Raw genomic sequence first — 144179 nt, forward strand, 5'->3', positions numbered from 1 at the left:
AAATTAACGTTATCTGTCTTTGTTTGTGTAAAGTAAGTGGCATGCATTGGTCTCTGCCAGAGTTTCTTTTTTAATATTACTGCGCCATCAAACCTGTTATTGTGTTTCATAGATTATAATCTCAGAAAATTATGTTCAATCTTAAACTTCTACATTAATCATTTCAAAGACTGCTGATACTTGAAAAGGCAATTAATTTCTCTTGAAACAGTACATTGATGCTTGTATGCTCTTAGGTTTTGTACAAAGTGTACAATGTCATCACCATGACCAGAATAGAAAGCCATAGTATTCACTAACCATCAGTGAGGGGAAAGCAGCCAAGTAGTGCTGATCAAAACAAGAAGCCACTGAGTGGACTTCATAGTCATGCCATATAAATTAAATGTTCATTTTATTTCAAACATTCAATATTCATTTGTAATAGAGTGCATACATATCGGATTTGCACTCAGTGTGCCACTGAGTGAGTACTACCAATTATTGCAGTGTATATGTATATAGATAGATAAGTTGCAGCATTACACAGAGCACATACATACACACTATACACACAAACACCATGCACACACTAACAATACACAATGCAACAGATATAGATATACGTAGTTGATATATGTAGCTGAGTGATTGCAATTATGTACAGTGATTGTACAAAGGAGAGAGCTGTTTAGTGCATGTAAAGAAGATGGTACAAAGCTTTCGCTGAAGCCAGCCCTCCTGCTGGCTGATTGTCCTGTATTTTCAGCTGAAGGGAAGGAGAGTAAAGCGGCAGTAGAGCGGGTGGTCGGAGTCTGTCACAACTGTGCATGCTCTCTGTGTTAGGGTACAGGAGGGGAGTTTAAAGTGGGGAGACCAATAATTTTGGCAGCTGTACGTGAATTTTTGGGGACCGTGAACAAGCATGGTGAAAAACCAAATAGTTACATATAACAGGACCAATACAGTAGTTACATATACCATGACTTGCTTGAACCGACTGTGACTCGACAACCTGTCAATATACGATCCTTTGAAATGTGACAGATTTGCATTGAGAATGGCTGTCAGCATCACTGAAAGTCGGGTCTTTTTGTGATTTTGCATGGGTCAGATGTGATCATCAAACAGACCGGTGAGGGCAGTGGGGGGGGTTGGAAGGGCACTACCATGTCATTGGTGCAGATCAGAGAAGCCTGATATTATAAATGGGCTTTAGGGGGCATGGATTCCTTCCACTGTGAATTCATTTTACAGCTTCCATGGTGATGAAAATGGCTTTTTGCATGTGCAGCGCTCTTTGTCATGGCTTGTTTATGCACATCTTGGTGTGCATAAATTTCTTGTAAATAAGACGAAAAAGCTTTGCTTCTAGCTTAAACAACTGAGGCTCAGAAACTGCAGAAATTTCCATCACAACATAAATTATACTGAAAAGCCCTCAGTGTACAAAGCTCTACCCACAAAATAGACTGAGCAGGTAAATCCAAGCAATGATTGATAATTAAAGTTAAACTATTACATTAATTTTAGTGATAAAAGAGTGATAAAACAGAGGGCATCGTTTAAACATGAGTTTTAACCCCCAAGGTAAATTTTAATCTTATAACATGCAAAAGTGAGCACTATCAATATCAGATTTTTTTTAAAAAACACTACAATGAAAGGCTTTGTGAACACAGACGTTAGTACATTTCTTCATTAGATTTTAACAGTTCAATCTAAATCTTTCTCTCATTGAGCCGAGATCTCTGGTGTTTGCTCAAGGAAAAAAAGAGCAAATATCAGCCCGCTGTCTGCAGCCTCCATAATTCCACACCTTCAAATATGAAACATCCAGAAAAACAAGAAATACAATATTTCGTGGCTTTTATGCAAATATGACATTTCCCCTGCCGGTTCGACAGAGCCAGGTTCTCTGTTGACCACAGATACCTGCCTGTGTTACTGCTGAGGCAGCAGCAGCCTCTGTTGCATTGAGTCTTCATTATTTGTTATCAACGTATTAATACCTGTCAAATAGAAATTACACATATGCAAGTCTAAAAGTTGAGCTGCTTGTGTTCCTTATCTATGGGAAGTGTATGTCAAGTCTTTCAGGACTGTACAGGACTATCTTGTGGCTGCATCTTCGGGATTGAGTTGCAGTGCATAGGTAGCTTCTTTTTTTATTCAGTTTTATTGAAGAGGGATTGAAGCAAAGATACAGCAAAGTCCTAATATACAAAATAACAATTCCAATGTATCTTAACACTGTAACTTTACATCACTGTAAATGTGTGACATGTATTAGCAAAAAAATAAATACAAACCAATCAATCAAATTCAGTAACTGACCGATAATTGACTTTGTTATTTACATTGAAAGTAGGAACTGCGGTGTTCAGCCAATTAATGATTTAAAATATCCTTGCCAGCAGCTTTTTGAAGGCCATTTGCAAGAATTTCACAAAACTGAAAGTAAATAGTAAATCTTGACCATGGCTTCAATTCCATCCTGTTCAGGTATTTTCCAGCATTTTATCACATTGCAGTAACATAAGACATTTCAGAACAAACAAGTAACCAGTAGATCATCACCAAATAAAATTGTCCAATTAAAGCTGCATTTGTGATATGTCTGTTATGTTAATGACATGTTTTATCTGTGAGTAGATTGCTGTGTTTATTTGGCGATCTAATAAATGTACAAAACTGCCTTCAGCAGCACATACAGTTTTAAAGATGATTAAAGACATATTTATTTGAGGAACGCGGTCAAGATTATTCACTTTAGACCTGCACTCTTTCATCGTTTATGGTTTTTCTACTTGTCCAATACTATAAATTCACCACGCTTAATTCAATCCATATTTGTTAACAAAGCTACAACAAAGGTGTGAGTTGCCGAGTTTTGGAGATATCTGTCTTTTTTGAATATAATAGGACTATATGGCACTCGGCTTGTGGTACTCAAAGCGTCATTTCTTAGAAGCCATGATAAAAAAAAAATCTGCAGCACATACTCAAGCACCAATGAATTAGAAACTTTATTCATGGGCTATTAATGCTTTCAATTTCTACTTGTGCACAAGAAAAATGTTAAAATTTGATATTCATGTTCTCAAGGGCATAAATCCATTTCATTTTAAAGACCCCTTGCTTTAGTGACAAACTGTACATGGGTTTAATAACCATTGTAGCCTCCAGGGGCCACTAGAGAGGCTTTAGACTTGCAGAGTGAGAAGCTGTGTTTTTTAAGACTAGAAAAATATGGAAACTGTTCTCAGTCCCACATTCACAAACATCAAAATGTTGCCATAAGCCTCCTTTCTCTCAAAATGTAACAATGTAACCAACAGGAAATACAGCTTTGACTCTTAATTGATTGATGTGAAAGCGCTGTCAGACTTCATTATTTGCAAATGATCAGATCGGATTTGTGCGTCCAGACATCATTAACCTATCTGCATGGGTTGCTGTGGTAACGATGTAGGCATCAGTAACTACGTACAGTGGTGATGCAGCTTTCCAACGCGAAAGCATGAGAAATGGAGATCCATCATCTCGCCATGCAAACAATCGCGCTGTCAAGTCACGGTGCAGAACTCCTCCATCACACTATTTTATACCCCTATACTTTATTTCAGCATCTGTCCACGGACTGTTGTTCTCTTTGTTGTCTTCCACACTGCTCTACTAGTAGCAGCATGGATTCTGCTCAGCCGCTCTGAATTTGACGTTGTTGCGTTGTAAGTGATGCAAAAGCATTTCAAACCACCTCCAAATGGCTTGGATCCAATTTGCAAAAATCGCATTTAATGTGGTTTTTGGCTGTCCAGACTTTCTAAAATCAATCTGGATATTATATACACAATTGGAGCTGCTTAATTATGGATTTTTAGGTTCCATGATATGCACTGAAGTTGTCGTTCAACCAAATCAAACACACTCACATTTTCTTAACAAAGTTTTGCCTTCTCTAGTTGTTTTTTGACTGTTATAGATTACTTACGCTTACCAATGGGGCAAAATAAAATGCTTTATTGATTTTGATAAATATTCCAACATATACTGTATGCTTTCTTATAGCCCTGTTGAAAACACGAGACCAATATAATTGTCTGTTTCCACTGCGACTTTTCCAGGAACTCAGGAACCTTTATTGCATTTTCCATAGATTCCTGATACCCAAAAAGTCCATTATTGTCTAATATCTTGAAATTTTAGGTTTTGCAGTTTCCATCTTTTGTTCAGAGCTACCCTGTGGTGTATTTACTAAATAATTATATTTCTTAGAATCTGGTTTAAAATAAGTTGAGGTTTTCTACAAACAAAGAATATTTATGAATGATACTTAATTCCTTTTGGTTATGATGAGGATGATGGGAGCATGTCCACCCTAAACCATCCTCCTTAAATTTTGGACAGTGAGCTGAATGTGTCTTAAATTGCCACACTGCAGTTTACATCAAAGCAGCAACTGACCACAGAGACGTCCAATAGATGGAGCTTTTGGACGAGATGATAAAACTGTCTGCCTGTTCTCTTAGGGAGGACATCATCCATCCAGATCTTCCAGATCTATGAACTATTTTTACTTCTCAATAAACAGATCAAACAGACCGATTTAAACCTTCTCAACCATTTTTTGCAACATTTTCATTCACAGCTGAGCCTTGTATTTAAAAAGGAGAAAAGCATTCAGGTCATGGCATTCATAAACTGTATAAAGTTGAATTTATGGTTGTGTTAGAAGTGACCATGAAGCCCTGCAAAAGCCCCTCCTAATGTATTTAAATGTTCCAAAATAAGACATTATTGACAGTGTCAAAAAATAACTTGAAGGTCAGCGACATTTAATCCATTGTATCTCATTTTTAGGGCATCAAACACAAAACAGGCCTGGGGTTTGAAGTGTTATTGGCTCTGGCAAATAAACATAATGCCATGCACTCCTTGAATGGTTTTCATATGCCAGATGTGCCTGCGTGTTTTTTATTCATATTTGGTATTTAGTCATGGCGTGGACTGTGAGCTTTCATTTCCTCTGTAAGACTGTAAATAAGCCCAGCATCCTCTGGGAGTGACTACATAAAACACTCTGTGGTTAGCAGACCTCAGTGCCTGCCAGAGGCACAGCTAAACCGTGGACGCTTCACTTCTATCAAGTAAAGGCAATATCCTAGATATCTCTGTTTATCTAACAGAAGAACACACCATCAAAAGACAATCCTACTATTAAAAAAGTATAAAAAAGCAAATATCTGAGGGACTGCGATGACAAAAACAAAGGCAAAAGGGCAGAGTTGGGGGATTTTTGGCTTTACATTGTTTTGTCCCAAAAGGAGATGGTGTTTTTAACCAGCCAAAGCTATCAATTAAACAATTTTAATCTGATTTAGATCTGATTATTCTTACCATTTGGTGTTATTCCAGAATTCATCTTTATTTACAGCAAAAATTATGATGTTTCATAGGTCAACATAATCAAGACAGATGTTTGGGCGGGTAAGAAAAAGATTTCTTTTATACCCTTCTTCATTATGCAGTTTTGAGTAATTTCTCATTTCTGTTGCTCCCTTGGACACATGCGTTTGGAGCGGTTGAATTCACTTTTAAATATGCCTTTTCTCCAGAGGTCCCAGCCCCTTGTGATGTGACCCGCATGACTAATTCCATTTAAAGGGGAATAACATGCATTAGGGCTCACTTTTCTGCCTTGCATTTGCATAATTTTGTTTGGCAACTTGGAAAAGGGCCATTAACAGCACTAAGACACACACTGTAAAGGATAGGGACGGAGGCAGATCAATACTTCATTTCAACATCTTTAGTAGCATCAGGGTCCAGATCAGGAGGCATTCACTAATTCAAATTCGTGCAAGAGTCTTGTGAGGCTACCATTAGTTCCTGATAAGAAAACACCGTTGTACTGCCGCTCTTAATCTCTGACAGACACGTTCGGTCGATCAATAGTCTTTTACTTTTTTGTTGCAAAGACAAGATTGATTGCCAGCTAGTTGCTTGTGCTCAATTCCACTTCTCGTACTCCTCATTATTGTTTCAATTAGGCATTCTCTAGAGACCTTGTTGGGGGTGGCATTGAAAAGCGACCCCCTGCGATTCACATCAAACACCGGATGTTTGGCAGAACAACCTTTAACACCAACTTTATTCAGGTCAAGAAGTGGAGGCGCCGTCCAAACAAGTGGATTAAGCAGGAGGAGGGATGTCTGCGGGAAGCGCAGGGATGACCGGGGGAAGTTGCCACTCGCGCCAGTGAGGAGGAAATAATCACAATGTTACCTTCTTATGAATTATTAAGTACCCTGTGCCTATTTTAGTCCGACTCAAAATGCTGCATTTTCATCTGTGGGTCTGAGGCAGTGTGCAAGGGTGTTTTTTCTTTGACAGCTGTATTACTGCTGATAAGCGAGGCTGTGTGAGCTGATCAAGTAGTGAGACAAGCGTTCAGAGCAGTAGCAGCACAGCAGCAGCAGCGCTCTAGTCACAAGGAGCCGTGGCAGCAGAAGCAGCAACAGCACTATCAGTCACAGCAGAGGCAGCAGCGGCGGCAGCAGCAACAAACTCTCTCCTGTCTTTTTCTCTTCTTTCTGGAGTTGTTTCCTGCTCAGAGGACGAAAGCCAAGGAAGTAGGAGGAAGTGATCCAGGGCTGATAGCTGCCATCAAAAACAAGACCAAAACGCAGACCTGGCTGCCCCCATGCCTATCGAATTTGTTTGCAAAATCAAATTTGCAGAGGAGGATGAGAAGCAGAAAAACAAGCAGGATGGGGACAAGGAGAGCCTGATCGAGGAGATCTGCACACCTCCGGCTAAGGACTTGGCCGGGTTTGCTAACTCCTGCTCCCTTCATGGTATTAACCACATCTTTGTCTCTGGTCGCCTGGGCATCCGGCAGACTCTCTGGGCTCTTGCCTTTTTGACTTCACTGGCGCTGTTTCTGTACCAAGCGGCTAAGTGTGCCATCTCTTACCTGGAACATCCTCATGTCACAGCTCTGAATGAAGAGGCAAGCCCAGAAATGGTTTTCCCTGCTGTGACCATCTGCAACATCAACCGCTTTCGCTTCTCTGCGCTCACTGATGCCGACATCTACCACCTGGCTAACTTGACAGGTCTGCCCCCCAAAAACAAGGATGGGCACAAACCTACTGATTTAATGTATCCTGCCCCTGACATGCAGGACATATTCAACAGGACAGGACATCAGTTAGAAGAGATGCTCATGAGCTGCAATTTCAGTGGACAGAACTGTTCAGTCGAGGACTTCTCTGTGGTGAGTGAAAAAGTTTCTCAGAGTTCTGTCTTTGCCGGACTCTTATCATATTACATTTCTTCACCGTGATTTATTGTCTTTATTAACACTTTTTGTATAAAACAAGTTCAGTAAAAGTAAAACTTTCACATTTAAAAAATTCTGAGAAATCACACATACATAACTTTACGAGACTTGTCTCGTTCATACAACTACCGATAAGCACGGAAGGAAAATGAACACTTTAAGGCAAGGGGAATTTAAATTCTTTTTGTGCTTGTACTCATCTCCAGGGGCCATGTGGTTCCCACGATGCATTTCTGCATGCACGATTCATGGCTTTGGCTCAATCATTGAGCTGTATGTCTTCTCACTAAGTTCTAAGCAGCAACAGTGTTTGTCTCCAGCCGTGTGTTTCAGCCTGTACCAGAATCTATTATGTCAAAGAACAAAGGCTGCTCCAGAAGAAGAAAAACTTAGAGCTGTCATATATGGTTGTATACTTTTCCAAGGCAAACTGTGCTTTAATGCTGCCTCCAACTCCAGTAGCTGAGAGTGCATGGCAACAAAATAGTCATCAAAAATAGCCGAGTCCCTTCTTCCTCTCTTTCCCATCCCTCCCTGTCGCTCCCCCGCTCTCTTTCTGACATTGCAGAGCAGCTGCCTCTCTCTCTCTTTCTCTCTCTGAGCTCTTGCACCTTTCAGGAGGAAAGGAGTAATGCTTCTTCAACGTTGTATTTCAATCTTGCTGCTGTTAAGATTAAATATTTAAAGACAGACATACATGATTTTTGCATTAGCCAGATTGACTAAAAGGAATGAAACAATTTCCATGAGAGAGGGAAAGTGTGTGTGTGTGTGTGTGTGTGTGTGTGTGTGAGAGAGAGAGATGGGGGGGATCAGGTGAAAGAGGGAGAGTTTGTGCCTGTGTTCTGTGCACTATTTATTAAAGGCACTGTCCTTGCAGGAGATGGATTTCCCCATCTCTCATGCAGGAATAGGAATATGCAATTGCTTTAGTGATGATAAAGTGCGGGTGTCAAGTCTTAATAGGGTGTGTTGAACATTGATATGCTCACCTTCCTGAGACCTAAAGATTCTGTCTTATCACAGGAATGGCACTACATTACCTCTGGTGTGCCAAATTACACCAAAGAAATAATGACATTTCACTGCTTCTCCTTCGGTTTCTCTAACAGCGTATTGAGGTATTTATTTTTCTTTGTTGTCTTTAAGAAAGCCCCTCACATGGAGACGTAAAATTACCTGTGACATGAGAATGGATCCCCCCCAAGAAATGTTCTCAGTTGTTCTATCAGGCAAAAGAAAATGTCATGCACCTCTGGGGAGTAGAAAAGTTTGACGAAATTCAGTCTGAAGCAACAACATGACTCTAAAATTTTATAATGTGCTTCTAGCACATTTGATGGCGATGTCCTCTGACACTTTGACACTCAGACCTACCTTACCTGAGTACATTAATTAGCAGACAATTCTGACATCCAGGAAATGTTTGACCCGTGTCTATGAAACGTCCTATAGCTCTCTTTGGACACTGGGTGACTTCATCACAGATTAGGATCCTGTTGAAAGTTCTAAGCTGCTGTTTCCTCTCTGTCGGCTATGTGATCTGCATTTTCGGGAGTCTGTCACTTAGATTTGTTACAGGCTACTTGCTGCCTCCACGCATGACAAATCACTTACTCTGAGTCCTGGTGGGGAACATAACTGGGAGTGCATAGGGAGGAAGGGCTGGGAGTTGTGGGACCAGGCATGAGAGCAGAATGTAAAAGTAACAGAGTGCTGTGAGTGTTTGCGTGAGTGTGTATTTTGTAACTAAAAATCGCACATCATTTGTTATAGCAAAAAAGCCATTATTACAGGTGATGTGCTATTAATCACATGCAAGCCTCTCATAGGGCCCTCCTTCAGGTCTCTGTCTTGTAATGTATTTTCTTTCGATTGATCATTCTGGGAGCTCCAGATGTTTTTTGTTTTTTTTATAATGGCTACATGGATGTGGGGCTCCTGGGAAAATTGCATGATGAAATATAATTGCAATATTTTCTGACATTTTAGCTCTTCTGTAAACAAACCATGTTCTGTGCAATAGACATCTGGTTAGCATTTTGTTTTATTCCACAAATAATTTCAAGTAATTGCTTATAATTTAGTTCATCATTGCATTTGAATGGTAAATTTAGTCAAAACTCACTGTCTCAAATGTGTGCTTTAAACTCTTTGAATCACAAAAAACAAGGGCGTAAAGTTTTTCCCCTCCATTTTTAAGTTATTCGTTTATTACAGAAAATCATTACTTGGTTTCAATGCATTCACTGTTCTAACGAGTTAAATAAGTACAATTGTCTGGCTGCTCTAATTTATGGCAGGAAAATACATAATTAAGCTGCAAAGAAATTTGTTTTCCTCTTTCCAGCATCATGGACCGGCGCGATTATTTAACGTAGGTAATAAGGCCATTCTTTATAATTAAAGATTACATTATTGACTTGGATTAATCACAGAAGATAAAGCTGATTCAACAAGCCATGAATAAATAGATTAATATTTTTCTTCCAGTCTCTGAATAATTGTTCATCTATTTTGTGGTGCTGTCGCAGAGATGAGCAGCAAGCCCTTTGGCTTTTTTTAAACAGAGCTCTGAATTGGTTTGCTCTGACTCTCAGCTGTGGTTGCTGCTGCATTATCAGATTTTGCTCTCAGCAAGGACAGATCCCTTCTGCATATATTCATGGAGATAACTAAACAGCTATAGGGTGGCATGCGAGGTGATCTATAAAAACCTGGGTTAACGGGGACAACACTGAAGAGCTCTCCACCTGCAATCTGTCATTACACTGACTGCAGGCCCCTATTGTGTGTTTTATAGATAATTGAATGTTTAATAGTATAAGTCACAGATGATGTTCATCCCCCTCCTTCATCTTATCCTTCATAGTGGGATGAAATCTTAAACTACATTAATGTAAATCAATACTGTGAAGAAATGGCACAATAGAGACATTATTGTGAGTTGATTTCAACAAGTGTACTGAACTAGTGTTGTTCATCAGAAAAAAAGATATTGTGAGCAAAGAAAAACATATTTGCAGCCTAAATAAGAAACGCAAAATGACGTCTTGAGGAGGGTGCACGGTGGCAGAGCGGCTACAGCTCCTGCCTCCCAATAAGGAGATCGTGGGTTCGTGGGTTCGATTCCCGGACCGGACCAACATCACACAATCTCTCTGGGTGGGTGAGTGAATGGTTGTCTGTCCTTGTCTGTGTCTGTGTTCGCCCTGCGACGAGTTGGCCACTGTCCAGGGTGTGCCCTGCCTAAGGCCCGAAGTCACTGGGATAGGCTCCAGTCACCCGCGACCCCCTAACGGGGACCAAGCGGTAGAAAATGGATGGATGGATGGATGGACGTCTTGAGGATAACGAGCCGTACAGCTTGTTTTTAAACCTAGAAGACTTTGCATGTAGTTCATGCAGTAGGGCAGCATTTGACTGTGTGGTGTGTGAATTGTACTATAGGGTTTGTACCAGCAATGTACAGTAAAGACTTTAAGGTGCAATCACACAGAGATGAGTCAACAACATGTCTGGTACAGTGACCTGGTTTTACTTCTATTGTGACACAAGTTTTACATTTTCCTTCCGTGTTGGAGCCATGCACAAATTTTATTTTTGACTTTCAGGTGCAAGGTCGCACCACTTGTCAGTCTCTCACTCGGGCTCGATGTGGTGTGTAAGAGCCGGTGCATCTGTAGAAAGATACATGACTGTGATCGTTCCTGTTACCACAAAAAATACATCCCCTGCCTTTGGCGTTGTCTGTGAGTCCTGTGAAAACTCCCATGCACAGGCTTTTATTCTCAGTTTTATATATGTGTGTGTGTCTGTGTGTGTGTGTGTGTGTGTGTGTGTGTGTGTGTGTGTGTGTGTGTGTGTGTGTGTGTGTGTGTGTGTGTGAAAATGCGCTGTCTACATGTGCAGATGACTGTGAGAGTGACATCCACTTCCCTAGTGGCTCCAATATCTGCACACCCCTTAACAGCGTACCCACACACACACACACACACACACACGTCTTGCCGAGCCACCCGCTTTCTCCCTGGTGGAGAGTGAGGAGTGTGGGAGCGTGAAAGTGACTGGCTATCTGGACTGGCTTCGTCTCCAACAGCCTGTCAATTAGCCATCTACAGTTCCACTGCTGTGGATGCCCCTGCAGCTTAGCATGCTGTCTGATATCTGAGCCACACACCTAACCCTGGAGGCCAGCACGGCGCATTATTACACCCCCCACAACCCATAAACAAACACATTCACACACTGTCTTTTTGTGTCTTTTTCTCTTTTCTTTTTACATTTCTTGCAACATGCAAATAACTGAACACTGATCCCATATCTTTCAACGTCTAAAGGGAGGACTGCTGCTTTTGCAACCCACTTCAGTCCCACTGCACTCCTTCCCCACCTTCGCCACCTCCTCCAGCATATCAGAGGAAGATGAATTGCAGTGCAATTGGTCGGCTGCTCCTCCTGATATGCATCACCACTGTCTAATCAGATGAAGCCCACCTGTGACCAGCCACCGGATAACACCAATATGCAAACAGTTTATATTTGGGAAGATTTACCTTTTCTATCACTTCCTGAGTCAGTTTTAAAACCTGTGCCTCGGTTTGGAGCGCTCGGTTTGATGAGGAGAATCTCCGGCTCAGGGACAGCTTTTAACTCAACGATAAAGGCTTCCGATGTTGTGGTACAGCTAAACCCCCCTCCTCTAACCCCTGGGAGTCTTTTACTCACACAGACATTTGTCTCTTTCTGAAAAGTCATACACCAAGCTGTTGGTAGTGTTAATGTGACTGCACACACACACACACACACACACACACACACACACACACACACACACACACACACACACACACATTTAGAGTGTGTATAGTGTAGATAGAATGCTTCCCCAAACAAACACACAGAGGTTTCATCACAGATTGAGAGAGTTGGCTTGCAAGATTGATCATGACTCCTGACTGGGTGCCCCTCCCTCTCTGGAGGATCAATACATCCTTCAGTCAGATTGCTTCCCTGCCCTTCCTTCTCCAAGCCTGGTGTGACTAATTATCTTGTGCCTGTGTTTTGGGCTCAGTCTCAGCTGCATTTGTTAATGCCGCCAGAGTTGGGGAAGAATTTGATCTTTAGAACAAGATATCTGTTTGTTTTAGCGTATATATCCAGCCCAAATCCGTCAATATACACTGTCTACCTTTTCCCTAAAGGGCGCTGAAATTATCGAGCAGTACAGGATGACTCACAGCTTGGACTGTGTGGGGATGGGGAGGAATGGGCGTTTTGATAAAGTGAAATCAAATTTAAAGTCAAATCCAAAAGTCAAAATAGAAGTTTTTCATGTGTAGTTGATAGATGTTGAAGTTGCATATTCCTCAAACCAGCTCTGTCTGAATTAGGATTCGGCTAATAAAGAGCAAGAGGGAATTTTGATGGATATTGCACCCTTGGGCCTGATTAGAGTATTCAGAAATAAAAATAAAAAAAAAAACTCAAATTCAAAGATTACAAAACTTGAATTAGTTCTTGCAAATGAAAAGCATATGTCTACATGTTGCAGGTTTGTGGGGGTAATGACATGTGCACGTAAGATTCTTTCTCTCTTCTCGATTTCCATATTGCAGATGTTCTGCACATTAACAGTGCTAATAAATTGTTGTGGCATTTTCAAGTTAGGTCCCTCTATATTACCAGTTTGAAAGGTTTCATTTGTGGCTGCTCTGCTTCAGTGACCCTATCAAACAAATACATCTCAACCCAACTTACAGCTCTGCCACAGTACCAGTATCATTCCCCAGGAAAGTTTAATGAACTCATGAACCAGCGTGTTTAGAAAAAGACTTTCATCTCTGTTTGAATAAAGCTAATGATTTTAGTAGTGAGTATATATGTACTTAAACTCCATTTTGGTTAATGAAGTATTCCAGCACTCCTGCACATCCATCACAATAAGGATTTTTTTTTTACAGTGTACAGTGATGATGAATAGCATTCACCGTGCAGATAACTATGATTATGAAAGCCTTTGGCCAAGCACACTTTAAATGCACACTTTTCTTCTTAGCTGCCAATGTGAGCTTTTTATTTTGTCATGTCTCCCAGTCTCTGAATACATTAGTGGAAATTCCTCTGAAAAATTAACCAAGCTTGCTTTTAGGCCACCGCCACATAATGGGTTTGTGCTTCTTCATTTCCCTTGCTTGTACGGTTTAATTACTTTGGGAGAGATAGCAAATGCAGGAGGTGGACAGAAAAATAGAGACACCTTATAATGTAATTCCATTCAATGCAAAAGTGTTATTTTTGTTAATGAAAACCAAACTAACATTTCAAAATCCATGTCGTTTATTAAAATAAAAGCAGTAAAGCATTTTCAAAATTATGATGAAAACTGAAATGCTACTCTTGTAAAATGGACTGAAACAAAACAAAATTCTTCTACTTTCATCCGTTTATTTTTCTTTATTTAAATGCCTGTGAAAGACATTTCCAATATGCATCAAACATGTAACAGTTTTCTTCGGCTAATACTCCGCACAGAAGCAGTGTACATTTGAGATCATGGACTTGAGCCACCAAATTAGAGGTTTCAAATACGAGAGCAGTGTGTGGGATCATTTTGAGTACATACCAGAAAGTATCAAGCTTAAGTGCTTAATGTCTTCTGGCAGCTGTTTGTGGATTTTAACTAACAAGGAAAACCAAAAAAAATCTCAAAACACACCTCAGTTGTCGGAATAAACGTGTTAAAATGTTTTAAGGGGAGAAATGCCCAAAGGATAGCTAACAATATCATAGCTAGCATGGACAAGAGAAAAGCGGTTAGCCAACAGTGTAAAGTCATGCTTCAGTGAAGCTGCTGTGGTCCCAGCAGTCTGCAGAATACAAGAGAGAGAAGCAGCTGTGGTGTTAAATCAGGGATGTCGCCTTCAAAATGTATACTGAGCCAAGCTGGCACCAAAGTTTATGATGCCGAGTGGTATGGCAGTTTATTGCTACTTATTAGATTCAAACTGTGGTAAAATTAAACTAAAATAAATTTTAATAGGCCATTAATATAAGCCAGAAAAAACTCAAATAGATATGGTCAAAAGCTGAGAAAACTAAACTCATACTCTGAGTCAGATAGGTGTTAAATCAAATGTGGATATTTCTGAAGTTGTAATTTCATTGCAAGAACATCATGAATACCTTGCAATCTGGTGTTCGATGTTCATACTGGTGTATTGTGTGCACCCCCTGTATATTTGATATTTCAAATAGATTTGAAATGTAGAAATCACAGCCAGTGTGACTTGGATGAAAATGTCAGTTGGCTACAATTCAGCCGGTGGAAATAGCATACAGCACAAATGTCATAGTGAATATTTACCCCTGGCATAGTCTGAACATGAGGGCCTCGTCTGTCCGCTTGGCTGGACACTTGGCCCTTATTCTGAATTATGTCTAATGTCACACACTTGCATGTGCCCCTTGCTGCTTTTTTCAAGTTTGTCACCACACACACTGCACATAATGTTGTCTCAATGAACATGCTTTTTAACATCCCTTTTCTGTGTCTTTTTCCCTCTCTGGGTACATTACTTTTCGCTACAGTTATACAAACAAGGTTTGAACTATAGTACATAAACACTAAGGTGTCATGACAGGTGTGATATTTTGTCTGAATCTATATGACTTTGTGGTGTAAATCACCTAAACAGGCCCTCCTGTATGATGATATCTGGCACAGCTTGTAGCTTCCTCTTGGGAGATGAATGCAATGATTTGTCAAATGGCTTGGAGGTTGGGTCAGCAGCAAATGCACCAAATGCAATGGGTGCAAATTTTTTCTCCTGTGTAATGTTCATACTGACTGGAACCTAGACATTCTATATTACTTAATAATGTACACCAAGTTTATGGAACAATACGCTATGATAGAAAATGCTGAATAATCCAAGCTAATGCTTTCCAAATGACAGGCCATCACTGAGGTCATTTGCTGTGGAGAGACCCTGATTATGTCTTTATACTGTTTTGTAAAGCTAAAAGAAATCAATAGCAAACTAAACATTTTCATCAAATTCAAATTTAGGTTGCTATTGCTGTTCAAGAGCAACTACACTGTTGCAGATGAAGCCTGGCATTAGAACCACTTGAATCACAATAACCAACTAAATTAGAAGAATTATCCTGACTGAGGTGTCTTGGTTGTTCAGCTCCAGTGAAAAGTAGTGTTAAACAAGATTTTTTTTCAACCACTCAGACAAAAGTTGACTTATAAGAAAACTTGATTAGTGTTCAATAGAAAAAAAGAATTCAGCTCACATTTAATAGGATATTACATTTGTGGTATACTTAACATCTCAACCTCATTACTTAACAAATATTCAGATGTACTCTTTCCCTGTGCTGGGAAGTCACGTCTGACGTGTTTTGATATAGGGCTGGCAACACAATGTTTACAGCTCTGCGCTGTAGCTGCTTGAGCTAACATTAGCTACACAGACTGACAGAAGTAACTGCTTTACAGATCTTAATCCTAGAGGTCCTGATTCAAAACTTTGAACGTGATACATTTAAAATCATGATATAATCTGCTTAAAAGTTAAAAGTAGATTATGACAATGTGTAAATTTGACATGAGGCCTACAGAGAGTGTATTAACCAGACAACAGCCAAGATTTCTTTTTTGTTGTTTTGCTAACTTACAGAATGAATGTTAATTAGCTACAGCTAAGCAAATTTTCTGCCCGACAGTTATCATCATAGCCAGGGAAATCAGGCTTATATATCCACTTACTACAGCTTGCAAAGACACTTAATTATATAAATTATAATTAAAATTGCAATTTGTAAATTGCACTTATTCAAGTTACAATTTAGATAGAAAAATAATTAATTGATTGTTATTGTCTAGTATTTGTTTTTATTGTTTCACACTTTACAAACTGACACAAGCCTGAAACACAGCACATTAAAACTCACACTAGACATATGGATATTGTATCACTCTACAGGCATACCTTCATTGTAACAGCGTAAATCTACATTTTTCCCCTCAACATACAATAACCTCCCATTTGTCTTTTTCCTCCCTCTCAGACGCGTCTTGTTTGGGTAACACATGAGCTGTAAATCTTTCACCTGATGTTGGCAGCTTTGTCATCAGGCTCTGTCCATGTTGACAAAACACTTGACCTTCAGGTGCAGCGAAATGTCATCTGATTTAGCACACCTTGTTTGAATTGCCACCACTCATTTTGTCATCCAAGCGCTGCATTTTGGTTAGGAATTGTCAGAGCAAATGCATTACAGTATAACGAGCTTGTTTAACGCAGGAGAATTACGCATCATGAGTCCTAATATCAGTTGGACGTAGTATTTGCATAGCTGTTACTGCACATCTGTGTGCGTGTGTGTGTGTGTGTCTGCTTCAATGTAATTGTAAAGAATATGAAAATGGATGAATATCCACTACATGGTATTCTTTACTTTGATATCAATGTTGTTGGTCAAATAAATGTGAAACATCTAGACCTATTTTGCCCTTCATAACAGAGATACTAGATTTATGCACTACAGATCTTTGAAGTGGCATTAATGCTGAAAATCATGATTTTATCCAAAATGACAGCGAGCAAGGCCATGATGCACTGAGGTCTTGCAACATTAAAGATGATATTGTGGATTCCTTTATCATTATACATTTATAATACAATGTTTAATTTATATTTAGGAAACATTGTTGTCCCCGCTCATCCCTTTTTTTCTTAATTTATGCTTCTTCTTCAGGTAGCACAGTAGCTTTTTGTCCAGTGTAACGTCTGTCAAGCTGTATTTACCTACATTCCTCATGTACCCTCCTCACATGATGCCGAGCCACTGTTAAGCTTGTTTGTTTAAACAAGCGTGTAACTGTAGTCGTGTTCCCCAATGGTGTTGTCAAGATTCATGCCGTGTTTTCCTAATGCATGCTAATGAGAAAGTTGTGTGCATTTGATTGTCAATAACGTGAAATACGGCCCTGCTCCCTAAATGCTGGCTCCGTTCAATAACCTATTAAAGTTGAATCACAGATAACTTGGCGCGCATCAGGAAAGCAATCTGAAATTTGTGCTGACATTGATCCAACAGGAAGGAGACCTATTGCTCCGATTAACACTGTTGCCCCGGGAGAGGAGTCCCTAGGTCATTAATAGCCCACTCTCCTAGATTTTACTTAGACCATATAAAATACTTTTATTTATGAGACACATAGGGGCAAAGCATCATGGATGTAGTACAATAGTACCAACCTTTTTAACTATCTTTGGGAGCTGTGTTGTTCATCACAGTGTATTTCATTTCCAGGTAATATTCTAGCCCACGCTACTTTTTGATCTGTTGATGTAACATAATTTGCTGTTTGTACCATGCTGTAAAGACTACTCTAGTGTACATGGATAAATCTAAACTAATTGCTAATGTTAACGTAAAGCTAACGGGATGTTTATGAATGTTTAAGTAGTGTTACACAAAATTATTGGAAACCCTGTCTCCTAGAAATTATGTTTATATACTACTAATGTGCAAAATCAAATATGTGTTGAGAGAAACGTAATGCCTGCTGAATTAGTTTTTAATCAACTTATCTGCCAAGTTGCAAAATGTTCATACTAAAATTATAAATAAAGTTCAATGACAACGTATATCATTTGTTTTCCCACAATATTCTCTCTTGTAATACAATATTCGCTCATGGCAACTAAAGCATGATTTACGTTTTTTTATGGTTTAGGCAACAAAATCCCTTTGGTTCAGGTTAGGGAAAGATTGTGGTTTTGGTTAAATGTTAATGAAGTAAACAGCTCAGCTATTTAACCAAGACCACAATGCCTAAATGTAACCACATATGGGACTCAGGATGAAAACCCCGGTCTCAAATGTCAAAGGTCCTGCACCCATCATCCACCCGAAACACAACTAGCATGCTGGACACATAGGTAGTGCTTCCTACAGTCCACAAAACGTTGCCACTGAACATAACCCAGGCAGGTATTAAGTTTATCTTCAAATGTATTTTGGCAAAACAAATTTGTAGAATATAACACGTAATTTCTAGGAGACAGGGTTGAATTACAAGGTAATATCTTCTTGTCTTTATTAATTTCCTTTTGAAGATATGTATCCTCCGATTTTCTTTTTCAGCTTACACTATCTTTGTCACTCTGGGTGCCAAATGAATTGTATTTTGTAATGCATTTAATGAGTAAAGTCCAACTCTTTTTAGACTCTTTTTTTGTCGTTTTTTTCTCTTTTTTTGCGTTTCAGGATCATGAAGATGTGGCATTTGAGGTGCCCTTAACACCAGACTGAGCATTTGAAGTTAGGGGGCTTGAATTTCTAGTTACGGTTTCTTGCACTTTGGGTGTCATCTCAGAACCAGCAAATGGGTGTCTTGACACATTTTAAACAGTGCACAGGAACATCTGTAAAATGCCATGGACCCTTTCTAAGTGTGCCAATTATTTGAATAACCGATGTCTGCCTGATGCTGTAGTTTAATGCCAACTCATGGGAGGCTGCTATAATTAGACCCACTCAAAATGTGATTGTCTGATCTTACAACGAGATGAAAAGCATATAACATGCACCATGGCTGGAAAAGACAAATAGCTCATTCATTAAACAACCCCCCAGGAACTTGGAGAGGGAAAATGACAGATCTTTTCAAAACTGCGGTCTCATCCATTTAATTATAAACACTATGATAAGGGCATCTCCTTAGAATAAATATGACCAGTAATGAGGTATGGCATTGCTGTTTACTAGTGTCCTTGACATTCACTTTGACAATAAGGAAAGGGGGTAACGGCATCCTTTTAAACAGATCTTGAAAGTCCATAGGAAGGGATAAATGTCAGTGGGCTTCACTCACAAATCACTGGGCTTTTTTCTTCTTCTCTGACCTTCACTTTGTCTACTCTAAAGAGAATTAGCAGGATATTAATAAATAATTGGTATGTATACTATGATGAAAGTGATCCCCAGAGACAGATTGAATATGTCTTCCATAAAAGCATGCCCTTAAACTGACAATTAATTAGTGCATTTAGGTAATGATAAATAATTAATTAGCATGACATTGAGGGACTTCTGGGACAATACGACAAGTGGATAAACTGCCAAGCTTCACCGTAAGCCAAATAAGTCTGAGAGTATAGGCCATGCCACATACGTCCATTGTGTATTTGAATATCAGTGTAATCTAATTGGTGTCATCATATCTCTCTTGGCAAGAGCTTCGCCTAAGGATACCATTTGTCTGTTCCAGTGTAAGTGAACAGATCAATAGATGTAGTGGGCATGATTATGTTACGATTATACACCGGAGAGAGCCTTGTAAAGCCTGGAGAAAGGTGATTTGAAGAGAGGTGCCACACTTCTTGGCACAGTTCCTTCGGCTGAAAAAGCTCAGTGGGAAACAGAGCGGACAGTGAGATTGGCTGCAGCCCTGCTTTAGGACCAGCTGGCTCGAGAGCAGAATTAGAGCCTCCCCCTTGTTTCCACCTGCCGTATGCTGCTCAAGTGTTCCAAATCAAGCCATTATTTGCTTCATTTCCTTGCTGACTGACTCAGCTTGTAAATAAGTCAGCTGCTCTTCCTTATAACATGAAATCTCTCCGCTTAGAAAAATATCTAAAAGAAATCTAATGGTGAGAGCTCAGAAAGGTACATTTGTATTAATTCGACCAATACATTCCAGGTCATTAGTATAAGAATTCATTTTTACCAGCATAACAATAAGAGCATAATAAGTGTCAACATGAATTTTACTCTTCAAATATCCTTTCCAATATGACCACAACAAAGCCAGTTTTCATTTGTACACCTCTGAATAATTGAACTTACCACTCTTAGAATTTAGTTATGATGTTGAAAATGAATCAGAACTGATCCTCGGAAGAGGTCACCTTTAACTGTGCATCTTTCTAATGCAGGTTATGCAGGACTCTGGCCTGATCTCACCAGACATCGTCTGTATACAGAGTAGATGCCACTGAATAAATAAAACCCTCACCCCTCCAAACACCAGCGTAAGATGCCAGGATTAGCATCTCATTAGACAGTACTTGCGCTGGTGGTTTGTGGACAAAAGACTGAGAAGCCGAGCAAAAGAGGGACTGTTTGAGGTTCTTTCCCTGTATGTGGAAGAGATATAGTTTTTTTTTCCTTCCTTGGAGAGTTCATTCTACAAATGTAAAGAGTGCAGCCTTATTTTTATTGGAAAACATCTTTTTAGTGGATACTGTGAGCTTGTTATGAGACATGATCACCTGCTCTTTTACACCAGCTGCATCATTACAGAATACTGTGGCAGAGATGATAGTTGGAGTTACAGACAACCTTATAGAGGCAAAATTTACAGATGTGATATTTTTACAAGTGTAAGATTATTACTAAAATCCGTACAGCCGAGAAGACAGTGTAATCTAGAGAATACTTGCACTGAAAAACTTGGTGACAGTTTTCTTCTGCGATAAATTGGCCCCAGAAAAAGTGTCTCCTGCTGGTGGCCAGTCTGTGTTATCTGTTTCATGAACATGCAATATCCCCTTGATTGTGCTCCCCACGGATAAGTAAACACATTCAGCAGAGCAGTAAACTACAAAAGACAAGAACCCAAAAGACAGTAGTAATAATCTGCCTGAAGAGACAAATGCAAACCCTAATTCACAGAGATTCTGAAGATTTTAGATCTTCAGATTGTCAGACTGCAGTAAACATGTGGTATTTTTTGGAGTATCCATTTATTAAGATAAAACTTGGATGTCAGTTTGTTCCTCCTGCATGGCTCCAGAATACGAAGCTAAAAACCTTTATATCCACCCTGATTTCCTAGATGTCTATGGGAGATGTACTGTAACTGACATATGAATGAAATATGAAATGCCTGGATTGCCTGGATAGCCCAGACTATCCCACACCACCACCTCAATTTAGCTGCACAAACAGCACTTTGCAGCATTGGATGGCTAGGTTAATGTTATAGACTTGCATGGAACAAAGTTTAAAAAGGTTAATGTTGGTGTGTTGGTATTCCCAGGTGTGCTGTATGGCAAGTTGAGCTAGAGAGTTTGTGTTCCCATATGGATTGTGAAGCATGTATTTCCATATCTCAGGTGAAATGATATGCCTAGTATATATATTCTGAGTGGAGGCTGAAGTCTGGATGTTGATTGAAATGGCAGTGGTGTGTTTACTTCTGGCTGTTGATAGTACCCTAATCTCTTTCCAACTCTGAGGACTGTTCCTCATTAGTGTGCAACACTATCATAAAAATCTTCATGTCACTATGAGTAGAGCAAGAAATCATGCTGTGAATTTTACTAAAGTTTAACTGCCTGGCTTTGCTTTGTCATCATGACATGTAGGCAGAGTCTGAAATTTACTTTTTAGCTCACTGCCAAGGGCTGTAAATAAAAAAATTACCTGCCAAGAATACCGCCCCTTATCAGCCAAAATAATTAAAATATATATATATAAATCATACAAATATGCCACACTACACGTTCAGAGCCTTTGGAGTCAGACAGTATTCAATTCAATTCAATTGTATCTATATAGCACCAATTCATAACAGAAGTTATCTCACTGCACAGAGACCCAATAACCTAACACGGCAGCGGCGGATGGCCGCCCACCATTGAGTCTGGTTCTGTCCAAGGTTTCTGCAAGTGCTTGCTCATGGTGGGATTTGTTGGGTCTCTGTAAATAATATTATAAAGAGTACGGTCTAGACCTGTTCTATAGGAAAAGTGCAATGAGATAACTTCTGTTATGAATTGGCACTATATAAATATAATTTAATTGAATTGAACAATTCCCACTATGAGCAAGCACTTGGCGACAGTGGCAAGGAAAAACTTCCTTTTAAGAGGCAGAAACCTCAAGCAGAACCAGACTCAGGGTGAGCAGCCATCTGCCACTGCCAGTTGGGTTGAGAGAGAGAGAGAGAGAGGGCAGGACCATTGAGTAACAGTTTGCTTTCAGATGTTTGGATTTGCTAAAGTGTTTCACAAGTTGATTTTACTGCAAGAATTATTGAGCCTCTCTTTCTGCTGATATGCTAGAGAGGGTTTTCCAGGCACATAGTGAACAGAACAGTCCATTAATCCTTTTTGAAGTTGATACAAAAGGGCAAACATAGCACAGACACAAACAAAAACACAAAAAACTTATGTAGCAACAATAGACTACAGAATGTGCACCATCGTGTGTGTTGTATTAAATGGCATATATGCTATATAGTATATTTACTATATAAACTTTTAATGGTTGAACAAATAACTAGACATTGGAACCATTTAAGTCATAAAACATATTTTGACATTTTACCCTATTGGTAAAGTGAAAAGCGAAATAAATGGCTGGCAAAGGTATAGATATAAAACTATATAAAACTGTTACATGCTAAAACGAGATTTAGTTGTTTTTAACAGGAAAAAAGATTTAAAGAAGCACCAGGTTCTAAGACAATGTGAACTCCACAACTCCTACTCTCTACAGTACAGGAGGCACTGTCTGTGACTTCCGTTATCAGACCTGTTTGGTTCTTTTATTGTAGTAGAAAGACAAAAAATGAAACATTGTTGCCCTTGAGTTCTTTTGGGGTTACAGTGACTTATTAGAAACCAAGCGAGGTAACGATGAAGTCACATGGACTGACAGGTAACTCATTCACTGAACAGTTTTGGTGACTTGTCGTCCTGCATCATCAGCACCACATGGACCTGCAGGGGAAAATCAAAAGAAGCTTTATTTTGGTGACTGATTGAAGGTTATGCAGCACTTCACTGTGCTCTATGGCTTTATTCATCTTCTATGGTGTCACAATAAACACAACACAACAACAAAACACAACAAAATGGAGACTGCAACTGGACTTCACGCAGTTAGAAACTGAGGACAGAAATTAAGTGTTAATCTATTCAAATGTACTCACTTGTAGAAATAATTTATCTACGAATTTAGGAATGCATTTGATGAGAATCTGATTACTGTGACTAGTCTCCCCTGGGAGCACAAAGCTTGTGACATGGAAGACCGCTGTCCCATGTCCTACCAACACTGAACGTTAGTGGTGGTTTTTAACCATGACCACAAATGTTCCTTGACCTTAACCAAATTGTTTTTGAGCTTAAACCTAACCAAACCATAACAATAGCAGTGGCAGGTCAGAAAAAGGTCATATAAATCTTTTTTTGTAATGGTCATCTAAGAAAAGGGGCACCAGATCCGAAAACACACATTGGGCATTTTGAAAGGAAATGACAAATAACATGATTTGTCATGTAGCTTTAAGGACTTGTTGCCCAAACCAACTCGTGCATTTTGTGATAGGCTGCGTTGGTTACGTTGTTAAACCACAACGTAAGACTTTCCAGTGGTATAACGTGAAACTACTTTATTTCTATATTTGCCATTGAATGTATGCATACTGTGTACTGTTTCAACAAATTGATCATTAAAAATGACACAAAATTTGTAATTCTAAGTCAAGTGAACAAATGACTATTGCTGGTGTGGACAGTCTTGGTTTTATCTACCATCACTAAACAAAAACACATTCAGGCAAAAGTCACCATCATCCATATCACTAGTACACTAATTCACCCCTCCCATCATTGGTCCTTTTCATCTTACAGCAGTTGTCTTGTGTTCTGTCAGACCTGACAAATGCATGCATCTTATAAGTAATGTGAATTGTGCTTTTAATGACCAGCCCTAATTAACTAGTGTACCATCCTGCTACACTGTCTAATTGCCATCTCAGATAGAAATCTAGGAAGTTGCCAGCCTAATTCTAGATGCAGAGATGATGATGGAGTTCTTCGTTTATTTACGCTGTTAGCGTTAGTAAAGATCATGTTAGCAGGGCATTGTATTATTGTCAGAACTTAAAAGGAAAGAGAAAGGACATGATCATATGATGGAAAAGTGGTGGGAGGCTCTATCATCTTCTCCCGAGGCCAGTCGTGTAATTTCTTTTTTAGATTCACAGGCACAGAGGAAAATGATCAAACAAAGCAGAACTGAAACCAAAAAACTGCAGTTGCTCAGCATCACCAAGCAGTGCAAAAAGTTTAAATACGACAGCTTTCTGTAGACTGAATAATGGAAAGCTACTCAGAACCATTATTTTGCTTTGATGGAACTAGCAAACAATGTGTGGAGGCCAGCAGGGACGACATGTGAGAACTAAGGCATTCAATTGTCACTATCTTTACTACCACACAGTAAGATATACACCAGTTACAGTGTTTAGGGCCATAATTGCCTCTTTCTGTTTGAAAATAAGAATTTGCAGTTTTTGAACGGAATCCTGTTTCCTGATAAAAATGCAACAACAAAGTGTGTTTGAAAATGTTGTGCCAAAAGAAATCTTACTGTACATGTTTTCTGTATTTGAATTGTATTGATTTGTGCTTGTCTGTCAGAGGATACTTTAAAAAAGTGTGATGTTTTGTCATAAATCAGGACAGATCAAAAGAAATGTATCAATGTCAATATCTGCCTAAATGACATGAATGAAAATTGGGTATTGGTTAAAATGTAAATATTGCATCCTAACAAGTTTTTCCAGTATTTGTTGCTAGGTGTTTATTGCACCTTGAATGTATTCTTTAAAATGTTTTCACCAGCTATATTATATAGCAGAATTACCTGTTCATCAATTTGATCATGGGAAAATGCATATGTAGATATATCACTGCAAAAGTGGGGATTTGGGTCACTGTGGGCAATGTAAGATGTGATTCAAACAATCTCAAAGCGAGTAACTCCTCCTGTGAAATATTGATAAGTGTGTCTGGGAACTACTACTCCAAAAGTCTCCCCATGCTGGAAAGTTAAGATCATTTGATCACCCACCTCAGAGACATCCGCAGCAGTGATTTACTCCCTATATTTTATTTTATATTTTATCCAGCCGATCATCTATCTTGGCCGGGTACATGGAGCCCGGATTTGCCCTCTGTATTCTGTCTTCTAGATTACAACAGGTTCAGCAGCCTGTCCACCGCCCACCACTCAGCTGAAGCCTTTTGTGGGGCCTGTGGGACATGGCTCGGTGCCGATGATCCTGAGATGTTGCTGGAAGTTTAATCCCCACGCTGTGAGAAATGAGGTTCTCCTGCTCTCCCTCTTGCTCTTGCAACTTTGATCAAGCCCTAATGTGATTAGGCAGTGACCCTGACATGACTGGCCCAGGAACTTGTAAAAGAAGCCCAGGGAGGGGGGGGGTGAGAGAGAGCCTGATCTGACCAGTAAACCAGGAGAAGAAAGGAATTATTCTGAAGGTGTCTTTCCTCTGTTGCTGCTCTGCCTTGTGGGTAATAAAGGTTTCATGTATTCGTTTTTCCCCGGCAAAAATTGCGATCCATAATGACCTGACATTTCTTTTTTAAAACTAGCCAAGAGGCTCATGATTTGAATGTTAACCAGGGCTCTACTTGATGTAAGGTGCAGTCTACTGGGAGGAAGCTTCTTTTGAATTTTACAGGATCTAGGCTCCTCTTAGTCGAGTCTTCATGGTAAATTAATGTAAATCTTCCGCTGCCTGTATTACAGAACAAAATGGTTGTGTACACATCCCATCATTGCAGTACATCTGCATAAATAACACTTAATGCAAACATATTTCAGTTATTCACATGAGACTGTGCACTATACCCCTCACAGACATCTCTTGTTCAGAATCATGCACTGAGCCTGTTTACTGTGTCATGTACTGGACTTCTGCCATATATACTGCACATTATTCTTGCCGTCAACTCACTGAAGATGTGTGGGGTGAAACGCGGTGCCTTAACTTCAGAGGCCAAATGTGTCAAGTCTCGATATATTAACTTCACTCTAATGGACTTTATCAGCCATAGTGCAGAAAGTCATGGAGATTAGAGTGAGAGGGAGTGGATGTTTGATTATTTTTGCATTCTATTTGGTTCCCCGCACCATGCCAGCAGTTGCATGAGGACACTTAAAATGCCCTTTGAAATCTGTTGAAAATGGCATTATACATAATTTTCAGGTACCTGCATTTCCTCTACTGATTCAGAGGATGGCCACAGCCCCGTAATGCTCAGTTCTAATGAGTTCACAGTGATGTTTTCTCTGTTTTGTGTCCCAAAGTATGTTTCAACAATGTATGATGCTCTCAAGGTGTACGCAAATGTTCAAGTACAAAATACAGAAATTAGAGAAATATATTCGACATGTACACCATGTTTTTAATTAAGTATTTCAGTGAGATACTTGCTTGAAGATCCATCTACATATTGTGTATTCCTTACTTGCTTTGGCAACCCAAAAGGGACAATGTCAAAGAAGAGATAGAATGTGAAAGATGTCCTGTACAATTGGCAGTGAGATGGAAAAATATGCTGCACCACAAGGGATCCTTTGCCATTAGTCTAGAATGAGGCACCTGGTGTAGAATGGAAACAGGCTGATTTACAGACATGATGGTGCTTTGGATCAAGAAAAATGTGTCGAATCACTCACATTGTTGATTGCAATGAACGTTTACATTTGACCAAATATCAAGAAAGTAAGCAGATGCACATACTGTGTTACAAACATTTAAAATGTGAATGTGGACCTAACAAACATCATTTACTGACAACACATAACCATTATAACATTTGTTGAAGTTTGAGATACCACAGCCAGCACAGTGTGACTCACTCTAACATCATCCATTAAGTTGTAGTAGCCTTTCACTAGCAAGGACTACACCATCAACAGATGCGTTTAAATGATTTATTAACGAAAACGAAAGATTATGAGCAAAGCTTGAACTCTTGTACTTATTTGGTCTGTTGCTGCATTGTGGAGAAGCTTCGGTGGGGAATCCGCCGTAGCACCCGGGCATGACGGACACGAAAAATAGGAGAAAGAAAGGGGTGGGAGGGAGGGACACAGAATAAGAGAGCGAAAGAGGAGGAGATGGGTTAGGTGAGTATTTATGGGAATGCTGGAAGTGGCGTGATTGAGGTGCGGACCTGCTCCTGAAACTCTGCTAAATAGCTCCAAATCACAGATCACATTTTCAAAATAGGGACGAGTAAGCTACCTAATTAGAGAGAAAAAACTGTTCAACAGAGATAAATCACTCATTTTTATTGATCGACTACTGTGCAACCTCTGCAGATACTTTTGTACTAGGGGAAGAAAATACCTGTGAAACTGAGTATTTAACATCGAGCGCTATCTTCAAGTGGGTACAAAAGATGTTGGCGAGCCTCAGTTAGCAAGTGGAGGTTTAGTTGGAGTGTGGCTAAGTAAGATATACAGATTTGTCTTTTTTTTGTGAATGAGAAAAGATCAAACTATCCAAACTTATATTATTTACAGTTTATTTATATTTGTTGCAAAGGAGATATGTGTGTGGATGTTTTGATGTCTTTTTTCATTGGTGTTTTTTCCATCCAACACCTTGTTGTTTGCTCTGGTTTGCTTGAACTAGCTCTGTTGACCCACGTTGTGTGTAACAATTTTAGCAACTAAGAAATTACATTTTCAGACAGGATTTTAAATGTAAGGTGAGTAGCATACATCAGTGCAAATTAAAGTGCAAAAATTGTCCTCAAAAACCAGTTTCCATTTTGACAAAAGCTTAGAAATTCTGCTTTTGCTCCATTAAGTCTTAGCATGCTACAACAGAGCACCAAAACTGCCGAGACACTGTCAGCCCAGAGATACTGCCTGCCTGACTACATCTCGAGTCTCTCCACATTCAACAGCGTTATTCAAGGCCATGTGGGGCTAGACAGGAACATAAACTAACACAGATGCCTGCGTGGTGGCCTTGATAGATCGGGCAATAAATATACCATTTGAGCAAGGTTCTTTTATTTGCCTCGCCTATATTTCCTTTGTTTTTTCTGGTCGGTAAATGTAAGGACCACAAATAATCAATTATTATGAATATCACCAGTTCAATCTAAGTATCTGTAGTGCTAAGAGATCATTGTGCTGTGACATTTTTGCAATGCACTTCCCAGAGTTCACTTGTCAACTGTTTAGGCCAGTACTGTGTGCAGAGGCTATTCATGTAGCATATTCTATGTTGCTTGCTGGAAGGTAGTTTGAGGAGGTACTGACACATTTCAAACTTCCTTGAATACTAAAGCACGCCACCTGAGGTTCAACTGCCAGACATTAAGATATGGTGACTAGTAGTACATTTCATAAAAGAGCTATATGAAATTAATTTAATGTATGGACTCTGGAGACTGAAGGTAATCAGCTTGTCTGTTGAAGGTGAACATTTGTCTGAATCATATTAAGGATGATGATTAATGCAAATGGAGCATTTGAAATGCAATATATATATATATGTAGCCTGTTATGAGGCAGCTATGTTGTAATGGCCTGTGTTCATAACATAACAACAAAGCTTTTGGGCTAAACACACTCCAAGCAAAAGCAGGCAGTTATTTTTAAGAAACGGTAGCAGATTATTATATTAAGTAGTTCCATGTCTCTCCTTATGTTAATTGAGTTCGGTGCTAGTCCTGTGCTTACATTAAGAGCCAGTGATTTCACACACAAAAGACTAAAGCCACACTTTGCAACATAGTCGGGGTTTCAAAGTCAGACACTGTGGCCGCCCCCTCAGAGAAAATCGACGCCCCCCCCCGACGCAAATGTATACCGAATGTATATGTATACTGCTATTAGCAGTTCCTGTTTGCAATGTATCCATGGATGTACAGACAACAATCGATGGACTTTGATACTGAAGAAAACTTTTAAAAAAACAGGATGATTCTCAGGCAAGTTCCGATGTTATAAGGAGCGTCCTTTTTCTGATTTCTATAATTTATGAACATTTATTCACATCAGAATACTGGGATGGTGATATCCTCAGAAAGTATAAGTCACATGTGAGATTTATGAGTTTTGACACAAAGAAGGAGTACGAATTTTTGATTCTAACTGCGGTATTTGCAGTTAGGGCGCTAAGGGTTTTAAGATAATTAAAGTAGTTAATATCCTCCATGAGCTGTGTGTCACTCACAGACACTGCTGCTGCAACTGCTGACTGTGTTGATAAACAGGTCAAATCAGTGGACCAAATTACAAGAGCTAACTTCCCGTTGTTTTCAGAGCACCTGCATGTCCCTGTCCCTTTCACCTCATGCAGTATCTTTGCCTCATGTCCCACCCCTGCAGCTAACAAGAGTTAAGGTGCTTAGTGAATAAATAAATACCAAGGCTTATTGTTTTGTAGGTGAATTTGTAAGACTTGGATGACATGGGATCTTAAACTTGGTTCAAATGGTGTCAGTCACTCTTTACCCTGTGCACACTCATATCCCCACACTTTTACTGCTTTACTGCAACGTTTTTATTTTTCACGTTGGAGCTCTGGCCTCAGAAATGAAACACAAAGCAGCTTTCCACTCTACCCGAAATAGAAAACATACAAGTAGTTTACATCCCACACAGAGTGGGCCAGACATCCCACCTTCTCCTGTGTTGGCCTTTTGTTACTCCTGTTCTTCAGCATTACACACACACACATACCTGTTGTCCTTTCAGCTGCATTGTGGACTAGTATATGAACAGAGACCTCGAAGTAGATAAGGCAGTGTCCTCCCCAAGGGAAGTCGATCAAAGCCTCCCAGCGGTGAGCCATTTCTCCAGGCCTAGCTGATCATTTTCCCTCTAATATCCCCAGTCCCGGCAGCTCAGAGGCTGATCAATGTTGTTGAAAACAGAAAACTGTCCATTTTGTCTGGGAGCGGTGGGGAAGTGAAAAACACACTGAATTGATGACTTTGTAAATGGAAGCTGGGGTAGACTTTGTGACACCCATGGTTTCCCCCCCTCAAAATAAGTTCCCTGTCGTCCTCATCACAAACGAATTAGCAATTCAGAGCGTGGCCCTGGGGTTGCCGAGTGTTTATGTGGATGCCCAGTGTGATGAAGGCACACATTTGTTTCCTGTCACTGACCTGTCACTCACTCGGCCATTAGAGCCGATGGCAACGCTGATTTTAACCTCAAATAGTAGCAAAGACGTTAGCTGTAACCAAAGAGGGAAAGAGGGGACAGAAAGAAAGAAAAAAGAAGAGAGGGGAAATGTTTACCAACCCCGCACCCGCCAATCGTCACACACACACACACACACACACACACACACACCAAACAAAGCAGACGTTATACCATCAAAGCTGTCTGGATGAAATGCCCTTCACAACAGTGGTGAGCTGGCACACTCAGTTTCATAGTAGATTACATGGTGAGAGATGGGCTCTCTGTTTTTAAACATTATATGGGATCAATATTCCTAATTAGCATTTCTAAAGCAGCCTAAAGTATTTGTCAGATTTTCAGATTATATTTCCAATGCGTGGATCAATTAGCAGTTTGAAGTGTCATCTTACTTGTGCTACAGTAATTCTCAATCCTGCAGCCAGATGAAGAAGGCTCTACCTTCCTGGGACATGGTGGCGCGTGACATTGTTTTCAAAGGCAACTTACTGTAACTTTACATCGAGTTTGAACTGAAAGATGTGGCTTAGCCCCAAAGCACACACCTTTCATTGTGTAATGTAGATTAGCGGCAAAGCGCATTACATTTAAATGGCATTTAATGCTGTTCATCACACTGATCCAAAATGACAGCAGGTGTTAAATGAGATTCAATGCGAGGAATGCTAGTGGGTTGATGAAGGTGGAAATAACGGCTTGTGTTATGTGGGGGGTTATTTTATATTCGGTACTCACAGATACTGTATGCCTTCAGTCTTATAGTATCTGCCACAGTAAATGCATGTTGGCCGTTAGTCACTTGTATAAATTCAAAAGAGGGGTTTTAGCTTATATGGCAGTCAAATGTTTAGTCTTCATTTCTCATTTGTTTATTGTGAGAATAAATGGGTCCTGTGTTAAAGATACCTGGTGGAGTTTTGTTTTGTTTTTTTAGACAATGTTATGTTTACATTCAGTTTTTCTCACCAAAACACGTAGTGTGTATCCTCGAGACCGTCCTATTAGCTGACTCTGCCCGGACTTGAAGTTCGGAGATTCCAAAGTCTAGTCCAAAGCTACTGTACTAGAGGTGTAAACACCAACTCACCCCACGGTGCACTGAGCTCCCAGTCTGGGCAGAGTCAACTAATAGGATGGCTAGCTGCACAGCTAACTGAGCTAATGGCAGCTACAGTTAGCAGTAGTTAGCAGTTACTTTAGCAAGTAAAGCTATTTCTCCATCAGGAAACTCCGTAAATCACAGAAAGTTGATGCAGAACAGCCAGAGGACATCAGAGGGGAAAACCAGAAAATATTCAACTTTTCTTCACAATCGAAAAGCACTTTCTGTGAGACATATTGAACAACCTCCAGCTCTAGCTCAGGGACGAAATGATCGCTTGGTGTTGTGTTGTTAATAAAGTTAAAACTACAACAACAAAAAGGTTGGATGGTGGGTCCGAGTGCTGGGGGCATGGCTGAGGGCAGTGACTGTATAGTTGTGACATCACAACCTTACGGAAGTACTGACGGCTCGTTGAAAGCCACAGTTTCTGAATATTGGCTGTGTGCATTTCTCCATGGATTGAGCGTTTTTATACTTTCATAGTATTTAAATAGCACCTAGCTACCTGCGTTGTAATAAGACACGGAAATCTCACTTTATACAATCTGGGACCTTAGGGTCTGTTAATTGCAGTAGTTTGGATGGATGTACTAAGTGTGAAGCTGAGCCAACTTTAGAATAAGGAACCTGTGTTGGTTAATAAGTGTCAAACTACTAGTGAATTATTTAGGAGCAAGACCTCACTTTAGAATGAGAACATATTCTAAATTAGAAAGACTTAATTTAGAGTTATTTGGACACTATTAACACGTAGTTTTGTGTTTTGTTACATAAAAATAGACCATATATATTAAGTGTTATTAAGGGAGAATGACTATTCTTGTGGTATTACCACCTTATAAGGCCCATACTGAGCAAAGCATATTAAGATCATAATTAATGTACAACAACTTCCTTACTTACTATCAATAAGCAGTAATTAGGAGGTTATTGAGGGAAAACTCTTAGCTAATGGCCTAGTAGTTGTAGAATATGGTCATGCAGAATAAGTCATTGATAAGTGCTTTATAATGACTAATAAAGAGCCAATATGCTACTGCATGCTAATAAGAAACTAGTTAATGGTGAATATGTGTACCTTAATATAAAGTGTTACCAAAATATTGATTACAACAGCTACAACCCAAAGCAACCCAGTCAAAAACTGCTATTGAGTAAGATCATCACTATTTCTGAAAAACTGCTGGCTTTGTTGGGCAGGTTATTTTGCAGTTTTCCACATTTTTTTGTATTCCTCATTTACCTTGTCTTGAACACCTGTTTTGTAGAATGGTCAATAGATCAACATACTGTCATCTACCAAAATGTTTAACCTGTGTTTTGATGTTCAAAGATTGCAACCTACTCTTGCACATTGTAATGACGGGTAGTAATGCTTTTGCTTGGGCTTTGCTTACGAAAGACTGCTATGTCTGTTAAATGAGAACCCATACATGGAGAATTATTGTTATAATGCATACCAACTACTGACTTTAAGGCTGTACTCCTTTTAACATGCATTTGTATATGAATGGCATTCAGCACATGTGGATTGTATAAAATAGAACAGATTGCTGCATTAAACAGACTAATCAAGGTGTTGTTTCCTACCACATTTTTATCCACCAGTTCCATATAGGATGACAGCTCATTGTAGCTGCACAGTGTTATTAAATTCATTGGCGGTCATGTCAGCTCAGGTTTTATATATGTGGTGTTTGTCCATTGCTGACCCTAATTATTCAAATGTAGCATTAATCCTCAGGATCCGGGGGATTGTGAAGCTGAATTGGGGTCAGCCAGAGGTTAATGATGGTCAGAATTATCTGGGTGGTTCTCAACACAGTCTTTTATAAAACTACATTTAATGTGGCTGCTGTGTGATTATAGCTTGTACACTCAATTTTGTCCACCTTGTGGACAAAACTTTGTTCATGTTTCTGGGTGTGGAACCAGTTTTAGCCTTTACTCTGTTAAAATATCAGTATATAGGCCCACTGCCACATGGTTCTTTCATTTGACTTTTTTGTTGGTATTTATCAAAATCAACTATATAATCACACAGAGCTGTTTAATAGTACAAATCCCTGTGGGCTAAGTGTCAAGGTTTGACTGCTTTGATTTCTGTCAAAAGATTGTGTGTGTCTGTTCTTTCTGTGCGATCAATAAGAACCTGGGTGGCCACTTACATGTTCTGCATGAAAGCATTCACTTGGGTACAAACAAAACACCCAGGAAATTAAGTGAAATGAATAGTGAAAAACCAATCAAGCTACTGTAGGTGAAAAAATGTTGAGAATACTAATTCAATACTTCTTGAAAGCTTTTGATGTGTTTTTGACATGAGTTTTTCTCCAGGCTACACTACAATCTTTGCACATCAACAACTCCAAGTGTACTCGTTTTATAATATTATTCTAAATAATCAGAGGAGACCTCACAGGCATGTTTCCTGTCTGTTGTCAGGTAAAGTAGCTGGTTGTCTCTTCTTCTTCTGCAGCATTAAACTCTCTATGGTTGGAAGATGTGCCTGCATGTTGGATGAATAACCGCAAGACATAATGATGATAAAAGTTTTTATTACTCTGGTGTGCATACAAATATGACCAGGCTGCCAGAGCTCAAAGGACACTACTAATTAATGTAGACCAGATCCAGACTGCTGTGCATACAAATAATACTACAGAAAACACTTAAAATAAATCACAAATGAGATTTTCCAATGTTTATATCACGGATTTAGCATATTTATACTGTAATTACAACGTACAAGTAAATCCTGTCGAAAGACTATGAAAAGTCCATCTTAACTTCTTTTCTACGCTTTTGAGATAAAAACATTGCCATGAATTTACAAGCAGTTTTTCATCAAGGTTTAGTTCATCTTTTAAACTGTGAAATCCAAAGTCGTACCAGAATTTGGGTGCTATCAGGTGCTGCTTGAAGTTGAATTTCCATATTCCCATATCATTATCCTTCAAGTTTGTTTCACCATACATCCAGCACGCACAAAGGAAATACATGTTATGTAATTCCCATACTCTCATTGTTGTTTGATCTGCTTTGAATGCAATAAAAACAATAATTATTTGGCTCACATTTGCAGACAAACATATAGCTTATAGAATTATTATGGCAACATGAACATTTCCATTGTGATTTTATAACTGAATACATTTTTTGAAAACTTTCAGTTTGTTAGATCATTGCACAGACATCACGCTCAGACTGGGTGAAGGAGCCTGAAGCCTCACCTGTTTGTGATCCTAATAAGGAGATCAGGAAGCCTGACAAGAAGGGCTTTAACTTAATTAATAACATGTCATGGCTTAGCTGGCATACATGTAGTATTAGATGCCCTACAGCTCTCATCAGGTCCAACATGACGAAACTGGTAGCCCGTGACTTGGCATAAGCAGTGTCTAAGGAGGAGTGCATGGGGCCCAGGGGTGCACTTGATTTGGTCATCAACATAATGAGGTAATTTTAAACAGATTGCCGCTGAGACAGATAATAGGCACATCATCAATGTGCCGGCCTGACCTTTACTAACAAAGCATAAATCTGTCATGGTCTGGCATGATGTTCATGTTCTCAGGGTGCTTTTGCAATAAGCCCTCGTATCAAGTGAAGTTTCCAGACAGTTTTTACTTCTTTGATCTCTTTTTGCTCTTTGGAAATTATGTATATTAACATGGATATATTGATTAATACATCCTTTCCAGACATCCCATATCAATAATGTGCATTAAAAGTGCAATATTTGATCCAAATGTAAACAAAAGGGTACTACAACCGAATTTAAAACCACTTTTTTAATTGACAGACACACCATTTAATACAAGGACTAACGATACACAAGAGCTAAATATATGTTGTGTCATGGCTATCCATCCAATATTTGTCAAAATCTTTCTGTCTAGAGCAAAGTGGTGGACTGAACTATCAAAAAGATTTCTCAAATGAGGCATTTTTAAAAGATTTATTTCATTTTCACGGAGAATCTATGAATATATGTCTTCATTTTGCATGTATTTCAGTATGGGGAAGGATCTACCTTGCATTGAAACTGCAGCACATTAAATGGTGGAACTGGCAGTGCGAGCCTGTTATTTACTTTGTACAAATTGACAACCTCAAATAGCAACTCTGCTCTGACTGATGTTCTCATCTTCTTACCGAGAGATGCACACTCTATCTCTGGTCAGTGAAAAATTGTGGAGTGCTTTTTTGGTAGATATGCCAACTTGTATGCACTGTCAAGTCTCAGCAGGGCTTAGACTGATCTGGAGGAGCTGTGGGCTTTCATTTTGAGGGCGCGTGTAATTTTATGTATTTTATTTTTTACCTCATCTGTCCTGTGTTGCTTTGCTGGTGAGAACATAAGGCTTTCACAACCTCTGCATCTCTTTTAGTAAGAAAAATGTCACCCTGTGACAACACACCACATAAACAAATAGGACAAATTAAGTACAGTTTTAAATTAATCTGCCAATGAAATAGTTCATTGTGGCCAGCTGGATCTGTGGTTAATCTCAGCATCATCTTTCAAATTTTCAAACTGCTAACAAATAAAATTGCCTAAAGAACTAATGAATAATACAGCATAATAGTCCACATGCATCACGGGTTGTTATGATGCCTGTTATCAACATCCCAGCCATTAGTCATCATAGACAAATGCTCAGTGTTGCTGGCAACAGACATTAGAGAGATGGAGTGTGTTGAAGAATGTATTATCCATATTCTTCTTCCAACCAAAACTCTGAGTGTTTTGTTACCTTTTCTTTGCCTAATTAAACCTTTTTGTATGTAAATTCTTGAGATGTGAAGAGGTGATTTCAATTGTGTATTTCTGTGTAAAAATACAAGTGTTTTGCATACTAAACCTAAATGTTTTTAAATATATTACTTTTGACATGTAATTGTGTCTCTTTGCTACAGAGGCTGTGAATTATCTCATATTTATTATCAGTTGCATAGACTTGACAAAACAAATTTTATGATGTTTTTAAAATAAATGCATTGTGTGTGATGAATGTTTACTCTTCCTCTCAGTCCTTGTCAACAGCATAGTAGATAACAGCATGGTGAAAAGCACTGCAGATTAAAAATGTCAATTTCAAACGTCACACTTTGCTCTATGATATAAGGCCCGGAGTTGGAAAAGCACACAGGAATCTGAACAAGGACTCTCTACTCGAATGTCACAGAGAAAACACCTGCTAGAGCCACATTTATGCACGCACACATACACACACACACACACACACACATACACACACACAGGACATGACTGTCTTGACTCCTCATGACACGACTATCCACTCTAATCTCCGTAAGGGTTCACCCGGCGTGCTACGTGCTTCAGTCTGAATAATGTTTCTCCATCCTCTGTCTCCTAAACCACGCTCACCTTTGACTTGTTTACACAGATTAAAGATGTGATGTTGAAACATGTGCTGGATCAAACCGCCTCTGCCGAGGCGTAACAAATGTCAGCATGATGAAGGTGAGGACTCTAATGCTGTACTATCTCTGCTACATTGTTAGTGGATACAAGAGGGAAAGCAGGTGTGATGAATGTCCAGTAGAGACAGACACACATTTCTACCTGTCTCCACCTGTGTGTGGAGGGGGAGGGGGGGCAATCTATTTAGCCAGGGGGGCTGGGGGTTGGGTCAGACAATCCAATCTGAAGATGTTTGCTGGTTGACGGGGTGGAAGCAGTGAATGGACATGGCACAGTTTGGCCCTGGGAGATTTCTGTCTGACACTGCCAGGGAAGCTACACAGGAGTGGGTCGAGGACAAAATGAGAAGGTCAGCACGAGACAGGCAGGTGTCACCTGATGTATTGTGGGTTAACAGCCTCCGAATGATGTTGCCATCGGCTCAGCCCACAACAGAGACACCTATGAAACAAGGCTGAAATCCTTCCTCTTCTCTGCATGCCTCTGATATTATGCAACTGATTCTAGCAAATCTTGTCTTACTAAATTTCTGTATTTTGTTGATGTATGTTAAATCTAAAGCAAAAAAAGTCAATAACAGAAACAGTTCATCTGGTGATCATGAAGTATTGTAATTTAGTTGACAAAAAAGCCCTAATTATGTAAATCATAAGTACAATACAACAAAATATGTGTTTGTCAGTCTTCCAAAATTACCCATATGATCGTTTTTGGATCTCACACCACTATGTTTAAGGTTTGGTTTGGTTAGGTTTAGGTACAAAAACAACTTACGCCACACTACATGTAGGACACAATACTTCCGGCATCTGCATTGAACGTTAGCATTGGATGTAAATCATGAAGTTGGATGGATTCATCCTATATGTACTGTACATAGTTTCCGGGGATACATTTCATACCATCAATCAATGTTGGTTTCTTTTAACAGTAATGACGGTCATTTTCTTAACTTCAAGTAGTTTTTCTAATCCAAAACCATGTTATTTCCTTAAAGGAATAGTTCGACATTTTGGGAAATAATTATTCACTTTGTTGCCTGTAGTCTTTTTCACATTAATGACAAGAAGTCACTGCTCCCAGACAAGAAACAGTCAGGCACATGACCCCCCATGAAACCCCAACTTTTCGTTTTTACACTTAGGTTTTTGTACAGATTAAACAAACAAGATATAAAGTGTTACTTAGTGAGCTTTACAGGTGCTGGTAGGTGGATTTTGTTACCTTTGGACAGAGTCAGGCTAGCTGTTTCCCCCTGCTCCCAGTCTTTATGCTAAGCTAAGCTAACCGGCTGTTGGCTGTATCTTCATATTCAACATCAAGACATGAGAGTGGTGTCTTCTCGTCCACGTCTTGGCAAAAAAGCGAATAAGCCCAAAATGTCAAACGATTCCTTTAACTTTAACCAATCATAGTGTATTTGCCATAATCACAACTTTCCATAACTTTAACCATGACGTAGTTGCCAGTAGTTAGCTCTCTCTCTCCCGCTCCTCCTCACATGCTGTGCGTATATCTCACGTCACTGACTTTGAGTCAGCCAGTCAAGATAGACCAATCGAGGCAGCGGCACACAGAAAATTTAGACAAAATTGGCAAGACAACTATTTTATGTCATTTGCAGGCAGAGTGGCTGTTTTGAAAGAATATAATATCCGTCGTCACCACGAAACAAAAAATTCCCTCGTTTTTTCAACCTACAGCGGCGAGGACCAAAAAGAGAAGGCAAGCGACCTGCTAGCTAAACCTAACTCTCAGCAACGTGCTTTGTTGCAGCCGTTATCAGCACAAGAGAATGCAACCCGCACAAGTTATCAGATATCCGCGCTGATTGCGAAAAAGCTTTCTCCCAAATCATCTCTGGAAAAATGATTGTTAGATCACGCTGGTGTGAGAGAAAAGCAGGCTCTGGTTTAAACATGTAAAATAATTATAATATAGCACACTGACCTTTTCTCTGACCCTTTTTTTAAGGCTGCTCTGCTGACAGGCTCTAATTAACATTAGCCTCCAGCAGCTGACTGGTGTCTTCTGGGAAGCAGAGAGCAATCCTGGCCAGGCTGTAGTCCTGTAAAACACAGCAAAAGGCCATCAGTTCATCTGTTCACCCTCCCCCCTCCTTGTCTCCCATCCCCCTCCTCACACCACCCACCTCCTTCTCATCTTCCACTCCTGTGAAAAAAACTTGAAAGATGCTCATAGATGCTGCTATTAGAGATGCTTTCTCTCTGTTTTACACTTTGTCTTTTCACTCCATATCTACAGTCATGTAGTTGACCGACAGCGCACAGCAAGCACTTAAGAACACGTGGGCAGTTCAACAGGTTTAGATGGAATGAACAACATGCTGATGATTTTACAGCCTGACAAGAAGTGGCTGTTACAATGTAAAGTTGGTACCCTTTACCTGATCATTGTCAGGAATCATAATTAGGAATTGTTCAGGCCATAAATATCACAAAATGTCTTGTCAGTTTGGCAAGTAGTTGTTGCGATGATCTTGGCACCTGTTGTATTCTATGTGAACCTGCACTCTTCCAGCAATCTTGGAGTGTGTCACTGTAATCACATCAGGATACACCACTTTTCCCAGCATCAGCACTCCTGAAACAACAATTTTATCAGTCATTCTCCAGATCAGTAAATTCTGGATACTGTACCTTAAAAGGGTACTGAAATTATGTTTACACGTCACGAGGAGACACTACTCAGCCTGTGAAAATAGTTGCATGGTGTCGTCTGTGGCTCTGGAGGGAGCTTTCTAAAGTTTAAGGTCCTGGTTATACTAGAAAAGAAGTGGATTGAATGTTTTGTTGTCCGACCATGTTGTAAATAAAAGTGTTTATATCTGATCCGAATAGCCACAATGGAAGGCGGGGTAAAAAGCTGGCCGTCATAGAGAAGGGGGAGAAGTGTAATGTCCTTGATCTCAGGTGTCCTGGAAGACATTCATAGTGCTGAACTCGGTTGATCACAAGAAAAATGTCACAAATAGTTGTGTAACAAATGAAAAAAGAGAACTAGAGAGAGAAGTTCAAACCCTGGCTCCTTCTCACCTCCGCACAGAGTGCCAATCACAGTGTGATTTGAATGTCAGATCGTCGGTTTTGGAAAGTTACAGAAATAGTTGGCCACAGCCTCCCCTAATGCGACATCAGAAAGGTGTTGGGGGAGGGGGTTTCCACAGCTATTCGACCATCCGACAAGCACTCCTGATGGAGTATACTGGCCCCTTAAAGAAATAACCCTGATGATGTCACAGCGATGTCATCTAATGAAAAACACTATTGAGTTGCATTATGGGAAATGTAGGATCCAGCAATTCAATTTTGACCATTCTTTTTTAGCACCCCAATTAATGGAAGTTTAATACTAAATAGCCGAAGAACCCCATTGACTACTTCTTTTATTTCTTGTATGGTGTGTCTAGTGTGTAGTGTGCAGATGTGAAATAAAGCAACAATATGCAACACGTCCAGTGTTTGTTGTTAAAGCTCAAACTGAGAATTTGTTTAAGCTAAAGCTAAAGGCTTCAAATCAATGAATGTGCTCCAGTCCCTTTTTTCCCTCTGAAGGTTGCTGTGCTTGATCTCAGAGGCACCTGATTCAGCTGCAGATGCTAAAGTTTAGGTCCAGATATCACAAAATCATGCAGGTGGCAGTTATGGACGACTACAGACATCATCTCAATGCTGTTTTGGTGCTGTATTTACTCTGTTTCTGTTAACCCTTACTCTAGTTGTAGTATCAATATCGATTCAGTATTTAAATATATGCTGGGCTCTGAGCTCGTCTGATCTTTTCGCCTTAAATACATTTTCTTTGATCTGTCACACCAAAAAGATTTTTCTGACATTTTTGTTTTTTAATGGTAAACAAGGATAATCTCCAAAAAAGTCTTCTAATCTATGATTGGTTCAGATTTTTCAGTCAAGGCCAAAACACTTCACACTTCAGCTCTGCACTTCAAGGCATACAGTATCCCCTCACTCGAGATACATTCAGGTAGTGTAAGGATACCTAGTGAAAACAATTCCCCATACTTTCTGCAATTTGTGTAGTGCTGACAAACACTCCTATGTATGTTTTCACTGAAAAAAATCAATCAACTGCATCAGGGGGGCTCATTTTCATCATCACTTCATTGACTTTCTCCCCAGCTAAATTTTCTTTACAACTACCTAGTGATACAGCTGGAGGCCAGGGAGATCATCGTACGTCTTAATGAGCTTGTGTGTGCGTGCACTTCTTTTTCCTTTAGCCTCATTAGCTGACATTTAGTGAAGATGCTCACATGTTGCTGACAAAAGCATTAACCGTTCTTGTTAGGTGAGACACGTATAGCTCTGTGCTTGATGTTGGCAGCCCAGAGACATGATCATCACAGAAGCGGTCAGAAAAACGAACCAGGTGACACAGAAGCACCGTCCTGGGATTTTGTGTTGATTTAGTAATTGTATGAATGACTTTAATGGTCCTGCTTGTGGCAGGATTGATAAAGCTGCAAAAAGCGTTTTGTTTGCTTTGTATTCAAAGTAAGACGGTGTAGTCCCTCATTCGTCCAGGAGTGTTCTATCGTAAACGTCTTGATTCTGACAACAGTGTCCAGATGACTACGACTGAAACCTTTTCTACGATTGTATTCAAAGTGTAGCTGTATAGTATGTACATTCATACAGCATAAAAATACTGCACTATGCAAATCCATATTATGCATGTTATTTTCTTGGGTTGGACCATAATTGGTCTGTCAGTCAGGGTTGCCCACCACAGAAAGTTCCCCCTGACATCTGACACAAAAACCCTTATTATTATTATTTACATATTTTTTGTTCACATGCTAATAATGTGCTTTTGGAAATTGATTCAACATTTAAAGGTCTAATGTATCCCAGGATTTCCCTATAAGTTATACTCAACTATATTTTAATAACCATGTCATAATAAACTTCTAAAAAAGTAATATGCTGTCCCATTAAACTGGTCCATATTTCAATCAAACCTGCCATTTTAATCAATTTCACATTATAAAATTCTGGTATTATGTCAATAAAGTTGTGTTTTTTTATCTGATAATGTCATTACAATATAAACCAAAAAATTCAATAACTGAACTAATGAAAAGTGTTATTACATTATTAGTCATTATTGTTACTTCATTAATTACAAATATGTCACTCTTTATGAGGCAATAAGAAACAATTCATGAAAAAGTATTTAGACATTGTTTGCTTTATCCAGCTACATTATTATTAAATCATAATCTGTAGAGCTTCATCTTGGGTTCTAAAGTAAACACCAGGTTATCCAGTGATTATATTGATCCAATTTTAAACCCAGTACAGAATTGATAATGCAATCCTGTTTGGCTGTTGCCATGGAGATTACTGATAGGGAAAGCATTTTCCATTATCTGCAAGGGATTAGGCATTTGACTGTAGGTCTCTAGCATTGGCAAGACTGTATGGGGTAATTACAACATATCCTGGGCCAGAGAAAGTGCAACTATCTATCCTTTTGTGGCAGCTGTGGTCGTCTAATAATTGACTCAGCTTCGTCCTTGTGGCCACTGAGGTCTTCCATGCTTTCCAATGCTGACCTTATTCCCAGTATGTCTGATGTGATCCAACATGACATTCAAGTATGTCCCCTGGACCACCGAATGGCTCTTAGTGCTGTGTGCCTTTAGAAGAGGACCGGCTCTCTGGTTCCCTCTACTTTCCTGCAGGGAATTAACTGATCATCTCTAGTTTTTCAAATGGACCTTAGGTTTTGCACTGAGGCAGCAAGAGCACCACTGTAGAGCTGCTCCTCAGGTAGTCAGGTAGGTGGAAAAGTGTGAATGAATGTCACTGAGTGGAAGAAATGCATGTCATGGATTGGGGGTTTTTTATGAGTTCTAGATGCAGTATACCACTGCTCAGCTGAAGAAAGGAACACTGAAGTGCAACACAAGGCCGTGTGGTCACAGCGATCTCTAAAGGCAGTGAAGTGTGTTAAACAAGCTGAACGTTCAGATATCCTGACCAACGTGGCTGTGGCCTCACACAAGGGATGTGAACTGCGCTAATGGAAATCAATGAAACCACTGGCATTTCAAATGCGGCTTGATGAGATGTGTGAAGTTACTGAGAGAAAAGGGATAAATTGATCCCAAGAATAAATTGATGCAGGCTGGACTGATAGATGCTGCCCGCTGGTATTGTATAATTTTTCTCAGAGATATGTGAGCCAAACATGGGCTGAGTGACCTGTAGCTTACTATTGTCATGTCAAAAAGACCCGGTGCTAAATATTGTCGTAGGGGGTTCCAGCCAAGAGCTCAAAGAGGACTGATGCCCCACGGGTAATCACTGGTACCTAACACCAGCAGGAACGAAAGACAAAGCATCAAGGCAGGGTACTGTGAAATGTTAGCCTGTGATATTACTATCTGAGGTACAGATCTTAAATCGAAGTTATGTGGGTGTTGGATGTGTTTTACAAAGGTTCCCCATGAGAATCGCGGTGAGAAATGTTCTTTGCCGAAGGAAAGGGAGAGAGAAAATGCATTCTTACCTCCTTTCTCTAAGATACGAAGTTCAAAGGTGAACCGCCAGCCTCCTCATCTCAACTTCTCATTATTTTAGAACAAATAGCATTCTTACCATGTCAAAACACAAAAATAAAACATTTTATTATTTGCATCTTTTTTGTTTGTCCAATGTAAAACCAGTGATCTACATACATAGGCCTACATACAGTACAGTGCAAAGACATGTTTTCTTTTTCTGCAGATGCATGACATTGCACCAAGTGACAGTGCAGGCTCTCTTACAATGAGGATTTCCACCCCTTTGTTTTTGCAAAAGACATGCTTGCATCAGTTTTTGTTATTTGAATTCCCAATTGTGAATATTCTGAATGAAAGTAGGAGGGCTAATAGATATAATTGCAATGCTTTGCTTTGCTCTGATAGACCTTTTGTTATTGAAATGTAAATACGCTGACAGCTGATTGTATTAGCAGCCACTTTTGATAATTAAAAACTTCTGTTATCAGCAGGTTGCAGGGTCTGTATCAGATAACCCTTGATAAGAGCAAGAAGAGGGATTAATGGATGTTGGATGGATGGATTAGTTTAATGATGAACTAATAGGCATTGTGAATATGTCCACATCCATTGCTTTGTCAACGAAGGGTTCAAGTAATGAGGAATGACAGGTTTGTTGAAACTACTTTGTTCATGAGGGCCCTTATGAGCAATGACACAGATGTTCTGTACAGTTAAATGAGTATGTTGTTCAATTGGATGAAGAGAACAAAGTCCAAAAGAAACTTGGGAGAAACTGAGCGGCTGTGAGCAGAAAGTTGCCCATTTGGCAGACAGACAGCTGCTGTAGCAGATCCCAGCAGCCTTCTGTAGACTCTGCCTTTGACAGCGAGGGATAAGTGGCCATTAAAATCCCATGATCACTTAATACACCTGTCATTAGCCATCAACTGTGCATTAACACTGCTAGCTGGGGCTTACCACAGAGAAAGAAATACAGTATTGCCTCAATTAAAAAACAAAAAAAACATCCCACATTTTGCCAATTTCTCTGGTCATTATTGTGCTCTGTTAAGTGCTCTCAAGAAAGTAAAAAAAAAAAGTATGTAAATTCTTGGCACACAAATCCACCACAATGAATTAACATTAAGTGTGCTGAACATATAATCTTTGGCAGTCAACATTTGGGAACATAAATCTGTCTTTAAGCTTGAAAAAGGACAGCATTAAGCAAAACTTTTTAGCACTGATTTGTAGACACACAAAGAAATAACTTGCCACCGCTACAACATGCATTCATTCAGACTGTTACTAGTATCATTATTAGGACTAGGGAAGGGATTTTGTTTTGTTATTAATGTTTAATGAGTTATTTGCGACATTTGTTGTTGCCTTTCAAAATGATCCACATGACTTCCAAAAATGACTCATTTTGTTATCTGCCACCTCTATGGTTACGGTTTGCTTCAGTTTAGGTAACTAAAACTACAAAGTAAACATTTGGAAAACATTGTGGTCATTGTGAAGGTTAGGGAGAGATTATGTTTGCTGCTGAAAGAAACACACATTAGTAGAAGATCAGACACTGCGATCTCTGGCGTTGATGTCACACGACACACTTTGAACACCCAACCATCCACCTTGACCTCTAAGATTTTTTGCAGCTGTATAAATACATCACGCTACTTCTGCCTTTGCTGCTTTAAAGTGTTTGAACAAATGACCAATGGTGTAATTTTTCTGATAAGCACAGTCCCCTTTGAAGGCAGCTGGCTTCCTGGTGTTTTTAATCTCCCTAGCCATCTTTGCACCTTCCCAGAGACCATCTTGATGACTCTGTGTTATTGTCTAACAATTGAAAACATCCAGTTGCTTTTTAATCTGAGAGCAGTGTCATTTGCACAATCTTTACACTTTTTCAGATGCAGTGGAAACACAGAAACTCATGCACTAAAGGAAAATTTGGTCCCTAAATTTGTTTCTAGGTCTTATAGTTCCTGGAACTCGTTGGATGAAAATCGTTATTTGTGGACACTGACAGTACTTAAGGGGATTTTCCAGGACTGAGAACATATTTTCATATCTGCATATCTCATTTTTATGAAAAGGCTCACTGACTCTGAGCCTGTTAAATCTGCCTAACCAACATTGTCAGTGAATCACCTTCAGAAATTGTAGTTAGATACAAGCACCGATTAGGAACTCTGTTCTCCTGATTCTGGCATTTGGTTGAAGTTGACTGTGTAAACACATACAGTATTGACTGGGCTGTCCGAAATCTCAGACATTCTGATGCGTAACTGCTGTTTTTATTGCAGATTTGCTCTGTAAAGACAACAGGCAGTTTCTGTCAAAACAACGTTTTCTCTCATTTTGCTCTAAAAGAAAATAAGCAAAACGGACTATAGAGTTTGGACCTTGGCCAGTCAATGAAATGTTTTCATTAATAGAGTCATTAAAAGAATAGGAAGCTGTATATGTATAAATGGATTTTCTGGTAATTGTTTTTCTAGCCTGAGGCTTAGAATGCGGATTTGTTTTGTGGGTCTGTTTATTTCTTTCAGTATCATAGCTAAGGGTTGCCCATTTTCTGCATGACTATACGGTTTGAAAAGCGTGGATGCCAGGTCATTTCAATTAGGTCCAAAAGTCCAAAACAGGACATCTTTCCTGCCAACACTTGTAACTGTTGTGTCAGAAATTGATATGCAAAATTAGACTGTGTTATCTAACTTGTTATCTCTTTACATTTAGCAGAGGTAAAGTTTACAAAAAAATCTGTAAATACAAAATCACTAAAACAAGCTGTTATAGCACTCTGGCAGCGTTATTATTAAAGGTTTATTCAAGTTTTCTTTCTACCTTAACTTGACATGAACAAATCGACCCCCTGTATATAACTTGTTGCATTATATTTCACTTTTTAAACCTTCATCACAAATCAAAATAAATCATATCTGTCATGGTCTTACATTAGTCTTGCAGTTAGGGAAATGATTCACTGAGTAATTGGTATTTGGGAGATGACTTAAAGTGAAAAATAATGTAGTAGTAAATAGAGGTGTAGAAATAATCAACATGTGAAATTGTCAATAGAAACAAAAAAAGAACATACAAATCAATGACATTATTTTATTTTTTCCATGAATTTATGTAATTTTAAGGTTATTTTAAGATGAAGGACATACAGGAACAACCAATAGGTGGAAATCAAATGAATGAGGAAGTCACTTGTTGTTGTCTCCCTCTTTATGCTGATTTTTATAATTACTGCTGCTCTAAATCAGTGAATACAGTTATACCTCTCTCCATTTGCAGTCATCAAGGCTCCTGTTGTTACATGGAGCCTCTACAGAAAAGCTTATTGGCTCCAAGGCTAAAACCTAAATGGTGGTTGTGAGGTCAAGTGGAAGCCATCATCAAAAGATTTTGAGATCTGTGTGCTTTTCACTCTTCCTGGAGGTGGGTCAGTTGTTTTGTGCTGTTAATAATTGTTGAGTTGTGCTTGCTGCAGGCCTACAGTACTAGCTGCCCTTGTGCATATTACACTGTCATCTATTAATCAGAGCCATGAGCTAAGTTGCAGTGAGATGCGGTTTCTTGAGGAATATGAATATTCATGCTTCAGTTTTTCCAAATAGGCGTGCTAGCTAAAATTTATGCCCATGTGGGATTTTTCTTGTTTCTTTGCTGCCTGAGCGTAGTTGACTGCTGTTGTTGGCCAACAGGCTTGTCAGATAGCAGGCCATCTTTCCTCATCGCAGTTTCACAAATATGGAAGTTTGTCAGTGCTCAGTCCCACAGGATGCAGAATCAGCGGCATCTGACTCTCTGCGGTCGTCACAAAGCTGCACGACAGGGTATGTGTACTGTATGTGCCTGGGGTAGCATTGGCACTTAATGCAGCTGGAGCTAGCTTGTCTTTCCTCTCCCCCTTCACCCCAGCAAACCCCACCCCCTCACCACCACCACCCAGCGCTGAGTGATGTCAGACAGTCGGGGATGCTGGATGCTGAAGGAGCGCAACAGCAGCAGGCAGTAGAGATAAGGCCCCCCCATACCTCCACAGATTAAACAGCAGGATTAACCTCTCTACTCCACCACTGCCACCACGGTGTCTTTCACCCCCTTATCTATCCCCACCTCCCCCTTTTCTCCTCCAACATTTGCCACCATACATTTGTACAGTTGTCATGATGTGGGAAATTGCTTTTTAACCCTATGTGACTTTGCTCAGTCCTTGGCAATTGAAACATAAGAAAATGCCATGCCGGGGAAAAAACAGAACATTTTTCCCCAAACTGCTTTCTGGTCTCGTCCCAAGCCAGACTAGAAAAAGCATGTCTGCAAAAATAAGGAGAAAAGGAAACTGTGCTGAATATGTCACCGATTACAGCAATTTTGGTCATTTTGTCAGTTTTTTGTACTTTGATAACTTGAAGATTCAGTTGCAAAATTTGAGTTATTCATGTTCAAAGGAAGAAGGGGAGCCAGAGGCACCAATAAATAGTCCAAAAGATAATGTCCTCAGCTGTGCCACCCTGAAGCCACCCTACAGAAATGATTTGCAGATATTTATTTATTTTATGCTCCAGTGTTCAGGGCTCCAACTACAATTACAACTATACATGCCCAGTTCCCGGGTTTCAAGGTTACTGGATTGCAATAAAAAAAATCTACATATTTAACGAGTCTGCTAAAATGCAATGGTATATATTTATATAAATTTTATGGCACAATGTTACTGCAGTCAATATCCATTCAGAAGTCAATGCATTTCAACTATATTTGCCCAAGGCTTATGTTGCGATTGAAACCTACACTTAAAACACCTCAGTTTTGTTGTTCTTCCACTAGATTAATTTTTATACTTACGCATTTTCTAATCTATCCATATTTTCAGTTTCATGCCAAATCAGAATGTCCTGCAGTGTCTAATAATAGCGCCTGGCTAGTCACTGAAAATATAATTCAGTGTAAACAACACACCATGTCATGTGAACATTTTGTCTGCATGGACAGGCTTTTGTGTGGCAGGTAACAACTATAATCAATCATATCAAATATTTGGTTCTGGCCATCAGACATCAGGCTAAGATGCAGGAAATGAAAATCCCCAGCTTTCTAAACCAAGCAATTAGCATAGCACACCCCTGCGTTAGGTACCTGCGATAAGAGGGCTAGTGACCAAGTGAGCTATGACATTCCATTGATCCAGAAAATTGCTGCAGAGCCAGCCTTGAAATTAGTTTAAATTGCTGAATCAAAAAATGTTATCCTGGATTCTGGCAAGGCCAGCGTAAACCTTATGCCTCTAATCCCCAGACTGATGTGGAAGGTTGTTGGGGATCGTGTCGCCCACCACCACGATTGATGGGTGAGTTTGGATTCCGTGTGACAGAGAGAGACACATGCAAGCAACTGGGATTTGACTTGGATGGCACTTATGGCAACCAGGCTTGTGACTTGGTTTCAAATCTGCAGGCTTTGGGAATTTCCAGTGCGATCTAACATTGGCTTTGTGCTTTTCAATTCAATTACACGCCAACTCTTTACTCTGTGACAATGTCGGATATCAAGCTCTCTTAGATGTGAGTTGAGTCATAAATCTAAGCTTTGACGCACAGTTCAAGGATTGGGGGGGGGGATAATTTACCATCAGTCAGGTGCCTTGTTTTATCCTCTTTGGATGCTCTCAAAATAGCAACAAACAGCAGCGTTGGAGTTGTAGATGAAGGAAGGAGGGAGCAGGCAGGAACATGTCAACTCTAAACACCCTTAATGTGGAATAAGTTCTGGTAAGAGGATCACTGAAGCAAACACAGGAGTGGATTAAAGTCAAACATATTCTGTTATAAGTTTAATCACTAGTCTGTCTAAAAGCAGTGCTTGACCAAGAATACTCGCACTACTAGTGCTGGAAATTGTAGATCACATTTTTTGCTATTTGGACAAGAAAATGAACTCTGATTGCTCATGATGATGCAAATAGTAGCATGTCAAACTCAGAGGGAAGTTGTAATTTGAACTTCAAGAATTCACCCACACATTGGTTGGCACATTATACTTTTCACACAGTAATTAATTTGGTGATTGGCTGCAGCATGCTACTGCCCAGGTGTGCTGAGACTGCTCTCTAATGAACTACTGAAATACGATTTTATCACCAGTGCACAGCAGTCTGCAACTGTCAGAGCTTCAGCTATTGTTTAAACCTGTTCATACAACGAATAGTGTGTAGATATATGGTTGAAATACAACACCAACTGCCCTGCTTCCTCCACCCGACATCACTGCACCCCTCTCGTCATTTTTTCTTTGGCACAATTGGATTATTGTGGATTGGGTTTCACATTCAAAGAATTTCTTCCATCTTCACCACTGAGTTTGGAAAATGTCAACAACAAAAGAAAACAGAAGGCATTTTATGTGCCACTTTGATGGTGCAATCTTTGCACCACCCCTTTTTTCAAAGTTTGATACCATGTCCCACAGTGTCAGCAAATGTAAAACCGGTGTTTTTTTAGTTTCTCTTTTTGCCTCATGTGGAAAAAAGTTAAACTCTAAGTGGGTGAAGCTTTAAGTATTGTACATAATCCCTCTTGCTTCTGACAGGAATAAGAAACTTGCCCTAAAGACCACTCAACGGATTTTTAAGTTAGTGTGTGAAAATCCACCAGGATAAGAGAATGCCCCACTGGATACACCAGGATTAGTATATCTATTGATTTATGTCATCGTGAGGAACATGCAGTATATTACAAGCACATTAGAAGACAGTATCTCTCCACTTTAAAATGTGAAGCAAAGGGAATGGGCAAGGGCACTTCAAACAGCAGCTTACTGATTTGCTGAGTGGGCTTCTTCTCAACAGGTATGTAGTAATATGTTCTCATTAGAGCGCCAACATCAAAGCCACAAACAAAAAACTTCTGATCTACTAGATAGGGACTACAATTCTATGTCTGCGGAGAAACTTTAAATAAAATTACAAAATTTACTTCAAAAACAGCATGTGGGGTGAAGGAACTAGCATTGCAGTGACCAGTGCTGTACCTGGAGCAGTCCTCCGTGCTTTGTCTGCTTAAAGTCTCCCACAGGGGAGCAAAAACCACAAGGCCTGACAGTGTGTTGACTCTGCAATATGTTGACACTGTCCTGTATGTCACACCAGCACAGATGCTGAACTGGAACAAACAATAGCCAGCCATAGCATGGTCAATGTCCAGCAAAGCTAAATAATTTATATCATTATCCCAGCATTTTCAACAGCTCAAAAGCTTTTTTTAATGGGCACTATCACAGCACACCCGTGGATTCTACAGTAAAAGTTAGAAAACTGAAACTACAAGTTGATACTGATGAAACAGATACCGTATGTCTTCATAATTGTGAGTAGGAGTGAAAGAAAATCACACACATAACTAAATCATGAGAGGTTGATCTTCAGCCTGTTCATTATAAAACTCAGGTAGATTCCCAGTGGCTTGTGTGATTTGTAACACAACCACAGCTAACTGTTTTTCTCTTTGCAAACAGACAAGCCCAAATGTTAATATTGATTAATACAGTTATGATTGACATGCTGCTGCCACCCCAAGTGGTAGAAACAGTATGGATTCAAACAAAGGAGGATATAGAAAATGTTTTGCATATTTTGTTTTGCAAAAAAAAAAATGTTTTTGTTTTTTAAGGACCACAGTCCTTGAATTGGAAATCATGCAGTTGTATATACCGACTGAGCAGCAGCATTGATGAGAAGAGTGCACAGCCTTCTCAGAAGACGTAGAAAAAGGACTCACTGCATCATTCACCTCCATCTTTAGGTTCTGTTGTGAACAATGCAGTTAAATAACAGCCATCATCCAGTTCAGGCTTGTGAAGCACAGACTGATTCAAAGTCAAGACTGTGGATCAGAGCTGCTCCTCACCTGTTTCATCAGGTGGCAAAAGAGTTGAAAGGAGTGTTTAACCTCACACTGAGGTATGTACTTTTATAAATCAGCCCCTGAACCATCCAAAGTGCACAAACTGAACTTATCACTACGAGGTAAAGAATCAGAAATCCTACAAGGTTAATAACTTCATAAGGAGGAGATGTGAGGATGGAAATGTGAGCTGTTTCTTATTTCTTGATGCAAGCTGAATCAGACAGAGCTCCTGTAGTGGAAATGGTGAAAACGTATGTCTCCGAGCTCCAAAGAGAGTTGATCTCACATTTGAGTGATATTGACAGGACATCTGTTAAACTGGACCGGGTGAGGAACCCTTTCAGTAGGACTGAGAGCATCAGCAGCAGCAGCAGCAGGCTTCCTAGACTGCAGGAACAGTTGATGGATGTGTCCTCAAACTGTGGCCTAAAGATTAAAGATACAGACAAGACACTGTCACAGTGTCCAGACTTGGGAAAATATGGCCTTAATGAACCCTTATCCTTTGGATCTAACTTCTTGTGTGAAGTGGCTTCCTCAGCTATGATCCAAATCAAAACGTAGCAGAGGAACAGATTGGAGAATAGACTGATTACAGCTGCGGTCACAGTCGTCAAAGATTTTAAGTTTGTTTTAGTTTGGAACTAAATTATTGTAATAATTGCCTGCTTTAATAATATTATTAACAAAGGAAATAACATCAGCTCTAAGTCACATACTGTATTTCTGTTTTGGTGTTGAAGAAGGGCCTTACTGATTGGGCTATGTGGGTACATATAACAAAGAAGGTCGGGAAATACTGCCTGAGAAGCCCCAAAATAACTATGCTGCCACTGAAAATGACATCATTTCATGACATCAAACTGACTGGAAAGCACTGATCCGATTAACCTTAAATATCTTTGAGCCATTGCTTTATCTGGCTCAAATATATTAGACCAAAAAATTCAAAACATAAAAAAAAAAATGAAACCTCGAAGGATGAAAAATATTTGTATTGCAATTCTCTGGTTTTGCGTTGCTTTGACTACTCTGTCTGTTGCAGGTTTAAATGTCTGGGAAACTACAGTTATAGATCTCTCAGGACAACTTGGTCAGGGTTGTGTTGGGTTTGAACACAGAAGCTCATGTTGGCAAACAGTAGTTCCAACAACTTGTGAACTTGTAGTGAAGGACAGTACAACTACAACTGAGTGTGTATATAATATTCATAACAACAACACCCCTGAGTACCTCAAAGACCACCTTCGAAGGGTTGGGGGAACTCATTCCCACCAGACTAGAGGTAGTGTTGCCAAACTGTGTGTGCAGAGGTTCAGTAAGAAGATAGGTATTCCTTTAGCTTCTGTGGTGCCAGGAACTGGAATAAGTGACCTTTGCACATGAAAATACTGTGCATATGAAAAAACCACTACAATAACAAAAGGTGGCTTATGGAAAACTTGGAAGTATATGCTTATCCAAGTTACAATTTGTATGTCATTTTTATCATTTATTTTTTGGGATGTTTGACTTTGATTTCATTGATGATGGTATTTAAGTATTTATTGTGTTGCTCTATTGGTTGCACAATGTCACCTTATGACCTGGAGCCGGTTCCACCAGCTTTTCGTAAGTTCAAATGTTAGCTTACCTGATTAGATTGTGGAGTAAAAGAAGTAATATGGACACTTGATCAAAATGCTGTTTAATAATAATATCAGCTGGTAGTATTTACATTTCACAAAAATGATCGAATATATCCCTCTCAATCTAAACTGCATTAACACCACTAACTGAAATATTTCGTCATGTATGCATATACTGTCTATATAAAAACAAAATAAGATCTACTGTATGTTTAGAAAGTTTAATTCATGGTTTGCCTCCTAAAACTTATTTTTGGAAGTTATGTTACAACATGTGATGCTACAGTGATGGTGTGTTTCCTAGCAACCAATTTACGCATTACTAAAGTCTTTACTAGCTAAGATATTCCTTGAGTTTTAAGAATTTAGTAAGTCACTATGAAACTGGTTACGAAGAACTTAGGAAAGACTTTACACACGAACCGTAAAATGGATTTAACCGGTGCGATCAAATCCGGGACTCCTGTGTCTTTGTTGTCTTTACATCAAGGACAACAATGGAAATAACTCTTGGACATTATTGTATGACCTCTGATATTTTTGTAGTTTTGTGTGTTTCAGTGTCCTCCATCTAATAATGTCAAGAAGACTAAACTAAAATCAATTTATTTCAATGTTTTATGTTAATCGTGTTTTGAATTAGAAGACCTAAATATGGCATTCATTAATTCAATTCAATTAAATTTTATTTACATAGCACCAATTCATAACAGAAGTTATCTCATTGCACTTTTCCTATAGAGCAGGTCTAGACCATACTCTTTATAATATTAATTACAGAGACCCATCAAATCCCACCATGAGCAAGCATTTGGCGACAGTGGCAAGGAAAAAAATTCCTTTTAACAGGCAGAAACCTTGGACAGAACCAGACTCATTAATAATTAGAAGACAAAGAATTAAGAATAAAGTTCTCAAAATCTGAAATGCTGCATTCTGTTAAAACTATTCTGTTATACTAATTCTTTGTCATTTAATTTTTGTGATTATGTGATTTCCATTTGGTTGTAGTTGAGGTATTGTAGTTTGAGGCAGCAGCACTACAGTGTATGTCCCAGTGGAAGACAAATGAAAGTAAGTAGTACATAGCTTTGAATAAGAGCAAGAGAGGACCATGCTAATAATCAGAATATTTCATGTTAGGGGCAGTCATAATGACAAAAGAAAAAAAAGCATACCTTTTAGTTTCATTCAGCAAAGCTGCTCCATCGTTAAATAGTTGCTGTGCAAGGACCTCCTGGGAAATTAAAAACATATTGTGCCACAATTTCCCTGTGAGTCAGAGCATCCCTGGGGAGAGCACTTTAAAATTTCTAATAAAGGAGACTTCAAATTACAGAGAGGGGACCTGGAATTAATTAAACTGGGGATTTCAGTAGGGTCAACTTCTCATATTTATCTGTTTATACCCATGGTTTGGTCTTCTGTAAAGACTGTTTGGTGTATTAAGGTCACAGCTCATGGGTAAAACAAACATGTGGATGTTCTCAGGTATGATACAGAGATGATTTATGTGTTACAATAAACTAAAAACATAAGGTGATAAAAATGTGTTGCAGTGCAGAGCGGTTGGGGAAGATCTAACAAAGTTCTCTTTTCTGTAATTTTTCTTTTAAATTTTATCAAGGGGCCTTTCACTGTGGAAAATGTGCTGTTTGCTGCTTAATTATCAGATTTTAATGTCATCACCTCATTTGTCAGATTAACCTTTTAAGAGGGTGTGCAGTGGAAGTCTGTTTTAACAAGGCTTTTCTTGCCCTACAAAATGACCTGCACAACTAAGAGTCTGCCATTATTTCTGCTGTACCCATCTACAAATGATCACTCACCAACTACCTGCAGTTTCACAAGAGTAAAAGCACCAGTAATTTACAGCAGACCGCTGTGAATCTATTTTTATTCAAGATACTAAACCTGCAGCTAATGTTGTTTGCAGCCTTGACTTGGGCTAAATTGCAGACTGTTTGGTTGGCAATATAAAAAAATATATATTGGATGTTGCTTTTCTGTGTGTATTCCTTCTGTGTGTTATCTGAAACAGGACTGTGGTGGGGCATGACTAATAATATACTTCCTGTTTCAAGGAATACAACTGCATGTTTAGGTTTTAGGTATATGCCCCGCTGGTGATGGAAACTAAACACTGTGATGTCATCCATATTGCTGAAATTACTAAAAACTAAGTAAAGCCAGACTGATGAAGTTTGGTGTGGACATTTATGGTCCCAAAGGATGATTCCAAATGGTTTTGATGATCGAGAGTCCTGTAGCTCCACTGTCAGGTCAAAATTCCTCTTGACCACTAACTAACTAAATGCCGAGTATTTTTATGTGAGTAGTACAGAGGTTCAATCCTAACACTCTTTCTCTGTGCTCTTTTTTGTTTTTATGACCCCATGACTTTTCCTCTAGCACCACCCACTCTTCACCTAGCCTACCATTTTCATGCCACCCTGAATCAGTATGTTCACAGTCAACCTTAATACCAAACAGATTTGGAAGACTGCGCAAAACACCAGATTACATTCAATGACGTTACTTTATTTGTAGTGATGACCCCACAGATAGCTAACACCCAACTCCCCTCAGCTCTACAGAGCAGTTCAGCTTCTTTTAACAATTTTTTTTTTCAGTTTTTGTGTTTACAGCTTGTTGCGCTGCTCCCAAGTGGCCAAAAAAAAATCAAATAATGCAGGATTAATGGTTAATGTCAAGGTTTTATATATTGTTTATTTCTACAATATCTATCGTGGCAACTACGGTATGGCAAATGTACAGGAAAGATAGCACTGCTGTCAGTTTTGTGTGTGTGTCATGTTATTTGTCATTTCCCTTTGGATGAAAAACATTTCCTGGCAGGGTGTACAACACAAGGATTTAATCTGAGCTTTGTTTTACATCACAATTACAACTAGTGATCCCAATCAGTAATTTCCTGTGTTACCATCTTCCCCCCATAGTAACACAGTGTTACAGGGTTTTATTGAGTCTGGTTTTGTAGATTTTCTGATGTATTGGAAAGAAGTATGAAATCTAAAACCTCCTGGGTTCACATGTACTTTAAGGTTTGGAGATATTTGGTTATAAATGTTGAGACTAAACAGATATGTATTCCCAGATATAACAGGCTGTCAATTTTAAACAATAAGTGACTTCTTGTAGAAACAAAACAATTTAGAATCCATGTCAGTATACTCAAAAGAACAACCTGAGAAGAAGGATGTGGCTTCATGTGCCTCTGTTATGGTAGAGACCATGGTTGCATGACTTGAATTACATTGTCTGTTTGGCAGAGCAGTGGCACATCAATCTTATCTGCTCAGCTGCATGCAACAACCCTCAAACCTCAACAAAACCCTCTCAGCTGACACAGGACCCACACAAGTACAGCAGATATTCTGCTCTCAGTGAAAAGCTTCTTTTTTTTAAAATCACTTTAGAATCTCACCTTCTGTCTCTGTCTAATCTGGATAAATCAAAGATCTGCAATATTAGACAGGTAGAAATGATCACAACTGACTTTAGTGAGAGCGAATGTAGAAAAGTAAACTTTATACAACATGGATTATTTCAATTTACAGATTTACATAGGTAAATAAGGAAAGATAAAACTATATTGATCCACATGTGGAGCATAATATCCTTAAGTATTCTTAACTTGATACAGTGCTTCAGACTATTGCATCGCCATTATACCCATCATTGCAGCATAAGAAAGTTGCAATTTTCTATCAGTCAATTTGACAATAGAAAATGTCCTATAACTCAGGCGAGCCTCTTTGTTTGTTTTGTTTAGCATTACAGATTGGGCCTTAACAATGTTTGATCGAGCTTAAGTAAAGATAAGGCCAACTTTATATCCAGCTCAACAAACAGCAGGGCAGAGCCAAGTAGGAGTGATGGATGGTCCCTACTAGCTTCTCTTGTTGTTTGTTTCATCCCTTGCTGTGTTTAAAAATGACCCTTCAAAACGGTACCAAGGGTGGAAACTAGTGTTCTCGGCTGTGCTGAAGGAGGACATGCTTGCTTAGGTAATCCTTTACCATGGCTTTTACAAGGGCCTTTCTTGGCACCAAGGCAACCCTTCAAACATCAATATCGGTGTGTGCTATCCCCTTTGGGTAGGTTCAGTTGATGGCTTTCCATCCCTGTATGAGGGCTTGCTGGCAGAGATGGAAGAGACGTGGGAATGCACCGACATTGATTTCTTCATCCCAATGCACACGCTGATGTATCGACTGCTGTGCCGATAACTTAGGAACATTCTATTTGCCACTGTTTGGTGGAGCTGCAAGACAGTGAACAGAATTTTATCCACTGAGTCAAAGCCACCGAGTCAAAGGCCATACTCTTTTCATTTCACTGCAACACTGTCTTCTTTTTCTGTTTCTTTCAGGAAAAAATTTTACTTTGACTGTTTTCGTCAGTGAAATGTTGCCCGAGTCAGTTTAGAAAAGAAGTCTTGACTTGCTGTTCATGCTATGATGACAACGAATGTGATTATGCTGAGGGGTGTCTGAGTGCAAACACTAAGGCCTGCTCTCCTCTGTTGTACTTACTGTCATTCACTTGCAGTCAGCTGCTCATGTTTAAAATGTGTAGACTCTTTGAAGGCTAAAGACACGCATAGAAAGCCTTGTGTGGAGCTGTGGTGGGCCTTCCCTCTTTCGTCACATTGGAGAGTCTCTGATGCATGGGGCTTTGTAATCATAATTTAGTCATCTCAGTGGTATCATTGCTCGCTAATGACAAGTCATGCACAGCACAGAATTCACAGACTGCAGGATGTTAAGGCGCCGCCTGATGTCTTCAGAGGTATATTTTGCAGCTTGTTGTCACAGCGCAGCTAAAATAAACATGCTCTGTTTCTGACATCTGTCAAAGTGAATTATAGATCTCGAGAAGAGTTGCAGAAGTCACAATTCTTTTTCTTGGTTTACAGCTTTGTTGTTTGTTATAATAAGTCATGCGTTTTTAGCGCCTGACTGGAATCTGACTGATAGAACACGTGCTCTTAAGGCAGAATACAAGGAGAAACCAATGCAGCTGCTTCCCACCTTCAGGTAACGGAGCTGATTGTGTGTGTGTGTGTGTGTGTGTGTGTGTGTGTGTGTGTGTGTGTGTGTGTGTGTGTGTGTGTGTGTGTGTGTGTGTGGTAGAAGGTTGCAAATGACTTTGTAGCAAGGGAAATAAGGAAATAATCCTGCATACTTGATGATCTAATATCAGTATGTAAAAGATTAATTAACTGTATGGCTTCACTCATGACCCTAAAATATAGCTTTGAAATTCAAATAGTCTGATAATTATTAGAAATGCAACAATTTCTAGATATGATAGATATGTAAAGCATTTGCATTATATCATCTCACTTCTGCCTGCAAAAGTGCTTGTCACTGGAAGCATCAAGGTTGGCTTTGTGACTGTTAAATGCAACAAAATAGCTCTGAGTTGTATTAATGGAACTCAGTCACAATCTGAGCAGCCCGGGACAAGGTCAAAGTGGAGGTTACCACCTCTGAAATTGATTTGACACAGATTCATCCGCATGGAGCAAATGTGTGTTAAAAATGCATGTCACTTGATATTTTCATATTATAAATATTGAAGCTATTCACCTGTGACACATAGAGGGAAAAATAAATGTATTACTGTCTTGTAGATAGAAATACAGTATAAATAAAGTATAAACAAAAGTATAAGTATTTTTGTATAAAACAAAAAAAAATATTTATCTGTTTATATTGACAAAGAAAAATTCTTATCTGTTGTCTTATGGATGGAAAAAAATCTCTCTATATATAACTGTTCTGCAAACATTAAAAATGTAAAGAAAATAGGATTCACAGTGAAAGTAAATCACAATGTAAATGAAGCCAGTGACTGTAGCTACTGTTTATATTAGGCCTTTCACTTTTATACTTTATACTGTACTTTATACTTTACTTTGGCAACCTTAATCAAAAGGGTTTATCATGTTGTGAGCATGAAGGTGTAAAGAGGTGTGTGTAGCAGTATTACATAGTTTGTTTGTGTGAGCATGGTATAAGCAGAAAGGTCATCATTGTACACTTGGGAGATTTTATGACGTATCAAGTGGTGTATTTATGTAAGTATTTAGAATATGGTACTCAAGTGTAATTTCTGTACAGTTTAATCGTCATCAGTGTTTCCATCAATGTTTACCACTGTTGCCATCTTGGTTTAGCTTGTTAGCTTGCTAATATTTGCTAATTTGCACAAAACACAGATGAGGCTGATGGGAATGTCATTCATTTTGAAGGTGTTTGGTCATAAACCAAAGTGTTTGGATTCACCAAAGTCATTAGAATGAATCATCTGGGTTCCATGGACATCCATCCAATAGTTGACAAGAGATGTCACTAAAACCCAAACATGTCAACCTCATGGTGGCACTAGAGGAAACGCCAGGGGATCACCAAAGTCATTAGGATTAATCCTCTGGGGACCATGAATGTCTGTACAAAATGTCCTTGCAATCCATCCAATAGTTGTTAAAATATGTTTCATAATTTCTATTAGATAAACTTCTGTGTGTGATTTGGACTACAGTGTTATAGTGTCACATGAGAGATGTTGAGGTCACATGTATGTGTGGTTGAATGTAGCATTTATGTTGGCCTTTGTCTCTGTTCTTATTGGGACAGTGAGTGCAGTGTTTCAGTAATGGGACACATGATGGTAACGATCATCTTGACCTCCACCACAGCTTAGCCGAGCGTACAGTGGCACAGACTCACTCTGAGATTTTGGCTGTAAATAACAACAAACAACTTCAGTATGAGTAAACTCCAAGGAGATCAAATGCACATTGACAGTCAGGGCTGTAACCACAGGAAGCCTTCCAATATTTTGAGGCCCTATCACAATCAAGTTCTTTAACTGACAGTCAGCGCCCAGGCAACAGGCCTGGGATTGTCACGACTGTGGGATATACAGAGCCCAACATCAACCCTTTCTAAGCCACACTGAGCTTTGTGGCCTCTGATGCAGGATATCAAAAGTGCCTGTTATGTTCATAGAAAGTTAAAATTCAAAAAAGTGTGGCAGCTGTGTCATCAACTTCTAAAGGTTTCTGGAGCAAATGCAATAACCTTGTTAGCAAGGTGTGTAATTGATCTTTTGAAAAATGTTTTATATAATCTCGAAATGGACGTTGAACAGCATACATATATGGCTAATATATAAGGATTGATACATTATTATAAAAAATATGTAGCATTTTTGAAAAACATTTTTGTCCTTGAAGTTTGGGAGCTTCAGCTGCTTCCTGGAAGGCATCCTGTGGTCTCATGATCCCCATTTGGCAGAACTGGAGTCCACATGCCAAACATCTGGGCAGGTGGCATCCAGCCACTCGGCTAATAGTAGGCCAGATATCTGGCCTGTCTTTGATGTGCAGACGGGGATTACAGTGGTCCTCTGCTCTCACTCTTAATAACCTGGTATTAAAGGGGCATCAATAATCTTTATCGACCACCATTGGCAAACAGTAGGAGTTGCAACAACAGTGATAGATGAGCCTCAGGCACAGAGAGAGAGAGAGAGGCAAGAGACATGTGAACTAACTCGTGAGAGATCCAACAGAAAGTCTAGTGAAGAAGTGATATACTGTGGTAAATACTGGAATAATTATACTGTAGAGTAATATAAGTGCTTTGTTCACAAGGGTGTGTAGCTTTCATAACTGAAATGTGATGCCAGTCGCTCATCTTTACAACAATGCTGTGTGTGTGTGTGTGTGTGTGTTTGGGGGGGGTAATTGAATGGGTTTGTGGAGTTTTTGTTCCAGAATAGAATAAGCACCAGAAAGGGAGTTTATAATACCAGAAATGTCACCACCTGAATTGTAATCAGTGAAATTAATCATCAACTCTATCAGTCCCTTGCAGATACACTGTGCAGAAATATGGTCATTTTGTCCTGTAAAAATGTTTCTTACTGTGACTTTGATCAGAGTCAGTCAAGGACAGGATCAGTGGTCTGAGAATTTCAATTCCTGTTCGATCAGCTGGTCCTTTGTTCCATTGCTGTATTATCTCCTTCTTCAACTCAGCCATTTGAGAGGACTGTGATTAGAGGCCAAATTAAACTGGGCGTGTTTAGGTGTGCAGTTTAAACCTCTGTGTCTGCCAAACTTCCTTGGGCTCTGGCTTTAGATCCTGCTTAGTCTAATGGACTGTGAGATCTGCTTTTAACTCAAAACAAGCTCTTTCGCCTGAGCAAAAAGACTAATCAGACTTGTTTACGTGGATGATTTATGTAGCATGAAAAACATGAATCCCCATGCTCATAAATGTTACACGGTTGAGAGGCAAATATTGTTTCACTGTCACGCTCACCAAAAGGGGAAGGTTTGGATAAGTGAGTCAGTAAGTGGGTAAGTAAGTGCACTTATTGCACCATCTTGTGAATAAAGCAAGTGTTGCATGTCATTAGTAGTCCCAGGACATTAGTACAAGAGAAGAAAAAAAACTGCATTTCTTATTATCTCATGCACCAGCTGCATTTTATAAAATACTTTCAATCACAAGCATTTGTATATGTTGATACATGTGCTCAGTTATGAATAACTTGTCACAAAATGACAAGAGCTAGCAGCTGATATTTATTTGCATCTGTACATCTCTCATATCCCTGAAGGGACACCATATTTTATATTGATGATTCATGTCAAGAGAGAGTAGATCCTGCTTTTCCTCTCCAATAGTTTCATCAACCCTAACATGTGGCTCCAATCCAACAGATATCATTTCCCCAGAGTTCCCTGGAAAAGAAAAACAACCAAGCAGGTGTCTTAGTTATGATGAATACTAAATAAAAGTTTGGCCAGGGAACTGTGACGGCGTTTCTTCAGTGGCATTTGGGTGGGAGTGTTTGTGTTTTGGAGCGGGTGCCAGAGTCTGAGAGCAGCAGAGAGTGGCGCGAGATTGAGAGCTTTGGAAATGAAATCCTGTGTTAATGACAGAGGTACCTTAATTAAACCTGAATATCTAAATTACTGCAGAAAAACAAAGTAGACAGTTAGACAAATGCCTAAGGCAGGACTGTTTGCCGGTGCAGTGCCCAGGGCAGATTTCTCCTCGGCTATATCGGTATCTACTGTACAGAATGACAAAATGAGGTGTAGTGGAAAAGTAAAGCATACTTGACTCATGTATAGCGGGCAGTATGCTCCTTTGCTTTATTGAGAGCCCCATTAGTTTATACATTCTGAGCCATGACCTCAAGCTCTGGAGTGGAATAAATAGCCTGAAATTATTCCTAAACCACCATAGGCCAAAAATTAACCATAGCTTAACCAGAGGCGCTGTTCAGGTTTGACAGGGAGGATCCTGAATGACTCAGATGACCCAGAGATGGACAAGACCCCTCGAACATGCCAGGCATTAGACATTTTTATGTTGTCAGAGCAGTTTATGAGCTATTATCAAAGGGCTCAATGTTTCTAGAGGGTTAAAGATACTTTGACAGGAAAACATTGGCTCATTGGCTCATTTTAACATAGATAATTGTTGTTCTACTATTGTTCCATATGGAGCACAATTAATAGGCGCTGTTCTGTTCGACTTTTAAGGTCAATAATTACTTATCATTTTGGTTGGACCCAGGCGCAAGCTCTAGCTGCAGGAAATGATTTATCTCAATTACACATAAAGACTGATTAGGGACCTGTCTCACTGTGGTGATCCAAATGAATTATCCCCATTATGACAGTAGTGTCTAATCACATTTATAAAACAGCACCTTTATGGGCCCATGGCTGTTAGTGCAGACTGTACTCAAAGGAAGCTTACATATCTCTGAGAGTGCTGAACGTAGTGGACTATTCTATTTGTGAGTTACTGTATTGTGCTGGAGAGCCTGTCCATTTTCAACCTCTTTTTCAAGAGCATCTCTCACAGCTCCATTAGCTGAGTATGCTCGGATATGCGGGGAATAACAGCATGTGGGGAAAAAGGACAGAAGAAAAAAATGGGAATACTAACATTTGAAGAGAGAGAGGTTTGCTGAGTGCACTGTTCTGGCTTTGGTGCTCCACTTATTTGTGATGCTCTGTTGGAGGAAACCAGAAAGAGGGCAGCAAAGGCAGAGAAGAGATGAGTCAGAACTCCTACTCTAATGGCTGAAACAAGCCCTGCAAGTTCATATCAGAGTTCATCATTTTAATGTATGGTACCATGGTACTAGTCAAACGGGAGAGCAAAATGTACAGACATACTACTACTTAAAATGATCAAGTAAGTTCACCACCTTGTAGTGTAAACCTACCTCGGTGTCTGATCATGAACACAGTGGCTCAGTGCAAAATTCAATCAGAAAATTACCTTTTCTTATTATTAATCAGAAGGTCTGCTGGGAACGCTCATTATATCCAGCATTCATTTACATTTCTTATGACAATTTGAAGAAATTACCACATTTATTAAACATGTTATTCTACCCAACAGCAGAGTAAGACTAATCATGATGACAGCCCACTGATATGAAGTTAACTTGTTAACTTAGGTTCGGGAGCAGGGCCACGCCTCAACCACACCTCTAATCATCTGTCAAGCCTAATTCTGCCAAGTCTACCCTCCCTGCCCCGTTTGTCTCGTTTTTTTCGAGGACAGACAGACCGTGCTTCACAATCACTTTTAACCAAAACGTAAAATTCAAAAGAGTTAAACTACCATGGATACTGAATTACAGATCAACTTCCCTGATTCAGACGACATTCTGTACAACAACTTGTTCGAAACCAGCTATCCTCCAATCAGACCACAGCCAAGCGTCCCAGTGCAGTCGCTTCCGATCAGTGGTTAACATAACACGGCCCCACTGGCATCTCCACTCAGGCTCCCCTTCTTGAGACTCCCAGTGGAACCCAGGCCTCTACTCTTCTGTCAGCAAGGGCCAGAAACCGTGGACGCTCCAGTCATGGTCGCGGGAGCCGCCACCAACCCTCTTCTCATCACAAGCAGCCTCCTTCTCGTACAGTCCCTGGATATCCTCCATGGCGCGGTGCGCCCTCTTCTACAATTCTCCACTTCCACAAACGGAGCCCGACATTGGAGACTGGACTGTCGCCTGCCTTCAATGATTCATAAAAGGAAAAGGCATTCCCTTCCACCGCAACAACAATAAAGCCAGACTGTTTCATCTCTATTTAGCCTTCATCCACACTCACCAAACACCAAGCCTCCAGCACTTCCTCGCCAGGGCCAGCCACCGTCGGTGTCATTACTCGTGACGTTACCGGACCGCCACTGCCTCCATGGCCACAGCCTGCATCACCAGCCCCCTCTGCAGGGGCCCAGGTTGTATTCCTCCCAGGGCCTGCTCTCTCTATGTCCGACATTTCTCAAGCGATCTCAGCCTTCTTTTCACCCCTGTGTTCACAGGTTTCAAAACCCCCATGCATATACATCCTTTCATCCCTTCATCCCTTCCTCTAGCCTTCCGTTTACAGCAATACAGCTTCTGCTGCTCCCTATTTCTTCATAACAAACACAGCAGCACAAGATCCTCGTCCAGCAACTCAAAGGGCCCCACCACAGGATACTCAAGTTGGCGATTCTCAGCCTCCTCCTTCATTTCCAACTGGTCTATCCTCCCCATCCTTACCCCCTCCTTTCCCCAACACCCAAATGTTTTAGCTCCTTGTGTCAATAACTACACTCTAGCTATAGCAACACCACCCACTCAGCCAGCCTCATCAGTATATTGCCTTTCTCCTGTCTCCCCCACATTACGCCAGCAGATTCTTTCTGGTAATTATGTAGATTTAGCCCAGCTCCTTCAACCATCCTTAATCGACACTAGCCAGCCCAGGTTAATGCAGACCAACCACGATTCAGTGCAGCTCCGTTATCCTTTACCTTCAAGGTCAAAGAACTTAACCCCAGCAGAATTTGCCCTTGCCTTTTCACTTTTCTGCAACATCATCTGTTCAGCCTTTCCCACACGGAGATCTGAGCTAGACGATTATCTCTCCATCGTACTAGACATGGACTTACTTTTCGGAGGGAGGGTTTTCATAGCTAACCAGGCAGCTGGCCAGATACAACAATTCAACCAGGCAACATATTGGGGCGCCCTTGACTCTGAACTCTACTGCCGCATTTTTGCAGCCCATATACCCCTGCAAGTTTTACAGAGCCCTCTCCCACCCTGCCACATCATGCATGGACAGAGCTCCACCACCTCGCTCACGTCCCTCTTCCTCAAGTAACGCCCCAGTATTTAACCATTTTTCTCCCACCGCACCCCCACCTCCTATCATCCCTAGCCCCGCAGATATATGTCCTTCAGTTAATGTCCCCATGCCAAAAGGAGTTGACAACCGGGGAAGGCCAATCCTCTACCAGGTAGGCAGACAGAGTCCTCTGCATTTCAGGCATATCTCCAGAACACTATTCAAGCCATTCCTTCCACGCTGGCACAGCATCCACAGCAGCCAGACTGGGCATCTCAGGTCAAACCATCCAGGTCCTTGGCTGCTGGGCCTGGCCCTGAGATGGAACCCCCACATTGAGTCTCCCAATGCCCGGTCTTTAATACATCCTCCCAGACCAGCCTAACAAACAACATCCCTCTTCCATCATCACCCGTCCCCTTACATCCATCCATCTGTCCTCAACATTCTTCTACCTTCTGAATGTCCATTGAACTTTTGAATGACATATTGTTGTGGTGTGGTCCTTGCTAGTGAATACAAAGCATTTACCTCACATGAATGACTGTATTAAACTGCTGTTGAGACCTCGGCATTCGGTTGTGTAATGAAGGTTGGAATTGATACACAATAAATGTAATGTGTTGAATGGCAATCCAAAGCTGCGTCCCTGGAGCTGTGTTTAGAGGCTAACATTGAGATGAAGGTTAATGGTGCAAAACTTGTGTGTCTCACATTCCAGTCTATGAGAGCCTCTTCTCTGTTTAGCCAAACTGTTATTTTCTGAATATATCGGGGGTATTTACTCATCACTGTATGTATGTAGAGATCTCAAAGCGCTGACCCACGATAAAAGTAATCTGCCTGACATTTGATTGAGGATTATTTATGAATTATGCAGTTTAACTATGGTGCATGAGAAGAAGAAAGATTTTGCAATGAGTTCTTATCACTTCTTGTCAGTTTTTCAGACATGTGTGCTGAGTTAACACATCACTGTAATTTTTCTTTCCTTATCTCAAATTTTAAAAAAATGTTTTAATCTCTGCAGCCTTGCTGTTAGCCTTGTTTATGATTTATGAAGGCTCCTGAAGGGATGTTATGTCTTATGATGGGGTTCAACGGCAGATTTTTAAAGGAATTTCTGAGTTTCGGGTTAAATTAAGAAATACACAGTTTTTTAGTCACTTGTGTAAAATCTAATGCAATGCAATAGCACTGTAATTTCAATACAATTCAATTTAATTTATATAGTTCCAATTCATAACATACATCCTATTTTAATGAAGCTTATAAATCAGTGTCAGGTTTTTATTCAACTCTGGTCATTTATGAGGCTGTAGCTAGTGTTGTTGTTGACTGTATATATATAATATAATATTGAAAGGTGTTGCTAATGTTTTGTCCTCCCCATGAGAAGATCAGAGGGCTTTTTATCTTTTTCAGGGCTTTCATACTGAATTGCGCAAGTGTACCCAAAAAACTGGTAACTCATTGAAACTTTTTTTTCACCACACAAATGATTTTTTTTTCACGTGTTCTCTTTTCCTTCCCTTAACCCTTCTTCTCTTTTTTGTCAAGAGAAGTTCACAGTAGAACAGAACTGTACACATAAATACCAGCAATAAAGAGGTGGAGACCATCCTTTTTCCTCTACTTCTTTTGTTGTTTAACAGTAGATCGCATGCAGTTTACTGTTGCCTTATAACCCTCTGTTATTATATTTTTAGGTATTTGCAAGCCCAAAGTGTGGTATCTGTCTGTATTGAGATTGTGAGAGGGAAACAGCCATGTTGTAGAGCAAAGTTTTAAATCAAGACACAAATGTGAGTATTGAGTGCAAGGTTAAAAGGTAGAAATGCCACATAGGTGTGGTTGCTGACTTTGTGCCCTGCACTTAAAGGCTAAGTTCACAAAATTTTGTTTTTCTTTTTGGAAGACTCATTCCTCACATTCTTTCTTTTTCTCTGTTTAAAAAGACCCCTAAGATTAAGACGTAACGTCCTTTTTGTATCTACCTTTTTGTAACGCCTGTTGGTTACAACTGTTTTGATCGAACTGATGTGTCACCCTAAGTACTTTTTGAAGCAGTTATCTGACGTTCCATTGCTACACTATGTCCTTTTGTCCCACTATGCAGATCTAGCAAAAATTATGACACTGTCTCAGATGCATTATGTAAGATTTATGCGTTGTCATGGCAATGCTGATTTATTTATTTGTTTGGTTGTTTAACAGGGATGTTTGAGCATCAAAACACAGACTGCATGTATCACCTGTCCATATAGTCCAGATTAGGATTGAACAAAATGTGTGCTGTGCTGCTTTTTGTTGTTTGACACTTAGAAAGCATCAGCACATCTGTATGAGGGAAGAAAAATGTGAACAGGGAGACTTTTTGCTGCAGTGTGAATATAGTCAAATTCTTTGTCTTTCTGGCAGGAAAGCAAGGAATGTTTTCTGTCATACAGCTCCCTCGTGCAAATGGCAGGTGTAGAAATTACATTTGGGCCATTTTCCTTCCCTGTGTGTGTCATAACTAGTCATTTTGCCTCATATTACCTTTTCCTTACAACAAGACAACATATCTGCCAATGGGATAAGACAATTCTATTTGCTCACAGTGCAGTTTCCCTTATACCAGGAATTTAGATCTTGAAACAAGGCAGAATAATCAGTTCACCAGAGTTAGGAAAATGATTGAACCAAACTGATGGTTTGATAGTTGGATCACCTCATTGTCCATTTTTTCTGTTATTAAGAAGTTAAAAACAGACTAAATAACTGGGTGATAGTTTTTGCAGTATAGTGCATTGACTGGCAGCCTTGATGCATACACCATTGGCCCAGAGAAAACATTCAGAAATACCATGTAAATATTCAGTTCATGTCACATTGTGATTCGAGTCTTTCTGCTGGAAGGTTGTAATGAAGCCATTAAATCAAGGAACGCTCTGTCTCAACCTTAAACCTGCATGAGCCAGCCTTAATGGTTTTCAACTGCCAATCAGTGCTGTGGCATATTCTACCACCCTCTGTAAATGAATTCAAATCCTCCTTCCTCATACTCTGAGAGCTACCCGATGACACGCAGCCTGCCTGGAAATGGATGTCCTCCGGAGAAGCACTGAAGTGATTCCTGCAGGTTATTTAAAAGGAAAAGTGCCATGGGACTGTCAGATCATGGTCATAAAGAGGGTGTTAAAGGGTTTACCCCACTAGGGCTTATGAATTACATGGTAAGGGGTTGGACTCTTAATACATTTAGTATGGGGAGACAGAGAATAAAACAAGGCACTTTGGAAGCAAAAACACATAATAAGACACATAATGAATTGACATTTAAGTGACAATTGCGTTATAATTGGTGAGCTACAATATATGCTGTAGTGACATGAAGTATGTTACCACTATAGATGAAAGCTTCATCTTATTACATGTATACTTTTACTGTCTAGTCTAGTCAAGTTGAGCCAATTTTATTAATGATACAAGTGAGAACATAAAACACCCTCTATGCTTAAACCCTAAATTTGAAGGGAAAAAATCCACCAAAAAACACTAACAGGAAAAAAAGGGAGAAACCTCAGGAAGAGAAAAAAAGCAGGGATCCCTCTTCCAGGACAGACAGACATCCAATAGATGTCATATATACAGCACAGACATAAGTAACAGTATTAGTGCCGAATTAACAAGGAAAAGGGCCCCGGGGTAAAATGGCACACATTTATTTATGAATATGCACTATTTAAGCACAATATCAGCTCAAACAATAAGGGCGTTAGAATTACATTTTGACATGGGATCCCTCTGTAAGACTGAGCATATCACATACAAGCAGTCATGTGATCCATTATTGAATTTTTATTAGAGCCCTCTAAAGCTAGTCTTCTCGTTTTCAGTTTATATTGTGTTTTAGTGGTGCATACACTATTAGCGAACAAATTAGCAATTATTCAAGCTAATTACTACATGGTGAACCAGGGGGCTTTGGGGCCCCTGAGGTTCTGGGGCCAGTTGCCCACTTTGCCCACTGGGTAATCCAGCCTTGAATAGGGGAATTACAAAATGCAGAAACAAAATAATATTATTATGTAAACACACTACATACATAACAGAACAACATGGGGTCAACATATAATATTAAGTAAATATTAAGTGAATAAGTTAAAGAGAGTTTCAGGTTTGTGAAAGAGTCTGTGTGTTCAGACCTAACTCAGAATGAAACAGAACTGAAACAAGTTTTGATCTATTTTCCATTACCATCTAAAGACAGTCAAATGGAATTACAATGTTTTAGACCTCTGAATGACAACAAAGTGAACAATGCTACATTAAGTAAGTGCTGCAATAATTAGCACTTGTAAACAACTTGAGCTACTCAGAGGAGTACAAAACCTCTTTTCATTTGGTTTGTAACTGCCATGCTGCTGCTCTGTTTCAGCTTGTCAACAGCAGTGCCAAGCCCCCACTTGGGAATTGCCCAAGTCAATCCTGTTACCTTTGCTAAATTTGGTGCAAGATGTAACAAGAGAAAAATGCTCCATCAATCATTTTGCAGATGCAGAAAGAGAGGAGTGGGGGGTTCAGAGGCAGAGAAATAAACCAGTGGAAGCTCTGCCAACAACCATTTCCTGGGTTAGATGATGGGAAAACTTCCTATACTCTCTGGGGATATCATTTGTGAACACACCGGCGTCCTCCAGAGCCCAAAGTTTTAGAGTGGAACCCAGGCACTTGGTCGGGGTATTTTAAGCATTTCTAAAGTGAAATCCTCCTTTGCCTCTGTTGCTTGCTCCATCAGATAAAGTCTGCCTTCTGAGGCTTAAGTGTGTCAATGAATGGGGGGGAGGATCAATGATAAGTGCAGCTTACCTCCTCAACTGCTCCGCACCAGCCAAATAGAGATTAAACCATTTCAACCTAATAGCACATGTCAGTCAAAAGTCACACTTGAATACTTCTCCCCGGGCCCCCGTCCCCTCTTTGCCACCTCCCATTTTCTAATCACTCTGGCTGGAAAGATGCTGTAATTTAAAAACAAAAATGCAAAGTGGCTTTCAGAATGAACTGAACATATTTTGCGCCACATCAGAGCCTGAGATCTATAATTGTGTCAGCCATTTCTCTGAATCCTCCACTAAGACTGACTTTGAAGGTTACTATTTGTAATGCACTCAAAAACACACCCACACTCAATACAAACATGCACACACACCCAGATCAAAAGCCTCAAGGCCTACTATTGCATGAAATACAGCTGGCCTTCTAAACGCCAGGCTTTTGTAAACGGTACTCATTTCTTGCTCTAATCACTGTTGTGGATATTGCCAAATTGCCCACTGTTCCACGGAATTACTTGACTGAACCCCACAACCGTGGCTTTGATTTGTTGTTCAACCATCTCAGATGTGAATACACCCTGTGGTCTGTAAATGAGAGCTTGTGTTGTTCCACCAGCATCCCTTATTTAGACATCATAGCACTCATTAGGTGGATCAAGCTGATATCAAAGTCAGAACACAGACGTCGATGTTTTGGAGAATGCCGGGACCATCACAGTGTCTCTGTAATGACATGTCTGCCGTCTATTCAGCTCGATTGTTATTTCACTGTCATTTCTCCAGCGACTTGTCGGTCGACCTCTCCTGCCATGTGATTTCTTCGGCTTTAATACTTTCCTCACTGTCCTCTTTTATTTGATGTTTGGACAAAATTAATCCAATAGATTACTGTTTTTTTGCACTTTGGAAAGATGTATTTATAATATAAGTGTGTGTCATCTAGAGGAGAAAGCTGTACTCACAGGACAGCAGGGCTCGTAACTATGATGCTGTTTGAATTCATCAACATTACATTCTCATAAGCCTATTTTCCTTAAAAGCTTTTGCTTTTGTAGTCTTGTTTTAGCATTTTCACAAAACACCTGAAGAATAATAATAATGACATCTGATTTGTGAAACATTTTTAAGCAGGTAGCATTATCACCCTGACACAGTTTAAATGCTGTCACTCACTACAGCCCTATGTACACCGCTTCAACATGTGGAGAAACCCAAAGCTTGACAGGCCAGCCATGCCTGGTTAGGGTTGCTAAGTTATGATTGGCCTATCACTGTTTTGGGGGAGGGGCTTAGTGAACAGTCAATTGAATGATTTAAATAAGCATTTTGTGTTGTGTTTTTCAAAACATATTACTGATGTAATCAAACCTTACTCAGGACCAAAACATATTAATAACTTAGATGTTGTTGTGGTCCAGTTTTAGTCTGTTTATTAAAATACTTGTCAGTCAATTTGGGAATGATGGCAAGTTCCCATCCTGTGTTTTGGATTTTGGTGGTGGGCTCACAGTAGCCTTTTGTTTACATGTAGATCACGGATTGTCCCTTTTAAAACTCACAGGAGATGACTGACTTGTGCGATGGATATTTTCTGCAGTGCAGCAGTTTAGATGAGAAGCATAAACAAAGAGATGATGTGTCCCCCACAGAGACAGCTCCTCTGATAGGTGGTGACGTGAAAGCTCATTTAAAGCGGCCTCTCTCTCATTGTCTTTTGTTTTCTTTTGAAGGAAGATTAAAGAGTCTCTTATGCTTTCTGATATTTCAGTGGGATGGTAGTACTATTGAGCAGCATTGTGCAGGATTTGTGTGGTGGGTGTTGGGAATTCATTCAAATACAGCTTATCAAAGTCCATGAGGGACTGAGCCAGCAGACTGCATCCTGAGGTTTGTGGGTAATATTCAGTAACTTGCCCAAGCAGACACACTGCTTGTCTATTGTTCCATATCTCTGCCTTCATTTCAATGCACCGCTAGTATGATCTTGTCACAGCCAGTATGGTCATGTTCATGTTTATGTTCATGATAGGAATCTATTCTCTTCCAGGTTTACACCAGATATGGGAAATGCTACACTTTTAATGGCAACAAGACCACATCCAGGAAAACCAAGCAGGGCGGAATGGGAAATGGGCTGGAGATCATGTTGGATATCCAGCAGGATGAGTATCTGCCCATCTGGAGAGAGACAAGTAAGCCTCAAAACTATTTGTTCATTGTAATCCCATCCTATGCTACAGCATAAGATACCTCTGCTGGGCTTTAAATCAAAAATAACCTGTATCCATTTCTCTGGGTCACGTACTGTAAATAATGCATTTTTTGATTGCATTCCTGCAACCTGGAAAATGTTATTTGTAAAAGGAAATTCTTGAACAAAATACACTACCTCAGATTTGTGCTTGCATTGTGGTTGTCAGATAATATTAATGCCTGCTGGCTTATTTTTTAAACATGACTGAAATATAGTTTGCAGTTAGCGTCAAACTGAGTCCAAGCTGTCAGATGAGGCTGCCATCTGAAATTCCCTTGTACGCTCCCTTTGCAACTCTCCGTGCTCGCACTCTGTTTCATCCTGAAGATGAGACGTCCCTGGAGGCCGGCATCCGAGTTCAGATCCATAGTCAGGACGAGCCTCCCTACATCCACCAGCTGGGCTTCGGCGTCTCTCCGGGCTTCCAGACCTTTGTTTCATGTCAGGAGCAGAGGGTAGGTCTTCTTCATCACTGTCCCTGCTCCTCCAGCTCCCCGCCCCCACAGCAAATTACTGTTCTCCCTGCAACCATTCACCGCGGGTGGTTCAGATTGGGGTCTAATAAATCTCTGTGTGCTTAGCTGACCTACCTGCCCCGGCCCTGGGGGAACTGCCGCTCCACCAGCAAAGAGAAGTTCCCGGGATACGACACATACAGCATCAGTGCCTGTCGCTTGCTCTGCGAGACCAACGAGGTTCTGCGAGTGTGCAACTGCAGGATGGTGCATATGCCTGGTAAGATCACCTCCTACCTCACGTTTACACAGTGTGTTAGTAACTGGTAATTCATGCTCTCAGATTAATGTCAAGTTATTGTTACAGCAGAAACTGAGAATGAAAAACCTGATAACTAAACCAAGAACAAAATGTATGTGTGGTTGGAACAAGGTCATGAAATAGCATATTTCATATAGTAACACAACTCACATTGGAAAAATCAAAGTATAAAATGCTCCAACAGAATTAGTATTTTCAAGCATTTCCCTCTGTTTTTAAAATTGTTCGGTCTAGCGTAATTGAAAAAACAGTCAGCCAGCCAGCCCACTATTTGCATGATATTAGATGACCTATTGTGCAAAACAAGTCATCATGTTTGGCCCACTTGAATAATTCCAGCACAGATATAATTTGGGCTGCCACATGCCTGACCTTGATGCTTGATATCTGGAGTGGAATGTTCTTCAGCAGTGCTGGCAGCTCTCTGGCCAGTGACTCTTCAGACTACACAAAAGTCTCAATGACTTTTGGATCCACTTGTTCATACATCTCAGCTGTTTTGGAATTCTGTTGTACTCCCATATTAAGTATTTTGATTAATTATTATTATTAGTCCTGGTTGTTCTCGTTCTCGAGTCCACTGATTTAGCATTTAACAATCAATTAAAGATATGTGGCACAAAACAAAACGTGATTTTTTCATGAATCATACGTAGTGTTTTATTATTTTTGTAATAATTTTTTGGACAAATTTAAGATAGAAAAAGAATGCCTTTTTTTAATGGGGCCCAGTTTAGTGTAAGCAATTATTATAGTGTTTGATACTTATAAAAATGAAGTAATAATTCAAATGGCCATTAAACATTATCACACAACATATCTGATTGCAATGTATCCTAATCTCACTTGAATTCAGACTGAAATAATCACAGAAAATGACTTAATGCAAAAAAGTAACTTTATTTAGTAATTTAAGAAACACAAAATTAATCAAGCAGTGACAAACAAACTATAACAGAGATAAACCTATGGTTGAATTATGGTCAATGGGATATGGATATGTGATGATATGAGCAGAGTAGATTGATAGAGAAGATGTGACACAAAGTTCTGTGTGTCAGGTTGTCAGGTAGAAACTCTTTCTATTAGGACATTTGTCACTTTAGTTCCACCATTTACGCAGTTTGTCCGTTCAGCTTGGGGATATGTTGCAGAGGTGAGTCTGACAAACACAAAGTAAGATGCCTGGACTTACTCAGCGTGTACGTCATCATGGCCAGGGTGAATGAAGTCAAAGAGCTGAGTCACAAACTGTTTGACTGATGTGACTGATAAGAGGGCATGTTTGAGGTGGTCGTGTTTAAAGATAAGGCAGGAAACTCACAATGTATGCAGGCTTCCATAGTTACACAGTGCAGCTGACATTTGCAGCCTCATTTAGCATGATTGAAAATATGAGAAAATTGACTGATTTGAATAAACAACACAGTATGAGACATTTGATTTGAGGTAGAAACAAATTTTAATACTAATTTCAACCCATACGGCTATAACTAACTGATGCATTATGGAGTTTTGACAAAGGAAATCTCTTCACCAGGCTATAAAATAAAAATGCTGTGGTGCTCAGGTTAGGCATTTACATATCAGTCACACATTTCAAACTTCCATTTGCAGGCTGTAATGACTGGACCAAAGTGGTGGTCTAATGTAGAGAGAAATCACAGCTAATCATTTGATAACTACAAGCTATGAAGCGGACACCTTTCTAATCAGTTTGTGTGCTCTGCAGGGTGGACAGTGTCCACCTCACTACAAGATCGGGATTGTGTTACAATAATCTATGAGAGTGATTTGGGGAAAACTAGCTAAGGTGGCTGTTGACTCACATATCAAACTGGTTACTACATGGAAACATCTTACTGCTTTCACTTTACGGAGGTCTCAGATCCAAACCTATAAAAAGCCTTCACCAATCAGCTGTCTGGAGAAACTACCCCTCTTTCAGAAATAGTCTTTCAAGCAACAATTTTTCAAATGAATGAGACAAGAAGGAAAAAGGGACTACAGAGTGGGAAACTTTTGAATTAATAGATAGTAAGGGCTGTTCAGAGAGCAGAGGTGTTTAGAGAGCAGCAGAACCACTTTGCTTCCCGTGATGATGTATCACATCAGATATGATATTTATTATATCAGATATAATAAATGTGGAAGCATTTCCAGGCCATTTGCCCAGTCCGGCTCTAGAAGAGGGCTTCTGTCAGGTAGTGGGTAGCTTGCATACTTCACTGCACTTATCAATAGTGAATAAAATGTATTATTACATATTAAGTTTGCTGAAATTCTTTCATAATGTTCCAGAGAGCAGTTGGTGCAAAAGCTCACCAAGGGAGCATGAATTGAAAATTGAAAATCTTACAGCTTCGATGTGACAACACAGTACTGTACCAAGGTGCCTCGCACAATCTACAGTATCCATCTTTTTCTCCAGCAGTCCTCTGTAGCCACAGCAGCAGCGCTACCATTTTCTGCTACAGTTTTGTGTTCAGCTCAGATTTTTTTTTCATTATAATAGTTTGCTTTCGAGAGAACAGCACAGATGTTTGTGATCCATTTATTTCTAATACTCAATTACATATTCCAGCAACTGTTTACAGTCTGCTTATCATGCCAGTAAACTGTCATCAGCATGTGTTTACATAATCCCACATTTGTTTACAGTCTGTTGCTTCTAGTTTTTCAGTCTAGTTTTATTGTCTTTTTATAGTTTCTGTGTTTAAGTTTTTTTCCTTTTATTGCACTGAATTAAATTGTTGTTTGTTTATTGTTAGCAGGATATCACAAAAATGACTTTGTGAGATTCCTAAAATTTGGTTGAACAAGTGAGTCGATTTTGAGGTGGCTATTTGTAAAGCACTTTATATTTTTGCCCGTGACTCCTGAACTGTGAGGTGTAGAAGCAAAATTGTGTTTTCCTGGATTCCTGAATATTTCAGTATTTCAGCCTATCTCTATATTTGGATGACACCCCCCCCCCTCCCCAAAAAAAAGCTTTTAAGTTGCTCTTGTTCTTCATGTGTGGACAGCATACAGAGACACTGCACAGCTCTTGCCTCCACGCACAAAATCTAAAAATGAAATATACAAGATGATTTAAAGCGTTTTTTTTTTCTTTTCTTCAATCAATAATGTTTAATGATGACTCATATGGTGTCAAATCATTGCAGGTTATTTCTACTCATTGAGAAAAAAAATATGACCACAACATCATACTGAAAGACAGAATAAGTCTAACTGTATTCGGAACTCCTCATATTATCAGATATTATTTCACTGTGTATTAATCAACATTTCTTAGTGACTGGGAAGGAGACTTCCACAAAACATTAACCCCATGAACATTTCAGACAGACAGACAAACACACCTCTGCCAATTAATTGGGCTGCTGATGAATACCTGCCATTAATGGCCTGGGCAATATGATTGTCTGCGACGAAGTGACTCATTGATTGTTTTTTAAAGACTTTCTAAATATGCCTCACGGCCAGCATGCTCCATTTCTCTGTGCAATCAAGGACAGACGTCCAAGATGGGCCAGGCTCCGTGGATGGAAGTCGTCCTCTGTGTGCCCGCCTTCATTTGGAGATGAATAATAAGCTGTGGAGTGTTGTTCACAGCCATGGTTCCTCATTGCAGCAGACACGGGTCACTGATCATTTTGTTTCTGATTGATCAGACTCATTTTCTGTTCTCCTCTCCAGGAACTGCAGATATCTGCCCTCCCAGTAAAATCAACTGTGTTGACAAAGCACTCGGTAAGAAACAATCTTCCTTCATTTCTTTTTCTCATTACAATAGGTTCCCCCAAAGGGAAATGGAAACACAATCAGCAAATATGATAAGGATTTTTTTTTCTGTAATACAAATACCTGGAGGTAGACTTGATATTTTGAAATGACTTTTCCTCATTGTGATTTAGTCACTTTAGAGCTTGATGGCTGTGCTGCTTCCATTGTTGAACTGTTAATATTAAACCAACGCTCCATTCCTGCATATCTCCAACCCCTAACCCCCCAACCCCCACCCCAGCTTTGACTCTGATCTCACTCTCCTCCACCAGACATCGTGACTGAACAAAGGTGCCTTGGTTTGAAAGGCATTACAGTTGCAGTAAAAAATACTTTTTTATGGTCATGGCAGACATATAAGTACAATTATCATTTCTCAGCCAAATAAGCCAGAAATTTAAATTTAATTATGTCTCTCTTTGCTGAATTCAGACCCTATTCACAATATGGTTGAATGAAATCTTAGATATATCTTACAAGAATGGGCCATATTCATGTGGGTCATATTCCTGAATCAAATAGTGTGAATAAATTCACCCTCCATGAAAGGTAATAAATTAGAATATGATTTATATATTTATATTGCAATGGTGTTTTGTTCCCATATCAGACAAAGAATATATACTACTGTGCTCCTGCATACACATAACCTAATTGTTAGAGTTATAAAATACATAAATCATAAAATTATAATTACTGCTTTTAGTGCTCCCTCTTTCCATTTTTGTCTGGACTGAATGCATTTACAATTTGAAAAGAGGGATTAGGAAAAGCTATTCACTCTCCTGTGTGTACATAGTGTTGTTTTAGAGTTAGGATTGTGATGTGAATAGCTGTTTGGTAATCTGTGAGCAATTCACTCTCACATGTTAATTGGGTGTAAGTCTAGGTATGTTTCGCAGAGCCTGTAGTAGCACTTACTGTACTTCATTTATTTTCTGAACAAATGCCGTAACTGAATTACTGTAAACACCATTGCAACAATGCAAACAAAATCTATGAAATAATACGGTTAGACTAACACATCATTTTGTGTTGGTATATGTTGAACAGTTTTAATGGACACCTGTCAACCATCAGAAACATATAATTTTGTAATATAAAGTATTTTAACAAACAACTAAAGTTGCATCAATCAATATTTTTATTTTAACAATGGATCAAAAGACTGTGTAATGTGAAAGGGGTTGCTCATAGTGACAAACCCACAGATAATTATCACCTGACTCTCTACGGAGCATTTTAGCATCTTTTAGCTAATTGTTTTAGTTTTACTGTTTTGGTTCACTCTCAGCGCTTTCATCAACCTTGTTTCCAGCTGTACCAGGCAGCTGTTTTCAGTGAAGTAGTATTGATAAACCCACTGTATGTATGCCCAGCATCAAACCACACAGACAAAGTTAGCGAGTAGCCGGTGAACATATTGGAGCATTTAGCAACTAAAGATCCAGATATTTGTCTCAAGAGTAGGTATAGACCAAAACGGAGCTAAAAGAAGAGTAAACATTGGACTTACATTCACCAGGTGGTCAGACACAAGACTCCAAATGAATGCTAATGCTGCTTCTGGATGTGTAAATGGGCAACCATTTGCTAACAAGTTACCTATAGCAACTTTATAAGGTGATAATATGTAAATGTTGTTTTTACAGCTTGTTCTGCTGCCCCCAAGTGGTTTCATATTCTTATAGGACACTCTCCCTATCCTTAACACTTTGATTGTTTTTGCCTCTAGATTGTGTGTGGTATCTTGTTTGTTTCTCTGGTAGAGTGATTGCCAACAAATCAGCATTGAAACTGACCCAGTCTATGTCCGTTAAATCACTGTTTCCTTTGTGTTGCAGCACAGCAACAGAAGAACACTGGGGACAGCTGTCCATGCGAGACGCCCTGTAATCTCACCCGCTACGGTAAAGAGCTTTCCATGGTCAAAATCCCCAGCAAGGGCTCTGCTCGCTATCTCTCCAGGAAATACGACAAGTCAGAGGACTACATCAGGTACGACAGGAACCTTCAACAAGACTAAACTCACGTATGAGCAGTGATGTGGTGCTCAATAAAAAGGGCCATAAACTATGACCTCCAGTCTGTGATCACTAACAGACAACCATAAATATAAACAAAAATCAATTATATTTTCATACAAGCATCAATTTATATTTTGTCTTTAGGTAAATAGTTTATCTTCTTTGAATTAGAAAGTCTGGTGATAGCAGGATTTTCAGGCACCACAAGGTCATTACAAGTATATATGTATAATGTTTAAATTTGATTTAAATATAAAAATATATTTATTATACTGTAGTATAAAATTCTGAGATATTGTACTCTTCCTGGTCTATCAGTCTGTTTGACGGTCTGTCAAACACAAAACAAAATATTATTACTAAAGCTCAGAGAATAAAATCGTCATAACACTGAGCGTGAAATTTCAAGTAGGCTAGATGTTTGAAATAATCTTAACACTTATTCTTAACACCTTTATGTCCATATTACATCATGATTTACCCTTATGTAAGTAACTGCAATATAGCTTGGACAAGTACACACTGTACAAATCTGAAGATTTATTTGTTACAAAAGAGACCTGTTAGAATTTTTTTGTGTAGGTTACAGATACCACACAGATTCCCTTTTTATAAATTCTGCCATTCTTAATGTTTTCCAACTCAACAAACTGCAGGTTGTTCAGTTTATACATTGTTATATCAAAACACTCTGTCTTCTGTCTTTAATGATTTTTTTAACATATTTAGAATCAGAATCAGAATCAGAAATACTTTATTGATCCCCGTAGGGAAACTCTTTAGCTATTTAGCACTAGTATACACAAAACCAAACTGGAAACAGTGATCAGCTTCAGTCATCATTTTCAACAACTTCAAATGGCCAAGTCAGAATTACTCACAGAGGTCCGATCTGAAATTCAATCCCATTAATTTTATAAACTTTTCCCCAGAACGTTTTTTAAAATGTGCTTTTTTGTTTTGAAAATACATCCATGACAATATTGTAGAATAGGGGTTGCACAGATGATTGCATGATTGTTGTCTGTAGTTACTTTGCTCCTGAAGTTTGATGTTTTCTCCTCAAGGGGACCCACATGATAACCCTTTTGGATTTTTGCCTCTGCCTGCCAACGTTATTGTATGATTTTTCTCTTGTGCTTTAACCTGTTAGAATTTTGCTTTTACTTTTTATATTTTGTTTATGTATTTTGCAACTAAACAAACCCATAATCTGTTGGTAAAAGCTGTGAGATGTGCTTAAAAGCTCCAGAAAAAAAGCTAGTAAGTGGACCTTGTGTTAAGATTAGTTTGTCAAACATCATTATATTGTTTGTTCCATTCAACACATTAATATTGTGAGGTGTAATGAACATTGTGACTTCTAGCGACCACTAGCAACTTTTAATCCTGTTCAACATGTTTTATGGAACATTTACCGATATTCAGATTATAATGAATTCACTCACTTACAGTGTACTTATACTGTAATTCCTCTCAGTGCCTGATAGTCAGGGATGTGGGAGAAGGTAAACACTCCTAAACCAAAGAGCTCATGAAGCCTCACAACACTTAATATTACCAGACTTTTTAAATCCAGAGAGATCAGAGTCGTGGCAGTGACTGAGCATGCTGTCAGTGCTCGTTCTGCTCATCTCAGTTAAACCCTGAAACACCTCATTATCTCACAATCAATGGTTAGATCTGTGTAAAGCACTGTAGGCCTGACAATGCCATCATGACAATTTACAGTGAGCATGAATTTGACTTGTGAATTAGAACAATGTGTATTTCACTTTGTTTGACATTTACACTCTACTTGCTTTTCCAGAGACAACTTCCTGGTTTTAGATATCTTCTTCGAAGCTCTGAACTATGAAACAATTGAGCAAAAGAAAGCCTACGATGTTGCAGGTTTATTAGGTAAGATTTCTGTCACCTTTCTCTCTCTTTTCTGAATATTTAAATAGACTTGCTGGTGCAGAGTGAAAGGCGTTGTTGTTGTTGTTGTTCATTACCATTAGTAGCAAACAGGAACTGTTTTGGCATTATGTCCATTGTGCTTCTCCTTAAATACTCTTTCTTTTCAGGTGACATTGGTGGACAGATGGGCTTATTCATTGGAGCCAGCATCCTGACAGTCTTAGAAATATTGGATTATATCTATGAGGTACAGTGTCTGTGCACGTCCATACACATCAGCCAATCACTACGTGAGATCAGAACTAGCTGTGATATAATTAGTAATAATTAACAGCTATTTTCCTGCTGGATTTCAGCAAGAAATCTGTTGCAACCGACGGTAACTATTTACAAAACACATTAGTGCCTTCATTGTTTATTTAAATTTTCCTCAATATTGGTAAAATGTATTTATATATTTTTGATATGTGTGTTAGTACACATCACTGTTCTTCCCAGACACAATCATCAGAAAATCTAAGGACAGGCAGTGTAAATGTTGCACTTCTTATGCATGTGAGGAGTTTTATTTGATTTCAAGGCTGGAGAAAGTAATATCCGCTCAGGTCTGTACTGAGGACATGCCGCTAATGCTGGTCATGAAATGACCTCCTGTCTTAGCTATATCCCATTTAAGCTTTTCTAACCAGGCGCCTGCAGACTGCCAAACATGTATGAATAAAGCAAAATCAGAGGGGGGGGGCTGTAATGCAGACTTCACAGTGAATGAACTCTTCACTCTGCTGCATCTCTTGTCTCCCTCGCTCATCTCTGCTCTTTCACCCACTCTGCTGCTGTGCTATGGGTGAAAGCAGGTGATCAAGCACCGGCTACAACGTCTGCTGAGGCCACAGAAAGAGGAGAAGAAGAGCAAGCAGCAGACCAGCACTGTTGCAACAGTGGGTCTTGAGGAAATGAAAGCAAAGGTACAGCACATACTGTACTGTAACAAATGGCAGTTGCACTGTTTTCATGCCGAGTGTACAACTTTCCCTGCAGCACTGTAACTTCATTAGGAAACTACAAGGGAATAATTCAGGGAGAAGCAAATTACTATTTTCCCACTTGTAAAATAATGAAGAATTTATTGTTCCTAATTAGTCTTAACCACTGTGCAAAGCTCATCCACTGCTGGAGCTTGGATTTGCTGTTGCACAACTTTATTCTGAAGTTGCTTATATCTGAACAATAGACTTCTTGTCTCACATCTAACCATAACTGTATCTCAATTCCATACTACATATTAAAACTATAGCAGGAATTTCATTTTGAAACGAGTCAGCCAGAGAAACCAAAAAGACCATTCATTTTGTTACCATTCGATATTTGCGGGTTTGATTAGGTTTGGATGGTGTGACTCACTAGCATCAAATTCTACTTTCCAGTACAGATGTAGATACCGAATTAGCTTTAGAATATGGACAGAAACCCCCAGTACCTGTACACTGTATATCCATTAAGAATTCACAGAAAATTAATTCAAGCTAGCCTGGAATTCAGCTCTCTATTAATTTAACTCATATAACTTAAAACACTTAAAATTAATTTACACTCACACAGCTACTATTGAGATAGCCACTGGCAGTGGTAGAATGTAATTTACTCAAGTATTGTACTTAGGTAAAATTTTGACATACTTGTACTTTACTTGAGTATTTCCATTTTACACTACTTTATAGTTCTACTAAACTACATACAAACACTCCACTACATATATTTCAGTTTTTACATTTAAAAAACACCTTATGCTTATATGATATGATGCAGTAGTATACTACTAATCTACCCAGTAGTATACAGAGTATCTAAAATTGGCTCCAAATTGATAAACCACAACATTAAAATGTTCTTACGTGTGTACATTTGTTAGTGATAATAACAGAATAATATAATATTCTATAATAATATAACACTGTGAAAGGAACCATTCTGCATAATGACTATTTTTACTTTTGATACTTTAAGTACATTTTGCTTGATGAGAAATGAGAAAATAAATATCAATCACATTAAGTACAGAGCAGAAGTAAGGATGTGGACAGTAGCTTAGCATAAAGAAGCAGCTACAGCTAACAAGTCTAAAGATCTATAACACATTGTATCTTGGTTTTTCAATCCTTGCTTTAACAGAAATGTAAAGAGGACAATTTGTGGTTTTCAGAATCAGAATCAGAATCAGAAATACTTTATTGATCCCTGAGGAGAAACTCTTTTGTTACAGCAGCTCACTATCACGTCAGTGCACACAGGAATAGAAGTACTAAGTAAAAAAATATAATACACTATAATACAGGTCAGAAAATTAAGTACCAAGTGGGTATAAGTATAAAATTAAAATAAGTGTGAAGTACCAAGTGGGTTTACCGGTTGATGATAATAATACGGTATAAAGTAATAGTGCATGAACTATCAAGTTAAGCGTAACTTATTAAGATTATAATGAGACGGGGGATATTGCACAGCAGTAATAGAGGTATGAATAGATATCAATATCAATAAATAGGGAATTAATTTATTTTAAGTAAAGTTACATGCTGTTACTATTAGCAAACAGCAAACAGCCAGGTGCATTCATCACAGTGAGGTTGTTAGATACCATTGTGTCTGTACAGAGATCAATACCAAACTGTACTCAACCATATCTGGCAAGCTGCGCTGTAGCGGATGGATAACTCTTCTTCTCACTCTCGTATAGAAAGTAAATAAGTATATTTGTTGAACTTGAGTCAAATAACCATCTAAAGCATGATCAAAGTACTAACAGTAGTGTCAGGGTTTTGATTATTCTGGATCATTGTCACTGTACATTATCATCTACGTATTGTCACATATGTATGGAGGACCACAAGTGTCACAAAAATAGTAATAAAGCATTTCATTAATTTATAACAAATTCTACAATAAAAATAGGCATTAATAAATGTATTTAAAAATTAATTTATTTACCTATGAATTACGAAGTAATTCCTTATTTGATATTTTAATGGGCAATAAAAAGAGGAATTATAAAAAGAATTTACAAATGAAATATTGATCCATCAAAACAGTCAACAAGTATATAATTTTAAAATACATTAATTAATTAATAAGTAATGGAATTTCAAAATCTATTTGAAAATGCAGAGAAATAAATGCCTGGATTCACAAATTTAATTAAGAATATAGATTTAAAAAGGCAATTTCCTTTTCCATTTGCATTTCCATTTCTCTGCTATTAGCTATTTGGTTTGCTTAGTCATTTAGCCTCTCCATTTAGCCTTTCTGTGACACTTTGGGCCTTGGGTGGTAGTGGGTCTGAGCGGCTGTAATCTAGTGAGTCGTTCTGTTTTCGATAGTTTTACATTTGATTTCACTATTTTACATTATTGTGAATTATTGTGTTTGTGCAAACTCAGCCTATCAAAACATTGAGTCCACTGTTTCCTAACAGAAAAGGGTTGCTAACTAGCTAGCTTTGGTGCATGTTGCAGGTGAAGAGACAAACTTCACTGCTACATCTGTAAAGAAAACCGCGGTCGTGTTCAGCGCTCATTTTAGACAGGAGGATTATTTTCCCAGTTACTTCAGTAAACGCAGCTGCTTCATCAGGTCCACCGTGAGCTGTGCACCGTAAGTCTTGTTTTCTTACACTTGCTAACTTCCAGATGATTCAGCATAATGATTTCAATAATGAGAAGTAACATGTGGGAAGTATTGGAAGTGTGACTATCTTGTATAACACACCAGCTGATAAGGCATCATGGCTAATGTTAGCTAGCATTAGCATCCTATTTTGTAAAACCTACATGAGAAGACATAATTGGTAACCTTAGTTTGCTAACATTAGAACCCTGAAGTCTAGTTACACCTTGGTGACTTTGTTTGTACAGCTAATACATTTATAATGTATTTTCATGTGGTATAATGATGGTGTCCTTAGAGAGATACTACAAGTAATAAAGAGTCAGATCAGATGCATCTACACCCAGTGTCCAAGTGCTTATACTGTAGATCATGAGCAAGCGGTCTCTCCACTGGCTCCTAAACCACCATCTGTGCTTCACTGTGGCTCACAGTGTGACCTCAAACCTTTCCATGTTCATTAGGTTGTTTAACTTTACTCTTACGTATATCTAAAATTAGCTGTGCATGTTCTATAGCAAACAAATTCACTGCATTTACATAATGTAGGAGGGCGTAATATTAGAAACACCTCAGTATGATGCAGTCCGGTACAACTCACTTTGGAACTTTGACTATGATTTCAATAATCAACATATAATTGAATTAACACATCTCAGACTGAATATCAGCAAAAACTGAGCATTGTAAGCTTCATACAGGTAGATTTTATGGCAGGGCTATTGATAGTTTAGTTTAGGTTGGCTGTTGTTATAATTACATTTTCTTTTTTAACATTTTGTTTCTGTTCTGAAACAGGTCTACTGAAAACTTTGGATATTGCTGTAAAGGAGAGGGAGGACCTGAAGCTGTGAAGGCGAGCCATTATTAACCACCTGTACTGGACTGCAGCTTCCACTCTAATGGAGATTCAGATGTGCTGGTGTTCAGAACATCCATGAACATGACTCTGGAACCAGGTACAACATACCTTGTACAGCATCTGGCTGAAAATAATTAGTGGCCCAGTCTTCAGTGGCACTGGTTGGTGCTTGGTTTATTTTGGTTCCAGTGCACTCCAGCCATAAAATATTGTAGTGGTAAATGTCCCAGATTGTGCCAAGAATTGCTTGCATTGTTGTTTTATAAAGAGATGCAACACACATAAATTTGTACCTAAGTAAATTGCAGGTAATTCTGAAGAGTAAAAACTGTTTTGAAAAATGTTAAATTCATCAGCTCAATCATGTATGAATCCTTTTTTAGCTGCTGTTTCAGCCCAATAGCCATTTTTCAAGATAAAGAGTAAAAACACTTGAACAAGGTGTTATACAAATCACAAAAGAACATTATAACCCGATTATAATAATAGAATTTATTGCAGGGCTGTTGTATTGGACTGCATTAGTTTTAGCTTGGTGTACCTAATAAACTGGAACCAAGTATTTATTGTGTGTGAATATTGTCCCGTCAATGGCTAATGGCACTTTTTAGCCACAGGGGGCCTCAAAACTTGACACAATACAAGAAAAATTTGGTTTTACGAATGTCCTATATGTTGTCTCTACTTCTGGGTTTATTCATATCTTGGCAGCCCTGGATTTCAACCACAATGGCAGCTGAGAGTTTGCTGTGATGGTGAGGTGTTTTATGTTATATACATTTTTTCCCCCTTTCCTTTCCCCAGCATATGCATCGGTCCTCAAGGAGTCTCTGAGAGAGGGCTGCTCCAGGTCACAAAATGAGAGAGAAGTGCTCTTAGCCCCCTTAACAGATCCTGCCAGAAGATCACCAAGGATGAGGCAGTCAGCCTGTATCTCGCACGGCGTTCATGGTTTAACACAGGACATTAATGTGAAACCAGCACAGATGTTTTGGTTCACAGTTTTCAGGTTGAGATTATTATAATTCAAGACAAAGTCTGATCAGTCCTACAATTCATATTCATATTATCCTCGGCCAAAGACATAATCAGTCACATTTGTTTATTTGTGAGATATCTCAAAAACCTAGTAAGAGAGATTTTGATGAAATCTGGTAAACAATGAGGCCACGGGCTAAGGATAATGACTTTTTTTGTTGCTTTGTTTTCTCAACATTGCAAGAGAGCATTTTAAACATTTTCACTCTTTATTTATGCTTATTGTACTCAGTTGAAAAAATGATCTGTGTGTATTTTTATGTAGAGCCAGATGCTAATTAAAACATTTTCTATTATTAAAATATTGAAGATTGTACAGCTTTAGTTGGAAGTATGCTTTCTGAGTGCTTTCTAGTTTTAAATGGGTCAGTTGGTATTTTTTTCTTTTGACCATATACATACATATTTTAAAAAGTAAGAAGTCCAATCTTGTGTTTTGGTGTTAGTTTATTTATTTGTTTACATTTGTATTTAATGTGCATTATTGTCTTAACTGCAATTCATAAACATAATTAACTATTAATGTCACCGGGAAAATAATCCTCCTGTTTAAAATGAACGCTGAACACGGCTGTGGTTTTCGTTAAGGATGCAGCAGTGAAGTCCTGTCTCTTCACCTGCAACACCCACACCAAAGCTAGCTAGTTAGCAACCTTTTTCTGAAACGTTGGACTCGATGTTCTGACAGGCTGAGTTTGTCAAACACAATAATTCGCCATGATGTAAAATGGTGAAATCAAATGTAAAACTACCAAAAACAGAACGACTCGCTTACAGAACGATTACAGCCGCTCAGACCCACTACCACCCACTACCGCACACTATCGCACACTCAGCAGAGTCAGAGTCAACATGGCTCCAGAGCCTCTAACTACAGTATGAGATGGCTCTTTAACCAATCAGAGAGCTTGTTACATCCCAGCTAATTTTCATTGTTTTACCTTTTTTTAAGTGTCATGGAAAGGCTAAATGCAGAGGCTAAATGACTAAGCAAATCAAATAGCTAATACGATAAGGAAAAACAGCGGGAAAATGCAAAAGGAAATGTATCTTCATAATATCAAATAAGGAATTAATTTGTAATTTTGTCTATTTAAAGAATAATAAATTAATTTGTAAATACATTTTCTAATGCCTATATTTATTGTACAATTAGTTATTAATTAATGAAATGTTTTATTACTATTTCCGTGACACTTGTGGTCCTCTATACATAACTTAACTTGTTTGCTGTGCCTTCAACAGGAGCCCAATGACATGACACGGAGTCACCCAGAGGGGGCGTACGCCAACACGATCCTTCCTAACCACCACCACCCTCACCCTCACCCTCACCACCATCACGCTGGGCACCACGGGGTGTTTGAGGACTTCGCTTGCTAGAGCCAACCATTGTTTCCAGTCCTGGTGACACCAAAAGATAAGAGCCGTCTGTGTTGAGATCAATAACAGACCCTCGGCATTTCCGTCGGTCCTTTGCTGTCACCAGTGAAAAGCTACAGCCAAAGTCGAACACCAAACTTGTGCTGCTAACAAAGCACTTGTACGTACAGTATGTAGGCACAAATTGGACACCGCTTTTACTTTTTTTCTCTCTCTCCGGATGGGACCCCTCTCAACTTTGTCCAGCTTCATGTGAGAAGTCAGGCACTTTGTGATTTGAGGACCAATTTTTGGTACATTATCACTATAAGGGAACAAGAGGAGGACTGCATGTCATCTTGATCCAGTTTATACTCCAAAAAAAGAAAAATATGATTTATTTATTCAGCTAGCATCTCAGATTTTTTTCTGTCTGTCTCCCTCCATTTATTTATTATCCTCAAACTATTCCTCCTACTTCATGGGGAACACACTGTACCATATCAAGCCATTACACATTATAAATGATGTACTTATTTAAAGAGATACTATTATCTATATGTTCTATATTGTATACAAGACTTCATCAAGCAAATTGTTTCCATCCAAAATATGAGGGGAATTATTTAGGCTGAACTGTATGACCTTGGCTTAGAAGATCTAGCAGCATCTTTCCACATGATACACTTTGTCTGGTTTGTGGTTAAGGTGTTAGAGAGTAGCATTGTGCTTGTACATAAACTCCAACTTTAAAATTCTAAAGTTCTAAAGCTCTGTTTCAATGGCTGTTGTTTATATTCAGTTGATATATAACTTATGTAATATTAATTTGAGTTATTTATACATTTTAGAAAATACTTTTATATGACAATATAAATCACAATTGTAGCAATTACTGGACACTTACAATCTGCAGATATGTTAGACTGCCAAACATCAATACATTTGTCCAGGTAACAAAGATGGACTGTATGGATCGTAACTATTATCTCCATCATTTTCTTTTATACGTCCTGCTTTTTCCAGGATGACACACAAATCGTGGATGAGGGATGGATGATGTTTACAGACATGACATGGTTGTACTTAAATTATTCTTCTTATTCAATTTATTTCTGCCCAGCATCCACTCTTCACTTTGGTTAGCATCATAACTTTAAGCTGACATAAGCAATAAGAAACTGAATTTTATTTTTTGCCAAGCCATCTCTTTCAGCTTGTGGGCCAGTACCACTGTAAAAGTGTAGCAGCTATTTACAGCGTAGACCCGGCATGTTTGTGCATGTGCGTGTTTGTGTGTGTGTGTGTGTGTACTTTAACATTTTGCACACATGACTGAGCACATTAGACTGTTTGGAAAAAAGGACAGTTTGAAAATCAGAATAGTTATCAAGAAAGCTTGGAGTTTTATTGCAGTAGTAAGGTTTTATCTAATAAATGCAGAGTTAGAACAGTTTCAGTGGAGGAGTTTAATTTAAAAATTGCTCTGGAGGCTGAAATATTCTTATTGGTTAACTTAATCCTCAATGGGTGGGACGAAGACAACAGTTTTAAAGAGCACAAGTTAGCAAAGCAGGAGTGAAAAAAAAAATTAATTCATAATCATATTTGTCATTATCATGGAAGGTCAGCTTGATAACTTGCCCTTATGCGCTGCAGGAACTTAACAACAGCCTCTGGCTTCCCATAACCTTATCTTTTCAGTACTTATGGGGCTTTGGTATGAGGTTCTTCCTTGTATTATCCTTTGCAAATTGAGACGTTTTGGATTTACACTGTTAAAAAGGCAACAGTGGTATACAACTATTTATGGTGGGAGAGTTAAGTAAACAGTTGTGGGATAGACAACATGGAAGATGTAGTGCAGATATTGATATTCTTTCACATTTATGCTAGCTCCAGGGCAATATCAAAAATGGGCTCCAGCTCTTTGAACCGCTTTGTAGTTTTTCAGTAGTTTCATCTTTTTAATTTATTCCCTGCAATGTTTGGCCATGTATCATTGCCGGATGCTGACAAATCTTCTTGTCTACCTTTTTGTTTTTAATGGTTCTCTTACCCGGACGGCTATGTTTGTCTTCTTTTTTTTTTTTTTAAATAGTTGTCGTGCTAAATACAGATGCAGTAGTAAAATGGCGGTTGCTGTTGGGTTTTTTTTTGTACGCCTCATGAGGAGTATTACCCCTTGCTCCAGGAACTCATCTACAAAACGAGTGATGGAAACCAAAGTAGAACCCATGCTAATGGCTACACGTTAAGTTACTAAGTTACGTTAAGTTCCTGCAGTGGAAAACTTTAGCTTTAAATTATCTAAATAACTACAGACTAGTACTGAATTTCTAAAAGTAGCTAGATAAACAAGCTAATCACAACAATTTGGCATGACTTGATACTGTTCTTTGTGACAGTTGAAAGAGTTAACTGGGCTTCATAATATACTTAATATTATAATTTATAATATCCTCCTTTCTTACCCTTTTGCTTTCATCACTGGGCTTCAATCTAATGTTACGATACAGGCACACTTGCATCTTTTGCAAATATTTGTTTAGCTTCTTATTCATCTTCATTGAAAACCATGTAAAGACGCATTCAGGAATGTGCTTTCAGAAATGATGTAATGCCTGAGATGCAGTCTTTTTTAATTAACTCTGACCTGCAAAATGTCCGCCATGTTATTTTTATGATAAATTATTATAATATGATAAATTATTATAATAATTTCTGATGTCCCACATTCAGTTGTAACACAGGACTACATGTGCTAAATCACAAGACAAATGTTTTTATCTTGGTGGAGATGTTGATCGTGTGTCCCTCATAGCATTCTGGCAGCTTATTTGCTTTCATGCAGCAATTTGGGTCCATATGCTTCAGACTGTGAGATCACATCCTGTTTTGTTTGCTAATTGTGAACAAATTTTTGTTGGACTAAATTTTAAAGTCCAACCCTAACCTGCACAAAATCAATCAAGTTTTGACAGGCCTTTGACAATCCACTCTGTATGTAATTCCTAACATTTGTCTAGGACATTAATGAAATACTTCACATTACAGGATATCATGTTTACAAATGACAACATAATTTTTCTGTTAATTTGATCAGTGCATTCTGTTGCTGCAATATTGCTATACATCACTTTAGCTCACAGTGAGATTCCACAGTCCTCCATCTGTCAAATCCCCTCCTCTTGTCAAGTAATCATGGGCTATACATGGCTGTTTAATATTCATAATCATGTGTCACTTTGACATTTTCAAAAGGTTCCCAATCACAGTCTCTGATGGCATCCTGCACAGGCTATGCATAACAATCTTCTCCTCTGTCATCAATAATTGTAGCTATCCTCAGACAAGTCACACAGGGGCTGGTGTGTTGAGATGAATACAGGGCTGCATTATCACTGTCGAGTTTTGTTTGAAAGGTAGAGCCTGGGGTAGAAAGGTTCATCCTTGAGATGCTGTGTTTAGCTGCACCGTAAAACACCACCTGATTAATTCTGTATACAAAAGCATTTAAAAACACAGATAAGTAGTGGATGACAGAGTTGATTTTACATCGGCATGCGGTCTGTGTGAGGTGTCAGGGCTGAGCGGTGGGCGGCAGGTCTGTACTGTAGCAGATGGGACAACTTCCCTGCTTGACAACATGTAGCTCACATTCCTGGGATTCCTCGAGCCTCTACTCTGACCTCCCTTCTTGCACAGCTCCATGACATTCAGCCTGTATGTGCTTATTGCATTATCCATAAAAATCTATTTAGTCCGACCAGCCACTGATGTTAAGTTTTGAATATCCAGTGTTATGTTCTTTCTCTTTCAGCTGCTTATTTTTTAGCTGAGGTCTGAGAGGTCATCTGAGAAGAGAAAAATGAGTGCATCCCATATCTGACAGAAATGGAAGTGGACCATCATTGCAGTAACAAGGAACGCTTACATTTTGTACAGAAGTGTAATATTGTGATTATTTCCTCTGTTAGAACACATTTTATAAATGTTAAATATGGTAAATACAACAACTATTAAAGTTTAGATTGGTAAAACCAGTGCCTCCTAAATCCAGAGCCCAATTCACTTTGTAACTCCATGTTGTCTATTTTTCCTTTACAACACAGTCAAAATGGATTAAAATTTTCCAACTCGTTTTAAAGCCTTGCCACCACTGACTAAGACATTGTTATAAAAAATGATTTACAAGGTTACAAGACTGAAGGCATCTCAAAGGTTGGTTCTGGGGAAACAATATGGGATTACTCAGAGGGTCTTTGAAGAAGTATCGTTATCTAGTTAGGACAAGTGAAGTGATTTCTCAACCACTCTTCTTAATTTCTAGCAAATGTGTAATTCTGCTTCTTAAAATACCCTCCAGGTGAACCCAAAATGTTGTGAAAACTGAAAATTCTAGTACCAGTTGAAACAACTGTCCCTGTGTGGGAGGAGAAAGTCCTGGGATCAAACGTAAAACAAAGTACAAAATAATGACTTACAATTAACTCCCAGCTGCTCTGTAGTTATGTGGTTTTACAGCATGCCTCAGGGTAGTGCATATGGACCCCTGAAATAACTAAAGCTGTAATTAAGGTTGCAACATTTTCCCTGTTTTTACCCAACCCAGACATAAGGAATACCTCGAGTCCGACATGGGCAGGAATGTTAACGGCAGTCCTTACTGAGCACACGCTGGGAACATGAATGAGATAACTATACCAGTTTGTATTTGAAAGGTGATTTCTAAATGTTGTTCAGTAATGCTTCTCACCTCAGTGACTGGCAGCCAGCACTGGTCTAGGACTTGTGCTGCAGACAGTAAACATGCTCTTCTGCTGACACCTAAAGGACAAACTGGATTTTTTTAGCTGCAATAGAAAAGAAAAATACTATTTTTTTTTTTTAAATAAAGACAACAAAAAGAGGAAATGTTTATATTCAAATATTCTTTATTTAAAAATTACAATAATTCACAGTTCATTGGGAATTACAGCACACAATTAAATGTGAGGAGCATTTATTAAAATGTATTGCTTTGGCTATACTAGTACCCATATGCATAAAATAATGTAAATGATAGGTCCAAACATCAATGGAAATTTAAAAATGAGCCTGCAATTACTTGATTGAAAATAAAAGTGAAATACACACATTTTAAATTGTCTTCATGGTAAAATGACATGATTTTCAGCACAAAATACAAAGTAAGATACAGTATATGTTTAATGTTGTCACCAAAAATAATAAAATTTCAATTGCTGTGTAAATAAAGCTAAAAAAAGGCTTAAAAATAGAGTCTATAAAATATTTATACATGTACAGAGAATGTCATGAAAGCCTCTGTTAGTGCGGAAGTATTCAGAATCTGCATAATTCATAAAGAAATGACATAAATAAGTTATGGACAAAATACTTAGAGACTTCGCTCAGCAATGGTGGCTGTGTTAACAACACAGGGTGATTAATCTGCCACGCTCGCTTAATTTTAAGCTTCTCACGTCTACAGAAGGCAAAGACGACGCAGATCACAACAATAACTTCAAAGTGTAATCTCAGCCCTCTATCTTTCACAGTGGTTTTTGGAAGATTCAGTTTCCAATCCTGCACATTATTAGTGTCATACTCTTCAAAGAATCAAGGAGAACATTCATAGTACGTGAGCTGGAGCACTGTCACGGTGAAAGACTGCTCTCGTCAAGAAAGAGATGCGTTATAAAATTAATGCAAAAAGTCAGCAAGAACTGACATCAATGGTCTGTGTTCACATGGCAGAAAATACAGGAAGCACTGTTGAGGACCACCACTGTGGATGAAGTAACATATACTTTGAATCCAATCAAAGTTAAATAAAAAGGACTTGCCTTAATTTTATGTATTTCAAAGTAAATTTGATGATGAAAAGTGTCTAGTGTCAGCAAAATACATTAAAGGTCTTGTCAAAAGAAATTACAGTGTACTTACTAAAATTGAACAGAAAGTCTTACTTTATGTCATGAACAGTATTGTGATATACACACTGCTGTACTTGCAGCAAATGTCCATGAAATTAAAAGTCCTGTCCTCAATTGGACATCAATTCAGTTGTGTTATCTGTAATATTGCACATTAGGCTATAATATACTAATAACTTTCTGGTGTCCAGTACCGCTACCTCCACCACTGCTCTATAACGTAGAAAATGCCTCCCCCATTAGACTGCACTGTGACTGGGAGAAAGCAACCATTTCTAAAACTGAGCTTAGGAAATGGAGGACAATGACACCATTAAATAACTTACAAACTCTTTAACGATGCAGTCCAAAATACTTTGGAACAGTTTAACATTTTCTTTTAGAGTATAAAAACTGTCTGCTATACTGGTGACGTGGAAAAATGTTTCGTACATTCTTGATTTCAATCATTTCTAAACTAATTAAATTCTGTTTTAAAGTACCACTTACTTCAATGAGGATGACACACCTGGGCAATCACTTTAGACATTTACCAAGGTGATTTTCCCCAATTATTCATAATTCTCCTTTGCCTCCTGCATGTAAAATTTCTTGCAACATCAAAAGGTTTCAGGGAGAAAAATTGAACTCAAATACACACTGCTGGCCTACTGTAATACAACAGTCTTCATCTACGACCTCTGAAGACCAACGGAAGATACTTTCTAGAAATTCCTTCCCTGCTTTGAGGCACATGTACAACCTATGGATGGTTGAGATCATGATATTTCCAAGTCACCTTTAAAAAATGTAAGGTTAACTGACAACCTATTCAATTCACCCAGCTATGTAACAGGCTTTCTCCACAGTGAAAGATAATATCTCCCACCCATTCAAAACTGTTATTCATGTTGTAACAATACCAAAATTCTAATGAAAAACATCAGCTGTGCATCACCTGCAGGGGTGAAGTGCAAAATTGTGTAACAAAGATCATTTCAAAACAGTTAACATATGAAAAGTCAGTGTCAAGGCACATATACAAAGACGCGCTTTTGTAAATACTCAAATCAGTAAATATCAAAAGCTCAACATTTCAACGCCCCTTTGTGAAGGGGCACACAACCTGTAGTGTAATATACTAATGTATATCTATTAGAGCTATACATTGAAGCTCCATTTAACGATATCTTTAATAACATAAAATCAAATGACATTCTATAAAATGTGAAAGTGTTGCTGCTAGTACTTCTGTTCGCACTGAAAAGCAACAAACCACAGCAGCTTTTTGCTACTTTCAACTCATTGTTTTGGTTAAACTGATTCAACCCCCCCAAACAAAACTATAAGCAGCTGTACACAGCTCATTATCTCACATTAATCTAATACATGCTACCTCCCCAATGCAAAATGGTCGAAAGAAAGATATTTCTTCCAGGAATTAATTAATGGACCAAACAGGATAAAATCCCGGTGAATATTGGAATTACACTAGACACATGGAGCGAAAGACAACTCCAATGGGTTACCAATGTAACCCTGTGCTGCTGGATGTGTAGTGGACAATCAACTGGATAAGCCAGCACTACGTCAAGGCTCTGCTAGTGTGAGTTTCTGACACCTAGAGGTCAAAAATTGCTTAACGCAGCTTTCAGAATCGTCAGAGCAGCAAAAGCATTTGGTTCTAGCAACTTATCTGTATGGACAAGTACTGTAAACATTTAAGAAAAAGGTTTCATTAAGAATGTACTGCATTCATTTTTCCAAACTAGCTAAAAACTCTAACAAACCAAATAACCCTTGATACACACTGAAAGACGGAGAATGTCAGGCAGAGTCACATATGTAACCAAAGCTCCAGACATAGGTTGTGTTTAGGGCAAAGATAAGGGTTAAACTATGGGAGGTACTACATGTGTTGCTCCTGTTCACTCCAAATTCTAGCTCACATTTTACAACAAACACACCGCTTTTAACATTCATTTAAAAACACATGTAGGAGCATAAGTTCACTGGTGTTTTCAAGTGCTGTTTCCTTGTTCTTGCTCAAACAGCAGCATGGCGAGCTGGGAGCGAGAACCGAGACCTTCCAAGTTGCTCTGAACACATCTATGATAGGTGTCTTCACTAAGCCGTGGGTTGCAGGCTTGGTAGCTGTACTGCTGGTGCAATGCTGGCTCCACTGCCCTGAATACATGCAGACCCGAGTACTTTACGAACATGTCGTAGATGTCAAGGGTCTCTAGAATCTCCTCATTCTCTTGGACGTCTGCCACCATTCGTGTGCGTGTTGCCATATAGTCTGAGTTGTAAAAACATGCTTCTTCAAATGACCTGAGGTCAAAATGGCCTGCCTCCTTGACCAGATCGACTGTGGCTGGATGCTGCTGGTTGTGATAGGCCACATCAGGGTTGTAGTCCTGGAAATGGATGGGGAAGAATACCTGCCAGTTGTTTATGGAATTCATGCGACAGCGGTTCAGAAATTCTGAATTGACGTTTGTGTTGACGTGAGCCAAGAAGAACAGCGTGTCAACCGGGTGCTTCTTCGACATGATGTCCATGAATTTGATCTGGGATGGTGTTTCCGTCTTGACACTTATCCATGGGATTTTTACTTTAGGGTATTTGTGTTCATAAGCATTAATCTGAGTTTTCACGCTGGCAAATATATCATTCTGGTTAACTTGCTGTGCCTCTACTGGGTCATAAATAAACAAGAATGTTAGGATGGCATTTTCACTGGTCTCAAAAGCATTTGAGGCAAAGACTTCCAGGAAATGGTTGACATAGCGCCGGTCCTGCAGACTAAGAGGTATAATGATGTGAACCCTTGTGGCTTCGGTGACATAGGGCATGGGAATGATCTCAATCCGACTCAAAGGTCGCACCAGATGAACCCGCTTGGTGATAGAACGGCTATGACCTTTTTGGTTAACTGCCTCCAGCTGAAGGTCCAAGGTGTACTCCATGCCCCTGACGGGGTCGAAGCGCCTGTAGCCGTTAATCAGCTGCTGCTTCTTCAGGTGGAGGACAGGCTTGTACTTCTTGTTCAGCTCTCCCATGGCTATGTCAATGACATCAGCCACATCCATGCGGTCAACACCGCGCAGTTCACACTTTGGAGAGCCATCGATGCATGAATAAATCTCCTCCTCTGTAAAGTATTCCCATTTCAGAACTTCAAACCGAGATTTCGGCTCAAAAGGTGGATTAATCCCCACGGGCCACTGGGCAGTTCGGTTGCCCTCAAAAGCAACCACACTTACATTCTTTATTTCTGCCTGTGGAAACATAAAAAAGTGTTCTGATCTAGACAGATGCTAATTCACCATTTACACAACTAATACAACATTAAAACTGTGTGGCTTTAACCTACAATAGAGTTAAGCAAAGCAGAAGCCAGGTTTTTATTTTTGACTGATGATTGGTGATGATGGGTGATTTGTGACACTTGAAAATCAGCTTACCTGCAGTTTAGCAATCTCATCATAAGTCTTCTGGAGCTCAATCTTAGTGAAGTATCTGTGCAGCCTGTACATCTGTTCAGGGTCAGACACTGGATGGACAGTCAGAGCTTTCTCTAACTGTTCACTCTGCTCTTTACTGGGATCTGAGTTTTTTCCCAACTCATAATGGTGGTACTGAAGCCCCTGAGAAGAAACAGAGAGGTCTTTTCATGAGATATCTTAAATCTGGCATGACAGAAACATGCCTAATGTTAAGCATAGTTGTAATGCTGTATTACTTCCAAACAAACATTACACGCTATCTAGGCAGCATCATGGGATCATCTCCACTGCAAACAGGCTGGTTTCAACCATAATTTTATACTGAAGGGAAGATGGAGATTCATTTTGTAAGAAAGAATAGAATACTATTGTTTTACAACAACTTCTTACTGTCAGAGTTTTGGTCATTTCAGGAACTAAAGTCGTGGACTAGAATTGTATGAGGTTTAAGAGATCCTTTATCTTAATTAAATTTTATATCAATAAATTATGATCACTGCAGCATCAGGTTAAAAAGCAACAGTGAAAAATTTAAAGGTGAAACCTACAAATAGCTGACACTGGCACCTGAATCCCATTTAAAGACACAGTCATTTAAGCTGAAAACAGAGTAGTCACCTAAGGAGCTTGAGTGATTTAAAAAAGTGAATCCAATCTGATCAAGCTATTAAAAGAACAAAGAATGGAGACACTGCCTAACTAAGCAGCGGGGCCAATCTGTTGCAAGTGTTTGCCAACAGCTTACAGCCTATAGTGGTACACTTACTGAAGTATTGTCTGTGTCTAATTGTCATCAGTGTTCTCTCTTAACTGATAAATTGATGTCTGGCTCTGTGTTCAAGCTGTTTTCTTTTAGCTTCCCCCCCTTTCTTCTCTGCCTTATCTAGCTGGGTCTGCTGGAGCTCTTCTGACTCAGAGCACTTTAGTTAGCCATGCAAGTCACTCTCAACTGTGTAACAAGATGGTTTCCTGCACTGGGTCATGGCCAAGGAGGAGAAAATGGAAGCAAAAGAGTTCCAAAAGTGGAATAAGTCAACTACAAAATATTGACCCACATGTATATTTTATAAATAGTTAAGGACACATTTACATTCATAACCTTCTAACAATGCATTTTAATATGTTGACAAAGACCACAAACTTTAGTATGGATGAAGCAAACTGAGCTGAATGCAGCAAACAATCGCCTGAAAGGGCACTGGGACAGATCAGGGCTCCACAGAGCTTGTTTGACCTTAAATGCTAATGACATTACAGGAGCAGAGCATGTTGACCCACAGGGGATTTTAACACCATTGAACCTAAGCAAGGTTGAAGTCAGCTGTGCTCTGCTTGCCTGTTTACCTATTCCACGTTGCTGCTGGAGCTGCGGAAAAAATGAAAGGCTAAAAGGGTATTAGCAATCTACTCTGTAATATAAATACCACCTCTGTGCTAGCATGTTAATTACAGTTTTATACAACTGTCTGTCAGTTTTAAGTGCTGTCCCAGAGGCAAAGCATAATTTCTGCCCTGACAGTTTTGTTTTTCTGTCGAGGATGACCCCCGCTGTAATCTGTCTCACAACTGTTCTAAATGACAGCCTTTAAGCATTTTTTTTCCCTCTGTGGCTCCTCATTCATTTCAACTATAAACTGCCTCTTTCTGTTCCCTTTAAAAATCAAACATTAAGAAGCCAATAAACTGTTTTATAGATTAAGAAGTATTAGAGCCTGACCGATTTATTGGCAAATACACTGCTGTAAAGTTATTAAACAATGAACCCATCATTTTCCCCTTTCAATGTAATGTAATATAACCCTGTCCCTGACAACTGTCACGTCACTCAGTCTTATAACAACTGTTTGTTGTGTTAGCGAGGTAGCTAGCCAGTTATACTTTGTCAGTCAATAGCAGATTGAAAGGTAAGCATCAGAGCATCTCTTCATCATTCTGCAGCTCAGCAGACGACAATGTGGTGGTGATTTGAGTCTGTTGAGTGTTGACCTCACGCTACGTTGTTACCTAGTTGGTGAGATGCAATGCTGGAAAGTAAATAAATAACGTCAGGAGCCTGTTTTTTCACCGGATACATTGAACGTTTCCCCTGAATGTTTATAGCAGAGGCGCTGTTTATCTCTTGACTCAGCAGCAGCGAACCATGATGTTCGATTAATGTTTGTGACCGTTACATTTACAGTGAAATATTGCTACAAATGACGTGTTTTGATTAGCAAAAATAAATAAATACATTTTTAAAAAAGCGTTTCTGATGGGAGTTCAATCCATTGAAATAATGGTTCAGCATCGGAACAAAGCTGTAGCATGAATCTCATAGCTTGATAGAGTAGAGAATATGTGGTTTAGTAGAGAGCAGTGGTGGAATGTAACAAAGTACATTTAGTAAAATTTAGAAATACTTCAGTATTTCCTACTTTAGCAAGTGACTGATACTGAACAATACTATTTTTTTTATTTATTCTTTATTTTCTCAGTGTTCATTTCTAGAATTGTCTGACAATGTATATATTAAATTATTTAACATGTTAAAGAATATTTAACTTAAATATTCTCTGATAAAGTTATTTGTTTAAGACAGCAGCCTTCTGAGTACCTTTGCATAGGCATATCGGTACAAAATCAGTGCACAATCCACATAGAAAAGGTTTATTTTTATTCCAGCTCAAAAATTCACTATATCTGCTGCCATATCGGTAATCGGTGAATGTTTCCCCTCTAAAATTGGTATCGGTCTCAAAAATCCCATATCGGTCAGGCTCTAGTAAGTATCATTAATAATGAGAGCTGTATGGTGTTGAATAAGTAAATTGTGATCATGTGCCCCCTCAAGAATACACCTACCTCGTATTCACTGACGCAGTTTGTGTTCGTGTAATCAATGATGCATCTTCCGAGCCACTCATCAGGCCTTGCGCTCAGGATGTCATTCCTACAGTTTTCCAGGAAGGGCTGGAGTCGGAGGAGCAAGGAACGTGACAGGATGTACCCGAACCCTCCGTAGCAGTACCTCCCTTCCATCTCTCCACCTATGAACTCCTCAGGACTGCCCATGTAAAGCTCTCGATCCATACTCAGGTGATCTACCAGGGCTTTGATCCTGTCAGCTTCTGTGTAGGCGTCATCTTGGACAAAGTAAAACCAGTCGTATTCATTGATGTAATGGTCTAAAATGTATCTGATATTCTGAAACATGTTCCATATCATTCTCTCATCTCCATGAGAGACGACAAACATGCCGTGAGGGACTTTGCGGTTGCGCATGCCGGTGAAGAAGATCACGGTGTCCAGGTGATGGCTAATGGTGCGATTGACAGCTACGCCCAGGGTGTTTATGGTGTTTTTGGATGTCAGAACGCCGACGAACAGACGCTCTCGCATCCCCAACTCTGTGCTTATGTATTTAGCCCTGAAAAAGACATCAGACAGCTACTGAATAAGCTACTGATTAACAAGAAAAACCATGAGCTCTTGGGAAAAGTAAGCATGCAAGAACTTGAATTGTGATTCATCACTGCAACCTGCAACCAAGACCCAACCTAATAAAAACAGTCGTTAGTTGCAGCCCTCATTGTACAAACCACTGCATGGCACGGGTTGCCTATGAAACCTGGATGCTAAAATGCTTTAAAAGCTCTAACCTCAGCAGAACTCTTCCACAGGGAAAACTCTCTTTCTCAGAATTGCAATGCAATGCAACTAGTTTGGGTGTGAGGACTAACATTCAAACAAGGTCTCTCTATCCAGGAACTCTTGGAAATATCTGCCTGTTTACAAAGAAAATGTGGGGCAGAAATCCTTCAGCATGGAGAGTTGGCACAAAATATGTAGTTAATCTTAGCTCCATGGCAGGGAATGTTAGTATGTAGAAACCAGTAGAGGAAGTGTGGCTGTAGACTTCACATTTTCTCAGACTTTCTGTGGCAATTTGATCAAAGCTAATAACATCAGGGAGAGGAAGAAAATACTTCAGAATTACACTTATTGATGCCTGCCATTTAGTTTTGTTTTATTAGTCGTATTCATCACGTGGTGAGTGTAAAATCTTATACCTACATGACAACCAGTGACACCTGTACACCTAGCATTGTGTGGACTAAGAACAATGATTTTTCATTTACTGAGCTACACTGCGGCCTGCTGTACTGTAGCCTATAATGATGTGGCCTGTGTTCAAAACAAGTATAAGCCATATATTGTCAGCCTCCTTACAGAACATGTTCACCAGTTAAAGTAAATGGCCATACAAAGCGTACCTGAAAACTTTCTTTGGGGTACTCTGTTGGACTTGTTTATATGGGACTATTCTTGGTTCAAAGTCGTCTTCGGACTCCACATCATTTCTAGTCGAAATGGAGTTGGGCTTTCGGGCTCCTTTGAGCTGTCCATCCAGACCCAGAGTCACATCCTCGCCCTCCTTGCCGTCTAGGTAACACGCGTCTTCCGTCCAGTTAACGCTCAATAAACTCAGCGTGAACCCTAAAGAAATACCGATTACCACCGGGCCGACCGACCGCAGGACAGAAATAAACGCAGAAAATCTCATCTTGTGCGTCGGCTCCGCTGTCTGACAGTCCCGCGTCGCTTCAAAAGCGTCCAAACTGGCCTCTGGTCCGTGACAGGTCAACTATACATCAAATCTGACGCGAGGTAGCCGTATCGACATTCAACTTAAGGAAAAGATGTAGCTTCCTCCTTAAAATTTACGCAGGATTCTTACGTGTCAGCGTAGCTGCTACCTGGCTCCTCCCCGGCCAGATTTAGAGCATCAGAGGCGGGACTAGTTCCAGACTGAGTGGATGAATCCAGACTGCGCAGGGCGGAGGGATATTCAACAAGACCCACTGACTAAAGGCAAGGAAATGTGAACTGGAACACAACCAGAGTCCCTCAGTCTACACCAGGTATCTACCTCTATTCAAATATGCTGTCAGATTTACTGAATTGTAATAGGTAATGTTTTCATAATTTTTGTGCTGTTTTTTCTTTTTGATTTAACTGAAACTGATATTACGTACAGCTATTAACATTTGCAAACTTCAAAATATAGCTGAAAGTTAGAGCATAGAAAATGACAAACCATAAAAGTTATTAAACTATCAAATTTGTCAGTGACATACATGCATTCAACTACAATTTTTAGATATTTGTACTTTACTTGTGGACTTCCATTTCATGCCACTTAATACTTCCACTCCAGTACAATTCAGAGGGAAAAACAGCTCTAGTTACCATATACTTTACATATAAAGTTTTTACATACAAAACATATGCGCTTATAAAATATGATGTATTGTTACAGTAATATGCTAGTTAATGCATCAGTAATAATAATTTATGTAATATAACATATATAAAAGTATTATATCTTCCTAATAATATAATATCATAGTACTATAGGTGCATCTTTCTGTGCAGTAGTTTTTATTGCTCATAATTCATAACATTGTAACCGCTGCCCTGCACTCATGTTTTGCACACATGTGTCATTTGTAATTTGCACCTCCTAAGTCTACAAACATATATAGATAAATATTCTATTCTATTTCTAAATTTCCCTCAGGATTAATATCTTATCTTATCTAAAAGAGAGCAATGGTGATTATAATACAAACCTGCTACACATCTTGTATCTTGTGTACCTTTTGTTGCGCTCATAAGGTGCACATCCAGTCTGACTGTACAAATACATTTTATATCATTTGTATGATTTCAGACTTTTTAATTTAACATACTGAAGTTTATTCTGTTTTTCCAGGTCACTTGTTTTGCTCTTGCTGGCAGTCAGGTCTAGCTTCCAGAGATATCAATGCTGCGCCTTGGGCTGGAAAAGAGAAGAAGGTTGCTTTTTGTGTGCGTCTTGTGAATGATTAAAAATGATACAGGCTTGCAAAACAGTTTGAACTTAATCACAAATTTTACAACCCATTTTTTTATTGCACTTACCTTACATTACCCTACTGATACCACATTACTTTTTAAATGATTTATCCAGAGTTTAGACTAAGTACAATAGTGCACTGACACACTTCAGTCACATTTCTCAAGAACATCATTATTAAGGAAAGAAAAGTAACCAGTCTGCACCAGAAGCTCATCTTTCAGCTCACCCACCTGGCTCTCGCTGTTCTCTATCCAGCCTCTGTGCTCCTCACCCAGATGTCAGGGGCAGTGTGCTTTGTGGTCTTTTTGAGTCCTGTTCTGAAACTCCCTGCCCCTGATCTCACATATCTCACTGAGACCTCCATCCTCCCCTTGAGCCCCTGACACACACAGCCTGAGCAGCATCAGGGTTGATGTCTTTTTATATAGTCTTCCCACTTCAGCTGGATGAGTGAATTGAGTGTTTGTGATTGTCAGTTTAAACAAGATTAAAAGCCTGAGATGAATCACTTTGGTTCCCATGCTGCTGAGATAAGGCAGGGTGCTGCAGGCTGGTGATGTACTTTCCTTGTCTGCCACCGGCCTCACTTCATGTCCTCATTTATGTCCCTCTCTGTGATATGTAACTTAAATTTAATTATAAAAAGTATCCTCTCTTGGAATATTGTGATTGTGTTTTACACTCACTATTATGCTTTTTCAACTTTTTTTTTTTCATTTAGTCAGGTACAAATCAAATGTCTGCTCTTGTGTGTCCTCTGGTGGTGACCAAAATACTTACCTCAATTAATCTGAATTTGGATCATAAAAGAGTTATTCAAATTGCTCAGCTGTGATCAAAGGTCAGGGGTTAGAGATTACAATTTGTTGAGTATTTTACATTTGGTCCAATACATTACTGAATACATTTAAATCAGTGTCTGGATTTTATTATTATTATTGTTGATATTATAGTGTCTTTTCTGTTGGTCAAAATATTCAACTTACATCGGTGAATCAGTTTTGTAAAACAATTAGGCTACAGATGAAAAAGTCTAATGTGGGGGAATCATTTTTACAGGTGCTGTAAATAATAGCCAGGTGTGTTACTGTCCTTCCACAGCAGCTCAGCAAAAAAGGACAGTCCAGGGGAACACAAAGGGGGACATTAGAAACTGTCTACTTGATTTGTGTAACTCAGACTGCTGAAGCCTCATATTAACTTCAGATGAAAGGTGTATTTTATCCCTCCACCACTTACGCTGAAAGGGCATTAGGAATGGATGTCTTAATGGCCAGTATGAACATGAGGAATGATTAAATCATGCAAATCCTGTTGCAGTGTTCATATGGGCACTTGAATATTGTTTTAACTTGTTTGTTTGTTTGTTTGACAATTGTGAAACTACCCTTCAACTAACTGAAAGCTGAGGTGAACGTTTTTTTCTGGCAGGAAGCTGGTGTCTCCAACATTCCTCATCAGCTCATGAATGCACCAGTTTAGGCGTCCGTATAGCTGCCTGAAGAAAAACCTTAAATGTTACTAGCAGCAGCGCGCTTATGCCCTTCAATGCTGGAGGTAGTCCTCACATGCTAAGTTTCAGCGTGTCAGAGTCTGCACACATTTTTGATGCAGCTTTAGGATTGATCACGTCTGTTGTCTCTGCTTGGTGTTTGTAAACGCAGTCAGTGTAACGTTAATTGCGGTAATGGAGTGTCGTGTGTTGTCCATTCAGAGTCATGTTGTCAGGGGATACGTCGGGAACAAGTCGGCAACGTTTCCGCTGCAGGTAAGATCTGGATCTTACAATCTGGTGGCTCCATAAAACGTCTCAGCTCAGGAAACAAGAAAGAGAAATAGAGCATAAAACAGGGGAAGAAAAAGCTATGGAAAATGCGTTTGGTACAGAGCGTGACTTCCTCATTTGTGAGAGGAGTGCATTTATTGTGACGTTGTATCAAGGACCGTTTCTCTTCCATCACAGGCCGTTCTCCAATTTTTAGAATTGACCCACCACTGGCTGCAAAATAAAAATACCAAAATATCCCCACACTCATTGAAAAATGTGCTGTAATATGACAGAAGCCACTTTTCAATCTGAAATTTGAGAATGATTTAGATTCTAGTTGCCAGTTATTTCCACTCCTTACAAAACACACTGTATCTACAGGAAGCAAGCTGTGCAAACCAATTGTAAAAGTTGGAGCTTTGTTTTTATTAAAATGTTTGAAGTCATCTTCTGCATGCCAGTGGTAGTTTACCATGCAGAAGGCAATATGAAAGCACCATACCAATGTTTCTGCGTGTTGTAGACTAAACCTTCACCATTTTACATTATAGCTGGCAATTTTTAAAAACACACTGAAGCCTTCAAGATTTTCCCACTCTTGGTTTCTTTTCATTTCCATATAAATATAATGTCTGAGACTTACAACAGAGTTAGTAACACCATTATCGTGAATATCATGTTTGTATATAGTGTCATTCGAGTTCTGTCAGTGTTTGTTTGTGTGGTGGAATTGATTTGATTTGAATTATTTGCATTGTATGACAATGCAGAGACAGCAAAAAGTTGACAAGATGATCTATTTTATGGTCCTTTTCTTAAACAAGTCCACAGAAATGGCCATTTTAAGTGCAGGAAAAGGCATTCAGAAACTAAAGCATTGTATAACAGTATCAAAATGTAGTGTGATTTATATGAAGTGTACGAAAATATGCCAAAACCGAGGTATTGTTTTTCAATGATCAAAAAAGACTGTGGAACATATAACTGAATCTGTAGGAGAAAAAAAATACCCTGTATATTAAGCAGCTCTCACAGTAACCATAGTCACCATACTGTTCCCACAGTACAGTGAAATTCACAAGCTCATGTAGACCCTGTGTTGTTCAGACGTCATTGTTCCCTGTTTCAACAGCTGCTTCATTACTCTTTTTCTCAGGTGTTGGGCTTTGAAGTGGACTCTATCAACTCTGTGCAGTTCTCCAATCACACAGGTTGGCTAAGTGCTTTTAAATTGCCCCGTGTGAGAAAAGGGAATGATTTTTTTAATTCAGTTTCACAAAGCAGATTGCACACACACAAAAAGACCTCTGGCCCCAAAGGACTATGCCGGTTTCAGAACATTCAGAAATTAGCTTTGGAAATGATTTACTCCACTGCGTACCTTTTTTTTTTTTTAGTTAGGTGGCTAAAATGTGGGGCCAAAGGTGTGATGTACTGAGTTAATCAGTGTCTGAAGTTCTTGTACTTTGCTAGTTTTGAAATCTTTGGATGAGCTCTGTCTGCATGGTTAACAGTCTGGTTTAAAGGAGGGGAGCCGGTTCTCTCTGATCACTTTATCTTCCTTCTCAGTTAACTCTAGGGCTGCACCTAACGATTATTTTTATATCGATTAATCTAATGATTATTCCTTCGATTAGTCGATTAATCTAACTAATTTATCAATTATTCTAAAGATTTCTTTTATTATTTGATTTATGTAACAATTAATTTACCCAAAATAAATATTAAAAACTCTCATTTAATATTTCAATATTATATTCAATAATTTTCTCTTAAAAACAAACAAATGCAGGGCATTATTGTGCAACAAAAAATATATTTGTCTATTGAAAATATTATAATATTTGAAAGAATAAATTAATATATCATCCTATTTCTAGTAGGTTATTTCTTATGTTAGCATTTTAATTCTACTTAATTTACCCACTTATTTTAGTGTTTACTCACAAACTACTTTAATTTACTTTACTGTATTGTATACTATTTAATCTTTTAAAGGACAATTGATGCAAAGTCAGCTATTAGAATAATTTAAAAGATGCAATAATCACATATCTAAATCTGCACATTGGGGCTTTAATGAATGTCAGTGTGATTTATTTATTTTTTAATTAAGTTTATCAAGGAATTAAATCTACAATTAACCTTCCAAACAAAAACACACATAACATAGAATACATCATACAGAGTCTGACAAAGGGAATTCATAAATGGGTAACACAAAAACAAACAAAACTTTACACAGATACACACATATATACACACACACACACACACACACACACACACACACAATACTCATTACTATAAAGGTTTATATGGCAACATTCAAATCATTTTGTTTCTTTCTTTTTTTAAATTTTATGTAAACGTTTATAAATGTCAGTCAAAAAATTGTAATTCATATGAAAATGCCAAACTAAAATACCTTTCTGTTGCAGTTGTGTAAATGATTTAAAAAAGGTTACATCTTCAAATACTTTTAAAGTGCGTTTTTGTAACTTTTGCTGAACAGTGGCCAGAAGTAGCAGTTGGAGGATGATTGCACATTTCCCACCATTTTTTTTCTTCAACTGTTACATAGTCTTGCTTTTAAGGTATCACATTTAGATAAGTGAACACAACAATTGAGCAGATGCCATGAAATAGATTGAGAATGTAAAAGGAGTAAAATCTATACAATCCAGACATTTAACATATAGCCTTATCAATAAAAGTACCACTACACCACAAAGATTAGTTTATAGTACATACTGAATTGTATTAGTATGTGTGGTAGTCATGACTTGAGACCCAGCACCAGTCTTGTGCTGCTGATTACTTATTCATTCATCACCAAATAGTTCAAAATCCAAAGAGGTTTCAGGAGAAAATTGTGACATTTGGGTAGGAGGACGTCAACCTGTATCACATATAGAGGTTGATGAAAGCCATAAATCTTTACCTCTGGCCTGTTCTGTCTTTTTTATATATTAATCAACAACTCTATAATGAAGCATATCTGTGGGATAATGAGTCATTTTCTGCAATGGGGCAGTAAAAATTTTGCTCCTTTAAGGAAAACAACATGAAACTTTATTTCTTAAGTTGAAACTTGTTGGGTCAACCACCTGCAGGAGGATAGCATTATAATCTGGGGTTCATGTGCCAAAGCATGTGAAGAATGTGCTTTCACCACAGGGGCAGGAGACATTTGCGCAGAAACAATTGAAACATCTGCTCTGCTGTAAGAGGAAACTGGTCAGTGTTGAGCATATGGACAAAACTATACTACTGTGTAGACTGTAATCCTACTTCTAGTATGTGTAAACAACATTAATATTCAGAAATGGCAGAAAAGGCATTAATGTAGACCTTCCTGTCTAACCACAGCACATGCCTCTACTTGGCCTCAAGCTTTCTGTTAAGTCCCTCCGCTGGCTCAGGGTCAGGTTTTGGCCCCATATAAACTCTTGTGTTTCAGTATGAAAAATATATTAAAGTGTGTTTGTGTGTGTCCAATAATTTGCAGTCAGAACAGCTTTTGAGGATTTAATCTAGGTTAATGGTGAAAGGGGGACAAAGAAAGGGGGAAGCTGGCAGCCAGGATACAGGCATCCCATTCAGTCAGTGTGGAGACCCCGTTTGGCCCAGGACACCACAGAGAGGAGAGGGACCTCAGCAGAGGGAGTGGGGGGATGGGAACACGGAGCAAGGAAAACACTTCCATGTCTGTTCTTTTAGATTGATTCACAGCAGGGCTAATACAATATGACAGTGTTTGCCTTAGTTTAAGTAGTGCTAAAGTGCCATGGTCCCACAATTCCTCAAAAGGTGTAAAACATTTAGATTTCTGTTTTCCAAATTCAAAGTCAATGTCTTTTAAATTGTCATGTAATTTTGAATCTCCATTCTCCCTCTTGAATCCCAGGCTATGCCCATTGGAGAGGGCAAGTACTGAAAGCAGAGGAGCTAAATGTGCTATATGAGGGCATTAAGCTCAATAAGGTGAACCACTATGACTACATCCTCACAGGTGAGTCTAAGCAGTGTATCCTTGTAGAGTAAAGAAATGTGGAGATGAGGAGCTAGGTTTCATGACGGCTTTGTTTTGCTATATATTAGAATAGATACCAAGTTCTTCTCCAACAGCAGCCTCAGTAGGACAGAAATTCAATGCTGCATTTTGAGTGAAGGGGCATGTTTTGCCCCCAAGGTCATTGATGTGTTGACACCAGAATGTGTACCTGCATTGCTCTGACTGACTCACTCTTAAATTTCACCACTGGGCTTTATGGGCTGCCATAGATGGACTGATAAATGTTGATTAGTAATTGGAGTACTTGGAGAGGGAACAGCAAAGTAAAACAGACTTGGGTCATTTTCGCTTCATTGTCATTACACTTTCATCTCCCAAGGGTACAGCAGGGACACGTCCTTCCTGGAGATGGTGGTTGACATTATTCAGGAGCTGAAGGAGGCCAATCCCAGACTGATATATGGTGAGTGTACATTGTTACGTTGTTCACATTTCAAATTGGAATAATCAATATTTTTTAGTGGATGAGTCGATGGACAAAAAAACAACAGGCAACTATTTTGATAATCGTATAAAGCGAAAATACCAAAGTTTCCCTAATTCCAGCTTCTCAGTTTTGACAATTTGCTGCTCTTCTTTGTACTAAGAGGTAGTAAACTGTATATCTGTTGGGTGTCAACTGTTGGTCAGACCAAATGAATAAACCGATGACCTTGCACTTTAGGAAATGATGATGGGAACATTTCACTCATTTCTGACATGTTACAGACCAAACAGTTAATCAGTTAATCTATGAAATAATCAGCAGATTAATTAACTGAGTGTAACTTTTTTCCTTAATTTTAGTCCAAAACTTAATTTTGAGTTTTCTTTACCACAGTTTGTGATCCTGTTATGGGAGACCACGGTGCTATGGTAAGCATCTTACACTGAATTCCCCTTGTTTTTCTTCCATCCTATATAGCTGATGAGGATTTACTGTATGACACAAGGATCTTTTCACACTTTTCAATTCAAAAAGTTAACTTTCAAAGAACTATATACATTAAAATGTATGTAATATTTAGTCTATACAACTAAATGTGGCAGAGGAATATTCTATCTTTCATTCAGATTGTAATTTGTTTTCACTTTAGGAAATCTATCATTTTGAAAAAGTAGGTGTCACTTGTAAGGAGGTTTAAAAACTGCATGGAAACCCAGTTAAAAAACATGGAATGAAATTATTGTTTTTGCTGTCTGCTTCAGTACGTTCCAGAGTATCTGCTGCCAGTCTACAGGGACAAAGTAGTGCCTTTGGCCGACATCCTCACCCCCAACCAGTTTGAAGCAGAGTGAGTGCACTTCCAATCATCATAAACAGAATAGTGCAGTATACAACATAGTTTGAAAAACATCCATAAAAGCCAGCCTGTAAAAATGAATTAGTGGATGATACTAATTTGGCATTATTAGCTAATAGGGAGAAATATAAATCATGGCTCATTATCTGATGCAGGTAAATACTGTGATTTTAGTTGCTGGATCTGATAATGTGTATAACAATCCTGTTGAATAAATGTCTGTACATGTATCTTTCTCTCACTGGTACATCTATGACTACTGACATTTTTTTACACAGGTTATTAACTGGGAGGAAAATCAACACAGAGGAAGATGCTTTCGAGGTGAGTATTACACGTATTTCTCATGGTGCTGTATCTAATTTAGTTTATGACACCAAAAAGTACAAAGCTTGAGGAAATGTGACCCCTCCTACTCTCAAGGTGATGGACTTGCTTCATAAAATGGGTCCAGAGACCGTGGTCCTCACTAGTACAGACCTGCCCTCAAAACATGGGGACCAGTTCCTGGTGGCCCTTGGGAGCCAAAAAATAGGTAAAGTCCCAGACCAACTTTCTCCAGACAGAACATCTACTTACTGACATTTTGGGATTTAACTCTTTAATTTTTAATTCTGGTGCTGGTGGGAGAACTTATGTATCAATACTTGCAAGTCTTGGGGGGGGACAAAACTACAGGATAGTCATTAATGGGGATTTGATGCTCTTGTCTAGTGCGGTTTTAACTGTTGTGGCAGTGATTGATATCACTGTCCTGTGTGTCCTCACTGTAGTGAAACCAGATGGGTCCAACACCAGTCAGAATATCTGCATGGACATCCCCAAAGTCGATGCTGTATTTGTGGGGACAGGAGACCTGTTTGCTGCCTTGTTGCTAGCCTGGACTCACCATCACCCCAAAGACCTGAAGGTCTGTAACTCACTTGACTTTTCAATCAAAACGCTGATGGAATCTGGTCTAATTATGTTAATAATAAATGAATCCCAACTTCCTTCTGTTTTCCTCAGGCTGCCTGTGAAAAGACTGTTTCAGTCATGCACCATGTCATTAAGAGGACCATTGCTTACGCCAATGGTAGGGTTTGTGTGTGTTCTTTGACTTTTGTTTGTCATGCGGTCTCTCTACTTAATCTTGAAGTCATTTACTGGACATAAAGGAACACTGTTTGCTCCCTTCTGCTGTTGATACTATATTTACACAATTAATAGTAATATGTCAACCAGTAGTGTGCATTATGTAGAGGCCACTAGCATTATCTTAAAAAGCAATTATCGAGACACACATTTTAGTTGATTACATTATTCTACATAGTTTGCCATCTCAAAGATTTGGTTTCGCTATTTTTAGGTATTGAGTAAAAGTAAATTACATGTAGACTGAGGCACACACGAAATGTCATAATATGTCATATAAATGTCTTAGACAAGAATTACCATTTTGACTGCTAGGTGGACCAGTCCAAACACCTGCTGTTTTCTTTCTCTTCTTCGCTTCTCTCTTTCAGAGATGGCTGGCCCTGGGAAAAGGCCCAGTCCCGCACAGCTGGAGCTGAGGATGGTTCAGAGCAAAGCCGACATCGAGAATCCTGCCATCGTAGTGGAAGCTAAGGTTTTACAGAAGTCCTCACACTGAAGACAACGAAACATTTTCATGAACATTCACATCGTGCTGGTAAAAATCGTCTTCAAATCTGGGCGGTCCGCCAGACACATGTAGGGTTTTCACATTAAAGACTGTCACGTGTCTCTGACTTACAGAATCTCTGAGGGAGTACAACTATGTTTTCATGAGAAGAGTCAGCAGGATTTGTTGTATGTACATTCTGCTCACAAACACACTGGAATCACTGCCGTATGTGTCTGTACTATGGCCTGTGTAGACATCATCTGACCTCCAAAAGAAAAAAGGACATTAGCCAACTATGTTTAGTTTTAAAGATAGTGTAAGTGTACTTGAATCCTCCATAACATGGTGAAAATGATTTCTTGCTGTAAAACAACTCATCTCAATTGAGCTGCATAGAAAATACACAAAACCAGTGATGCATGCATGACCATGCCTCTACTTGTTTTGGCTGTGATAGGAAGTAAGGACTAGTCACATGTACTTAAAGTGTGTTGCTCACAAGGCATTATAAGCACATCAATATACCATCATTAATATAATCAAAACATAATGCGTTTCAGACTCACAAAGCATTTTATTGCATTGTGAGTTTTCTGAAATCATTATAATAAAAAGGTATGAATGCATGCAGTGTGCTTATAATGCACTTGGGTGTTTTATCATGCACTTTAAAGGCAGAATGAGTAGGATTTGTCGGTTGCGGTTTGTAAACACAACAATCAAAGTTGGCCCTGTACACTGCTAGCTACTATTTTTGGAACGTTACATTTGTTGTAATGGAAAAGCCCATGCTTGAGAAAGCTAACTAAGCTAACCACCGGCACCTATCTATCCAACAGAAAACAGACCAACTCCGTGTCGCTCTTGATCCCCATCCTCTCCTCCAGTGCTCGCCAGCGGGTGAAAGCCAATCCGCTTGGCATTTCGCCTTGCTATATTGTGTTTTTTTGCCGCTGTGTCTGCCATTTTCGCAGCTTCCTCTTGGATGCGTGCTTACGATCAGGCACCTGGTTGCTACTTTTGTATAGAGTCCCGCCCTCACACCCTGCGCACTGTTATTGGCTGGGGGCTACACAACCACCGCCCAAAGGTTGACACCCAGAAACGTCCTGAACACAGCAAAATAAGAAAATACAGGCAGAGGACAGGGTCTCTGTAGATACAGACACCGCCACACACTTCTAGTGGGTCATAAGTGATGATTGAGATGGATTATTTTTGTATGAGTCTATACATTTCTTTTTTTTTAAATCCTACTTAATCTGCCTTTCAAAGTATTACCACCTTATACATGCAGATTGAATGCATTATAAGTGCTGAGATGTGCATTGAAACTCCCACAAAACATCTTATGCAATTAATATGTAGTCTATACAGTTTCATTACCCCAGTTTGATTTGCTTTGAACAAATTGTAACTTAAATGATAATCAAGACAATAGTTGATGTCTAACATTGTTCTTTTAATCAATTTTCTGAAAATGTTTTTCACCTCCGTTTTTTAATTTATGCATTTAACTAGCAGATGTATAACATGTTAGACCCATGTCTTAAACATCTCAAATTGAGGTATTTGCACAGATAATCTTTAATATATTTACTAATGATTATTGTTTTCATTGTTGTTGTCATATCTCAACAAAACAGTCAGTATGAGAGACCATGCTGTATAATAGCCTTAACAGGATTAGGAAAAAAAACATTGGTGATGAATGTTTTTGTGTACCAATGTAATAGTTGAACCACACACATAATGTTAGAAAGTCAAGTGCCAAACCTTGAGCTAATGCTCTGATATAGTGCAATAGAAGAACAGAAATAATAAATTATGAATATTTTACTGAAACTGTGTTTTGATTTTATTTTTATTATATATTTATTTATTACTAGGTTTCAAGATGAATCTCCCAAGCATGTGATATTTCTTTTTACTGATACCTTTTTTCTTTTAGGTCTATTAGGTCTGGCTAAAGGAGCAAACTAGAGCCACTGTTCTACAAGGTGTTCACCTGAGGGAGCAAATTGTTCCCTGAGGTAATTTTACTATGTCTGAATACAAATGACAACTCTTTTCCCCCCCCCTTTTTGTAAATGTGAAAGATATAGACTCATAATCCTCAAATCAAGTTCAATTTAAATAGGGGTAATGATGAGAGGGGATCAAAAAGAAACTAAACTTGTGTTATTTGCCAAGATTTACACTAAATACAGAAATGTGAAGTGAAGCACAATTCATGTGAAGACTTAGGTACAATTTAACCTATAAACTTAACTTACCACTAAATTGTACTTCAGAAATTGTAAAAAGTGGCTAATTTAAAAAGGTATTCAAAATAAATGCTAATGAACTACTAAACATTTGATGCCATCTGATCTTATTCATATATTTGATGAGCACAAAAGAAGAAATCAGACTAGGTGCTTTTAATTTGAAAGAATACGGAAATAAAACCAAGAAATAAAGAAGGAAGGCAAACAAGTCAGCTGCAAAGTGCTTACTATATTGTGTGATTAGGGCCAGGTGACAGCTCTGTTTTGCCAACACTAATCCACAGCATGTATAGCCAGCATTAACCCAAATAACCAGACAGGCCAATATGTATACCCAACCTGAATACAGTAGGCAAAGTTCGGAGGACATCTTTATTTGTGGGCAATATCTTCATGGTAACCTGAAATTTCAGGTTTTGTTGTGAAAGAGATGGGGTGAATTTATATGTTATCAACAGACAAACCAGATTTGACACACAAAAGGCCATGGGGCTTATGTATACAACAGGTTTCTGATCCCTCTGCTTGTCTCACTTCCAACTTAAGCTGCAGCTATGCAAAAACACCAGCAGAGGGCTAAAGAGGTCTGAAATTGATCAAACATGCACACCTATTCAGGGAATGAAATGATTTAACCCTTGTATGGTGTTCTGGTCTGTGGGACCCGTTTTAATTTTTTTATCAAAAGAAAAATGATACAATTAATTATTTTCTCAAACTCAGACTCATCACGCTTTTCTGTGAAGAACATATATCAGAATACATTTTCAATGACCACACACTGTACACCCTCCTACACATTTATATTACATACAGGATGTTCGACTCTGTGACTTTGAAGAAGAGGATGAGATTGAGCATCAGCTAGTTCCAAAACGAAGACGAGCCACAGGACCAGCCCATCAGCAGCCAGCTCCAGGACAAGTCCGTCAGCAGCTCCCAAGTGAAGAAATATGGACGTCAAAAAATTGTGAAATTGAATGGTCTTCTTGCCTAAGAGCCACCCGTATGGCTGCCAATGTGATAAGGATGCAACCAGGGCCAACACGGATGGCAGTTACTCATGTGCAGGACATCAAGTCTTCTTTTGAGCTTTTCATCCCAGATTCCATCCAGAAAATTATTCTAGATTGCACTAATTTAGAAGGAAGGTGTGTTTTAGGAGAGAGGTGGAAGGAGATGGACCAAACCCATGTACATGCCTACTTTGGGATTTTTGTCCTTGCTAGAGTTTTCAGGTCCAAAGGGGAAGCCACAGAATCCCTGTGGGATGCAGAAACTGACAGAGAACTTTTCAATGTGTCTGGGAAAACTTCCACATAATTTCCAGGATTATCCGCTTTGAAAACCGAGACGACAGACCAGCTTGACGGCAGAGAGACCAGATAGCTGCCATCAGGACAGTGTGGCACAAGTGGGTTCACTGCCTCCCCCTGTTTTACAACCCTGGGACTAATGTCACCATTGATGAGCAGCTGATGCCATTTAGGAGCTGCTGCCCCTTCAAGCAGTATATACCATCTAAACCTGCAAAATATGGTATAAAGATCTGGGCTGCCTGTGATGCCACTTCCTCATATGATTGGAACTTACAAGTCTACACAGGGAAACCTGATGGAGGAGCCCATGAGAAAAATCAAGGAATGCGAGTTGTCCTAGACATGACTCAGGGACGATACAGAAAAACAAGTCTGAGCTCCCACCCCAACTGCTAACTACAAAGAACAGGCCTGTCAAGTTTGTGTACACGTCCCTAGTATCCTATGTGCCAAAGAAAAGCAAGAATGTGGTACTCTTGAGTACACTGCACAGGGATGGGAGAATCTGTGGCCAGGAAATCAAAAACCAGAGAACATCATGGATTGTAATGCCACAAAAGGAGGGGTGGACAACATGGACAAGCTGGTGACTGCCTACAGCTGCAAAAGGAGAACCCTACGTTGGCCACTGGTGATATTCTTTGACATATCTGACATCTCAGCGCACAAGGCCTTTGTCATCTGGATAGCACTGATGGTTCCAGAGTGGAACAGAGGGAAGCTCCAGAGGAGATGCCTCTTTCTCGAGGAACTGGGAAAGGCACTGGTGAGACCTCAAATCCAGAGAAGACAACATGTTCCCAGCCTCCGCAGCCATCATGAGGAGGATTCAGGAGGAGAATGCTGGTGCCCCATCCACCTGACCTACAAAACCACCTTCTGCAGAGCCTGCACTAAGTGTGTGATGCTGTTGCAGTATATGTCTGACATTCATGCCTTGCGAGAGAGAGAGGTGTTAGTAAAATTCTTGATCTTTTCATTATTCTAGGTTGCAGCCAGCAGCAACAAAAAGAAGCACTGTAAAGTGTGTGGACCCAAGATGGACAGAAAAACACAATATACATGCATCAAGTGCCAGAAGTACATATGCAACACACACACAGTAAAACGCTGCCCCTCATGTGTTGTATAGGCTGGTATGAAAAGGCAATGTGTTCAATGGGGCTGATGTGTTGTCTAGACTGACATGGTTACTCTATGTGTTCAGCTTGTGTTGTGTAAACTGACCTGAATGGGTTAAATTTCTAATGAAGTTTAAATAAATAAAAATCAATAGTTATGAAAAACCTTGCTTCATTTGTAAATTTGTTGATTTTTTTCCACTCATATCTTGATTATAATTGATTTTCTTTTTTAATTACATGTTATTAAAAGACAAACAAAAAACAAGTAGCACTTTAATTCATAAATGTAATCTAACAAAGGTAAAGGGCAAACATTAACCATGTATGCTGTTTATATTTGCTTGTAATTGGGAAGAAGTAAACATCTGTTGAGTATTTTAACATAAAATTGTTTGATTGTGTTGAAATAAAAAGCCAAAAATGCAGCGGGTCCACTAGACCCACAAACACTGGCTGAATAACAAAAATATGAACACCACACAAGGTTAAATGACATGTCACTGGCTGTGTAAGGTTGATATTTAGTAGAAAAATGTCTCGTAAAAAGTTTATATCTTATGTACAATTACACATGTATGGTCAGGGAAAAAATGGATTATAGACATTGGGTGTTAAATAAAAAGTGCAATTAAAGGCTAAATGTTTTAGAATAATTAGATTTTCAGCACTATACCACAACAGACATAACTCTGACACAGGTTATGGGTCAATATAGCCTATATCCATTATAGGCTGTCATGTTAAAGATAATGCAAAGAATGGTACCTGTGAATAACATGCGATTTGTATTGTGCATGTTTTGGATACTGGGGATCCGATTTCTCTTTCTGATACAAAGGGATACTTTCCATTACAAAATGAAATTTAAATATGAGAGAAAGGCTTAATAGTTAACGCAATAGCCTGCTCTATGAACAGAGGTGTTCTAACTGGTAACAAGGGAATCAGTAATATATGACAAAATACATAACCTACTACAGTAAATATACTTCTACTGCTTTTACCATTACTTGTTATGGACTACTTGGATCGGCACGCGTGGGGCTGCAGAGGCACGTTGTTTAAAAGGATTGTGTATTTAAATTATTTCTGTGAGAATGAATGAGGGGCCGGACCGGATGTTGGGCATGTTACCTTCAGATGGGCTTTGAGGAAATATGGAGCAATAACCGACAAACAATAGCGCTCTTGCAAATCGCGTTATCTCTAGTCATTTTTAGTGCGTTTCAGGAAACGGACGAAGTAAGAAGGGCTCCTTAACAGAGTGACTTTATGCCCATAAAGGTCAGAAAGCAACGAAATCTACCGACTCGCCAGACTCCCAAGTGAATAATTTTCAGGTAAGCCCAGAGTGCTCTGACTGACACTTGACGGCTAGCGTTAGCTGGCTGACATAGCATAACGTCAGCAAGCGACACAGGTCATTTGACTATTTACAAATAATGTGTGTAGGACATTTGGCACTCATTAGCAACTGAATAATCCAAATAGCCGACTCCATCCTCCTCCCCAAATACGGTTATCACCCTAGCTAACGTTACACTGGTTTTGTTAACTTAGCATGCTAGCGTGTACCATTAGCAGCTCACTCTGTCCTTGTGCTGCTTGGTTGAGTTGCACACTAACGTCAGCTTTAGGCTCCGGGCAGCTAGCGTTAACTTATTTGCTGTCTCTGTTAGCAGGACCGATTGGTTCATTTTATTTTCTCAAGTTACGTTATATATGTGGAATGATCTGTGTTTGCAACTTTGGGTTCACTGCGCAGCTAGCTTAACGTTAATTTACGTCTTCCGGCTGCAGTCAAGACATGCGTGTAAAACGGTAAGCCCAGTCATTGGTTGGACAAGGTGCATGCTGGCTAGTTGGTTATTTAGCATTTTTAAGCTAGCCATGCTGCACAAATACATATAGTCTACTTGTGCATTATTATTCAGAGACGATGGGGCTGCAGACTAAGCCGGGTATATAAAGTGAAGTAGCATATAGTGTGACATGCCAGAGTAGATGGCAAAATATCTCTGGGTGCATTTAAAAAAGAATGCTATCACTGCTGTACGTCATGTGAGCCAGCTGGCTCCACGTTGACCTGCGTAACGATGTCTTACCACCACATTAGACGTAAGGTTACTAGAGTTCATTCAAGTCTGCGGCTCTTTAAGCCAGCGCTAACTTTAGGCTTGAACCTTAATTTTAACCAGCGAGGCGAGCAGTACATGACAGGCAAGTAATGTTACTGTGATCATTCCTGACAGTTTTTGCTAGCAGTGTTTTTAAAGGATGTTTTGATGTTCACCAGTGATCATTTTAATGCGGTGATTGTTAATGCTTTGTGCAAGAGGCAGCTGTGTTCTCACGATACTGTCCACGTAGTTAAGTTAGATTACAGCCTTATATGGGTAGTCCATTGATACAGCATTTGGCTTGATAGACAGGACAATAATTAATATTAAATGGGAATTTGTATACATTCCACACTGATATTGTAGAGCTACTTGTTAGATGTGTCTGCATGCAACAGGCCTTGACAGGGAGATTTGTAGACTGCTTTAGTGCTGGGCAATACTAGTGACTAATTATTATTATAATTTATTAGTTGATATGTAAGGTGTGTGTATAATTTCTGGTTATCTGATAAATGACTAAGACAAATAGCCACTTATCTATACTAAAATCTATACTTAATTTTACTAAATTGCAGTCTGTTAATTTTCTGTTGAGAGAATTACCACTTGACTGTCTAATCTTTTCAGATGGTAATCAAGATTTCATCCAGACCGCAGGAAGTCCTAATAGCCATTTCTCAATTAATCAGATAAAACGTGTAGTAAACGCTAACTCTGACTATAATGTTCACTAAGTTAGAAAACTGCAAACATGTAAACGCCTCAGCTATATTTCTGGCTTACAACAATTTACTTTCCTTTATGTAGGCTATACACCCAATTCTTTTGTTGCCTCAGTGGCTCAGTTTCTTAAGAATAAGCAAAGTCATTCTTATTTTATTTTAATAATTCCTTGACAGTCTACAGTATTTAAGTCTGTAAGGGTTATTGTTTTTTGTGTGTGTACATAAGTGTCTAACTAATTACAATGTCCTATAATAAGCCAAAGTGTAAACAGAAATGATGTACTGTATAATAAGACATGCATGTGTTGCAATGGTGGCCAAACTGAAGCATTTACCTAAAATCTTTTCAGGTTGTATATCTGAGTCATACGAATGCACTTGTTAATTGAACAAACTGTATTGGCCAAAAGTCCAGTGACATGACTGTACGTAGTATTGCACAGTAACCTATTGAACTCTTTATCAGCTAATCAAGTATCAGTATTGTCCCTTAAGGACTTTGATACATACGCCGATACGCCTTTATCTGAGCACTGCCATCTTCGACTTTAACCTCACACTAGCAATGTATAATTTTATTAACCTCTTAATAATTTTTGTGACAATGTGGTTAACTGCGAAGTAACTTTGAACGTTCATACTCAAGCAGTCTGGCAATTTCACCCATTAACTCCTCCTCCTTTTCCTTTTGCCATTAGTCCCATTATTTTGCTGACTATCGCAAGAAGTAGGCTTACTTTATGTATCCTCTTATCAGTCATCACTTCTTAGTGGCTACACCCAGAGCCCAGAGGGAGCTTTGAAAGGGTTGTGATACAGGACCATTCTACTTCAGCCATCTCTTTACCTTATTTGTTAAATACTTTCTGTCCTTTCTGAGATAAACCCTTCTGTAGAGGCTTTGCATGGAATGTTTAAGTAGTTTTCAAGATTTTCAAGTTAAATCTCTCCTGCTGTATTATCATCCTCCATGTTAGTTTTTGCTTTCTGGCCTATGTGTGCATGTTCATAATCAAAGGAATTTAATGTTCTTTTGATGTTGTTTTACCTGCCAAAAGTAAGTGGTAGTAAGTGGTGTGGTTTTAATCACATATGGCATAACAAAAAAACTATATAACTGAAGATCAGCAGTACAGTGGTGCCATGTGCAGGACTAAGAGCACTTTGAAACAGGAATGACCTTCATTGTCCAATCATCACAATGTATTTATATCTCTGTTTATATTTGGCTTCAATGCCCAATGGCAAGACCTCAGGACTGTACTCTAACCTTTGACCTATTTGCTTCAGTAAACACTTTGAGTTTATCTCTGCCAGCTTGTCTGAACCACATTTGACATTAGCTCTGTGTAGGAACCCAAAGGCTTTTGTTGGCTTGCCCACTAGCCCTGTTTGCCATATCTGTGTGGCTGAGCAATGCAGATCTGTTGTAAATAATTTTCAGTACCCAAGGTACTGTCAAGAAGACTGAGAGCAAGGAGGGAGGATGAACATCACTTATTTCCAAGCTTTGGGTTAATTCATTCCTAATTACACTTGACCAAAGATAAACAAAGCACAGCTTGGCAACACACATGAAGAGATTGTTTAAGGAAACTATTGGCCCTCTCTTTGAGATCATCACTACCTAATGCCAGGTGTTACATGACCAATGGCAAGGTGAGGCAAGAAATTCTACATTGTGATTGGTTCTTTTAGCTTAACACATGCCGTTCTGTTAACTCCACCCTGGCTGGGGAGAGCCCTGCCTTCTTCTTTGTTAATGTTAATGAAATGTGACATATCCAGGGTGCCCATAGCCTGCTAATCAGCACTAATCTGATCCAATGGATTAGAGGATGGGAATGCATGTAAGACACTGCTTACAGTACATGTGTGCCTCCCCCCTTCCAGAAGTGAGCCATCTTTCATGCTTCCTAGCATTCATTAGTGGACTCTAGTAAGAATCCACAGTGGCCTTTGGGAGTTTTTGGTGCTTCTTTTTGCACTTGCTCCCAATGGAGATCCATTCTTTTTGGTCATTTTTCTGGTGATAGGAAATTCTTTGGTCCTCAGTAAACTCTTTACTGATTAGGCAGTTCCTCCAGCAGGATCTGGCTCTGTTCTTGCTGTCATCATAATCTCCCTCTTTCCTTCTGTGGGATTATCATGGCTGTGAAGCAGGACGGCCTGTGACTGTCCACTGCTCTCTGCAGGCCTTTTCTTTATGTTTTTATTCTTGGTTTAATTTGGTGAGACACTAGGAGCCAAAATGCTGAACCAGAGTGCTGTGATGATCTTCACTGGGATTTGTGGGGCGTTGGTGGTCATGGCAATGGCCTACTATGTCTACTGGTAAGTTAAATGCGAGAGAGGTGGTTTGGCTAGGACAGGTATTTATTAGAACCTGTAAAAGATAGATGTCAGCATAGCAATTCAGGGCATAATGCAACCGTTCACAGGGGTAAGTTGAGTGCAGAACTTTACAAACCAAATTAAGTTTTTAGAATAAAAATGACTTGCAAAAGGTGCAGTACCTGCAAAGATGTGGCTGAAGTTTGCCAGTATTTAGCTAGTGTCTTTTAGTGTACATTTCAACAGTTCTTTCTCATATGCAAAACTCCTAGCAAGCAGTGGTTATTTGTTGGCATCAAAGCTATATTCAGGTGATGCAGAGCAGAAGCAGCTGTCCGGCCTTAAGCAGATTTAACCTAGTCAGCGTCTCTAATCTTTCCTCCAGGCTGAGTGTGGTCACAGGTGGGCCCTGCACCCACATGAAGGTGGATTACCACTGGCTGTTTTTATGGGCAATGTTTTTTCTCTAAACTTCTTTTATTACATCTTTGTTATGAGTCAATATACGTTAGCCAAAAAGCAAAAAGAAATTGCTGTATGGAAATATCAGATGTAGATAAAGATATTGAGATCATTTAGAAACAGTGTCACCCATAAATAGTTTATTCACCAGGGAGCGCTGACAAGTTTGCTTTTCAACTGTCCTAAGTACATATCTTGGTAACAACTGTTTGATAACTTATTAAACTTACATAAAATATACATGTTTAATTATTTACATATTGTATCAGTGCAGAAGTACAATATTGTCTAAACCTTAGAGCCTGTTTTGGCTCTAAACCTTAGTATGGTGAGGATACTTGAGGGTAAAGCTATAAAAGGGCGTTCACCACTTTCTGAGGGTTTTATAGTTTTAGCTTTTCTTATACATTTTGGTGCAAAATGCAAACAATAGGCTCTCTTAAATGAATGTGTTAGGGCTGTCCCTGAATCAGGATTTTGCCTCAGAGTCAGTACTTCAAAGTCAGGGGGTTGTCTTCAGTACATTAATTTGTCATGTGCCCGTGGTTTGTTGGTCCATGGTTTTTCTTATCTATAGATATTTTTTGTTTTTATAAACACTCAACATTATTACTGATGTCTTTTCTTCAATAAACCTTACCTACAAATATGAGAAATATATTATTCACTCCCCTGCCCAGTTGATGTCAGTTCAGCTCACCTGCAGAGCTGACGGCCCCCACGCTAAATTCCTATATCAGCCTACATTAGTGTCATGCTTTACCTGTAAGACCCACGTTTTAATGTTCATCTGTGATGTGAAAACATCAGATTTCCACACAGTCAGAGAGCATAAAAGTGTGCGTCCTGGTTAGAGTTCAGTTCTAAAATCCTAGCACACCACGGAGCGTCTCTCCCACAGAGCCACTGACAGCGCTGTCTGCCGAACACTCATACTGGACGGCAGTAGAGGAGATTGTACCAATGTCTGGCTCAAAAGTAGTTTAGGCGACTTCATTGACAGTTAGCACCGGAGCTGAATGCATGAATCGCATTGTTTTACTAGCAGATCTTTATCTGTGTTAAAATAAAACCAAAGAATAAAAGATTAATACAAGACTGTACTCGTGAAGATGAAGAAAAAACATATGAACTTGGTTGGACTAACATCCTCTCGAGACCTTGGTTGGCCTCTTCACACCAATTTCCAAAGCAAATATGTTGAGTGCTGCTGGTTAGTTGCATTTTGTAAAGTGAAGTTACATTTAAAGGCAGCATGAATGCACACAAAGTCAGTGGTAAGACGCACTTCGCTCTAGTCACTGTGAATCAAGGGCTCCATTTCAACTTTGAAAATTTGTGGTTGTTCCGAGTTGTATGACTCGATGAATGTACAGAGAAAGGAGTAGAAAGAAGAGAATGTGGAGGAAATTGATAACAAAGTTCATGGCATGTTTGGAAATCTATCTGGCGCACACACACAGTTGCTCCTTGTTGCCACAGCAAAAGTTGGCCGGGGAACTTCACCATTAGCTGCTTGTGGCCAAACAACACAAGCTGAAAGCTGCACGTTTTCACTTTCTTTAGCATGTTCTCTATTTATAAGTCTCCACGAGTCGATTTACATAGATTACTGACATGAAATGAAACCAGCGGCTGATTGTAAAGGAAAAAGATACGTTTTTAGCCCTAAAAATACCAACCAAGGCGCTAATTATAGTATTATTACAGTATCAAATCACACACATAACAGGTATGTGTACCTTGTGTGTGTTGCTGGAAAATCATACACCAAGCATGCATGTTTCACATCATCTTTGCGACAACAATGTAATAAACTTAAATGACTATAGAATTTACCAGTGATTTTCATCACGAAATGTGTTAACCACTTTAGAAACAGAATTCGATAAATTAGACAATTTGAAGTTGTAGGGGAGATGTAAGCATTTCTAAAGATTCCTGGGGAAAAGGTTTAAGCCTATACTGCAGATTATACTGCAGTCAGTTTATTGATGAGCAGTGTTAACAAATACAGATTACCTATCAGGTTGAGTAACTTTCTAGGAACTGATTGAGAAATATTTCCCCCACTACCCAGTCTAGACTTTCTTTTGTATTGTCTATAATACATTTACCTACTTCTGTTCATCACACTACTACACACTGCCTTCTTTAAATCTTTAGTGTTGTAGCTTGCTAACCCTTCCAAAATATATTAAAGGACCACAAGTGTAATTTGTAATAGGGTAACTTTACCCCTCCCAGTCACTCTCTCCCAGTAGAAACAAAGGTCATATCAGTAACATAATGCAGAGACAACTTTGGATGTTTGAACTGATCCACCATGTGATAGGTGACACACACATGCACACAGTGACAGTATTTCAACACTTCAGTGTGTCCTAACTACAGAGAGTTAAAAACATTTAACATTTGTTCATTTGTCCAAGAGGCTGAAGTTCTGTGCATGTACATGTAAGATTTAATTTCCTTCACACTCAGGCCACTATTGTTATGTTATTCTGTCTATTGTGTTAGTGTTTGAGAGGGATTGATTGCACTGGATACGACTTGGCCTTGTGTCAACTATGTGGCTTAATTTAAGGTTGCTTGGTTTGTCCTTTTTTGAGATAATATTTTAAGGAATATGATGCAGACTTGAGGTAAAAGATGGCTGTAAATATATTTGGATTGATTGATAATTAAGTCGTCTCGGATTTCTGGTCATCTATGTTTATGTATCTAGGCTTTTTAAAAATGATTTGTCAGTTTTTGGTTGTTAGGAATTTACTCTCTGTCATCCATTTATGTATTTGCATGTGTGAAAGACATATGTAAGACAATAATATTTGAAGAACCAAGAAAGTAGTCATTACAGACGCTATGTGAACAAGATGTCAGTGTGACACGCAGGCACACAATGCCTCTGTCTCTCCCTTGTTGTCTAGCATGCAGGCTGTTCTAAAAAGCAAACACCAGGCAGCCTCTTTTTTGCTGGTTTGCTGACAGTTGTAGCAGGGAATGCAGGTGACTGCACATATGTTGATGTTGCTAGCACTGCACAGTTAATCGTATAATAATTGGGAGCAAACACAAATACCTTACACAAAGAATTGTACTTTGAGTGCAGTACTGATGCATTGTGCTTGTTCTGGTGAATAAAATCAAGTTCTCCCTAATTACAAGTAAATAGTTTATGTAGTTATGATTAATCACAGGTGTGCGCTTTAAGCAATTTCAGACTGGATTCTTATATTCATTTATTTTATATTTTATGCGTAAGAAGACATTGAGTTCATGTGAACAAAGACTTGGTTTAATTATATTTTAGATTTGTTTTATTTAAAATATTTTTAGAACAAACTCAAAGGCATTTACACTATGATTTTTAGCGATATTCTGAGACAAAGCAAAGCAGGTGGCGATCAAGTCGACAGCCCTGAAGTGGATTGGGTGTCCACAGATCGCCGCACAGATCTGTAAAAGAACAACTCAGATTAGAAATGTTTCTCAGAACAGATTTAAGCTGGCTTAACCTACACTTTAATGGGCTTTGGTGCAGATGTGGGAAGAGTCCATTCAAGGCCGGGTGGCCTGTGGTCATCCTGATGGGTACTACTACTTGATAGTAATTGTCTGTCACTTCTAACAAAAATGCTTGATATTTTTGTGAACGGTATTATGGTGACAATGATCAAACAAGCAAAGGGACTCTGGTCATTGTGTATGTTCTCTAATAAAACATCTAATGGGCACCTGGCCTTACTTTGAGAGCATACAAACTGTATTTAAACATGTTGTCTGTGGCAGGTGCCTGCATAATACAGATCCATCTTTTTCCCATCCATTCATTCTCTATAACTGCTTATTCAGCATCATGGAAGCGTGGAGCCTGTCCTAGCATGCTTTGCAAAACCATGGAAAGACCCTGGAACACTCTGTTGCAGTGCTAATAGTCAGACAAACAGTCACAACCTTAACTAGGGGTAATTAAATGTTTCTAGTTCACCTGAGTTAAATGTGTTTGACCTGTTGGAGGAAACTGGAGCACCCAAAGCAAACTCACACAAGCACAGACAAAACCTTAAACTTTACATTGGCAATAGGTATGTTATGGTGGGCAGCGTCATAGGTGGAACACAGTGCACTAGGGCTGCAACTAATGAGTGTTTGTGTGATTTAATTAATTAGTCAATTCTTTTTTCTGTTAGTCATTTAGTTTATAAAATTATATAAAACAGTGAGAAAGGCAGATCATAATTCAGTCAAAAGTGGCATCTTCATATTACTTGTTTTGTCTGACCAACAGTCTAAAAGATCAGACTCAGTTTACAATAAAGAAAAGCAGAAAGTTGTCATATTTTATAAGCTGGAACCATCAGAAATGGATCAGGTTTTAAGCTGATACTGATGACTTAAAAAATGCATCGATCAGCCGTGATATAGACCCCGTGGATTGGGACATGTCTGTTAAAAACACAATGAAAACAAGAGTGATATCCACAAGAATAAGTAGTTTTCAACTGCAAGTTGAAAGGACTGAATTTAACATCTTACTCAGTGTCCTTTTTAGTATGGCAGTGCTTGGGGTTAAGTGTTAGACCTCAGAAAACTAAACCTCACTTTCCCATACAGATAAGTAGGCTTGTGTTTTATTTTCATTAGTCCTATGGAATATAAATCCTGAAGCTGAATTTACATGTAACTGGCTGTAGTCAAGTAACGTTTTTCATTGAAATTTGTGGTTCTGTGTAAAATGTGGAATGCCATTCTTTTGTCTCAGCCTTTGTGAAAGGTCAGGCTCAGTTGAAAAAGACAACAGGTACAAAAAATAAAGAATCATGAACCATGCTCTTTGTCAAACTGATGTGATTTTTTTCAACATAACTATAATACCACATTACTTACCAAGGTGTGTGCTACAGTATTAGCAGTGCTGTCACAGCACTTATCTTTTGGTTCATGTTAACTTGCCACCCACACTAAGAACGATAGAGGCTGTTTCTGGCTTTCTCGTGTCATTAGCAAACACAATTCAACCTGTTTGATGGAACATGCACAGTGCACTTTATTAAATTCTACTGTAATGACACTGTACTGTAGCCTTTTATGTTTAATGCCACTTCTGCCACTGTTACCTCAACCTCTGTTCTGCTGTCGTCATCAGGTCTGTAGTATTGGCTGAAGGACCGTGTAAACGCGGCTTGTAAAAGGATCCCACCGTGGTAAGAAACACTGCTGTCTTTTTGAAATTCTGAAAGCATTGTTTTGCCCATAGAACAACAGACTTGAATAGTCCACATCTTTGTCCTTTTGTCTACACTGTTCCATCAATCTCTACTTGTTTGCCACCCCACCCTCCTATTATTCTCCTATTTTATTTGTCTTCACTGCTGTGGCACGTCCTCCTCTGCTTCTGCTCTCAGGTTGGTTGTAGTGTATAGAGAGGAGCCTACTCCACTCTCCAGGCTCCTCAGCCATGGCTCTACTCGACTACCTGAAGAGCCTGTTCATCCTGCAGTTGCTGATGGGCTTTGTGTTTGTGGTGAGCGGCCTCATCATAAACTTCATTCAGCTCTGCACCTGCATCCTCTGGCCAATCAACAAGCAGCTCTATCGCAGAATCAACTGCCGGCTCTCCTACTCCCTCTGGAGTCGTGAGTAGATGATACTCCTATATTGTTGCTACAAGTTCTATTTTTCTTTAATGCAAACACCAAGTTTCATATTTCAAAAAATGTAAACGAGAAAAGGCACCAAGTAGTGTTGACCTGGCCACCTGCCGAATGCATGTCTAGGATTTAATCTCCTTTTAGCTCTGAGATAAACATCTGAGTCCGTAGCTGCTAGATCCTCCACAATGTCACCAGTTTAACTTGCTGTTATAAGAGGCCTCTGCCATTTGGTGCTGTGCAGGTAGTGTACAGTGGGTTTATCAGGGCTTTTTGCTGCAAATGGCTGCCTACGTGGGTTAATGAGAGCAGCTGAGGCTCAAACAGACATTACATTTACACCATAATTATCTAAAAATGCCCCATACAGCTGCAGAGTTTGCTGATAATTCTGTGGGGTTGTCACTACGCTAATTTGTAGCATGAATAGCTGTTATATTAATTGGCAAACCTGACATGTATTTAGAGGAAAATGCCTTGAACTGGTACTTTAAAGCATTATTTCTTATATTCAGTACTATAAATGATGAAGTGTTGTGCATATTATGTGTTTTCGTTTCTGTGCAGAGCTGGTGATGCTGCTGGAGTGGTGGTCGGGCACAGAATGCACCCTATACACCGACCAAGCTACGGTGGACAAGTTTGGCAAAGAGCATGTCATCGTCATCCTCAACCACAACTTTGAGATTGACTTCCTGTGTGGCTGGACCATGTGTGAAAGATTTGGCATCCTAGGGGTCAGTAGTGTAGCAGAATATGACTGTAATTCTTGTGGCTCAAAAATGATTAAACCCTCATCTTTACACAATTGAATGAATACTCGTCAACATCAGATCTTGCTCTTAATGACCAGGTTGGACTTCAGTACTGATTGTGCGAAATCCAAGCTTTATCGTTAAAAACATAATACCTGCCATCCCTCTCTAGAGTTCAAAAGTGCTAGCCAAACATGAGCTACTGAAGGTTCCTCTGATTGGCTGGACCTGGTACTTCCTAGAAATAGTCTTCTGCAAAAGAAAGTGGGAGGAGGACCGAAAGACTGTCTTCAAAGGACTGACCAGGCTCAAAGACTATCCTGAATGTATGTGGGTAGGTACACGTCTTCTGGCATGAGTGTATAAGTGCAGTAGTAATGTATGTATGTAAGAGTGTTAGCAGTTTGCTTAAATTAATTTCTGTGCTACTACACATCCATTTGCACGAATCTGTCAACACTTGGCCAGTTGCACAATCAAGATTGTGAAATATCCTCTCAGACTTCTTCATTACAGTCATGTAGTTACCTGAGTACATAATTTCAGTGAACTGTAGGTATGACTGTTTCCATTTAGGATTATAAATGCATAATGTGGATAAGGCGGTTTACTTATTTAAATGAAAACTTTTTTACAACTAATTTTTGTAGCTTATCCATCAATTGTACTGGTCATGATCATTGTACTTAGTAAGTCAAATGCAGAGATCTCAGAACACAGAGAGGTTGCTAAAAAGAAGTCCTACAGGGCAAGAAACAAGCGGTCAGACAGTCAAACCAATTTATTTTTTTTATATCAAATGCGTGTGCACCCATAAATTGAGTAATAATTCCTCATTGCACAGGAAAACTGTGTGTGAGCACAACTATGGCAAGTACAGTAGGTTAAAGGTCAACCAGAAAGGTAGGTAATGATATCATGGTTTCCCCTCCAAACAACTTTGACTAACCTGGGAGTTTGTTAAAAACCTGTTTGATTGTGTGACAGTCCGTGTTCCCAGATCTCAGAGGTTAACTTGGTGGTTATTACTATCAATACAAACATTGACCAAAACTACAAAATAAGATCCAAGTTGTGATAAACTGGAATTATTCTTAAATCATATAATGGCAGTTCTTTAGGTTACATAGGGAAAAAATATGAGGACATCCGGATGCTCCCCTTTGACCCAATTTCTCTTACGTAGATTGATCTCGGTAGTGATATACACACAAGTTCTCTGAGTGCACCAGCTGCATTTAAAATCTCTCAACAGGAGGGTGTGTATTTATTTATTTCTGTGAAACCTCATGAACTGGACTTTCCACTGTGCATAAACAGTCTGAGGAGGCTTTCACCCTGCTTTGGGAGGCAAAACATCTCTTTTCTGTTTACATAAGCAAGTGGCTTACATTCATATTTGTTATACTTCTTTACTGAAGGTGGAAAGACCTTGTGTTACAGATTTTCACTGTAAGTCAACCAGTTCACCAACTGAGATTAGGCAGATCAGCAGTTGATCTAATTACCCCTTAAGTCAAGTGTCAGACCACTGCTGATGAGTTTTTGTGTTCAGATAAACAAACTAAACTGTCCTTGGTAGAGTTGTCATCCACCTGCCTATTGAGATAAGATCATTATTTTAGCATAATCTTACATTGAGGTGAATGTGATCTGTAATTCATCCAAGCAGAAGTAGGGTAATGGATGGGACAAGAGAGAGGAGGTCACCTCGAGTTTGTGTAGTTCTTTTTTGTGTGTTTGTGTATTAACACAGCTGTTCTCCCTCCACAGTTTCTGCTGTATTGTGAGGGCACCCGCTTTACAGAGACGAAGCACCAAATCAGTATGCAGGTTGCAGAGAGTAAAGGCCTGCCCAAGCTCAAATACCACCTACTACCCCGAACCAAAGGATTCACCACCACACTGCAGTGTCTTAAGGGGACAGGTTGTGCTTACAAACACAAACACACACACAAAGTTCATCATGCTCAAAACACACATGAGTCTTTTATTCTTAATCTGTATTTTTCTCTCTTACAGTAACTGCTGTGTATGATGTGACTCTCAACTTCAAAGACAACCAAACTCCCACTCTCCTGGGCATCGTCAACGGCAAGACATACAAAGCTGACATGAGTGTAAGGTGAGTGCCACTGATACCCTCCATTTACTTTTGAATAATCAGTTATTGAAATAATGATGCATTATACTGCCAGCTGTGCTGAGTTTCTTCAATTAGAAAATGAGGAACGTATTTTAAACCTTTTGGCCTCTTACCAACTGCATTTTTGTCCCAGACAATGAAAGAGACAGTGAGAGCACTCAAAATGTTGGCTGGTTTCCCAGCACATTTATGGTTTCAGAACAATAACTCTGATGGTCAGGACACTCCTACTGAGTAAAGAGCTGGCCATGAAATGGAAACAGATTGGGATGGCTCATGCTGAAATGGCTGGGAAAGGCATGTCTTTTATCTGGACAGCACAATTGAATTAGAGAAATATAGTGTTTCTTAATTTTACTCAAATAAAACTAGGATAACGAGAATAACAGAAGATACTATTTTTAGTTTTGTGGTAACATGGGTGAATAGACTGGTGTCAGCTAAACATACCAGTGGGTTTAGAGAAAAAATGAAATCACTCCACACAAAAATAGATGATCTATGGTACAGAATGGAAGTGAGTTTTGGGTGAGGGGGTCCCCTGGTAGTAAGAAATTGACATAACAGACCTCAAGTGATATACTACATTATATTATGAAACATTTTCTGTTGCACTCTGAGAGGACCAGAGGAACATTGAAAGTGTCTGTATGTCATCTTGATGAGATTGATCATAAAATGTATGTTACGTCTTATTGTTCATTTGAGAGTCATACTCTTTAATTCAGTGTTGGCTGAATGACCTCATTTGTTATGTCTGATGAATAGAAGTTATTTTTACTTTGTTTGAAAATACATTTTTAATGAGGTTGTAGTGCGTATAAAAAGTATGTGTGAATACTTTGTATGTATAACTTATCAATGGTTCATTTAGGTCGGCTGGTCATGATTTGGATATTCTATTCTTCGCTATTTTTCTTGCTGTGCTGAATGTGTCATGCCCTTTTAAAGCCGGGGACACACATTACAATTGGCGGACCAATTTATAGTTATGCATCACAAGGGATCTGACCAAGTTGGATTAAGTCTGTTCCACTCTTGGTTAGTTGGTGCTTTTTTTGCACAAATTGCAGCTTTAATTAGCGAGTCCATTTCTGCTTTGTTGCGTGTTCCTGAATTCTTGTTCTCAAGATTTTGGTGGTTGCTTAGTAACACAACAATGTGTCATCCAGTGTGTTGTCTTTTGTGTTGTATTTTCTCAGTTGTTCATTATCTGTTCATTTCTGACTGTCAAGATAAAAAACAATCAGTGAATGTTGGTTAAAATAGTTCTGTGTGGAGTGTCTAATCTTTGCAGTTTCAAGAATCCTAAGGTCTGTTCCCTGTTTAAGAATAGGTGGTTGTGCACCTTCTTTGTGTATGACATTAAAAATACATATTTCATTCCTATATAATTTTCTTCTCTTTTCCAACCAGGCGGTTCTCTGTGGATGATATACCAGATGATGAGAAAGAGTGTGCAAACTGGCTGCACAAGCTCTACCAGGAGAAGGTAAACTGAGGAAAGCGGACATTAATGGCACATTCCATAATGTAAATAAATAAATGTAAACAGACCACAAAATAAACCCCCCCAGAAGATTGGAACCCCTGTAACTCTTAAGGTGATTGGCAGGTCTTTTTGTACACAAGCTACAACTAGCATCATGTCATCTAGTGCTGTAAATGGTTGTTTGTAAGATTTCTTTTGCTAAGACCAAAACAATGGATTTCTGAAACGTTTGCCTCACCCTTAACTCCAGTGCACAGAATATTCACATTACTAATGTGTCTGGTCTAATGAGGCAAAGGCTACCAATAAAAGGCTATTTGATCACTTAAAACAATTCTTCTTCCTGTCCTGCTCAGGATGCCTTGCAGGAAACCTACAACAAGGAAGGCAAGTTCCCCGGATCCACAATTATCACACGTCGCAGGCCATGGACGCTGCTGAACTTCCTGTTTTGGGCCACCCTGCTGCTTTCACCCCTCATCAACTTTGCTTGTGGAGTGGTTGTTAGTGGCTCCCCCCTCCTCATAATTGGCTTTATCATCTTCCTCATCATAGGTAGGTAAACTGATGTTCACTGACCTTTTAGAATGAAAAATGACACAGCTTCTTCCTCTTGGGGATTGACTTGGAGGCAGTGGTTCTTTGATTTTTACCTGGAATAAAAGACATCAAATTCAAAGCTCTTGAAATTGCTGAAGGCCCAGTGTTATTTAACATTTGAATTGCTGTCCTCATTCACTCCACTTCTTTTCTCCTTTGTTCTCTCCCCAGCCTCCATAGCTATCCGCCGCCTCATAGGGGTCACCGAGGTGAAGAAAACAGGCTCCAGTTATGGCAACCAGGAGGCAAAGAAACAAAACTAAAGTGTGTCACCCCCCTCCGTGTAAGGCCATTTCTGTACGGTTGCCCTGTGGTGTCTCACCCCTACCCAACTCCATTCTCCTCCTACTGTTGAGTCAGTTGGCAGGCCAGGAGGAGACCCAGCTGTGAAAACATGATAGAGACCAGAGTTAGAAATACTAATGGCACTAGAGTGAGAGAGAGCATGGAAGGTCTGGGGTTCAAGCTCTCTGGTGTAACACAGAACATATGGAGGGGGAGATGCAGTGCTTTATTCCCCTGCATCTTTCTTATTCCAGCTAGCGACCCACTGTCCCCACCCAAGTCTCATTAAATCCCGGTAACACCCAAGGTTAAGCTCCTAACCTGTCTAAGGTCACATGGACAGCCAGTCAGCCCATTTCCTGCTCTGTGCTACCTACCGCCACTTCCTGTCACAGTCATCAGCCAATCAGGGAGTGATGATGTGCTCATTCTTTGCCCACAAAACACAAGCCGATCTGTATCTGATCTTTTTAATCTTACCTCCATCCAGGGGCAGTGCATTTCTGCAACAGCGATCTGTAACATGCAGGACATCTCCCTCCCTTTTTTTTTTTTACTAAGTGGGACTTGTAAAGGGAACCAGTGCCTTAAGGCCCAGCCTGGTTTCCTTAATTTAAAGGGTTGGTTCAGCCAAATCACAAAACATTTACCATTTAACTTTGAGATATCTAGCCAGGCAGATAGTTTGGGTTTTTATGCCCCCAGTGTCTGAGATAGCCACCACTGACACTTCTACTGCCACCCTAGTACAATGTAGGTTAATGAAATGTCCATGGTGCTCAAATCATTGTAAAACATTGTACATTTGACACACTTAACAGCAGTGTGTCTTTCCAGAAACAATGTCTCTGTTACTCTGGATCATTTCTGACAGTTTTCATCTGTAACTATATGTCGAATGTAAAAAAAAAAAAAAAAAAAAAAGAAATAGTGAAAGATGACCACCTTGACATCCTTGGATTATCCAAATAGTAGGCACACTGTTTCTGGAAAGAGACATTGCTCTTGAGTTTTTCAAATATCATTTTAAAATAATTTGAGCACCGCCAGTGGTATTCAACAGAAGTCTCAGAGCAGAGATCTAAAAAAAAAAAGATTTTTAATGTTGTGATCCTCGTTAACTGACCCCTTAACATCTTGGCTTGGAGAGGCTGTTGTCTATTTTCACTTGCTTTACACAAATAGGAATTTGCATACATGTTATCGTTCATTTTTAAAACATAATTGGACCGTGTCTGACCCCATAAATGTGATGTTAATACAACCAGTTGCAATCCCAGTGCCCCACCCCCACCCCCCGATGTTGAAATGCAGTGCACACTGTTCTGGCTGATGTGACTGTTCTGCTGTTGAATGGCTGTGGAACCAGATTCCAGACAAAGGTCACCAACTGTCTTTATGTAGCCTCACAGCTGTTGGCATATTATTTTGCTCTCCAGATAAAGACTGTAGTAGTGATTTTTTTTTTTTTTTTTTTTTTTTTTTAACCTTTGCCTTAAATCAAGCTTGCTCAGGCAAGGGATTGCTTATTCGCCACCCCTTTAACAACACCATCTACCACTTACGTTATGTTTGAAGATTCATCACATGATGGAGTAGCTTTCATTCCTTTGGTTTGATTACCAAAGTTATTGATTAATTGAAAACAATTTTTAAGCTTGTGGAAAGCTAGAAAGTTGTTGGTTTGTTAAAGGCGTCCTTGTAACTGTACATTGTCATTAGTAAATTAAAGAAAGCTGCTTACACACCATGCGCAGGCAGCTCTTTGTTTCTCTGGATGTCCTAGCTATTGTTGGTGCACTTGCAGTTCCATACATTTCACCATTTTAGAATTGGTCATCCTAGAGGTGGTTGTTTTTAACTGTGACAACTTAAATGTCGGCTGCTGCAGTACATGAGTGGATCTCTTCAGTGTTACAAGCCACATTTCCTGGTCCCAAATGCAAATAATGGTAGCAAGACATAGAGGGAATATTTTGTGTCCTGCTCCCCCCCCTTCCCGTGCCACATGTAGTGTTAATCATATATTTTGTTTTGTTGGTTTAATATTTTTGGGGTCATCACTCCTCAGCAGCAATATGTTGTGTACTTCCTCTTTTGGTAAAGTTATCTCAACCCAGACAGATTTCATGCAAGCCTTAATAGACAGTGCTGCTTCATTTTTGTGTGAAAATGTAGAAGCTAACTGAGCCCCTGTGGTAGTGATGGATTGAAAATTGAAAAATGTCCTCCGGTATATAAATTGCTGGGATTAGTTGCCAAGTAGCTTGTTCTAAAGTTTTAACATTAAGAATTAAAGAGAAATGAGAATGGATAGTCTGCTCTTATGTACAAAGAGCTCTGTTTGTAATCAGTTCACTTTTATTTTTTATATATATATATATATATATATATATATATATATATATATATATATATATATATATATATATATATATATATATATATATATATATATATATATATATAAACAAAAAAATACTTTGAGTTCCTTTACCTCAAAATTTGGTTCAGTATCTTGGTATCTGTTTGTCCTTTGATCCCAAGATACAGCATCAGATACGAATGCAGTCCAACTCATCCCGTCATTCAGTAAAAATCATATTCCACAGCAGAAAGGATTCTAAGAAGTTTAAACAAGTATTTGGGGAGAAAAAAACTTTTTACACTGGATGTTTTTTATTCAGCAAAGAAATATAACTGTAACTTGTGATTGGTTTTTTTTCCTGAAGTGTAGAATGGAATCAAATATCATAACAAATTGACATCACTTTTTTTGAAATCTCGAAGATAATTCAGTTAGTGTCACCTCTTGCGTCAGCTTTTGTTTTGTTTTCTAAGGCTATTTTTATGTTTTCTTCGATTAAACACTTGAGAATATTAAAGGATTTAATCACAAAGCCACTCTTACTCTTCTGATTTATTTGGATTTGTGTGAGTTTCTCTGTTTGCACAGCAGTTAAGATAAAAGGAATATAGCTCAGCGTGATACCAGGGGCAGGGGTAGCTGAATCAGCCATTTCCTTCCATCTTTTCTCCATCAATGGAACCATTTTCGCAGAGGCACATTTACATCCATCCTCCTTCATTCATCATGACACATCCACAGTTTCCATTAACATACAGTATAAAGTCACACAAGTGTGACAGTATGTAGAGACTGTGTAAACTGAAATATGTACATAAGGTAAATGATGAATGTCACATTCACTTTTAGAAATTGTAGACATGTAATTAGCTGTTCTCTCGCAGTAGACCTTTTGAATGATCCATTAACCAACTGTCCATCAAGTGTCCTAAGGACGTCTTGGATATACAGGATATTGAGAGACTGTATATATATATATGTACATAATGTAAATGATGAGTATGATGTTCACTTTTAGCAATGGCAGAGATGTTCTTCTGCAATAGCTCTTTTGAATGATGGGTCATGCATTCAACCAGTTGTAACCAACTGTACCACTGATCGAAAAGCTACAGCAGAAGAAGATTTAAACTGAGCTGGCTTCTGTGGTGCAGTTTACGAAATTATCTGCAAAGGTTATAATCAAAACTATCTCACCTTTCAGGTTTGGAGCTGTAAATACCTTCAGGATGCCGCTCTTCTAATTAAAGCCACAGACAGAAGGCTGTAGTCACAGGTGATGCTTATAAAGCATTTTTCCAACTTTGTAATTAATCATGGTTTCTTACTGTAGTCGATTACTTTTTGCATGATGTGCACTATTGCACAGTCACTGAATCGAGTTAATTCTGACTCAGGGACTCTTTTACAGACTGGCAATGCAACAGCTGTGGCATTAACTCTGAATTTGAACCTGAATAAAAAGGCTTTCTGAGGAAGCTGAGAAAGTGTGATTCTTGCTTTTTCTTAACGCAATATTTATTGTTCAAATATCTTGTTTGAACAAGATCCCTGAAAACTTTGTTTCACACTGTTTTTTCTGTACAATATGAAATATTCAGGACTAAATAAGCAACAATCAAACTTAAGTTTCAGAGGAAAAAAATATCCACTGGTCTTATTTATTGGGAGTTTAATGTAGAAAAAATGACGACAAACAACCCACAATTGTCATGATATTTTGATTCCAGTGTTACTCAGCCCTGATTGGTGCACAGAAATACATGACCTACACATTTTTCCAACTGAGCCCTGTCCACTTCAAAGCAATGAGAGGAGCAGAGAGAAAAACAGAAATACAGAAATGTCTCATGTGAAATGACCAATGAACTATTATCAATGTACTATTCTAACTTTTACAGAACAGTGTGTAATGTATATCACTCACAGTGCCTTCAATAACCAGTACCATTAGAGTAACTTATACACACACTGAACTCAGACCCTGGCATGAAATTTTGCGGTTACAAATTTGTTAACTGATAATTATATCTATCTCTGCTTAGAGGAGAGGGTGGTTGGGTTGGCTAGACTTTGACTGCTTATCAGACAGATTGCTGAGTCAAACATTAAAGCGCAGGTTGACAATGTGTTTTCACTTCTCTGTGTTTGGGTAAAATATTGATTTAAAATGTAGTTTTGATGGGCTGCAGAGCACAGACACGGAAAGGAATGCATTCAATTTACTGTAACTTTTAAAGTCTTAACACTATTGAGTATGAATAGTAGTTAAGTTAATTCTTGACCTTGGAAAACAACTAAACATTCTCAGTCCATTTGGTAGCTGTTCTGTAGCTTTCAATTGTATCACACAATATTCCTCATCAATCACTGTTTCCAAGGTCCAGAATGAACAATCTCGAGAACACAGATCCTTTGAAGTTAATTGGAAAATATTTAAATAAATCTTTATTTATTTAATAGTATTTAAAAAGCTTTATTTTTGCATTTGTAATAATGTGTTTAGCATAATTAGCATTTACAAGACCTGCATTATAGCAGTACTATGATATGATTACATATTTGGACTACTGCTGAATAATCTTGTCTGCTGCCAGGGGACAAACACTTTCTGAGCTGAGGATTGCCCCCCTGCGGTAGGACTGGCTGGAAAAGAGTTTGACAGGAAACACCATCCTCGTCCAACAGATGTTTGATATCAGCAGAGACCTGAAGATGTCTGATAGGAGATTGCATTCTTCACGATGGCCGTAGAGTTACTGTCATCAACAGCCCTGAAAGGTGGATCCACTGTTCTGTCCGAAACCCCAGCCTGGTGAACAACAACATGTCAGCCTGCACAGCCATGTGTCCACCAGGACCTTATGCCTTCCTTATGGTCATACCCATCAGCTCTCACCAAGGCAGGGAGTGGACAGTAGAGGGACCTCCTGAGCTGCTTAATAACACAGTGTGGAGAAACACAACAGTAATATTCACCAGGTGTAAGATCCTGAAAGGGGCGTCTGTAGAGGGCTACACTACAAGACGTAGGTTTCTCAAAGCCTTTTTGGAGAGTTGTGGACATAGATATCACCTTTTAGACACAAGCATTTGGGGAGAAGATGATACTCTGGTTGCAGAACTTTTGGAGAAGATTGATGCAGTGGTTGCAGGAAACATATAGGCAGGAGGAGTTGGTTATGTGACTACAAATGAGGATGTGTAGAAGAACTGAGAGTCAAAGAAAAGAGTTAGAAGAGAGGCCAATTCTGAGGCAAATTAATGTGCAGATGGCCAGAAGTACACTCAGATCTCTAAAGGGGAAGCATCACTTAAAGCGGTATAATCAATATTTTTACTGGATCAAATGACCATGTGTAATGTGAAAGGGGTCACTCATAATGATGAACCCACAGAGAATTATCACCTGACTGTAGTTCCCCTCGGCTTTACAGAGCTTTTTAGCTTCTTTCAGCTCATTGTTTTAGTTTTCTGGCCCACAAATGCACTGTTTTGGTTCACTCTCACTGCTCTCATAGTGTAGCTTTTGGCCATAGCAGGCATCTGTTTTCAACAGAAAAGCTTAAGAAAAAGAAGTGTCCAGCACCAAAAAGCTAACAGACAGTTTGTGACTAGCTGGTGAACATAGTGGAGCATTTAGCAGCTAAAAATCCAGAAATTTCCTTCAGGAGTTGTTGGAGATCAAAATCTGAACTAAACGGAGAGTGAATATTGACTTACAACTCCAAATGAATGCTCATGTTGCTTTGTATCTGCTGGATGTGTAAATAGGCAACTGTATGCTTACAAGTTTTTCCATATAAACTTAAAAGGTGGTCATACAGTATGTCAGTGTTGAGTTCACACACAGAGTTTGCTGCCCCCAAGTGGCCAAAAACTCATTTATTGCAGGTTTAAGTTAACATGGTAATGTTACAGTTGAATATGACCACTCTCACACTAAAATAATTTCATGGTTCTACCACGTTATATAAAATAAAAATGTTTCTTAGAACAAAGCTTTCCCCTTTTGAAAGAGTTTGGATACCCCTGACCTGTTCTAACGGATCCCTATGTCATTGTCATTTTTCAAAGTGCATCCAAACATGAGATTCCTCCAAAATAAAATGTATTCCTGAGAGCGAAATGATCTTGAGTCTGGTGTAGTTATTTAAATGATGAATATCCTCTGACTGACTGTTACCTTTTACGTAAATGTTGTTAACCTCAAAGTTACAGAACAGAAAAGGCTGGTAGTGTTGGACAATGGCATCACGTTACATGAGAAGGTGAGTGAAAATGGCATTTTTGCAAAAGAATTAATAAGCCCAAACAGATTAATTAAATCTTGGTTGAAAATTGCATTAGGTGAGGGGTGCAAAACAAGTTACCTCAGTAGCAGTTTAAAGGTTTAAATGCATTAAACTGATCCTATCGAATTCCTTAATTTTGGTAAGAGGAAGGAGCAGGTTTACACTCACTTCCGACTATCAGAATAAAATCAGCGTTCATATTAAATAACAGTGTTTAACTCAGTAAATTCATTTTACAACAAACACACAATAACCAGGTTACTGTACTGCATTTTTCCAGTTTTGCCTTTGGTCCCTCTGCGGGTCAGTTAAGTACTGCTGGGCCTCAGGATTCAGTCAGGCATAGTTGCATTCTCCCCGAGAATCCACTGTTGATCAGCGGTCTTGAAGCGCAGCGGAGCAGAGATGTAAGAGATCAAAGTGAGCCAGGACAAGAAGTTTACTCTTGTCTTAAAATCTTCTGTAAGAGGGGTGGGGTTGTTTGTGTCCAAGACGCGAAACTTCAGTCCACTCCTGCCATATCTTATCATAATTCTTTCTGATGGATTAATAAAGTTTAAATTTTAATTTTCCCATGTTAAAGCTTTGTCTTATCAGTTGTTGGAAGGCACCACACTCTTTTATGAATACAACGGGGTGTTGTCCACTTATAACCTAAGTAATTAACATACAGTGTTGATTAAATGTCATACATGATAGGCCTAATATATGTTATGACATCTACTATTATGACGACACACCATTCATAGGTTATACACACATATCTATAGCAGTAAATTAAATAGTAAAATAAAATCCCACAAATTAGATGTCCATATATTTCACATATTTCAGCAATCTTTGTATCTCATGAATGTCTTGTGTCTATCTGCTTGTCTTTCCTCTCAGAGGAGTGACAGGAGGTAGGGGGTCAGCAGACACATGCGCGCTTTGAGGGCCTGTGGAATTCAGCCTTTCACTTAAATTGCATCTTATTACCAGCCATGATAAATTAATTGTTACATAGATACATATTCACATTTTCTGTTTCATTAGCTATTCAGCACATCATAATATAGGAGATTGTGTAACATCCAGTAACCTTAGGCATGTTCAATTGATTAATATTAAGGTTAAGACAACAAGAGATCAGTTGAAAATATTCTTGGCAATATGTCATTAGAGTGGCAAGGACTCTACTGAAACTGTATCCCATATTATCACACGTGCTGTTCCAAATTATTATGGATGTCCTGAAAGAATAGTTTTGTTAATGCAGAAAATGGTAATCCATACTTTGTATGACATCATATTATTTATTTACATAAAGAACAGTTCTTGTTGACAGGGTCTAGTAGCATCAGCATGACAACATCAAGTTGCACCCTCTTCTTATATTGTCACTAAAATATACAGCTTCTTATTGAAAACTTTACTGTCAGTAAGTAATTATTTCACTGTGCAGTTACATAACATAGCAAGGTACAACAACGCATTTACTTTCTTAGGAGACTGACAAAAGTTGAACGTTTTGGAAAGTGTGTGTCCCATTGCATCTGGCGTAAAAGTAACACTGCATTTCAGAAAAAGAACATCATACCAACAGTAAAATATGGTGGTGGTAGTGTGATGGTCTGGTGCTGTTTTTTTGCCCAGTCTCTTTCTTATGGTGGAGTCATGAACACTGACCTTAACTGAGGCAAGTGAGGCCTGCAGTTCTTTGGATGTTGTTGTGGGGTCTCTGAAAGGCTGAAGAAGAACAAAATGAAGACTTTGGAGTGGCCTAGTCAAAGTCCTGACCTGAATCCTATTGAGATGCTGTGGCATGGCCTTAAAAAGGCAGTTCATGCTCGAAAACCCTCCAGTGTGGCTGAATTACAACAATTATGAAAAGATGAGTGGGCCAAAATTCCTCCACAGTGCTGTAAAAGACACATTGCAAGTTATCGCAAATGCTTGATTGCAGTTGTTAAGGGTGCTTGCTAAGGGTGGCCAAACCAGTTATTAGGTTTTTGGGAGAAATCACTTTTTCACACAGGGCCATGTAGGTTTGGATTTTGTTTTCCCTTAATAATAACAACCTTCACTTAAAAACTGCATTTGGTGTTTTCTTGTGTTATCTTTGACTAATATTTAAATTTGTTTGATCATCTGAAACATTTAAGTGTGACAAACATACAAAAAAATAAGAAATCAGGAAGGTGGCAAACACTTTTTCACACCACTGTATTATCCTATCCTTTGTTGTATATATTTTCTTGTTGTATATGTTGTATTTTGAATATTTTATATTTCACTAAGCCCAGTACTGTAGGGGGCAACAAAGCATTTCACTGCATAATGTAGAGATATGTTGAGAATGTGACAAATAAAAACTTGAAACTTGAAAACTTGAAACAATTTAATATGATGTAGAAAATATCAGGATGAGGATAAACATATGTAACATTGTTGGATGCTTTTTAACAAAAACTAAGTTAAAGTATTTAACAAAAGTTAAATGCTTAGGCAACATGTATTGAGGCATTCTGCAGACATATTCAGGTAAACCTTAATGCAGAGATTATGATATATAAAGCAAAAAGATTTGACTTTTGTTTGTCACATTAAATTCAATTAGAGAACTTAATGGAAAAGATTATTTTCTTTCAACGAAGTAAACCCAGAATTCGGTTTCGTATTTTGGTCATTTTAAATCCATATATCAGAGGATTCATAACAGGAGGAATAAGCAGAAATTCTATAGCGATGAAGTTTTGAAGGCTTTGAGGTAAATCTGTGGAGCCAAATCGCATATACATCAAATCAAAAACTATTACAACAAGGAATGTGATTAAGGAGACTAAATGGGGCACACATGTCTGCATAAACTTTACCCTGTCATCTTTAGACCTCACACAAGTTCTAATAAGATGCATATAAGTCCAAATTATGAAAAAGCCATGAGACACATAAATGAAAATGGTTGCATATGAAATAATATTACTTGAAACAGTATCAGTGTCAGAGCAAGCAAGTTTAACAATTATCCAGTTCACACAAAAGAGTTTCTGAATTTTTGAACCACATAACTTCATAGACGACGTTAGTAGAATACTGATGGAGAAAATACAGAAAGGTGTTAGCCAGGAGAAACATACCAGCTGAGAAAGCCTCCTCTTAGTCATGAAAGAGTGGTAGTGAAGTGGTCGACATATAGCCAGATATCTATCGTAGGCCATAACTGCTAGAATGGATAAATCACAGCAAGCAAATGAGTACATGATAAAAGCCTGTAAAAGGCATCCTTCATATGAGATTTCTTGAGAAGAAGACAATACATCTATGAGGAATTTGGGGTAGAAACCTGTGGTCCCATAAAGTCCATTAATACAAAAACTGCACAGTAAGATGTACATAGGTTCATGCAGGTTTTCATCTATGATAATGATCATGATGAGAGAGATATTTAAAAACAAAATCACACAGTAATAAAGTAAAGTGATTGAAAAGATAGCAATTCTGTTATTCATGGTCTCATTTATCCCTGAGAGAGTGAAAATTCTTACAAGAGAAACATTATCCATGATTAGAGAACAAATTTTCACAGTTTTAAAAATCTTCAAATTCTACCTGTCAGGTGTTACATCATATAGTAGGTGGCTTCAGAGTAAGAGGTTACACTGTGCAGTCTGTTCTGACTCTAGTTTCCTTCCACACCATCTATTAATAACAGCTTTGACTATGACAACACAACAGCTGGGAATTCAAACTCTGATCACTGGTCCAGTAACACTTGTGGAGAAGTAATTAAAACGACTATTTAAAAAAAAAGCATAAAAAAAATCAGTCTGATCATCTGTCAAAAAATCTGTAGTTACATTGTAAAGGCAAAATATGCATGCCATTAAGGCTGCAAACATTAATTATTTTCATAATAAACTATTTTACTGAATAAGGCATTGATTAGTTAAAGGTCCAGAGTGTAACATTTAGGAGGAGCTATTGGCAGAAATGGAATATAATATTTATAAGTATGTTTTAATTAGTGTATAATCACCTGAAAAATAGAATGGTTTAAGTAGCAGTGATCGCCGTTGAAGACAACAGTGAAGTTCAAAAACTACCACAAGAGGTGAGCAAGTTGGCTAACCGATCTGATCTGTCTGAACAGCAACAGGAGGAGCTAGGCACCCTTCTGCTGAAGTGGGAAAAAGTGTTCGCAAAACACGATGAGGATTTTGAACGAACAGAACTCATGCAGAACTGGATCCACACTGGAGATGTGGTGCCCATCCAAGAGAGGTATCAACCTTTGCCCCCTCTAATGTACAAGGAGATGAAAACCCTGCTGGTACATATGTTGGAGAAAGGAGTCATTAAAGAGAGCTGTATGCCATGTGCTGGACCCATTATCTTGATGAAAAAGAAGGATGGAAGTTGGAGGTTTTGTGTGGACTACAGGAAACTAAATGCTATAACTCAAAGATGCTTTCCCTCTGCCCA

At 39.0% G+C, this 144179-nt stretch overlaps 5 protein-coding genes across 12 annotated transcripts; 3 read left to right on the forward strand and 2 right to left on the reverse strand.

Annotated features, from left to right (window-relative positions):
• The first annotated feature begins 6129 nt into the window (after positions 1 to 6129).
• On the forward strand, positions 6130 to 91770 carry asic4a (acid-sensing (proton-gated) ion channel family member 4a). 4 transcript variants are annotated; one of them, XR_006380134.1, is made up of 12 exons: positions 6130 to 7261; positions 72073 to 72217; positions 72607 to 72734; positions 72861 to 73014; positions 76759 to 76812; positions 78690 to 78843; positions 80683 to 80774; positions 80942 to 81021; positions 81626 to 81739; positions 85233 to 85393; positions 86101 to 86305; positions 87580 to 87708. XR_006380134.1 is itself a non-coding variant. In XM_044216785.1 (10 exons), the coding sequence occupies exons 1-10, from the start codon at positions 6686 to 6688 to the stop codon at positions 87715 to 87717; spliced, it is 1635 nt and encodes a 544-aa protein (XP_044072720.1). In that variant the 5' UTR covers positions 6188 to 6685; the 3' UTR covers positions 87718 to 91770. The 4 variants fall into 4 exon arrangements, 2 of the variants coding, with proteins under 2 accessions (XP_044072720.1, XP_044072721.1); XR_006380135.1 differs by lacking the exon at positions 87580 to 87708 and having other exon boundaries at positions 6145 to 7261; positions 81629 to 81739; XM_044216785.1 differs by lacking the exons at positions 85233 to 85393; positions 86101 to 86305 and having other exon boundaries at positions 6188 to 7261; positions 87580 to 91770.
• Positions 91771 to 92615: 845 nt separating this feature from the next.
• On the reverse strand, positions 92616 to 101885 carry chpfa (chondroitin polymerizing factor a). Its single transcript, XM_044216783.1, has 4 exons — positions 101380 to 101885; positions 99968 to 100532; positions 97085 to 97267; positions 92616 to 96898 (listed from the first exon to the last, which is right to left on the reverse strand). The coding sequence occupies exons 1-4, from the start codon at positions 101667 to 101669 to the stop codon at positions 95636 to 95638; spliced, it is 2301 nt and encodes a 766-aa protein (XP_044072718.1). The 5' UTR covers positions 101670 to 101885; the 3' UTR covers positions 92616 to 95635.
• Positions 101886 to 104491: 2606 nt separating this feature from the next.
• LOC122885754 (pyridoxal kinase-like) lies at positions 104492 to 113608 on the forward strand. 2 transcript variants are annotated; one of them, XM_044217328.1, is made up of 11 exons: positions 104492 to 104775; positions 105932 to 105986; positions 108686 to 108790; positions 109173 to 109256; positions 109674 to 109708; positions 110042 to 110127; positions 110415 to 110460; positions 110560 to 110671; positions 110874 to 111046; positions 111145 to 111211; positions 111642 to 113608. In XM_044217328.1, exons 1-11 carry the CDS (start codon positions 104695 to 104697, stop codon positions 111767 to 111769), a joined length of 972 nt encoding a protein of 323 aa, XP_044073263.1. In that variant the 5' UTR covers positions 104492 to 104694; the 3' UTR covers positions 111770 to 113608. The 2 variants fall into 2 exon arrangements, with proteins under 2 accessions (XP_044073263.1, XP_044073264.1); XM_044217329.1 differs by having other exon boundaries at positions 104495 to 104775; positions 110910 to 111046.
• A 3971-nt stretch (positions 113609 to 117579) lies between these two features.
• agpat3 (1-acylglycerol-3-phosphate O-acyltransferase 3) lies at positions 117580 to 135956 on the forward strand. 4 transcript variants are annotated; one of them, XM_044216514.1, is made up of 10 exons: positions 117580 to 117816; positions 127270 to 127327; positions 127529 to 127759; positions 128342 to 128511; positions 128702 to 128863; positions 130303 to 130456; positions 130552 to 130654; positions 132092 to 132167; positions 132524 to 132722; positions 132939 to 135956. In XM_044216514.1, exons 3-10 carry the CDS (start codon positions 127582 to 127584, stop codon positions 133028 to 133030), a joined length of 1134 nt encoding a protein of 377 aa, XP_044072449.1. In that variant the 5' UTR covers positions 117580 to 117816; positions 127270 to 127327; positions 127529 to 127581; the 3' UTR covers positions 133031 to 135956. The 4 variants fall into 4 exon arrangements, with proteins under 4 accessions (XP_044072449.1, XP_044072450.1, XP_044072453.1 ...); XM_044216515.1 differs by lacking the exon at positions 117580 to 117816 and adding an exon at positions 118595 to 118696; XM_044216518.1 differs by lacking the exon at positions 117580 to 117816 and adding an exon at positions 121409 to 121658.
• A 6121-nt stretch (positions 135957 to 142077) lies between these two features.
• On the reverse strand, positions 142078 to 143355 carry LOC122885581 (olfactory receptor 142-like). The gene has a single exon (XM_044216849.1). The coding sequence runs from the start codon at positions 143258 to 143260 to the stop codon at positions 142343 to 142345; it is 918 nt and encodes a 305-aa protein (XP_044072784.1). The 5' UTR covers positions 143261 to 143355; the 3' UTR covers positions 142078 to 142342.
• Positions 143356 to 144179: the final 824 nt, after the last annotated feature.

The sequence above is a fragment of the Siniperca chuatsi genome, linkage group LG12, assembly GCF_020085105.1.
Source record: "Siniperca chuatsi isolate FFG_IHB_CAS linkage group LG12, ASM2008510v1, whole genome shotgun sequence".
In the NCBI taxonomy this organism is placed as follows: Eukaryota; Metazoa; Chordata; class Actinopteri; order Centrarchiformes; family Sinipercidae; genus Siniperca; species Siniperca chuatsi.

Coding starts and splice junctions, on each gene's coding strand:
- LOC122885754 (XM_044217328.1), top strand. CDS start 104,695: ATGGAGTGTCGTGTGTTGTCCATTCAGAGTCATGTTGTCAGGGGATAC. Junction 110,461..110,559: donor CAGAGGAAGATGCTTTCGAG/GTGAGTATTACA, acceptor CCTACTCTCAAG/GTGATGGACTTGCTTCATAA. Junction 110,672..110,873: donor CCTTGGGAGCCAAAAAATAG/GTAAAGTCCCAG, acceptor CTGTTGTGGCAG/TGATTGATATCACTGTCCTG.
- asic4a (XM_044216785.1), top strand. CDS start 6,686: ATGCCTATCGAATTTGTTTGCAAAATCAAATTTGCAGAGGAGGATGAG. Junction 81,022..81,625: donor TATTGGATTATATCTATGAG/GTACAGTGTCTG, acceptor TATGGGTGAAAG/CAGGTGATCAAGCACCGGCT. Junction 81,740..87,579: donor TTGAGGAAATGAAAGCAAAG/GTACAGCACATA, acceptor TGCCTTCAACAG/GAGCCCAATGACATGACACG.
- LOC122885581 (XM_044216849.1), bottom strand. CDS start 143,260: ATGGATAATGTTTCTCTTGTAAGAATTTTCACTCTCTCAGGGATAAAT.
- chpfa (XM_044216783.1), bottom strand. CDS start 101,669: ATGAGATTTTCTGCGTTTATTTCTGTCCTGCGGTCGGTCGGCCCGGTG. Junction 100,533..101,379: donor ACCCCAAAGAAAGTTTTCAG/GTACGCTTTGTA, acceptor TGTCTTTTTCAG/GGCTAAATACATAAGCACAG. Junction 97,268..99,967: donor ACTGCGTCAGTGAATACGAG/GTAGGTGTATTC, acceptor GTTTCTTCTCAG/GGGCTTCAGTACCACCATTA.
- agpat3 (XM_044216514.1), top strand. CDS start 127,582: ATGGCTCTACTCGACTACCTGAAGAGCCTGTTCATCCTGCAGTTGCTG. Junction 127,760..128,341: donor CTCCTACTCCCTCTGGAGTC/GTGAGTAGATGA, acceptor GTTTCTGTGCAG/AGCTGGTGATGCTGCTGGAG. Junction 132,723..132,938: donor TATCATCTTCCTCATCATAG/GTAGGTAAACTG, acceptor TTCTCTCCCCAG/CCTCCATAGCTATCCGCCGC.